This window comes from Myxocyprinus asiaticus, chromosome 31 (assembly GCF_019703515.2).
Source record: "Myxocyprinus asiaticus isolate MX2 ecotype Aquarium Trade chromosome 31, UBuf_Myxa_2, whole genome shotgun sequence".
NCBI lineage: Eukaryota > Metazoa > Chordata > Actinopteri > Cypriniformes > Catostomidae > Myxocyprinus > Myxocyprinus asiaticus.
Genome location: NC_059374.1, coordinates 3,228,686 through 3,372,864, shown reverse-complemented (window position 1 = coordinate 3,372,864; position 144,179 = coordinate 3,228,686). Strand labels below are relative to the sequence as shown.

Here is a 144,179-nt window from a genome sequence, read left to right as displayed (position 1 = left end):
TGGCTCTGGGATGGTCGAGGCTATAGGCATTGGCTCTGGGATGGTCAAGGCTTGCAACGCTGGATCTGGGTCAGACGAGGCTTGCAAAGCTGGCTCATTGGCCCTGGCAGGCATGGCCGTTGGCTCGAAGGGTGTGGCAGGTGTGGGCTCTGGCTCGTTTACCATGGCAGGCATGGGCGCTGGCTAATTTACTGTGGCAGGCATGGGCGCTGGCTCATTTACTGTGGTAGGCGTGGGTGCTGGTAGTGGCCAGGGGTTCCCGCCATAACCCACGATGTTAGGGGAGAATTTGACCTCCGTGGTCGTTGCCGCTGACCATGGTGGGGAATCGACCACCGGAGCTTGGAGAGGGTTAGCCCCCCCAAAAAATGTATTTAGGGGGAATGTTGGGAGAGGAGTTACCTTGGGGTTCATGGTGATGGGAGTGACCTCCTCTGTCCAGCGTGTCGATAATGGTGACGGTTAATGGATGGCCAGCATGGCTCGGACAGAAGAGCTGTATGTCAGTGGAAGTTCAGTCCCATTACATAAATGGATCTGAGGTAGGGGTCAGATATTGTGGTTGAGGTAGCGAGTTGTCAGAACTTTGTTATATATTCCAGAAGAGGAAGATCTTGTCTGAACAGCCCCAGAAATACACCAGTCAGCTCCATGATCCTAATGATTGGGCTCGTCAGTATTGGTGGAATATTGGAAGCCCACGCTGAGTCCTTATTGGTGGTCTGATCTTCTGTCATGGAGAAACTCACGGAGGCAGGGATATGGACTCAATCACAGGGTTTATTGAACAGGTGAAAGAAGCAGTGATGAAAACAACAGGTTAATCCAGATACAGCAGGGGTACAAACAGCAGGTAAGTAATATCCAGACAGGGAAGTAATGCGATGTACAGAAGAATGGTTAACTCACAACAGTCTTTGACATTTGCAGGAAACTTAAACGACACAGGGGAGTCCAAACTCTGGAGGATAAACGGAGGATGAACCAACACAAAATGCAGACGAGGAGAACAATAACAAGGTAGGTATATTAACAGGTAAGTTTGACAAAACTAGGAAGTCCGTAGTCTCTGGGAAATCATTGATGAGAACAAAGAGTGAGTGTGAAGGCTGGTATAAAAGGTATAAAAGCAGTCCTTGATTAGTCACTAATGATGTGCAGGTGCGTGTGATCAAAGCTTTGGTGAAAGTGAGTGCTGTAAGCAGTGAGGGAGAGAGAGCGGAGTGTGGAGTGAGAGAGGGAGTCCGGTGGATCCATGACAAATGCAAAAGAACACACTAAAATGCACATACATTTTTTGTCAGGTCACCAAAACAATGTGCTCCATGTGATAAAATCTAATTAAGTGGTTTTATTCAAGTCAAAAATATGATGTAATATGACTGAATCAACCTGACTACATTAGATTTTACCAACAAAATTGTGGCATTATGGTGATTACCACAAAAACATTTTTCAACTTGTCCCTCCTTTAATTTAACAAACAATCTGGGTTACAGTGAGACACAATGGAAGTGAATGGAGCCAATCCGTAAACGTTAAAATACTCACTGTTTCAAAAGTATAACCTCAAGACAAGCAATAAGCTTGTAAAAATGATTTTAGTGTGATATAATCGCTTACTAACCTTTTCAGTGTAAAGTTATATGCAATATTACAACTTTGTTGCCATGACGACGTAACAACACAAATTTAAAATGTAAAAAATAGACACCATAGTTAACACCATAGTTAAGTGCTTTCATAAAATTATAAGCTTCACATTTCTGCCTTTAAACCCTCAAAAAATCGGCCCCTTTTACTTCCACTGTAAGTGCTTCACTGTAACCTCGATTTTTGCTTTTGTTTTAAAGATGTTTTTTTTTTTGTGGTAATCAACATTATGCCGCAAATGCTGTCGATTGACCATAACTTGTTTTGAACCCTGAACATTCCTTTAAAGCTGAAGTGTGTAATGTTATACTTTCTTCAATCACAGTTTAATGTGCATTGACAACAACAAGTCGCACTTGGTATGCTGACTTCCTAAAAAGTGTAAGCACTCAGACTTTTTTTTTAATTTTATTTTTTTGCTCCTTTTGTTTGACCATCCCAACCATGGGTGCGTTTCCCAAACAACTACGTAACTCCCTGCCTAACCACCATAGTACGATGCACCGTTGGATAAATTAACTACCTAGTCACGACTATTTCCCAAAACTGTAGTAACTATGTCACACATCCATCATTCAAACCACATTGGTCATTAATTAAGTTATGCAGGGGGTTGTGTAATAACTTCCCTCGATATCAAATTATAATTTACACGTACTCCAGAAAGCTGGTTAATGTGCGAAAGCTGCTGAAGACATGAAATCTGCGTGCACAATGTAATTGCAGCAATAGTGGGGTTTCCCTTTACATCAGACATCGGGATTCCCCCGACGCACATGCGCACTCTTCAAAAACAAATAAGAACTTCACTTAGGTGTTAACATGGACACATAAGCCGTGTTCTTTGACAGAAGTCATGTGTGTTAAATCACTTTCTCCTAACAGCCTTTAATTCCTTAAATGGCTGCATTCACATCTATGTGATGTTTCAGAATGCTGATTTCTGCAAAATCTGGAATAAGCTGTTTTCTTAGTGCATGTAAACGGGTCAAAGTCTTGGCAGAATCACATATATACAGTGTATGGAATAAAAGATATAGAAGCCTCAGCGAAGTCAAATGATGTCCACACAGCAAACTAACAAGGAACTGTGCTTCTAACCACAGGTAAAGAGCTGTAGTTTCAACCACACAACTTTGTGATGCTGTTTGCAATTGTTTGTTGGAACTATGGTTTTGGCAAACACTAAATCTGTATGGAATCTAAAAATGGAACTTGAGACCATAGTTGGCTAACGCAGCTTTTGTGAAATGCACCAACATAGCAACATTGTCAATTGACTTTTCAGTCATGAGAAAGATTTCAAATAGTAAAAAAAAAAAATATATATATATATATATATATATATATATATATATACATTTAAAAGGCATCATTCTATAACATAGCCATTTATTAAATAATATGACATTTTTGACTCTATATTGATTTACTTCTGCACTTCTTAAAAACAAATCTGCCGAATGGCAAGTAACTCTGTTTGATTTCCCTTAGGCAAATTTTTCTCTCTTGATAAACAACATCTACAGTAGTACAGAGTGTACTATTTAGCTGAAAAATATTTCCTGCTAATATTATTAATTATAGTTTTAATTTATCTTTACAATACATTTTTTATTGTATTTATGTGTCTTTTGTTTTTACTCTGTGAATTTATCATAATTCTCTGCGCCCTCCCTAACATGCTCTGGCGGCCCCCAGTTTGATAACCGCTTAAAACCAATCACCACTCGAACATGAAATACTGCTCAGAGTGAACAGAAAGAACACACTGAATTCTGAATCACAAGCTGAATAATCAGAATAAAGAAACATGATTAAATATGTTCAACAGATTATATATGAGAGAGAGAGAGAGAGAGAGAGAGCGAGAGAGAGAGAGTTTACACCTCATTGCCCAGAGGCTTATCACAAAAGAACTACATAGACATCACAGGAGATTGTGCTTCTTTATTATCCACATGTAAGCAGTATTTATTATGGTTGTGGATGGTGCAGTGATGGGAATACATAGTAAAACCATGGTATTTACATGGTGCTCCAAGGCATTTAAAATAATGGCATGAATGGTCAAAAAACATACCATAGTGCCCTGTCCAAAAAACCTTGGTACTTTTTTGTAAGTGCAGGAGAAAGAATGAGTTCTAAAATGACCCATTCCTAATTTTACAAAAAAAGTAAGTATGGTAACTGTTATTAGGATCCAAAATAATCCAAATACTCCAGATAGTCTGTTTAAGATACTAGTTTTAAATGCGTTTGGTTTGGTTATTTACTTAAAAAATGTGTTAAAACCATTTTTCTTTATCCCAGTGATTCTCAAAGTGTAGGGCGAGCCCCCTAGGGGGTGCAGAGGTGTTGCAATGAAGACACATTTAAATTTGTACAAATTTGTGACAATACACGCAAGAACCAATGAAGTTTGTGCGCAATTTCTTCCGCCTTTTCCATGGTGTAAGGTGCGCTCAACGCGCTAGGCTTTTGTTAACAAAGACACATGTTCTTGCATAACCATGATAATTATGTAAAAAAAACCTGTTGTGTGCAATGGAAGAAAAATAAACTTCTGTTTTGTTGCAGCAATGCGGCCATATTTTCTGATGTCAAACAAAGAATATACAAACTATTCAGTCCACTCAACCCTTCTCCCATTCTTTCCATCACTCATTCTAACCACTTCTGGTGCTGAGAAAGTTGAAGGGCTCAGTTTTTAGAACCTTCTATGCTTCTATGGTGTACTCAGAATCCCATGCTTCATTGCATGTAAACAATATGGTGGCATGCATAGCCAGCAAGCGCATTCACAATCGCATCTTATTTATCATAATCAATCATTATAAACATCTAAAAGCCACATTATATGTTTGATAATATATAATCTGTCCTTCAGACTGACGTGGCTGAATCACATAGTCTGATGGACATACCGGTCTCAAAATACTATTTTACACGTGCGTTTTCTATTCGTTTTCTATATTCATGTGAACCTTTTGACCAAACCTCAGATCTTTGAAAATACAAGGTCAGAGTCTGCTGCTTCCCACATTGAGAGCTACTATCACAGGCTTCAACATTATCAATGGTACTCTTCATTTCCTCAACTTTAGCTATGAATAATTTGTACTCCTCGCAATGGTTGCTATGCAAATGCACTTTCAGGTTTGTGGATTTTTTTACTTTAAACACCACAAATCTATGATTGGACGTCACAATCCATTTGCTTTTTCCAGTTTCATTGTCAAACCCAAAACAGTCCCACACAGGGCTCTTGTCATTTCCTACCAGCCATAATTCATGTCTCTGTCTCATAGGCATCACACGCTATATCACCATTTGCAGGTCTTCATCTGCACCGCCACAGGTCAGTTTATTAGAACGGTTGTTAGTTCTATTTAGTTTTAGTTTTTCATTTACTTTGCAATATTTATTTTATTTCAATTTATGAAAATGTTTTTTAATCAATAGTTTTCGCCTTAGTTTTAGTTTTAGTTTACGAAACAACGAGTTTACGAGTCGTACAATATCGTATAATTTCGCCATCTCGTACGAATTAGTAAGAATTTTTATAAGAAAAAAGTTTTTCTAGTTTTAAAGGGTTGAGTGACCAAAAAAAAAAAAAAGAGAACCACTGCTTTATCGTATTGAGGATAGACTAAAATTACGAATATTTTTATAAAAACTAGGTATGATATTATATACTCACTTAGCACTTTATTAGGAACACTGTGGTCCTAATGAATTGCCTGGTCTTCTGCTGTTGTAGCCCATCTGCCTCAAGGTTTGACATGTTGTGCATTCAGAGATGATATTCTTCTCAGCACAATTGTACAAAGCAGTTATCTGAGTTACAGTAGCCTTTCTGTCAGCTCGAACCTGTCTGGCCATTCTCTATTGACCTCTCTCATCAACAAAGCATTTCTATCTGCAGAACTGCCCCTGACTGGATGTTTTTAGCACCATTCTGAGTAAATTCTAGAGACTGTTGTGTGTGAAAATCCCAGGAGATCAGCAGTTACAGAAATACTCAAACCAGCCCATCTGGCACCAACAATCACGCCACAGTCGAAATCACTGAGTAAAATTTTATCCCCATTCTGATGGTTGATGCAAACATTAACTGAAGCTCCCGACCCGTATCTGAATGATTTTATGCATTGCACTGCTGTCACAAGATTGGCTGATTTGATAATCTTGAATGAATAAGTAGGTATACAGGTGTTCATAATAAAGTGCTAAGTGAGTGTATTTTTATTATATATGTAATAAAAAGTTATGCTAATGATAATGAAATGTGATGTTACATGGACCCTTACAAAACCTGTGAAGGTAGCATGGAGCAGCGATGATATTACATGGTAATACTATGGTACTGTATGATTACCATATTCATATACAATGGTACTGATACTCCACGAATGGTATTAATGGTCCAAAAAAACATCGTATTACCATGTTACATATTTGAAACTGTAGGAGCAAAATTAAGTAAAATGAGGCACACCTCTGTGTCTGAAGGAGTTTTCTCTGGAGCGAACATGTGGGGAGTTCATGGCCTTGTCGCTGAGGTGGGGGGATGAGGGGTCATTATCACTGGACATATCTGGAAGCGGCTCTCTGTCTGTAATGCAGGGCGTGATGCTCTGCTGCCTCTTCAGCGCAAGCGGTGATGTCACACCCTGAATAAAGAGAGGAAGTGGAAATATGGGCGGTCATGAAAACGTCTTTCTAATCCAAAGATTATAGATGGCAAATTGTTTGGTTTGACTGTCATGGGAGATTAAAACACTTATCATTGATATAGAGTCTGGAAGAGGCACTGCCACATGACATATTACATAACATTCATCGAGAATAATCCAGCTCTTCTCGTGTGTAGAAAATCCTTTGAACTGCATTTATGGAGACATATTCCTCGTCATGTAAAAATTCAATTTTAAGACCAATTTTCAGAGAGCCATTTCAGGTGATTAAAGAAGCATAAAGGATGCAGTGTCATAATTTCAAATAAAATGGAAACAGAATGATGTATAGTCTTAATGTCACAGTTAAAAGTATGGAAAGTTACGGTTAGAATTAACAGATTATTATGAAATATAAAACTTGCATACTCAAACCAAAGTGCTAATACCAGGTTACCAGAGTAACAGCAGAGTCCTGTAGTGGGACATGCTATATTCTGAAATCTGATATATATATATTTTTTATTCTTTATAATTATTATACATGCAGTTTTTATGAGCTCATATTAATTATTAGTATTGATATAATATTAATTAATCATATTTATTAATAGTTACACTGCAGGACTTCAAAAATATGCAGTGTATATATATATATATATATATTAGTGCTAAGGAGTGAACAGAACCAGAATTACATGTTTACAAAGTTAGAACGACAAAAAATAATATCATAAGATTATAAACACATACAATATTATTTATGAATAATTTCAGTTTTTTTTTGGGGGGGGGGGGGGGTGGCGTTCCAATTCCATAATTGGAATGGCGTTCCAATTATTCCACAGTATGTGTGAATGGTGAGCTTTTAAATTTGAGTGTGAAAATTTGCGGGCAGCAACCCAAAAATGCTTCAGAGTTAATTTACAGATTTAAATGAAAAATAAATAAGTAAATCCCAAATTTTCAATATGGTCTGAGGCTTTTGGACACTAATGTAAATTTAGTATTATTGAGATGCTATGATAATGATAATAAAAAGTAATGATGTTTTAAAGATTAACGCACCTCCTTCACCTTCCTTAGTAACTTCAGCCATTGACTGTTGGGAACAAAAAGATAAGTGTCACTTCCTGGCAAGAAGTTTGCTTAAATATCCCTCTTTAAAAAAAAAATAAAAATAATAAAAATCAGCACAGGTACTGTGCTTGTTTTGTACAATTTCACAGCACAAAATTCTTTCCCAAACCACAAATATTTGTATGATCCACAAGATAATTCTTCAGTAAACTAAAGCACCCGACCTCACCTGTACTCATCAGGGCTGTCTGAGAGCAGAAGGAGGAATTTGTCTTGGGGCAGGATGAGGGCAAAGCAGCTGTCTCTGCGGCCTCCAGGGGGCAAACGCGGCAAGTCCAGGATTTCTTTACCTTCCACAATGGACTCACAGTTACTCTGAAGCGCAACCACTTGGTCAGGTGGTGAATCTGCATCTTTGCACACCATCAAATGTCCTTCCACCGTCAACAGCAGATACTTTTCCTTCCATTGCTTGAACATGAAGCCCCCTTCAGAACAAAAGAGAGTAGAAAATAAATCTTCAGAGGGCATGTTTGTGGCCCATTCTCAGGAAACTGCAATTTGTGCAGCCTAATCACATGAAATTTACGTGACAATGGCAAACATTTTGCAAACCAAAATTACATGCTTCATTACACGTTTTGCTGCAGTTTCCCAGTGAAATGTCCAAAGGGGGGTGCCACAAGCAAGTGAAATGAAGTTGTTATCAGACGAGATTTTTAAGGTGAACAGTAGATGGGTGTTTTAAAAGGTGAGTAAAACCTAAAACTTTAGCCTAAATTTAACAGATAGTGTCTTAAAAGATAAATAAGAGGTGAACAAAACAGACATTCTTACCATTAACCAACACCTAAACATAACAGATAATGTTTTAAAAGTTAATTTTGTGTTGTTTCTAGGAGTGAAGGACTCTGAGCGTCCTTCCCTGGGCTCCGATTCCAAAGTTCAACTCTCTATCAGGTGAGGTACTGCACAAGCTAATCATGTTGGAATAAGTGTGTAAATGTACAATTAAAATTTTATTTTAATTGTATTTTAATACAATCATTAAAATTTATCGTTTTTAAAATGATGCGTTAGAGTAAATGTGTTTTGATATAATAACATGTCAGTGGGTAAGTAATAGAGCAAAAAATATGTGTTAATGATGTCATAAACAGCCATAGTATCTGTGATTTGTGTGAAAGTGAATAAAACGCACAGTTGTTGTAGCGGCTGTAGTGTAAATTTCACCAGGAAACTGCAGCAAAGCATAGAAAGCAGGACGTAAAATTCAGCGTGCAAAAATGTAGTTATAGTAATGTTCATTCTATGAGACTACGTTGAATTTGTGTGAAATATTTGAGTTTTTATTTTATATTTTTATCATTTAAAAAAAGTTACTGATGAACTTCTAAGAAATCATATTTTCTCACCTTTAGTGCAAAGTACCAGGGCCAAATATAGCAATTTAGCAACCGCTATCAGTTTCAAGTCTCTTTACAAATGCACTACATTATGCCTTTCATGCAATGCCTGCCAAATAGTGAGCCATTTTTCAACTCTCGATTTTTGTAAGGGAAGACATTACAGTAATGAATATAAACACAAAGTGGACTGAAGCAAAATGGCATAATCACTGCTTTTAATCTTACAATAATTGTCTATTTTTGTGGCATTGTGACATAAATCATAAATTAGGGCATTTTATATTTTTATTAAAATAAGTATGAACAAATGTGTATTTATTAAGTATTTACAACATGTTAATTTTTAACAAGTTAAAATGCCCGCTATTTGGCAAGTATTGGATAAAGTTGCCCTTTTTATGTATGTTGGTATAACTGCATATAAATGATTATAATGCATTTGTAAATGACTTATTAGTCATTAATGAACCCCTTTATAAACCATTAACAAAGGGAACATTAATGTAAAGTGTTACAATACCAGTGTTTTTCTCTGAAGAACAATTTGGAAGCAAATTTGGGAGAAAGTGTCCATTCCATCTCAATTTAAACCTTCTACGAGAATAAATGTAGATATTAAAGAGATTTTTCCCCTTTTCTGCTACATTAAAATTGTTTCAGGGTTGAAAATGCAGTGAAACAATGGCTAATAACGACCTAACAAGCAAATATCTATGCACCATACCATTTACAGTCAATATTTGTGTATTTGTTTATATATATATATATATATATATATATATTAGAGAGGGAAAAAATTCTCCCTCAAATATCATGTCAGAAGGATTAAACCATTTTTTTAAAAGGGGAAAATGTCACAATATCCCCATTCACACATGCAACCAGGTAAATTACAGGAAAAATCATTGGGTTTCCTTTACTGGTAAATGTACCAAATGCGCTGCTCACACATACCATCAATAAGGAAATTTATAGGTAATGATACAGCTTCGCATTAAGGAAAATTGCCAGAACAATATTTAGCAGTATTTTCAAAAGGGTCATGTTCACACATGACCTCTAAACTGGAAATTGTAGATAATTTTCTGGAAAAGGCTGTATGTGTGAACATGACTAAAATAACATGGTTGAACATAAAGTGATTGAGAAAGACAAAATCATAATTTTCTCAGAAAATGCATAAGTAATTTTAGAAAATATACACAGTGAAAGCATGATATTTTAATGTCAGAAAAAATAGGTTTCAATATTTTTAATTTAATTGAAACCCTAATGTAATATTGATAAATGGAGATATAAAAATTGTCTTAAATTCAGATGAAAAACAAATATTAAAAACAAAATTACTGGGGGGCCTGGGTAGCTCAGCAAGTAAAGACTCCACCTGGAGTCGCAAGTTCGAATCCAGGGTGTGCTCAGTGACTCCAGTCAGGCTTCCTAAGCAACCAATTGGCCCGGTTGCTAGGGTGGGTAGAGTCACATTGGGGTAACCTCCTCGTGGTCGCTATAATGTGGTTCTCGCTCTCAGTGGGACACGTGGTGAGTTGTGCGTGGATGCCGCGGAGAATAGCATGAGTCTCCACACGCGCTAGGTCTCCACGGTAATGCGTTCAACAAGCCACGTGATAAGATGTGTGGATTGACGCTCTCAGACGCGGAGGCAACTGAGATTCGTCCTCCACCACCCGGACTGAGGTGATTCACTACATCACCACGAGGACCTAGAGTGCACTGGGAATTGGGCATTCCAAATTGGGGAGAAAAAGAGAGAAAATCCAAACCCCCCAAAAAATTACTTTTTTTTAATAAAACATGTATTACTGGTATGTATATTGTTAATATGTATTAATATATTAATTACATTTTTTTAATTCCATTAGTTTTATTTATTTTATTTTTTTCACTTATTTTGAATTACACACTAAACAGAGTGTCAGAAGTTAAGTATTGATTTTTCCTGTTAATTCTATCCGTATTAAGGATAGATGGTGCAAATGGTGCACAAATGGCAGTGTGTACTGAGAATGGGCCTTTTAGATGCCAGTGTTTGATTTGACCATTATGAGGGGGACATCACAGGTTTACTGTACTGTTATAACTAAATGTTGAAATTATTTTTGTCATTGTCATCACTGTCATCATCATTTGACCTAAATACAAGACACAGGTAGAGAGACAGAGACTGCAGCAGTTGGCTGGAGCTGACAACCTTTATGCAGTGAAAGCCTGAAAGCACTAGATGAAGAGCCCATACAAATAGCTCACCGTTAGATTAGAGATTATTTAAACCTCATGTGGATTAACTCTAAAGAATACTAAGGGGTTCATCAGGTGTGGGGGCACACCATAAATACTACAATCCAGTGAAATAATCTAGAACATGCCAACAGATTTGTGTCATAGTGTATTTGCAACTTTTTCATGTCATGACTTGGCTTCATCTGTGTGTTTTTAAGATGAAGTGTGGAACCTTTTCAGTGTTAAAATACTTGCAGAGACAAATATAACTGTATCACTATTTTATATATATTTGTAAACTGTATCACTGAGTCTGTTTGGTGGTATAAAAATTCCTCTATGTTCTATCTGGCTGGATGGGCTGCTCAGACAGACTCAACCAAGGGTTTGAGTTTGGGGCGGGACTACTTTTGTTCGTTCAATGGCAGATGGGAGGAATTTGGAAAGCTGTTTGAAAAAGTTTGTTTTTGTCATTTTGTTTACTGGCGATAGTGGTGCAGAAATGAAACACTTCATCTTTAATAGATTATTTGTGCTGTAATCGCAAATTAAATGGAATTAAATACATTTGCAGTACATGTATTTGTACAGTTGGGCTCACAAATCTGATACCACTAGTGAAAATGCTTTTGAATTTAAGAATGACTTACTAGTATGGATTAGTATGTTCCTTTTAATTGAAGTAAGGAAAAATTATGTTTTCAGGATGGAACAGTCTCACTGTCACAAATTTGCTTTCATTTGTTCAGTGACCTTGAATTAGTGCAGAATCTGAAATATTTATCATTCATTCAAAATCATAAAGCTTTTCTGTCTCCTGGTTTAAATTAAAATAAATCCCAGATGTGGACTTTTGGGCCCCACTGTATGTCTGGTTAGCACAGACACTATATAATATCTCAATGGTCATTCTATGCTGTCTGTAAGCTAAACATGTCACAGCTCTTGATTTGCTGTGAAATTCTGTAATATATTCTGTCCTGAATGTTATATGTGACATACTTAAACAGAATGTCATGCTCTTTTAATCTCCGATCAGTGTGCTGTGTTTTTCTACAAGACCACATCTCCATCTTTGTAATACATGCTATGCATAAAAGCAGATCATAATCCATTCATGTAACTCTATACTGACAGTTTCACTGCAGTAAAAGTGTATGTGGTTTATCATTTTTAAAAAGATTTAAATGAAAATAAAATAGATGTACAGTGTCAGAAAATGTCTGTGCGACATAAAATCAACAAATTACTACATACAGATTGCATTATCTTACACTACAACAAAGCAACAAAAGTTTTAGGCAAATATTATATACATACTGTACTATTTTGAAATGAATTAATTGATCAAGTTTGTTATACATAAACAAATGTTACTAATCTTTGAAGACTACATATCTGAAAAAATATATATAAATCAGCCATCACAGCTGGAGTACAGGAAGCTGAAAGAATAGAAAATGAGAAAGTGCTCACTTTACCATATTTCCTGAGGAATCCTCTGTGTACCACTTCTGTGCTCATTCCTGTGCTCAGCCAAGCAGCAGAGATACAAAACGATTGAGCCGTGGCTTTACTCTCAATTTAAGTGAGAGAGACATAATCCTGACTCATTTAGGACATTCCAGCAGACACTGCCCAATCTCAGTAGCTCAGCAGGGCATTATGGGATTGCAGCGACAGCACAAGTACTCCTCATAAACATCACATGCACATGTGAGCTGCCAATCATGATCCAAACCAAGACAAAATTCTACTGAGCTGGAGGCATACACATCAGATGTCAGTCACTGTCTATCTCTCAATATATGTATCTATTTATAGAGAAAATGAGAAGTGTTGCCATAGAAATATACATCCAAATATACCAGCAAGCAGCAATTATCGGGGTCCAAGCATATGTGAAAAAAGATGACTAAATAGTAAAATTTGACAGAATAGATCCTGTTGATGTTGTTGACACATTTGTTTGGTGTCAAACTTAAACTGCTTACAGTTGAACAATTATAATTTTCTTTAGTTATAGCACCCCCTAGCATCATAAATTGTCCTTTTGTCCATGTGCACCAGGTTTTGTTAAGTTTGGATATTGCGTTTACAAGATACAGGCCAATTAGACAGTATGGGCCACATCCCAAAACATACTGGCTTATATCTTCTGAATTTCAATTCAGTTTCAATTTCAATTATTATTATTATTATTTTTTTTTATTCAATTTGTTTTTTAATTATTATTATTATTATTATCCATGTCTTGTTGCTGTTTTGTATTGTTGTTCACTGGAAGCTTTTGTTACCAAGACAAATTCCTTGGCAATAAAGCTGATTCTGATTCTAATTCTAACAAATTAAATTCTTTGAACAAATTTTTGTGAGGAGGGTCCCTATATGTTATATGCCAATAAAAAGATATATGGGCAACAATTATTTTTTGCGGAAATGGAATTCCACATGACCATATGATTTTGGGTGCACTGAAGGATTCAGAGGAAATACAAATTTTTATTCTAGCCCATACCATTCAGTAGCTATAAGCAAAAACGGAAATTTGCTTATTATAGCACCACCTTGTGGCTGATTCTTACTAAATTTGTTATACATCCGAATTTTGGAAATCAGTAAGTGGATGCCAAAATTCATAATGATCAGCTGTTCACAGTTTGATTGGTTGCTTAAAATATTGACTGGACAAATCAAGAAAAATTACCTTAAGGATATGTAAGCACTTAAATCAAAGAAGAAACTTCCTTGATGAAACAATTGCAGAATTAAGACTTTTTTTAAGCGCCCCCTGTCGGCAGTACTGGACAAAATTTGCCGTGCATCCTCAAAATGTTTTCTTGATGGAGTTTACAAAGTTTCGTTAAGTTTAGACTTTGCATTTAGAAGATATAGGTAGATAAGCCAAAATGTGCCACGGCTTGGCTTGTAACTCCAAACTGCTTTGACAAATCAAAATTCTTTGTACAAAGTTTTGTCAGAATGGTCCCTAGAAGATATGTACCAAATTTCATGGGAATTGGACAAACAGCCTTGGAGGAATAAAGAAGAAGGTTTTTTTAGAAAATTCAAAATGGCAGAAAAAAAATTATAGATGGATATTAAACTCTGAGATAAAATTTGTCCAGCTTGACTCAAGGAATCAGAGGAAAATTTTAATTTAATAAAATGTTAATTCAAACCAATATGGTTTGCAAACATATTAGCAAAAATGTAAAAAAAAAAAAAAAAAAAAAGGTTTATTATAGCACCACCTAGTGTGGATGGTTGTGTGTGCAAAAACAGTGCTTAAAAACAGTGGTTTGCAATCAAATTTTGTGATGTATTTATTTATTTATTTATTTTAGTTAAAAATTCAAATCCACCAGCAGCAGCAGGGTAAGTGGGTCTCATTAGAGCAGAAGCGATAACAAAATATCATGTGATCTGTGAAATATCATAATATATGTCAAATCCTGAGTTTATCCTGTTTCCACCGATCCTGATGGAAATGTAAAGAAGCCCAAATCCGGGGGGCCTGGGTAGCTCAGCGAGTATTGACGCTGACTACCACCCCTGGAGTCGTGAGTTCAAATCCAGGGTGTGCTGAGTGACTCCAGCCAGGTCTCCTAAGCAACCAAATTGGCCTGGTTGCTAGGTAGGGTAGAGTCACATGGGGTAACCTCCTCGTGGTCGCTATAATGTGTGGTTCTCGCTCTTGGTGGGGTGCGTGGTGAGTTGTGCATGGATGCCTTGAAGAATAGTGTGAAGCCTCTACACACGCTAAGTCTCTGCAGTAACACACTCAACAAGCCACGTGATAAGATATGTGGATTGATGGTCTCAGACTTAACTGAGATTCGTCCTCTGCCACCCGATTGAGGTGAGTCACTATGCCACCAAGAGGACTTAGAGCGCATTGGGAATTGGGCATTCCAAATAAAAATTAAAAAAAAGAAGCCCAAATCTCCAATTATATTTTTTAGAAATGCAAAGCACCTATAGACAGCAGTTTTTTTTTATCCTCTCTCAAAAGAACGTCTCGGTTACGTATGTAACCTTGGTTCCCTGAGATGAAGGAAACAAGACATTGCATCACTAAGCTGACGCTATGGGGAGTGTCCTTCGACACGACCCAGTTGAAGTCTTTCTACAATAAGGATTGGCTATGACATTTAAGCCCTGCCCTTTTAGGCGCAAAACTGTACAGTATAAAAGCGGGCATGCAAACACTATTCCTCAGAATTTTCTGACTGAGGGACAAAGAGACATTGCTCGCACCTCAAAAAACCCTGAGTCCATAGTGTGGCCAGCTTACACAATGCCACGGGATGGCGACTGACATGAGTATGCCACAAGTGAATGACCTTCATGGTGAGCCAGGAGGGAAACACTCAGAATATATATATGAACTATGGTCATGTAGTATGAATTAACCCCTTCCCAAACTCAGTCAGGAAGGACATTTTATTTATAATGAAATTGCTTGTGACTTTGGGAGATATAACGGCCTGAATGCAGGCGGTTGTGTAAAATAACAAGGAGCCTGTACTTGAAAAGGGGGGCATAAATGTATGTTTGGCCAACGAAATAGCAAGCACTCTAGACAGAGAGGACTTGCGATGAGAGAGATGTCACATCTAGGTTGTAAAACCTAGCGAATGTGTTTTGAGAAGACCATCCTGCAAAACATATGTCTTGTACAGACACACTGTTCGTCCATGCCCATGAAGAGGCCATGCCTCTAGTTGAGTGTGCTTTAACACCAATTGGGCAATTTGCACCCTGCGACTCATAAGCCAGGGTGACTGCATCACCGATCCAGTAAGAAAGTCTTTGCTTGGGGAAGGATATTTCTTTCATGCGTCCTCCATAGCACACCAAGAGTTGGTCAGACAGTCTGAACTGGCGAGTATGCTAAACATATGTGTGTAGCGCTCGCACAGGGCATAACAAATGCAAGGACTGTTCCTCATCCAAATTAAATGGAGGAGGGAAAAAATCTTGAAGGTGAACCACCTGCACTCTGAAGGGAGTGGTTAGAACCTTAGGCACATTGCCTTTTCTGGGTTTGACAGTGGCTTTTGAAAGATCTGGACCAAACTCCAGACATGAATTGTCGACTGAAAGTGCTTGCAAATCACTGACCCGTTTTACTGAGGCCAGAGCCAGCAGGAATGCGGTCTTAATAGAAAGCACACTCAATTCGACAGAGTCCAGAGGCTCCACCTCACTCCCCTAAGGAACTTTATGATTAAATTATGTTTGCCAATAGAGGTGCTGGCTTTGGGTGCGTGATACACAGATAGAGTTGCCACATAAACTTTGAGCATTGACAGAGTGAGCCTTGCGTCCAATCGCTCTTGAAGAAATGTGAGAATTTCAGGTATGGGGCAGTTCACTGGGTCTTTGCCATGTGAAAAGCACCAATTAGTGAACACATTCCAGTGTGCATCAGTGCATAGAGGCGTCTTGTAGATGGCACTCTAGCCTGTAAAATTGTGTTCATAATCGACTAAGTCAGTTCTGTGGGCCACACATGTAGGTTCCACAGCTGGGGCTGGGGATGCCAGATTGTGCCCTGTGCTTGAGAGAGGAGATCCCTCCTCAGTGGTATTTCCCATGGAGGGCCGTCCAAAATCTCTATAATTTCTGGAAACCAGGACTGGTTGGGCCACATTGGCGCAACCAATAGCATCGTTTCCTTGTCCTACCGGACTTTGCATATGACAGAGTGAAGGAGGCACACCGGGGGAAATGCGTATTTGCATTTTGCGGGAAATTTGTAGGCCATTGCGTCCACTCTTAGCAGAGCTTGGGACTTGGAGTACCAGAGGGGACCATGGGCATTCTCTGAGGAGGCAAATAGATCAATCTCCACTTTGCCGAATATTTCCCAAATCCTCAGGACAGTCTGAGGATGAAGTCTCCATTCGCCCGGTATCGCCCCTTGGCATGACAATAGGTCCACACTGCAATTCAAAAGGCCTGGGACATATCCTGCTCGCAGGGAAAGGAGATGGCGCTCACTCCACAGGAGGAGGTGATGCATCAGCCTCATCATTGGTAGGGAACGAATTCCGCCTTGGCGGTTTATATACGCCACAACTGTCATGTTGTCTGAATTAATTAGAACATGATAATTTGCTATTTCAGACTGAAAAATCTTCAAGGCTAGGAAAACAGGCGACAGATCCAGGCGCTTGATGTGCCACGCCCTCTGAGCACCTGTCCAGGTGCCAAAATCTGGGCGTCTGTCACACACCGCCCCCCCAATCTGTGTTGGAAGTGTCCGTGGTCACCACTTTCCACCTGAAAATCTGCCCCAGCATGACACCTTGCTGGTAGAAGGCAGGAGCTGTCCAAGGTGCCAGAGCAGCAAGACAGCGGCGAGATATAGTGATGCGCTTGAGCCAGCACTGAAGAGGTCTCATGTGTAAAAGACCTAATGGAACGATGGCGGATGCTACCACCATAAGCCTCAATGCTTTTTGAAATAGCTTCAGTGGAAGTGTTTTCCCCAGTTTGAACTGAGACAGACACTGGAGAATGGCCTGAACGAGCTTGATCGTGAGTCGAGACGCACTTCTAAAAAGGAGATTTGTTGGCTGGGGGAGAGCGTGCTCTTCGCCCAGTTGACATTGAGGCCCAAGCTGTTCAGATGTTGGAGCAATAAGTCCCGGTGCTGGCATAATAGAGCCTCTGATGGGTCCAGTAATAGCCAATCGTCGAGGTAGTTCAAAATGCACACACCACTCAGTTTCAGAGGGGCGAGTACAGCATCTATGCACTTTGTGAATGTGCAAAGAGCCAGGGACAATCCGAAGGGCAGGACTTTGATTTGATATGCAGTTCCCTTGAATGTGAATCTCAAAAAAACCCTGTGATGTTGTACAATTTGAACATGAAAGTACACGTCTTTCAGAACTATCGAAGCTGTAAGGGGGAGGCCACCCAAAGGCCCAAGGACGGTATCCAATGGCGTGGCTGAAGGTCTCCTGCACATTCTGTCTTATCGTGCACATTAAGTTTAAGTTATTTTGTTCCGATTAAATAACTATATTATTCGTTTTATGGTCCCCATTTATTTTATCTGACTCGAATTATAGAGGTTTCCAAGGATATATTAATGTTCCAGTCTTAATTATTATTTTTAAATTTGGTTTAACATTTGATCATCGTATTTAACTCTTTATTTTATATTGTACTCGTTCATTCAGATTCCTATGTCGCTTAAAGTATCTTGCGCTGGCCGTGTACATGGATCTCATGATCACAAACACGCCAGTCTTGGTCATTAGACAGAGGTAATTGACTAAATACTATTTAGATGGCTGCTCATGCTTGCTCTTTTATCTAAAAGTATTTTGTTTAGTCCCCTTAGATAGTAGACACTTAATTAGAGTAACATTATTTCTACTCAGAGGTCATGAAATTTGTTGGATCATTGATCTTGGTCATCCCCGTGATAGCACACATACATCACCTATACATCAATTTGATGTGTGTGTTTACATCTGTAAGACATACTTGTTTTACCTTGTTTACTCATTTACATATGTATTATAGATGTACAAATGTCCCTCATAAGCACTCAGTAGCTTCTATTTATGCAAACGATATCAGTGATTGTTCTAGATAACTTTGTGTTTCTAACTCTAGCAACACCACAACGAAGCCTCATAGAGACATTTTACATTTACATTTATTCATTTGGCAGATGCTTTTATCCAAAGCGACTTATAAAAGAGGAAGACATAAGCGAATCATCTTAAGGAGACAGTGGTATGAAAAGTGCCATATTACAAAGTTTCACTAGCATCAGAATAGTATTTGAAACAGATTAATGTGCAACAAGAATTTTTTTTTTTTAATGACTGGTTAAGTGCTCATGGAAAAGATGTGTTTTTAGACGTTTTTTTTTTGAAGACAGAGAGTGAGTCAGCTTCACAGATGGAGTTGGGAAGGTCATTCCACCAATGTGGTACGATGAAGCTGAAAGTCCGGGAATGTGTTTTGGTGCCTCCTTGTGTTGGTATAACAAGGCGACCTTCCTTAGCCGACCGCAGGCTTCTAGTGGGCACGTAGCTCTGCATAAATGATTTTAGGTATGCTGGAGCAGACCCAGTGACTGTTCTGTATGCCAGAATCAGAGCCTTGAATTTGATACGTGCATCAACCGGCAGCCAGTGGAGAGATATGAGGAGTGGTGTAACACGCGCTATCTTTGGTTCATTAAAGACCAGACATGCTACTGCATTCTGGATCATTTGCAGGGGTCTAATTGCACATGCAGGGAGGCCTGCAATGAGAGCGTTACAGTAGTCCAGTCTAGTTATGACAAGTGACTTGACAAGCAGTTGTGTGGCATGTTCAGAGAGGAAGGGTCTTATCTTCCTGATATTGTAGAGTGTAAATCTACATGATCTTATGGTCTTTGAGATGTGGTCTGTGAAATTTAGTTTGTTGTCGATGGTTACCCCTAGATTTCTGACCATTTTGGAAGGCGTTACTGTAGTTGCACACAGCTGCACGGTGATGTTGTGTTCAACAGCAGGGTTGGTTGGAAAGACAAGGAGTACAGTCTTGGCTGGGTTGAGTTGCAGGTGGTGTTCCTTCATCCAGGCCGAGATGTCTTCCAGGCAGGCAGAAATTCGAGCAGTCACTGTGGTGTTGTTGGGTTGGAAAGACAAGTAGAGATGCATGTAATCAGCATAGCAGTGGTAAGAGAAACCATGTGCCTGAATGATGGGTCCCAGTGATGTTGTGTATATAGAGAAGAGAAGTGGCCCAAGCACTGATCCCTGAGGTACCCCAGTAAGCAGCTGGTGTGGCTTGGATACCTCACCTCTCCAGGCTACCTTGAAGGACCTACCTGAGAGATAGGAATTAAACCAGTCAAGCACAGTTCCTGTGATGCCCAGTGAGGAGAGAGTAGAGAGTAAGATCTGATGGTTGACTGTGTCAAAGGCTGCAGAAAGGTCCAGCAGAATCAGGACGGATGATCTGGATTTAGCTTTCGCCTGTCTCAGCGACTCAGTGACAGACAGCAGGGCAGTCTCGGTGGAGTGTCCACTTTTGAAGCCTGACTGATTGTCATCCAGCAGCTTGTTCTGTGAGAGATAGATAGAGATTTGATCGAAAACTGCCCTTTCAAGTGTTTTTGCCATGAATGGGATGAGAGAGACTGGTCTGTAGTGTTCTATTTGTGTGGGGTTAAGTGCGGGTTTCTTCAGCAGTGGTGTTACTCAAGCCTGTTTAAATGTAGTGGGAAAAGTGCCTGTAAGTAGAGATGTGTTAATTATGTGTGTGAGTGCAGGTAGGATGGACGGAGAGATGGCCTGGAGAAGTTGAGAAGGAATGGGGTCAAGGGAACAGGTGGTGGGGTGATTGGAGAGGAGGAGTTTAGAGACCTCAGTGTCAGTCAGAGGAGTGAACATAGAGATAGAAGAGTTGCATACAGGAGACAGGTGTTTGGCAGGGAGTGGTGCTGAGAATGTATTGCTGATGGTTGTAACCTTATTAGTAAAAAATGTGGCGAAGACATCTGCTGTCAGTGATGTGTCAGGTGGTGGAGGGGGAGGGCAAAGAAGTGTGTTCAATGTTCTAAACAAGCTGCGAGTGTCTGTGGTGCTGTGGATCTTGTTCTGGTAATAGGAGGTTTTTGCAGATTTAACGATATCTGAAAAAGTTGCAAGCAGAGACTGATATTTACCTAGATCTGCTGGATCTTTAGATTTCTGCCATCTCCTCTCAGCTGCCCTGAGGTCAGTCCAACGTTCATGAAGGACATCAGACAGCCAGGGGCTGGGTGGTGTAGTACGTGCTGGCCTAGAGGAGATAGGACAGATGTTGTCTAGACAGGTTGTTAAAGTAGAGCTTAATGTGTCTGTGGCAGTGTTTACATCAAGCATGGAAAATACATTTGGTGTGGGAAGAGAGGTAGAGACAGCAGTGGAAAGGCGTGAGAGTGAAAGAGAACGGAGGTTACAGCGAAAGGAAACCAAAGGTGGAGTCTGTTTTAATGTAGATGGGAGAGTCATGTTGAATGACTCTCCCATCTTCAAGTCTTTCTTCATGGTCTCGCTCAGTTTGATTGGGAAAATATTTTCTCATGTCAGATGCAGAGAGTGCCTGGAAATATTTTTATGATAGGTTGATTACTATTACCAATAAACATCCCCCTTTAAAAAAATACAGAATTAAAGGTCCTCAGCATTATCTAATCTTCTTCACTAGGATGATAATGCATGGATCTCCAATCTGATTGGCTGAATTTCAGACAGCTCCGAAACAAATGTACAGCTGCGATTAGTAATGCAAAAGCTGAATATTTTCTTATTGAAACTACAATAAATGTTAACAGTCATATGAAATTTTAGAAAATATTAATTCTTTATCTTGTAACAAAAAGACTTCGGAACTCCCTTCCTGCATCATAAAAATCTCTAATAAACTATCGGGAAAAAATTCAAATGCTTGATTGTTCTAATAAGAACTTTGTTGCTTCCGGTTACTTATTTCAGTCATCTATTATCATAGACCCAACACTGGATATTATTTCTGCTGTTAGGCATTCAAGGAATAATAATTTTAGTTTTAGAAGGATTGCCACTTCTGGGGATCTTTAGATTATTTAGAACCTCTATTTCTAAAAATAGCAGCTTAGGGATGTCAGGAGAATTGCCACAAGAAGCAGGTAAGCAGTGGCTTATATACTTCTACTCGCGAGCTGTGATTTGTCAGATTAAAATTAACATGCTCCTCCCGAACCTCTGTTAATTAACTCCATTTCAGTAGTTTGTATGTTAATGTAATCTTGTATAGAAGAGGTAAGCTTATTTGGCTTGCTGTCCGTATACTGGTGGGCTCGGAGCTTGAGACTCGACTCGAGTCCTGATTACCCCCAAAAAGGCATTAAGGTGGAAAATCAGTACCATGACAATGGCAGGAAATATTTAGGACAGCAAGCTGGCAACAATTCTATATGGTAAATTGACTTAGCGGATACTACTGAAAATGTGTTCTCCCCCTCCCAAAAAATCTATATAGGGGGAGCGCTTTACCCATTTGTTTGAAGGTGCATTCATTCACAATGGCTGGTCGAGAGAAGCTACACTACAATTCAAACGGGAGACCACCACTCATCGTAGAAGTGGATGGGCTCACTGCATGCGAATGGGGAAGGTGAAAACGAGAGTTGGCTCACGCTGCATTTGAAAAGGAGGGCTCACACTGCGATTCGAATGGGAGACTGTTCTAAAGAAAGAGAGAGGTTTAGCTCATGGTATTCGAACAGGTAAGCCCAGCATGCATTAGAACGGGGAAGGTGAGAATGAGAGTTGGCTCACGCTGCGTTCGAAAGGGAGGGATCACACTGTGATTCGAACAGGAGACTGCTCTAAAGAGAGAGAGAGCTCATGGCATTCGAACGGGTAAGCCCAGCAAGTAAATGGAACAGAGGAGGTGAGAACGAGAATTGGCTTACGCTGCATTCGAAAGGGAGGGCTCACACTGCGATTCAAATGGGAGACTGCTCTAAAGAGAGAGAGAGAGCTCACGGTATTTGAAAGGGTAAGTGCAGCATGCAATCGAACGGGAAAGGTGAGAACGAGAGTTGGCTCACGCTGCGTTCAGAAGGGAGGGTTCACACTGTGATTTGAACGGGAGACTGCTCTAAAGAAAGAGTGGTTTAGCTCGCGGCATTTGAACGGGTAAGCCCAGCAAGCATCCGAACATGGGTACACTCTGCATCCGCATGGAAAAGCCCACACAGTGCTACGAAAGGGGGAGCCTACAATTCGTGTGAATTTGGGTGGGCTCAATGCACACATTCGAGCAGGAGGGCTCTTACTGCAATTCAAATTTATATATATATATATATATATATATATATATATATATATATATATATATATATATATATATAAATATATATATATATACACACACACACATACACACGCATCTGCACATGCAACTGCGCAAAGAGATACATACACTTACGTATGTGTACACATACGCGCGTGTGCATGTAGGATGTAGCGAGATGGTGGCAGATGGTGACATGAGTGATAGAGGCAGGTGGTACTGATAAGGGGATTAGCTGATTAGTGATTAATGAGCTTTCCTGACGTGGAAACGATTAGATCTGATGTAGCTGTGAAATGCGTCTGAGGAACAACGACCGAGAGACTGGATTTGTTGTTCTGATAAACTTTTTTGAGCAGCTGTTGTTGCTGCGCCGATACGAAAATAAAGACTGGAATAAAATTTGCCCGAGATGCCAGATAGGAGGAGGACTGATTTAAGGTGCTTTTGGAACCAGAATCTTGAAGTTGCATGATTATTATCATCGGTGAATAGTGGATCAAGATGGGACTTAATGTGGGAATATCTGTAAGCGAGAAATGATGCGAGAGATTGGTAAGGTTGGATGGGGGTGGGCAGGTTGAAAATGTAAATCGAATGCCCCTTTTTAACTTGATCTGTTTTGCTTTGTTTAATGAAGAATCTGATTGTTTCGTTGTCTAGAATTTGCAGGTCTGAGAAGGTGGGATGGATGTTGGGATTGTATTGTGTATTGACAGATATTTCTGAGCAATGCAGAAAGCCACAAAAGTCTAGGATAAACATGTCAAAAGTGCGGGCTGTGTTTATAGAATGGTAACCAAGGTAGAGGGTGGTTAGGCATTTTGTTAAGATGTCGATAATTAGATGCATTCTGGTGTCTGGGCGAGTGAGTTGGGATTTTTTGTTTCCTTTGAGCGGAGAAATTTGGGGGTTATTGATTGCAGGGGCAGACTTGCCGAATATTTATTTATGGAAAAATTGGATGCCACTCGGATAGCTTTTAATGGTACCTGGTTGAATCCTTTGCATTGGTTTAGGAATGAAATAAATGATGAAATGGATAATAGAGAGAAATTCGGGAACTACGGATTATAGGTTTGGTGGAATTGTTTGAAGCATTTCCAGGCTGTCCAGTAGGTTTGGAGAGTTCTTGGTGAAACTGCTTGAATTATGGAGTTGACTGATGCAGTGAGAAGTTGATGAGGGGATGGTCTATAGGAATTTCAGCTCCGAACAGGGAGGTACCGGGATTGGAATCGAGTCCGCCTCTGGAATTAATGCTCTGAATTTCTGAAAAGCGAGAAAGTGAGTCAGCGATTTGGTTCTTTGATCCTAGTATGTGTCTAGCAGAATGATGAACTGGTTACAGGCTGAAATCCAAATTAGACATCTTAGAAATGGCATGATTTCAGGTGCATGTGAATGGCCCTTGTTGATGCAATGGACTATAGCTTGATTATCGCAATGGACTATGATGATTTTGAGGTCCATTCGTTTCCCCACAGAAAGGCTGTGACCACGATAGGGTATAATTCGTGAAGGGCTGAGGAAGCTGCTGATGGTGGGAGGCTGGTGAGCTCTGGGGGCCAGGTGAAAGCGAACCAGCAACCTTGATAGAATCCTCCGATGCCAACGGACAGGGTGGCGTCGGTGAAAAGTTGGATGTCTTCAGGGAATGAGAGGCAGTCCTCATAGAAAAAGGTAAGCCCGTTCCATTGTTTTAGGAATGTTAACCAGAACTGGAGGTCGGCGCGCAGTATGGGTTTAGGGTTATTGTGTTGTTTAGCACAATGACAGATGAAGTGAGGGAGAGGAGGTGCGAGATAATAGGGCAGCCTTGGGGAATGATGTGCATGACGAAATTGAGATGCCCGAGGAGGGAGTGGAGCTCGCGTTTAGAGCAGCTTTGTTTAGATAGGAGGTTGGACATAATTATGATTATCCTGTCAATTTTTTTCTTATGGCAGGGAGGCTTGGAAGACATCTGTATCGAGAATAATTCCTAGGAACTCCATATATGATGAGGGGCCAGCTGTTTTCTCCTGGGAAATTGGAATTCCTAAATCTGTGGATATTTTCTGGACAGTATGTAGGTGGGCAGCGGGGGGAGCGTCAGGGGGCGAGATGAAGAGGAAATTATCCAGTAGATGAATGAGGTGGGGAATGGATTGGTTATTTAACAAGATCCAGCAGATGGCTTCAGACAGTAAGTCAAATGTCTTAGGGCTGCTTTTGCAGCCGAAAGTTAGGCGAACAGCAAAATAATATTTCTCACACCAGCGAACTCCAAAGAGACGCCAGAAATCAGGGTGGATAGGCATTATTTTAAACACTGATGTGATTTCGACTTTGGCTAGCCAGGCTCCTTTGCCGACATTTTTTTCATTTGGATAGTTTGGTCGACGTTGTGGTAGTAGAGAGAGAATTCTTCAAGAGGAATTAGGCTGTTAATACTTGGGTATTGGGATTCATGCGGGGCAGAAAGATTGATGATGATGCGTTTTTTGCCTGAGAATTTTGTAGTTGCTATCCCGATAGTGCTGATGTGGAAGGTTTTGAAAGGGGGGGCTTCGAACGGTCCGATCATGAAACCTGACTTTAGCTCTTTATTGATTAGATTGTCTACCACTTCGGGTTCAGCCAGCGCAGATTGCAAATTATTGCAAATAATGCTAGTAGAGGGCAAGCTTTTTAACCCGGGGTTGAAGCCACATTTGAGGCCATTTAGGAGGTAATTTGTAAATTGAATGTCAGGATGATTCGCCAGTTCCTTAGCAAGAGAAAATTTTTTGACAGGAGTGCTGAGATATTTTCTTAGATTTTTATTTTTGAAAGGTTTCGATACAGGGCAGATAGGGCGGGCGTGCGCACCGCCGCAATAAGTACAAACGTGTAAGTAATGACAGCGTTGCCTAGGGCAACCAAACCCACTGAAGTTATTGCAAACTTGTCTGCTGGCTGACATTCTGACTACCCATCCCCTGGAATAGATGTCTGATTGATCGAGAGGACAATCATTGAAGGGGTGTGGAACGTAGCTGGTAGAGTTATCAGGTATTTGGACTGACCGGGTAGGGAATTTGGAATTTATGAGAGGACATAATCTGGTTTGGTGATCTGGTGATCTACACACTGCGCAAGACATGATACAGCTGTCCAGAAAAACTCTGTTATGGAGATGTAGTTCGAGGGCTCCCCAGTATGGACACTGATTCCACTACGCTACTCAAACTGCACATTTTGCATAGAATAGCTTGTGATATGTGTAGAAATGGCTGCCGCCGAAAGACCGAGAAATCTCTGCGATGATCGTGTCGTCTGTGGGGGAACACAGAGCAAATGACTTCAGAATAAACAAAATGCAGAATTCTGCAAAGGAGAGCGTACGAGTGGAGGCAATTTTAGTGTTTTTCAGAGTTACTGAAAAGTTGCCACATTCTAAAAGGCGATGCGGCTCGGTGGTGGAGTAGAGAGAGAGAAGTGCAGAAAAGTCTATGTCTGCACCTGATCAAATCTGGGTCCGGAGATTATTGGACACTTGCAGAGGCTCTGTAGCTACGGCATTTGGGGGCATGGCTAGGGGCGTAGCTGTATGGAGGTGAAAGTAGGAGGGCGGGCTAGTTGAGGCCAATTGGGAAGGAGTGGGGGCAGAGCCAGTGTTGAAGGTGGAGGCATCCTCACGCTGGGGGCAGCTCCGAAAGCAGGATAGAGTGAGGGGGGAGGGGCTGGAATAGGTAAACATTGGGCTGGAGCGTATGTCATTAGTGGAGGCGGCCTCACACTCAATTTCAGTTTGGCAGCCCAGGAATAAGTCAGAGGGAAAGAGCTATGGAAGGCTGGTTGAGGAGAGGTATTTGGGGCCTCTGAGATCGGGGATACGCTGAGCGGTGGCGGTGGGAAGGCTCCTGCGTCAGGGTGCCCGGTGGTTGGGTGCGCAGTAAGCGGGGGCTGAAATGAGAGAGAAAGGAGAGATGGTGGCTTGCTAGACTTTTGGCCTGGTGGGGACACTGTGCTGGCTGCCTTTTATGGGATGGTAGTTTGGTGAGGGAGATGTGGCTTGTTCCTGGAAGACCGGAGGCTTGAGAGCGGTCAGGGTGTTTGTGAGCTGAAGCAGTGCGTTTAAAGGAACGGGTATAAGGTATAGCTTGGGCTTTAGCGATTCCAGGGGTTTTTGAGGTAGAGGTAATGCCCTGTTGGGAAGTCATGGAGTTGTATTTTACTTAGCCTGCGTGAAAAGTGGATTTTGGAAGCGGCTAAAGCATGGCGAAGTCCATTCATAGTCCATTTTGAAATGTCCGGTATAGTTGAGTGGGTAGCAGTAGGTGAAGATCTGGGTGATCTGGACAGCAGAGTAGAGGGTTGATTCCTGCGTCTTGGTGTGCGGGTTGCTAAGCGAGAAGCTCTACGTCTTCGGCTTGGAGCATCCGGATCGGTAACGCCATTGGACAGAGGAGTGTCTATGCCGGGATCGGATGGCTGTGATGGAGTATGGAGGGGGGAGTTGAAGAATTTCTCGTCGGAAGGAAAGAGCTCCAGTTTGGACATCTTGTGACTTGAGGGTGGGGCCAAATGTCAGGAGAATTGTCACAAGAAGCAGGTAAGCAGTGGCTTATATCTGTCCTGGGGCCACTCCTATTTACTATTTATTTTAATGGGGTATGTTGTCAGAATGGGAAAAAGCCATTTCATTTCTTTTCAGTAGTTTGTATGTTAATGTAATCTTGTATAGAAGAGGTAAGCTTATTTGGCTTGCTGTCCTTATACTGGAGAGCTCGGAGCTCGAGACTCGACTCCGAGATCTGATTACCCCCCTGGACTTTACTTATATAGATAAATAATGAATATAGAGAACAGGAGGAGATGGGGTGGAGGAGGGATGTCAGGAGAATTGTCACAAGAAGCAGGAAAGCAGTGGCTTATATACTCCTACTCATGGGCCGTGATTTGTCAGATTAAAATTAACATACTCCTCCCAAACCTCTGTTAATTAACATTTATAAGCACTTCAACTAAATATATACAGTAAAGTAGGCCTACTTATAAAAGACAATTCATAAACATCAAAAAGATAAAGGGTAAAAAATATGGCCAACACTATAATTAATTAATTGTATAAAATGACAACATATAAAATTTAGGTGACTTAAACCATTCTCATTCCAAGTCATAATAATAGTACAAATGGCGAAACTATAAGAAATCGAACGAGTTGCCTCGTTCATAAAATTACAACTTTTACTCCCATTGAGAAAAATTAACAAACCAACGTACAAAGTTATTACTATTAGTCCTAAGTTTAGCCCTTAACCCCATATAAACCGATGTGACTGGTCGAGAGGATCAGTAGCGGTGACTGTTGGGTAATAGTCTGCTGTGGAGCCCAAACTGATGCGGGCTCAGCTGAAGAGCGCATTGAGGGTGCACAGGGGGCCCTCGCGAGCACCCCTTGGAGCACTAAAATGTCAAATGGGACACCCTACATTTATTGCCCAGGTTAAAAGGTTTCTTTTTTTTTTTTTTTTGGATTTTTTCCCTTTTTCACCAAATTTGGAATGCCCAAGTCCCAGTGCGCTTTTAAGTCCTCGTGGTCGTCTAGTGTTTCGCCTCAGTCCGGGTGGTGTAGGATGAATCCCAGTTGCCTCCACGTCTGAGACCATCAACCCACGCATCTTATCATGTGGCTTGTTAGGCACGTTGCCACGGAGACATAGCGCGTGTGGAGGCTTCATGCCATCCACTGCGGCATCTGCGCTCAACTCACCACGTGCCCCTCCGAGAACGAACCACATTATAGTGACCACGAGGAGGTTACCCCATGTGACTCTACCCTCCCTAGCAACCGGGCCAATTTGGTTGCTTAGGAGACCTGGCTGGAGTCACTCAGCATGCCCTGGGATTTGAACTAGCGAACTCCAGGGGTGGTAGCCAGTGTCTTTTACCACTGAGCTACCCAGGCCCCAGTTAAAAGGTTTCTTTTGATTATACGGTTTGATACAAGAATAAACTTTCAAAACCTACCCTCAGAAATATTCGCTGGAGTAAAAATTGTGACTTTAGCTAGCCCCTTCTCCCCTTAATGTTGTAAAAAATGCATACATTAATATCTAAGATGAATATATAATGTATTTACTGTATAAGTTATAAAAACCACTCAAGATGGCGCCGAGTATGGCTGCTGCATTGCGAGCTCCGACACAACACTGTAGTGTTTTGTTTGTTTTGTTTACAGTTCTTATGTTTTTTGTACTGGATGTTGTCTGCCTTATTGTCTACGACAGACAAACACTTTTGGACATTGGTTCAGCAATTACACACCACAAACCGGACTTCAAATTCCTCAATGCCGACCCAGTGTTTACAAACACACCAGTGGAGCCCTTTGTCTGGGCTGCCCGGCCGCAGAAACGCAGGAGGAAAAGGGGAAACAGAGCCGGCGTTCTCATCAGAGTAAGATGTCACACAAATCAACCCCCACTAACCAGTATTCTACTGGCAAATGTTCAGTCTCTGGATAACAAGCTCTGCGAGCTGAAAGCGCGGATTTCTTTCCAATGAGAGACGAGGGACTGCTGCATTATCTGCCTAACAGAAACTTGGATGTCTGCTGAGATTCCAGATTCAGCCATTGAACCCACGGGGTTCTCCGTGCACCGAGCGGACAGACCGAAAGACCTCTCAGGTAAAAGCAGAGGTGGTGGTGTATGTTTTATGATCAACAAATCCTGGTGTGATCAGAGAAATGTACATTCTATCATGTCTTTCTGCTCTCCTGATCTGGAATTTCTCATGCTTCTGTGTCGACCATTCTGGCTACCGAGGGAATTCAAAGCGGTCATTATCACTGCTGTGTACATCCCACCACAAGCGGACACAGACCGGGCACTCAAGGAACTGTATGGGATTATAAGCAAGCAGGAAACCACGCACCCTGAGGCCACGTTCATTATGACCGGGGACTTTAATAAAGCACCAAAATACCACCAACACATTAGTTTTAACACACAAGGGGACCGGGTTTTGGACCATTGCTACTCTCCATTCAGGGATGGCTACAAATCCCTCCCCCGCCCACCATTTGGCAAATCGGACAACTCTTCCATTCTGCTTCTGCCCGCTTACAGGCAGAAACTGAAACAGGAAGCACCCACTCTCAGAATGATCCAGTGCTGGTCGGACCAATCAGACTCTATGCTACAAGACTGTTTTGATCACGCGGACTGGGAGATGTTCCGGTCCGCCTCTGATGACGACATCGAGCTTTATGCTGATAGCGTAACGTGTTTCATCAGAAAGTGCGTAGAGGACGTCGTTCCAACCAGAACAATACGGATCTATCCGAACCAGAAACCTTGGATTAATAGCGATGTTCGCGTGGCACTTGATGCGCGGACCACCGCTTTTAATTCCGGGAACGCGGAGGAGCATAAACAAGCCAGTTATGCCCTCCAAAAAACCAAAATCAGATCAGCAAAACGTCAGTACAGGAACAAGACTGAAGGACAGTTTAACACCACCAACTCTAGAAGCCTGTGGCAGGGAATTAACATCATCACGGACTTTAAAGGGAATAAAAACTCCGCCGTGAACACTGCTGCCTCTCTCCCGGATGAGCTAAATAGTTTTTATGCTCGTTTTGAGGGAAATAACACCGCCCTCGTGGAAAGAGCTCTCGCGGCCGAAGCTACAGAGGTTAGTTCACTCTCCGTCTCTGTAGCGGATGTAACCCGATCCTTCTGACGGGTGAATATCCGCAAAGCCAAGGGTCCAGACGGCATTCTGGGCCGCGTCAGAGCGTGTGAAAAAAGCTCGGAGGATCATCAGAGACTCCAGCCACCCGAGCCATGGGCTTTTCTCACTGCTACCATCAGGCAGGCGGTATCGCAGCATCAGAACCCGCACCAGCCGACTTCATGACAGCTTCTTCCCCTAAGCAATCAGACTTTTGAACTCTTGATCTCCCACAATTAAATACATCAGCACTGCACTTTATTACTCTTATATCTCACACTGTCATAAATTATATTATTATTATATTATATTCTCTCTTAACAACTTATTATCAACCGACAGCCTGAATGTCAATACAGTACAATACAACCTACTGTACATTCTATAAATACTATATATATACTTTTTTATTTTTTATTGTATAATGTGTATTCTATATTGTGTGTATTGTATACTGTACATTGTATGTTATTATTTGTATATTGTGTTGTGTGTAATTATGTGTGTATTAGATTTTAAACTGTGTTGTAAATCTGATGTTTATTGTAAATTGTCTCATCACTGTCACGACTACTATGTTGCTCGGAACTGCACCCAAGAATTTCACACACTATTGCACTTGTGTATATGGTTGTGTGACAAAAGAAGTGATTTGATTTTGATTTGATTTGAAAAAACCAGTAGCGATGATATTAGTTAGCGTACAGTGCATCCGGAAAGTATTCACAGCGCTTCACTTTTTCCACATTTTGTTATGTTACAGCCTTATTCCAAAATTGATTAAATTAATTATTTTCCTCAAAATTCTACAAACAATACCCCATAATGACAACGTGAAAGTAGTTTGTTTGAAATCTTTGCAAGTTTATTAAAAATAAAAAACGAAAAAAATCAGATGTACATAAGTATTCACAGCCTTTGCTCAATACTTTGTTGAAGCACCTTTGGCATCAATAACAGCCTCAAGTCTTTTTGAGTATGATGCTACAAGCTTGGCACACCTATTTTTGGGCAGTTTCTCTCATTCTTCTTTGCAGGACCTCTCAAGCTCCATCAGGTTGGATGGGGAGTGTTGGTGCTCAGCCATTTTCAGATCTCTCCAGAGATGTTCGATCGGGTTCAAGTCTGGGCTCTGGCTGGGCCACTCAAGGACATTCACAGAGTCACTGCTTTGTTATCTTGGCTGTGTGCTTAGGGTCGTTGTCCTGTTGGAAGAACCTTCGCCCCAGTCTGAGGTCCAGAGCGCTCTGGAGCAGGTTTTCATCAAGGATGTCTCTGTACATTGATGCATTCATCTTTCCCTCGATCCTGACTAGTCTCCCAGTTCCTGCCGCTGAAAAACATCCCCACAGCATGATGCTGCCACCACCATGCTTCACTGTAGGGATGGTATTGGCCAGGTGATGAGTGGTGCCTGGTTTCCTCCAGACATGACGCTTGCCATTCAGGCCAAAGAGTTCAATCTTTGTTTCTCATGGTCTGAGAGTCCTTCAGGTGCCTTTTGGCAAACACCAGGCGGGCTGTCATGTGCCTTTTACTGAGGAGTGGCTTCCGTCTGGCCACTCTACCATACAGGCCTGATTGGTGGAGTGCTGCAGAGATGGTTGTTCTTCTGGAAGGTTCTCCTCTCTCCACAGAGAAATGCTGGAGCTCTGTCAGAGTGACCATCGGGTTCTTGGTCACCTCCCTGACTAAGGCCCTTCTCCCCTGATCGCTCAGTTTGGCCGGGCGGCCAGCTCTAGGAAGAGTCCTGGTGGTTCCAAACTTCTTCCATTTACGGATGATGGAGGCCACTGTGCTCATTGGGACCTTCAATGCTGCAGAAATTTTTCTGTACCCTTCCCCAGATCTGTGCCTCGATACAATCCTGTCTCGGAGGTCTACAGACAATTCCTTTGACTTCATGGCTTGGTTTGTGCTCTGACATGCACTGTTAACTGTGGGACCTTATATAGACAGGTGTGTGCCTTTCCAAATCATGTCTAATCAACTGAATTTACCACAGGTGGACTCCAATCAAGTTGTAGAAACATCTCAATGATGATCAGTGGAAACAGGATGCACCTGAGTTCAATTTTGAGTGTCATGGCAAAGGCTGTGAATACTTATGTTCATGTGATTTTTTTCGTTTTTTATTTTTAATAAATTTGCAAAGATTTCAAACAAACTTCTTTCACATTGTCATTATGGGGTATTGTTTGTAGAATTTAGAGGAAAATAATGAATTTAATAAATTTTGGAATAAGGCTGTAACATAACAAAATGTGGAAAAAGTGAAGCGCTGTGAATACTTTCCGGATGCACTGAACATTCCCTTTTAAGCTTTACTACTTTCCTCTATAACTGACTATTACTCACTCACTATTCCTTTAATTCTGCTTGTTGATTAGCCTACCAATCAGCTACTTTTGTATATCCAAATGTAGTTTCTTATGCATTCTGTTAAATTGTTTAAAAGATAAATTGATTAGATTTTTCAGCTAAATGGCTAAACATAAAATGTATTTTCATTGCACTTCAACAGTGGCCCTGAGGTCATCATCTCTGTAGATTAATTTAATTATCTGTGATGTTTGCTGTAAGCCGTGTGTCTGTGGCCTGAATCAGAGTTCGTCCTCCAGCAGAGCTGACTGGATTACAGGTGCGGGATTGTTATTTTCCTGCATCTGTCATGAGCGCTAGCGGTTGCTGCTAATCTCAGTCTGCGCGGGCATACGCTCTTCAGCCACTGCCCTCCATAATATTGATTGTTTTGAGTTTAGCGTGAGGGAGAGAAAAAGGAAAATGTGGAATAACGTCTCTTTGACATCCTGCCACGATATTGTTACGTAATAAACCTACAACAGTAAAAAAGGGTTCATCTTCATTCTTAAGCCCACCACCTTTTGGACAGTGCCAGAATACGGATGATTAGTATAAGTAGAAATCGCTAATATTTGACAGACTTTAAACCTGAACAAGACTTGATTTAAGACTATTGCATTTGGACAACCCTTGGAGTATATCTCATATCATATTTCACAGTAATTCATACCACCTTGGTAGAATGTTTTTCTGTATATTGTGTAAATTGTGTGTATTATGTTCTGTATGTTATATTTTGTTGCTGCATTGTTGGTAAGCATGTACCCAAGATTTTAAATTATTACTAGACTTGTTGACTTGGTTTCTTGCAACAGAGTCTAATAACAATTCGTACTAATTCGTATGACTTTTAGACCAACCAATTATACACAATTCCCATGTCTCCTTTTAAACACTGATATTTCCTTTCTTCCTTTGTTTGAAAAAACAAACAAACATATTTTCCAATTAAAACCATGGCCAGGCCATCCACTTTATGGTTAGGTTTAGGTATAAGGTTTGGGTTGGGGGTTAATATTAAGAAAACTCTCACTGGAAGTTTCTCAAAATATCATGAATAGACATTCAAAACCCGAAAATTTTGGTAAAAAACAGGGATGCATTTCCCAAAAGCATCGCAAACATAAGTTGATCGTAGAGACCATTGGTGCCACTATCTGACGGCGGGACTATCTGACTGTTTGAACAACAGCAGACGGAAGGTGTATTCAGAAAGCTGTTTTGAAAACATTGTTACAATTCCGCTCGGTGGCACTTGTGTCACAGAAATTACATCACCTTTAAGATAAATTTAAATAATCAGAATTCGTAACAACAATGTTCAATACATAACAAAAATCCAAATGTTAAGTTTGCAAGGCTTAAAACCACATTGACAAGATCAACGAATATATGTAATATTTATTGACCGAACGGGCCAGTGGCAGTTCCTTCAATTGGCCGAAACTCTTTAACTAGCCTAATATATACACTGTATATGTAATATGGATATATTGATGCCGAAAAGCAGTTACCAAAGCAGTGAGTAGTTAGCAGACTTGATTTTACAGATCGGAGCTGCTAGTAAAAAGGCTGGAAGTCTGATCTCAAGCTTTCAAAAGAGTTTAAAGTGAGCAAATAACAAGATTTAATTCTCAGTCCAGCTCTACCACGCTGGTACTCTTTGGACAAGGGCTTTAACCTCACGATTCTCCATGGGGTTTTCTTTATCCCCTAAGTTCTTTAAAAGAACCAAAAGCATTCTTTAAAATGTAACTAGATTAAAAAAAAAAAAAAAAAACATTGTGACTCGGAAATACATTCCCTGGAATCATTCTAAATTCCTAGTGTTACCTTATTGTCACAGTGGCTTCCATGACACCAGAAGTTGGCAAGTCAATCTCTTTGAGAGGAGTTTTACAGCCAAAATCTTGACGTGATCTAAACACATTGATATTGAGAGATGAAAGACTAAAGGGCTATAGATAGATAGAAACTAGTACAAGTTACACAGTCTGTTGTTGCGAGACATGTTAACACATCAGTTGTGTATAACAGGGTGCAACAATAAGGATTGTTTCCCCCTGCTGGCCCAGTTGAACTATTGTTTCAATTTTACTTCTGCCATTATTTTCACTAATCCCACCACAAATAATGATACATTTTGTCTTTACCAGCATATTTTGATGAAAAAATAAAAATAAAAATAATAATAATAATAATAATAATAATAATAATAATAATAATAATAATGTATTTGTATGAAAAATTGAAAAACAATTTATTAAGTTTTTTTTTTTTTTAATATGCAATAACTGGAAATGTAAAAAAAAAAATATTTGGCTGTTGGCAGAAAGGATGTACCAAGCTTCTTGGTGAATTCGCCACAGTTGTTCTATCTATTTAGAAGTCTCAATTGCTTCTGTCTCTTCATGTAATCCCAGACTGACTCGATGTTCAGTGGGGGGTACTGTGGGGGCAATGTCGTCTCTTGCAGAGTGCCCTGTTCTTCTATTCTAATCTTTTCTATTTGCAAAAGTAATGTTTGAGAGTCTAAAATGTATTTTTCCTATTGACCCACTAAAGCAGAAGCTATAAATAACCATCTTAAGACAAATGTTTTTGTGAAACATCTTAAGTGCCTAAAACTTTTGCACAGTACTGTATATCTGACTTGTTTATAATTTTCAACCTATTTCAACCAATACAGTGACACTTTACATGAATGTTTCCTTTGTTAAGGGTTTATAAATGGGTTTATTAATGACTAATAAGTCATTTAAAATGCATTATAAATCATTTATATTCATTACTAACTGTAATAAATGCTTAATTAATACACTTATTCATATGAATCAAAAACATAAAATACCCTAAATTTATGATTTATGTCACAATGCAGCAAAAATAGATGATTAAAGTGAGATTAAAGGGGGGATTATGTCAGTTTACTACAGTCTCTAATGTCTTCACTTTTATGTATGGATTTCTAATGTTGACAACTTATTATACAGGTGCATCTCAATAAATTAGAATGTCATGGAAAAGTTCATTTATTTCAGTAATTCAACTCAAATTGTGAAACTCGTGTATTAAATAAATTCAATGCACACAGACTGAAGTAGTTTAAGTCTTCGGTTCTTTTAATTGTGATGATTTTGGCTCACATTTAACAAAAACCCACCAATTCACTATCTCAAAAAATTAGAATATGGTGACATGCCAATCAGCTAATCAACTCAAAACACCTGCAAAGGTTTCCTGAGCCTTCAAAATGGTCTCTCAGTTTGGTTCACTAGGCTACACAATCATGGGGAGGACTGCTGATCTGACAGTTGTCCAGAAGACAATCATTGACACCCTTCACAAGGAGGGTAAGCCACAAACATTGATTGCCAAAGAAGCTGGCTGTTCACAGAGTGCTGTATCCAAGCATGTTAACAGAAAGTTTAGTGGAAGGAAAAAGTGTTGAAGAAAAAGATGCACAACCAACCGAGAGAACCGCAGCCTTATGATTGTCCAGCAAAATCGATTCAAGAATTTGGGTGAACTTCACAAGGAATGGACTGAGGCTGGGGTCAAGGCATCAAGAGCCACCACACACAGACATGTCAAGGAATTTGGCTACAGTTGTCGTATTCCTCTTGTTAAGCCACTCCTGAACCACAGACAACGTCAGAGGCGTCTTACCTGGGCTAAGGAGAAGAAGAACTGGACTGTTGCCCAGTGGTCCAAAGTCCTCTTTTCAGATGAGAGCAAGTTTTGTATTTCATTTGGAAACCAAGGTCCTAGAGTCTGGAGGAAGGGTGGAGAAGCTCATAGCCCAAGTTGCTTGAAGTCTAGTGTTAAGTTTCCACAGTCTGTGATGATTTGGGGTGCAATGTCATCTGCTGGTGTTGGTCCATTGTGTTTTTTTGTAAAGCAAAGTCACTGCACCCGTTTACCAAGAAATTTTGGAGCACTTCATGCTTCCTTCTACTGACCAGCTTTTTAAAGATGCTGATTTCATTTTCCAGCAGGATTTGGCACCTGCCCACACTGCCAAAAGCACCAAAAGTTGGTTAAATGACCATGGTGTTGGTGTGCTTGACTGGCCAGCAAACTCACCAGACCTGAACCCCATAGAGAATCTATGGGGTATTGTCAAGAGGAAAATGAGAAACAAGAGACAAAAAAATGCAGATGAGCTGAAGGCCACTGTCAAAGAAACCTGGGCTTCCATACCACCACAGCAGTGCCACAAACTGATCACCTCCATGCCACGCCGAATTGAGGCAGTAATTAAAGCAAAAGGAGCCCCTACCAAGTATTGAGTACATATACAGTAAATGAACATACTTTCCAGAAGGCCAACAATTCACTAAAAATGTTTTTTTTATTGGTCTTATGATGTATTCTAATTTTTTGAGATAGTGAATTGGTGGGTTTTTGTTAAATGTGAGCCAAAATCATCACAATTAAAAGAACCAAAGACTTAAACTTCTTCAGTCTGTGTGCATTGAATTTATTTAATACACGAGTTTCACAATTTTAGTTGAATTACTGAAATAAATGAACTTTTCCACGACATTCTAATTTATTGAGATGCACCTGTATGCTTCAAAAGTGTCTACTTTAAGATACATTTTTGAAGGTTACAAATGTTGAATGAGTGTTTTAAAGCATTTATAACATGAGGATAAAATGGCTCACTAATAGGCAGGTATGCATGCAAGTAACCCTTTTTATGCATATTGGTATAACTGCATATGAATGATTTATAGTGCATTTATAAATGAGTTATTAGTCATTAATTAACCCCTTTATAATCCCTTTACAAAGGGGACATTAATGTAAATCTGTTACCATAAATGCTTCCAAGAGAATCACAAGGCACTCCTACGTGATTTTTAAATAATAAATAATTTCTACGTGATTCCTTTTATTTTTACTCCCATAGAGAAAAATAAATTTACATTTACATTTATACATTTGGCAGACTCTTTTATCCAAAGCAACTTACAAAAGAGGAATAACACATCATAAGTGCTTCATCTTAAGGAGACAGTGGTACGAAATGTGTTGCATTACAAAGCATTCACTAGCATCAGAATAGTATCCAAGACAGATTAGAGTGCAACAAGAATATATATAATTATTTTCTTTTTTATGAGTGAATGGTTAAGTGCTCATGGAAAAGATGTGTTTTTAGCCCTTTTCTGAAGACAGAGCGAGTCTGCTTCACGGATGGAGTTGGGAAGGTCATTCCACCAACGTGGTATAGTGAAACCGAAAGTCCGGGAAAGTGTTTTGGTGCCTCTTTGTGTTGGTACAACAAGGCACCGCTCATTAGCCAACCGCAGGCTTCTGGTGGGAATTTAGCTCTGCAAAAATGATTTTAGGTGTGCAGGAGCAGACCCAGTGACTGTTCTGTATGCCAGCATCAGAGCCTTGAAATTAAACAACAGTGTTATTAAATCTTTTCCTAAACCTTACCATTAAATCATGATTTTAATAGGATTTAAATAGGCCATGATTTTAATAGATAATCTCCATTGTCTACCATGGAAGAAATACAACATTTTGGTTTGTAATGCATAAATATGGAATGAGTAACCAATTTTGTTCACTGAAGTTCCCTATCAATTCAGTCAGAATGCTGCGCCATAGCTGATGCTATGGGGTTATCCCCGAAGGCGTAGCCAACCTCTGAAACTTTTTAAAATCTCGCCAGTTTTAATTGGCAGATAGCACTTTGTGCTCCGCCTCCCTTGCACATGTAGCAGGTGAATATAACATCTCTTCACCTCCTTCAGGGTGCCGATAATCTCTCTCACATATTCTGTATGGAAAATTGGATTTTCTTCTACAAAGAATCAGCATCAAGATTTGCATCTCTCATAGCGGGTGGATCAGAGTTTCTTCTACCCCCTACTGTGCTCCGGCGATAGCGGATACTAAACCTTCACCGTTGAACAGCAGTGTTGGTATTTGTCCTTCTGTGGACAGCAGGTGGTCGCGGCATTTTCAACTCTTTACTGCATCACAGAGCTGGTGTGCCTGAGCGTTCTCAACTAGACAATCGGTTCTATCTGAGCCGGCGCGACTCCATGTCCTGCTGCCCGGTGCCGTTCTTCCCTGAGATGCATGAAGAGCTCACAAAGATGTGGTGTTTGCCATACTCTGTGTGAACACTCATCTCGGGAGCTGCAGCCTTCACGATGCTGGACCACGCTGAGGGATATACATTGATTCCCCCAGTTGAAGAGGCAGTAGCGGCCCACCTGTGCCCCTCCTCGACCTCAGTGTGGAAATCCAGTCCCGCTCACCCATCCAGGCCCTGTAGGATGACATCCACTCTACTTAACAAAGCCTACAGGCCGGCGGGTCAGGCTGGCTCAGCTTTGCACACCATGGTGGTGCTGCAAGCCTACCAGGTTGACCTGCTGAGAGAAATGGACACAAGTGTACCAGATCCCGAGTCCTTCACAGAGCTGCGCCGTGCCACTGACATGGCTCTCCAGGCTACCAAGATCACCGCCCAAGCCATCGGCAGATCCATGGGTAGCCTGGTGTCTGCTGAGTGCCATCTCTAGCTTAATTTGACAGAGATGTGTGACAGGGACAAAGCCGTGCTGTTAGATGCCACAGTGTCTCAACAGGGCCTGTTCGGTGATGCAATTAGTACTTTCACCAAAAGGTTTCAGGCAGCGCAGAAGCAGTCTCAGGCCTATAAGCACCTCCTGCCGAGGCTGCTCTGTAGCACCTCCGGCTCGTTGGCGCTCCTCCTCGGGTCTACGTCTCCCTTCTCATTGCGATGAGAAGAGGAGACTCTGTTGATGCTTTTCGCTACCCACTGGCTAGTAGGCATCGTTACGTGTGTGAACCGGTAACATGGCGTGATAGTATTCATTCACCATAGAGTCAGCTATGATGCAGCATTCAGACTGAATTGATAGGGAACGATAAGGTTACGACTGTAACCATGGTTCCCTGAAATGAGGAAATGAATGCTGCATAAACTGGCCATGCTACTGAATCTTTGCAAGGGTTGAGTATCACTTGCACCCTTCAGTTGAATATTTTGAAGAGATAGCACTGTGAACCGCTGTGTATACGCCCGCAACATGCACAAGGGAGGCAGAGCACAAAGCGCTATCTGAAAATAAAAATTGGCAAGATTTAAAGAGTTTCAGACATTGGCTACGCCTGCGGGGATAACCCCATAGCATCAGCCATGACGCAGCATTAATTCCCTGATTTCAGGGAACCATGGTTACAGTCATAACCTTATCGTTTCCTTTCTTAAAACAACATCTTGATTAGGAAGCTAAAATTTTATGCCTGTATTTTATTAATTTGAAATTCTGTTTGTTTGTTGATTGGTTGGTCTCTATGGGAATAAAAAGTCATAACTTTTCATACCGACCAAGTCGTACAATATCTTATGATTTCACTATCTCTTACACATTATTATAAGTTGTTGTGAGACAATATTCCAGTTTTTGTGAGACAACATCCCAATTTGGCATGCCAGTAAATACAAGAAAGAAGACCAATCCCAGTTCAGTATAAAAAATAAAAGCATGAAAGAAGACCTATTGCAATTCAGTATGCAACTGTTAATACAATTAGTCAGCTAGATAACTTTACCTGGGTGGTATATTAAAATCTGCATAATTAACAACAACACTGCTCGAATTCATTCGAACAAAATCATATGAAATCATATGAAATAGCCAACTCGGAAGATTTTAATGAATTTTTATGAGATGGGTTGGTTTCTTAATATTAAAACTTGCACTACAGCCAATGACGTCGCAGGACAACATTTTCCATCTTATCCAACTTTCATTACAGCCAATGACGTCGCTGGACACCGTTTTCCATCTAATACGTGTATGAATTCGTTCGACTTTCACTACAGCCAATGACGTCGCTGGACATCATTTTCAATCTAATATGCAACAATTACTTGCTTCTGTCACATACAAAAACACCAGATCCAAGCACTAGAAAAATGCACAAATATACAGGTTTCTTTGCTCAGAATTCCATCCACAAGTACATAAGTGTATGTGTAATTTAATGCACAAATAAATGCTGAGCTGTTTGTATTGGTATTCTTCTTCGAGAATGTCTGTTCTGCAGACTTGACACACACACACGTGCAATGCTGGGGGCGTGGTTTAGCATGGCTGACATTCATTAAAATGAAGGGAAATATCCAGTAGATTAGGTTATTATTTTTTTAAGAACAAAAAGAAAAGAAAAACATTTGTTCAGAATGTTCGACCAAGAATTTTAATTTCTCAAGTGTAATGTGGTTATAGATTACAGATACATAATCTCTATAATCTGAAATAAGTGTTTTATTTTTTTATTTATAATAAAATTCTATTTTTAACCAAGGTGGCAAATCCCCATTTTCAGCTGCCATTACTCCAGTCTTCTAAGAAAATAATGTGTCATATAATCCTTAAGAAATCATTTAATATTTTAACAGTACTAAAATAACATGTCTTTTTGTTAGAACGGTTCAAATGTTTTTTCTACATAATGAATTGTGGAAATCTCAGTAGGTTTAGATAAGGGGTTTGGGTAAGGGCATAATATTAATAAGCATATCCATGACGCCTCGCACACGGAACTCGTGCTTACTTCCGCATTACACATCCAGGCACTTGTGCATGATGAAAATGTACGAAATCATACGAAATAGCCAACACGTAAAATATTCACAGAGAGGTCTAGAATTAACTTGATTTAAGTACTTCAAATAATGAATTACAAGAAGTACACAGCATTTGAGTTGTTCCTCAGGCTTCTGTGGTAAATCTATGTAACTGATTGCTAATTAAATGATTGACATAGTATCTGACTTGAGGTAGACCGGGTCTTACCTGTTTGGCAAGTTTAGTGTGGCAGTTCAATCGGCTCCTAGTTCTCTCTTTCTAGTTAACCTTAACCTAACCCTCCCCTATTACACTCTCTGTCTCCCCAAACAAAGTCCCCTTATTCTCTTAATTTTTTGCATTTTTTCTTTTGAGACTCAGTTTGATACTTTCTGCTTCCTTTTTCTCCCCCATCTCTCTCTCTCTCTGTGTATCTATGTGCTGTGTGATCTCGATTCCTTGGTTTCTTTTGAAAAGCGAGGACACAATGGGGTCTTTCTCAGACGGGTTCAGTCTCCATTAAAGACCCTGGGAACACTGTACGGTCCCCTAAACCTCCTCTTAAAGGGCCAGTGAGCTCTACGTCCCCAGCAACCTGAAAGCACAACAACAGTCCCTGTGCTTTCGTGGGAAAAGAGGGAATCAATTATTCATGAAGGGTGCGTGAATCCCGCCTCCCACCCATCTTGCATTCTCTCTCCCGTCACCCAAACCAACTTCACTCAAGTTTATCAGTCCTCAGTCCTGTATGAACATGCTGGGCTATCTCACCCGCAGACATGGCCATGAGAACGACATAACCAAGAAAATACGAGTAATGAGAATATGCTTTTGTGTTTGTCTGTGTTTCATTTCCTTTGTGTGTTTATGTGTTTAAATTTGTTTACCTTTTTTAAGTTTCTATCAAGAATTAGTTTGTATTTGTTCTTGTGACAAACAAATCAAGTAAAACAAACAGGGTTAGAGCTTTCATGAGTATTTGTATGCTTTTGTGTTTAAATTTGTTTATCTGAGCAAAGATTTTCACATGGAGAGATTGTAAAACCTATTTGAGATTGAAGTGACTGTTAGGTCAATTACCTTTAATTGCTACGAAGTAGATTTTAAACCATTATAAATAAATTTGTCGAGAATATGCTCATTCGTATCATTTTGCAAAATTGTGCCAATTTTTTAAGGTTTTAAAGCTAATGTGTGTAACATTTTCAGTGATACAATACTTTCTCCTATCCCATCTCAATATGCATAGACAACTATAAGTAAGACATTCGTAAGTTAATATTCTCGAAAACTATAAACACTGTGTCTCTGTGGCAATATAAAAATTCCTCTTTGTTTTAAGCGACCCGTTGTTAGCCAAGTATGGTCGCAAGTTCCACCATTACCAACGTAGTTCAACGATTTGGTGTTTCCTGAAACTAGTTCCAACGAACATTCGCAAACAGCATTGCAAAGTTGTGTGACTGGAACAGCTCTTTACCTGTGGTTAGTCGAGTCATTTTTATTTGTATAGCGCTTTTCACAATGCACATCGTTTCGAAGCAGCTTTACAGAAAATCATGCTTTAACAGAAATGAAGCTGTAATATCTGTAATGTCATGTTAGGAGCAATGTAATGTAAATGTTAGAAGCATAGTTTCTTGTTAGTTTGCCGTGTGGACATAACTTCGCTGAGGCTTCTACATCTTTTTTTCCAAATATATCTGTCATTCTGTCAAGACTTTGACCACATTTACATGCATTTAAGAAATGATTTATTCCGGGGTTTTGCAGAAAGTGACATTCTGAAACGTCAAGTAAACACAAATGCAGCCATTTAAAGTTTAAGGGTTTAAAGGCTGTTAAGAGAAAGCGCTTTATAACACACGGTTTCTGTCAGAGAACATGACTTTTATGTGTTTATGTTACAGCGTAACTGGTGTTAATACGTTTTTGAAGAGTGTTTGTGTTTGGGTGTATTAGGAAAAAAAACATAATTTTTTGTAATTCCTTCCGGTGACACTAGTGGTGCAGAAATTGCCAATATAGTCTTGTGACAGTTCGCAATAATTCATACAAGATGGCAAAATCATAAGATATAAAATGTATGACTTTTAGACCAATCACATACGCTTTACTCATCAAGGTTTTAAACCCCAATATTTTTTGACTTTGGTGTTACACAAAAGTAATTAAAATTATTATTCTATTAAATGTGAGTATTAAAATCATGGTAAGGGGTTCGACTTTATGGTTAGTTTTAGGTTTGAGGTTTGGGTTAGGGGTTAAACTTAGGAAAAACAGTAATAATATCGTTCGTGGCTTCATTTCTCTTTCTCTATGGCAGTAAAAGTTGTACGCTTTTATATAAGGCAACTTGTATGATTTCGCCATCTCGTACTATTCTCACGATTGTTTTTTTTTTTTTTTTTTCGGTTTGGAAATGACACATTTTAGCTTTAAACAGACATATTAGATTGTATTGGTTCTTTTGATAAAAATGTTCACACACATTTCTTTTTTTAATTGCAACTTCAAAGTACTTTATTGCCACAATTGTTTTATTTAATAGCATTCTATTGTACAGATTTTACACATACACAGTCAAAAAGGTTAATGCTTAACCTTTAAAAAGTCTTATGCTTAAGTGCTTGAAACCTTTATTTTTATTTTTTTATTAAAAAAATAAATATAAAATTTGTACACAAATATACATTTTGCCTACATAGAAAGTTTATTTATATATCTATTAAATTAATGAATATATAAAATAATTTATGTATGAAATAAATACATAAATACATGTATCTTTTAACTACAGGGTGAAAGAAATTCGCAGCATAGTGACCTAGACAAATATAAAATAGTTTTCATTTATATATTTTTGAGTCACTACATAGTTCCCATACCTCCATTTGTGTTATTTATAAGTTTTGATGACTCTACTATTAATTTAGACCATGGAAAATAGTAGGCTAATAATAAATAATGAGTATGTGTGTCCAAACCTTTGACTAATAGGAATATATTTGATACTTTTGACAGGCAAGCTGTCCTAACAAACTTTATTTCATAAACACGACAGTTTATCCTTAGACTATTTCAGTAAGACTGAAACTAAGCATTTGTTCAGGTATCTATGTTACTTTTTTAGTGTGTCTGAAGTTTTCAGAAATCCTTCTCGTCTTCATGTCTAGGTGAAGGCGGTCGTTGTGTATTGGAGTGATGAGGGGAGGGCGACAGGAGAGACTGAAGAAGGGGGAGGAGAGAATGAGACAGAATGGACAAAAGTTGAGTGGAGGAATGTGAGTTCTCTGAAGGGGGAGTAAAGGCGTCCTGATGGGAGAAGTGTTTTGGAGGCAAAGGGAAATTCAGACATAAAAATAACACCACTCGGGTTGGAAAACTCTGGTGCGCGTTTTGGGTTTTGCTTCAAGCGTTTCGAGACTTTACTTGAAGGATGACTTAAAAGTTTCTCGAGGTTAAAAAGCAAGAAAACAGGGAAACAACGAAAAAGAAAAAAGAAAACAAGAATAAATTGCTAACTCTTTCACACTGCATCTGGCAACAGCTCTCAACGGATCTTGGGGACACCTAGACAGCTGTAACTTTTAAACTTTTACTCTTTGGATTTTCTGGTTTTTCTGGATTTTCTTTCTTTTTTTTCTTTTTTTTTTCTTTCTTCTTCTTGCCGGATTTCTATTTTTTTTCTTCTTTTCTTTTTTCTTCTTCTTTTCTTTTTTTCTTCTTCTTTTTCTTTTCTTGAAGATTACTAAGAAAGCCGACTTCGTCCAAGAAAAAACGCTCATCTGTGGAAAGTTCAAGCGCAGTCAGAGCTGTTCACTGGAGCTATAAGATGATGCGATCTGATTCACATCCAGCGAAGTTGCGGAACTGGAGCGGACCGAAACCCGACAAAACAATGATCGGACCAAACTTATTCACTCTGCTGCTCATTACACTGATGCGCTTCGGCACTGCGGAACATGTATCAGGTACGAGATTCACGAATTATTCAACTCGACAGGTCATTTGCATATATTCCAAATTAAGGCATTGAATGTTTGAAATGGATTTTGCAGACTGGATCTTCCAGACTCCAGTGGTCACGACAGATCGTTCACCCTGGTTGAGTTTGGAGATAAACTAATCGATGTGGTGTATCAGGACATACAGTGCCCCCCAAACGTATTTGGACACTTATTTCACACTTTGGCTATCTTCCCAAAAGATAATTAAATGTTCAAGAAAGGTAGCAAAAACACTCTTTGCAAGCAAAGCATTTCACAAAAAGAAGATTTGGGGGTTTTAAACGATTAAACAACGGATAATGTTGGTGGAACATGCCCATAGTTAATGTGATGATACACCTGCGGTCACTCGGCTAGCCTTGGACATTTGTGTGAACTTGAAGTGAGCTGATTTCAAACATCCACTAAAAATCACCTTGACACCTGTTGATTAAAAGTCACTGCATTAGGAAAGCCCTTGAATCATTTGTCTGTTCAATATATTTTGTAGTTCCTACAATATGATGCAATGAAATGTATACATTTTAAGTGTCCAAATAATTTTCGGGGCCTCTGTACAGTGAGTTCAGCTCCCTTTAAGTCCAAATAATTTTGTTTAGTCCTTAATAAACAGACAGGACAGACATTAGTTTAGTGTGTGTGAACCACACATGTTGTCAGTATTCTGTGGACAACTGAACATTCTTTGATTTTATTTATTTATTTATTTATTTATTTATTTATTTATTTATTTATTTTTAAGGTGGGTGATACCCTCAAGGGGGCCTTATTTGAACCTCTAGTTAAAAACATAACTTGTTTTGCGTACATAATTGTACCCTAAGGACCTATTAAGTACATTTATAGATTTTGCTCCTCTGGCAACAAAACAAAAGTACCTTTTGTCTTAAGGGTACAAATATTTACCCAAAACAAGGGTACCTGCCCAGTACCTTTTTTTCTGAGAGTGAAGAAAGAAGTAGATTGAACACTTTACATTTAAGCTCACTTTGTTAAGGGTTTATAAATGGGTTAATTAAAGACTAATAACTAATTTACAAATGCTTTATAAATCACTGATATGCGGTTATAACAACATGCATAAAAAGGTTACCTTCCATGCAATACCTGCCAAGTAGTGAGCCATTTTACCCTATATGTTATAAATGCTTAATAACAGTTATTCAACATTATTAACCTATGAAAATGTACCTTAATGTAAAGTGGACACATGTGAAGCATTTATTAAAGGGATAGTTCACCCAAAAATGAAAATTCAGTCATTGTTTACTCACCCCTGTGTTGTTATAACCCTATATGACTTTCTTTTTCTTAACACAAAGGGAGAAGTTGTGAAAAAATGTTGTGCTCAGTGATGTCATACAATGGCAGTTTATGGTGACCACCTCTTCAAGCTTCAAAAGAACACAAAAGTATAATTCAGAAGTCTAATAAATTATTCATGAGACTCATGATTGTTATGAAAGCATACGATAAGGTTTGGTGTGAAACAAACCAAAATCTAATGTATTATTTAGTGAAAATGTTCACTGACCATTGATCTCCTGTGCGCGTTCACGATAGCACATGAGAGCAACAGTTCACACAGCGCCTCGTGACATTGGGGCATTCAAGTGAAAACTAATTTTATTTATCTAAAAACAGGTCCTCCACAGCAATATAACAGAACACAACACAGCTGCACACAAAACAGAGAACAGAACTGACTAAACATGTCTGAAGAGTTTGTAGTTGAAGAACTGATGCATTTCTATGCCCAGCCTTATTTTTTTGAATGGAGTACTCAGAAATCAAACAAAAACATAGAGGAGCCACAGTCACACTGTGTCCTAACCTGATGGCAAACAACACACGATAAAAGGTATATTTTTATGTTTTTGTCCAAACCAGCAGTGTATTTATTAAGATACAGTGCTCACTATTTCACAAGCATTGCATGAAATCCACAATTTTTAATGTTGTTATAACTGCTTATCAGTGATTTGAAATGCATTGGTAAATACCTTATTAGTCATTAATGAACCTCTTTATAAACCCTTAACAAAAGGAACATTAATGTAAAGTGTCACCATAATGTGAGTGGTGCTTTCTTATGCCCAAGTCACTGCCACAATTTTATAGTGTTGTAGGTGGATGCCAGGGCATTACTATGTGGTTGTTAAGGTGTTCTGGGTGTTTTAAATTCCATTCTGCAAAATTTCCTGGAATTTGAAAATTTTCCTTATGCGTTAATCAGTATGAGCACTTGTTTATATGCACACTTCAAACAGGCTCTCCTAAACCGCACTCTCATATGAATCATTAGAAAGTCTGATTAATTTTAGTGAATCGGTTCGTTGGGATGATTCAGGTGTATGAAGCTCTCATAAACGGTCCTCTCCTATGAAGCATTAAGATGTCTGATTCATTTTAGTGAACCACTTTATTTTTGATTAATTTATTTACATAAAAGTGTATACTGTATGTTCAAATGCTGTTTAATGCTAATAGTTAGATATTCATTATTATTTTATTTTTTATCCCCGTTTCTCCCAATTTGGAATGCCCAATTCCCACTACTTAGTAGGTCCTCGTGGTGGCGCAGTTACTCACCTCAATCCGGGTGGCGGAGGACAAGTCTCAGTTTCCTCCGATTCTGAGACAGTCAGTCCGCACATCTTATCACGTGGCTCGCTGTGCATGACACCGCAGAGACTCCCAGCATGTGGAGGCTCATGCAACCCTCCGCAATCCACTCACAACTTGCCACGTGCCCCATTGAGAGCAAGAACCACTAATCGCGACCACGAGGAGGTTACCCCATATGACTCTACCCTCCCTGGCAACCGGACCAATTTGGTTGCTTAGAGACCTGGCTGGAGTCACTCAGCACACCCTGGATTCGAACTTGTGACATGCTGAGCCACCCAGGCCCCCAATAGTTAGATATTTAAAAGAAAAATAAGGCTTCAGTGTAGTCAGGCCCTAAAGTTAAAAGCTTGAAGTGTAGATAGCTACTTTTTTTTAATTTAATTTAAATAAAGGGTAGCTTAAACAAAATTGCTCAGGGACAAAAAAAAGTAACTATATGACTGATGTTATTGTTTAAATGAATTATATGTTGTTTTGTGGTTATTTCCATATGAAACAAGGAGTAAACAGTCAAAAAAATAAATGTATTGCTTGGATGATTGCCAGCAGTAGGCCAAAGTGGCAACCCTATTGTAAAGTGAAACTACATCTTTGCTAAATAGCAAATAATATTTAATAATAAGACACATATGTTCAATTATGTGAAGAGCAATCTGTGATGAACTAACAATGAACAGTTGTATTTTTATTAACCTTATTTTAAAGCGTACACCTGTGTCAGACGAATGCTTTTGGATCGTCTTGCTTGTGTTACATCATAATCACAGCGTTTTTAAGAGGCTGTGTAAAGTTTAACTTAGTTTGAAACTTAGAAAAACACATCTTGAGATCCCTGCATTATAAATCCCTACATCAAGCTGTTTAAATGCAAGAACGCGTCCGTCCTTATGTTGTACTCTCTGCTATTAGTGTGTGTGTGTGTGTGTGTGTGTGTGTGTGTGTGTGTGTGTGTGTGTGTGTGTGTGTGTGTGTGTGGTTTGTTCTCTTTATAAGCTGCACGCTGCCTATACAGCTGGAGTTTTGACTACTGCCCCCTGGAGAAAACAAGTGGTACTTCAAGCTTGAATTACCAGGGACATGATTAATTGCATTATTTTTTTAACCTGTTATTTTTATATAAATAATCGCACTGAATTAACACGTTAAATCAACAGCCCTAACATATATATATATATATATATATATATATATATATATATATATATATATATATATATATATATATATATATATATATATATATATATATATATATATATATATAATTTAAACATATATAAACATATTTTTTTTGTTATTCCGTTATTTACATCTACACTTATTCATTTGGCAGACATGTTATGCATATGATGTCAGGTTAAACCAGACAACAGTTTGCAAGTGACTCTTACTTGTGCTGTCAAGTAAGCAAAGCATCATATTGCTGATGTTTGTCTGATATGAGATGCGATGTGAGTCAGTCTGATGTTTGGACCCTTTGGTGTATCTGCTTATCTGACTCTCACATCTCTCATCACAGATGCTAAAGATACTGTGCAGCCTAAACATGCAGTGTGTCTGTGTGTGTGAGTATGTGTTGTGAGGGGATGAGTGTGGGGGCTGATGGAGGGATAGAAAGAGAATGCATGAGATTTTGAGTCAGGGGTCCTGCTGAATCAGACAGAGGAAATGATGGATTGAGTTTGGGGCAAAGGGATGTATTTGAAAGAATGGAGAGCTAGAGGAGACTGAGATGGGCGGAGAAGAGAAAACATAAAGAAAGAAAGAATCAGTTTTGTGTTAGACTGCAGTGATAACCCCAGTAATAGAGAAGGATGTTTGGGCGGCCTTTTCTAAGTTTGAGCAATTGTCTTTGACAGGCAACGTGAGGTTTTTATCACTGAGAGAATGACTAAGAAGGGAGAGGAAGTGCAAATAGAAAAAGCAGAAGAAGGATGAGCATTATTGAAGTTTATTTCTCTGTGCCTTTAAAGTCAAAATGAAATCAAAATTGAACCCATTAACTTCTAAGATGTCATAAAATGGCTTGACAAGCACAGTGTTCTTTCCTGCGATTATGTATTTTCTAATGAAACAGGACGTTGGAGAAGGACATACTCCATTGAAGGGCTCATCATTTAAATAGTCTTTAAAAAAAATAATATTATTTCATCAACATGTATCTAATGGTCCCTCTGTCTCTGAAACGACTTTCCTTTTTAGCTGACATCATCAAACCACTTATCATAGAGACCACCTTTCACCAGCCAATCAAATCCTTTTTTTTCCCCTTTTTGAATAGCATGTTTCACTTGGAAATGTCACATTATGGAAGTAAAATGGTTGCAAACAGTGTTTTATGTTTCATGTAATCACTCATATTCAAAAAGAAGCTACACACAAAGACATTTCATGTTCGACCGATCCTTCAGAGTTGACTGCCTATTTGGAAGCATCATAAAAGGAGAGATGGTTAAAGGAATCAGTGAAGCTAAAAGCTGTAATAGCCATAGAAAGAAGAAACTACCCATGACAGGAGGATTTAGTGGGCCTCGTTTTAAACATCAACCTGGGACTCTTGCATCTGCTGAATGTGTGTGTGTTCTCCTAAACTGTCTCCAAAAGATTGACTGTGTCCACATGTTCACCTCATTCCCATTTGGATGCAGTCCAGGGGTACGTTTAACAAAAGTAGCCAACCAGGGTCGCAAGTTCCATTGTTACCAACATAGTTCAACAATTTGGTGTTTCCCCAAACCGTAGTTCCAACGAACATTTGCATTAATGACAGCTCAACCAATGTGGTTTGAATGATGGATGTGCGACACAGTCACTACTGTTTTGGGAAACAGCCGTGAATAGCTAGTTACTTACTACAACGATGCAGTGTACTGTGGTGGTTATGCAGTGAGTTACGTCTTTGAACAGGAAATGTACCCCAGATCGATTTGTACTGAACCCCATAACGGAATATTGCAGGTTCAATACAAACTCTGTTTAACTCTATCAACAGTTGTAGATTTACACTGTAAAAAAAAAAATAAAAAAATCCTGTTAACTTTACAGTAGAGCTGTCAGAATTAACGCATTAGCGCATGCGATTAATTAAAGTTTAAAGCGTTCATTTTTCTTAATCGTGATTAATGCATTTACCGTTAATACAGCATAAACCAGCATAAATGCTTGTTGGGAGGGCAAAACCTTTGTAATGTTTATGCCCGGAGTCATTACACTGACACACACACCACAACAGTGCTTCCCGGTCAGTGATAAAATGATGGAGAAAGGACCTCTTAACGCTATTTGTTGTACAAAACAAGCTCAGATGGGACTTGTGATAGAAATCAAGTATATCCGGCGCATTTTAATGACCGCAAGCCAAGTCTTAACTATCACTCCGCAAATGCATAATGTTATGAGATAAATATTTTAAATGTAAAATTATGAACATAGAAATTTGAAATGAATGAAAATATGAATGAATACTCAACCTATGGGGAGTAATTCTTTCAAAAAGTTAACCTCCCAATTAGACTTTGGCAAATGTTTAATGTTACTTGAATTGGTGATATTTTAGTACATTTCTATCTTTATACTGTGAAAGGCTTTGTTTGGAAAATGTTAATAAAGCATTATGTTTAAAATGTTTGTTTTGTTTCCTTTCCCAAGATGGAAATAAATGCATTTGGACAAGTATATATGGTGTCAACTTTTCAGCATTTTTGAAATCTGCGATTAATGGTGATTAACAAAAAACAAACAAAAAAACAAAAAACAAAAACAAAATGGTGGTAGCCAGAAATTCACCATAAAATGGGTGATACAGTGATGTTTCAGGCATTCTGGGATGTTATTTTGGTGCATGTATACTGTACAGTTCAATACTACAAGTGTAGTGCTTCCAGGAGCAATGGGCAATAAATGAATAGTGCACAGTGTCACCCAAACAAACACAAAACAACATCAGGGTAACATACATGACACTAAAATAAAGCAATAAAAAATCAACTAAACAACATAAAATGTAACATGAAACACTCCAAAATCAAAAATATCAAAAATAAGAAGAAACATAACTATTCCAATAAAACATAATCAAATGTGACATCTGGGAATGACCAATTTTTTTTATTCACTGTTATTTTAACAATACATTACCGTAAATGTACATGTATTAATGTCAACTATAAGGTAAACCATACTTTTTACTTTACCTTTTACCAAAAAATATGTTTTACTTTTTACAGTATTGTAAAATTATATGAATTATCTTGTTAAATAAAATATAACTTTTCACCAAACATTTAACCAAGCGATTACTCGCAGATTTTGAATGTGCTGAAATTTTACTCTAAAATATACTTATTTTCTGTCAAAATGCATTTTTTCCATCTAAGAAAAGAAAACAATATGTAACAATATAATGCTTTATTAACATTTTCCAAACAAATCCTTCCACAGTATAAGGATAGGAAAGCACTAAAATATCACAAACTCAAGTAACATTAAAAGTTTCCCAAAGTGTAAGTGGGAGTTTGACTAATTGAAAGAACTAGTCCCCACATAGGTTGCATATTCATTGCAATGGGCATTAAATCTCTTAAACTCTCATCCTCCACAATATTAATCTGCCGGTAGACTGTAGCTATCCACTTTCCTACAGCAATCGTGAAGCTGCGTTCATGATTCGTGTCAGGGCATCAATGCCAGCATCGAGTGCCACTTTGAACTCCACATGAAAAGCACTTGCAGACAAAAACTTCTCATTCTGCGTTTTGGTGATAGTTAAGACTTGGCATGGTTCTGTGGAAATTAAAATGCGCCTTACTTAGGCTGAAAAATATTCCCATCTGGGCTTGTGATGAACAACAAATAGTGTGAAGAGTTCCTTTCTCCATCATTTGTTCACTGACACGGCTGTTGTGTGTGTTTGTGGCGTGTGTGTCAGTGTAATGACTCCGGGCGGACACATCGCCAAGGTTACACCCTTCACACCAATGTTTATGCTGTATTAACGGCAAATGCGTTAATTGTGATTAAGAAAAATGAACGCATTAAAACGTTTAAATTAATTGCATGCATTAATGCGTTAATTTTGACAGCTCTATTAACAACCAATTAACAGTTTTTTTACCGTAGCATTTTTCCATTTTTTCCATTAAACTTGCAAATATTTTTACAGTGTATCACTAAAAATACTTTCATTTAATAATTTATGTAAGTGCTTTAACAAAAATAAACTGCACATTTCTGTTTTTCTGGAACATTGGCCCCATAGACTTCCATTGTAAGTTAATTATTGTAACTTTTTTGCGACTTTAACTTAAAAAACGTATCAAAAATAACTTAGTTATGAGTTTAAATTATTTCTGTGGTAATTGATGTTACGGCACAAATTCTGTCGAAAGAGCTGTAAGTCAACATGATATCAAAATTGTACTGTTTTGATATGTGTTTCTGGACTTATCGTGCACAATTCATTGATGAAGAAATTTTTTTTTTTTTTTGTCTTTTACTGCAAAAATCTTAAATAATAATAAAAAAAAATAAAATAAGAAAAAATAATTCTTGCTGGGTATTTTTGTCTTATTTTCTGGTAAAAACCAGAAAAAAAATTACTTTATTAATTTGTATTAATTAAGTCTTGTTTTCAGAGAAATATAACAACACTTAGTAACGTTTATGCTTATAACAAGAAAAAAAATGCCAGTGGGGCATTGGAAAGCAGTTTTTTTTTTCTTGATTTAAGCATTAACATTTCTAAAGTTTGTTACATTTCTCTGAAAACAACTCAAAATATGACATTTTCTACTTAAGTAATTTATCTTGTATTATAATGTTTAGATATTTTCTGGAAAACAAGACAAATTATATAGATTATTTTGCATCGTTGTAATCAACTTGCTCCGCCTCTGAAATGATTATTAAGTCCTCTTATTTTTCAGCCCCTCGCCTCCAACCACAATCTATTTTACTTAGAAACTTGCCACATTACGGAAGTAAAATGGGTTGCGAATGCTGTTTAATGTTAACTTGGAATAATGGTGTGTTTGAGACTTTTCCCAAAGTCTGCCTTGTTACACATAAATGAGGGATGATTGAGTATTTGTAAGTGTTTTAGATACAATTGTTCACACTTGGTGAAGATATCTTCATAGGGTCAGAGGTTAGGGGTCAGGGCCGTGTCTGACTGCTTTGAGAAAATCCAAAACTTGAGGTATTAAGCAGGAAGGAATCCGGAATGAATGGCATCATCCAAAGCTAAACTACACAAATCTTCTCTAATACTGGATTACATGCCTCTGGTATCTCAATGGCCATAGCAGCAGAGCTTGTTATCAGGTCCATGCCAACACAGGAATGTCAAACATTTCAATTTTTCAGACAGATGGAAACATGTTGAGCCAATTGAAAGTGATTCACCAAGCTAATGTTTGACAGAGAGCAGATTTGCAGGCCTACAGTCTTATTCACATCCTAAAAATTCATGCTAGGAAGGGCTGGTGGTTTTTATGAAAGCCTCCCTAAAAATATCATTTTATAATGTTTCTCCACCCTACTGGCTTTGTGAAGGACGGTTGTCTGATAATTTAGAATGATGTTTAGGGATGGGAATCATAAGGAATTTAACAATTCGGGTTCCTTGATGGTTCCATTAATGATTCTTTTAGTACTTTTGAGGAAGAAATATTTGAAAATAAGAAATGCAATTGAATTTAAAAAAATGAATGGCTCTTATGAACCAGTTCTTTTGAATCTTTTAAGGTAAATATCACTTGTGAGCTGAATATTTTCATTGGCCGTCATTCCAATCGTGCTGTAATTTTGTGTAAAAAAATGTATGCCAATATTTATTTATTTTTTTATTCCTCCATGTTCCTCTGATAATTACGTTTAAATTGAAGAGAGGGTATGCAAAGAAAAATGTGACTATATGGAAACATCCCTCGTCAGCACATATATTGTGTCTCAAAATTCATATATTGTGAATAATAATAATAATATATAGGCTATAAAAGGCTTAATTGGTAAATATTAAATATAGAGAGCATTGTAATGGAGCCAAGTTGCTGTCATTTCAAAATAAGAGTCCCCGGTGTGATTCAGGCTTGTTTAGTTTTAAAAGTCCCACGTTATACACCCAATCTTTCTTTGGCCTCTATCTCTGTGAAAATGTTGTCATTCTATGAATCGATTTTAAAAACTGTCATCTGATTAGACAGTTATCTGCCTTTTTCACCATCTTAGTTATCAGCAAAATCCACCATCGGTCGACATCTAAATACAGAATTTGAGATGAACTGGAAAAATGACACTATTGACATGTACTGTTGAACAATGTTAGTAGACAAATTAAATACAATTATTGAGAGTGTGAAAAATATTTTAACAAGATTTTACTTTCTAGAAATCTACAGCGCTAAAAGAGCCCAAAGTTGAAGAAACACTAATGTATGGAAACTGATGTGATGGACTTCACTGTAGAGTTAATGGCTTTTCCATTATGTTTCTGTGCCATGCAGGGCTGCACTTTGTGGAGAGCCCTGAGAACGTGACTTCCTCTCTGGGGAAGCCGGTTGTGCTGCAGTGCATTCTGCAGGGGCACGGGGTGGACCAGGAGCCCCTGGATGTACTGTGGCAGAGGGAGGGACAGCCGCTGGACTTAGCTGACACTAACCAGATGCAGGTGCCCGTGGATGAGGACAGCTGGCTGGTGATCAGCAAACTCAAGTAGGATTATTATCTTTCTTTGTCTTGCGTGTCTGCACTTGTCTGTTTCATTAGCCACTTTCATCAGCCATGTTGAATTGATGTTGTCACAAAAGGCACAATGAGAACAGTCATACATGACAATATGTCAAAATAAACCAGCCATTGTCGTTTGGATGTAATCAAAATCTCTCTAAGGCAAGCCACTTGGCGATTATTTTCGTAATACCTTCGAGCAGCTATTTCCAGTCATACAAGTACAGCTCCTATATACTTGAATGGAAAAAGACCAAAATCTCAAAAACTGCTGGTCAATATTGCATTTAAAGGTGCTATATGTAAGATTGACAACAAGCATTTGAAATGGGTACTGCAGTCCAAATTCAAACTATTGGAGAGTTGTCTGCCCCGCCTCAGTCTCGAAGCTCATGCGGGTTGCCAGAATGTTGACACGCAAATTAGCCAACTCAGCATCCGTTTTAAAGGAATTCTGGGCTTTAAGTTGTCTCCATCTTCCAAAGGCTTCTACAGTATTTATCCTTGTTTTACTACGCCTCTGGTCATGGTGGTTTTTAGATGGATGGTGAGGCTTTTTAAGTCGGGTGGAATCTGTTTTCCCTGATCCAGTTCGTTTGCTGGCTTCCATGGCTGCAGCACACAGTGTTGTTTGCCTGCAAACTTGTTCAAATCTGGCAACCCTTAAAGGCATGTGCATTAAAGGTATTGCACTAACGGAAAAGCCTATTTTGTCACTTATTGTTAATAATAGTTTAATTTTGGACTCTTTAAAATGGATAATGCATTTTGACATTATTGTTTTATGTGAATAAATAAAGGTACATTTCTAGTTTCAACTGTATTTTTATTTAGACCTTTGTTTTGTTGGACAAGAAAAACTAGCTTCATAACCATATGACCCACAATTTATGAATTTAGCCATGTTTCATGTCTCTAGGATTTAACCGCACTGTAAACTCTAATGTTGTCATTACTGGAAAAATCCAGTTGTGTTAATTAAGCATTACTTGAAATTATTACTCAAGTTTTGGGCTCGTAACTCAAATAACTAATTTCCTTGAATATATTTTTCTTAAAAATCCATAGATTTAAGATTTTAAGTGTTAATAACTAAAACTGTTTAGTACAAAATTGAGGCAATGGGGAATACCCACAATGCCTTCCGCTTGAATTATTTAATTATGTTTCCTTGGTCAAAGGGAACTTAGAGGGGCATATAAATATTTGTTATTAACAGTTCATATAGGTTTTAGCTCCTTTTGTAGTATTATCTATGTTGTTTCGTTGCAAATAGCTGTTTTGTGATGTCACCATTAAGGTGAGCTGTGTCTCTTTGGTTAAGTTAGACCCTGTTAACACTTTCTCAGATCTCATTGTGCATGTGCAACTGAAGTACATGTGTCTATGCATTTCTGTGGAGAAATACGTTTATTTAATGATTGACCTAGAGTAAGTTATAATCTTCATTATTTAAGCTTTGTCATTATATTACCTAAATGTGACCATACAAATTATTAAGTTGAAACAACAACATTTAAATAGCAGATCTGAGTTAAGTCTTCTTGAATCTAGTTACCTTAAATAGTAAAGTTCATTCTATATGAACACCAAGTAAGGTGAACTTAATTACACAAGTTTTGGAGACGTCATTACAATAAATTGAGTAGTCAACTTATTAGGGTTTTCAGTGAATATAGGGCCTTAAAAATGAAGATATTTTTTTTTTTTTTTTTTTTTTTTTCTGGACCAGAATCTAAAAGATACTGTATCTTTAATTCTTCTGGAGTTATAAGCACTCCAACTTTTTTTTTCTTCAGTTTTTGGACTCACACCATTGCCATATAGTGATTTTAGTAATATACCTACATATCTCTGTATATCATATAAATGAAATCGAAAAGTAATTTTGTTAATTATTTTAAGTTTATTTAAGTTAGACATTATTCTACTTTACTCGTTGTTACTTCCAAAAATATTACATAACACATGTTAACATATAACCTATTACACATTACCGCCAACACTGATTATACACTGATGAGCCAAAACATCATGACCACTCACAGGTGAAGTGAATAACGTTGATCATCTTCTAACAAGGCCACATGTCAAGGTCTGGGTAGATTAGATGGTAAGCGAACAATCAGTTCTCGTAGTCAATGTGTTGAATGCAGGAGAAATGGGCAGGAGTAAAGACCTGAGTGACTTTGACAAGAGCCAAATTGTTATGGCCAGACGACTGGGTCAGAGCATCTTTTAAATGCCCCATAGGGCCCATGAGGGCAACAAAGGCTATCCTGTCTATTCCGAACTGACAGAAGGTCTACTGTGGCACAGAAAATTTTCATGATGGCTATGGGAGGAATGTGTCACACCCTGCTGTGTACGGGGCTGAGTAGCTGCAGACTGGTCAGAATACACATGATGACCCCTGTCCACCGTCGAAAGCGCCTACAATGGGCACGTGAGCGTGTAAGAAGATCGCTGAGTATGATGAGTCCCGTTTTCTTTGACTTCACATGGACGGCCGTGTACGTGTGGTCCGTTTACCTGGGGGAGTGTTGACACCAGGATGCACTGTGGGAAGACATCAAGCCAGAGGAGGGAGTGTGATGCTCTGGGCAATGTTCTGCTGGGAAACCCTGGATCCGACCATTCATGTGGACGTCAATTTGACATGTGCCACCTACCTAAACATCATTGCAGACCAGGTACACCCCTTCATGGCAGTGGTACTCACTGATGCAGTGGCCTCTTTCAGCAGGATAATGTACCCTGCCACACTGTGCACATTGTTCGGGAATGGTTTGAGGAACATGATGAAGAGTTCAAGGTGTTGCCCTGGCCTCCAAATACCCCAGATATTAATCCGATTGAGCATCTATGGGATGTGCTGGACCAACAAGTCTAATCCACGGTGAATCCACCTCACAAATTTACAAGACTTGAAGGATCTGCTGCTAATGTCTTGGTGCCAGATACCACAGGACACCTTCACGGGTCTTGTAGAGTCCATGCTTCGGCAGTTCGGCACTGTTTTGGCGGCACGCAGAGGACCAACAGCGAATTAGGCAGGTGGTCATAATGTTTTGGCTCATCAGTGTATAAAAAACAACAACATTCTAACATAAAAAATTGTAACAAATGATGAGAAATGATCTTTAGTTTTTGCTAAAGTAACATAGCACCTCACCTAACTAGCTCAACCAATAGAGCATAGTGCTAACAACACCAAGGTTATGGGTTCAGGTACGTGCCAAATATGTAAATGTAACTATAATTCCACATGAATAATCTCACTGACTCTTTTTACAGGATTGAGGAGGTACAGCTCTCAGATATGGGCGCCTATCAATGTGTGGTTTACTCTGATTTAGAGGAGACTTTATCCATTGAAGGACACATACAGCTGGAAGGTATGATTCACGTTTAGTGTGTCTTAATAGAGTAACCATCATTCCATTCAACTTTACATAGGATTAATGATGGGAATAAATGCATAAAAGTGTTAAAATGAGAATCAAACAGATTAATCTCTCACCTCATCAGACTGGTCATCACACTGGGTAGAGTTAAAAACAGTAGACCGCACTGTTACGGAAACTCCACTGCAGTACAGAAATGATACACTCATAGACTCCCTCTGTCTGTTCCCGCTCCTCCAGGTCTCCCTCATTTCTCAGTGGAGCCGCATCATATGTCAGTGGTGGCTAATGTTGGGCTCAGTTTGAGTTGTGTGGCTCACGGTCCTCCTGATCCGGTTCGGGTCATCTGGCTGCAGGACGGGGCTCAACTCAATAATCTGGATGACCCAATATCCCTCTCACCCTCAACTCTCAACATCTCAGGTACTGACCTTAACTATACACAGCTCTGCACTGTTACAACACACAACACTTGCCAATATTAGTGGTGTTTGCTGAGGAAAGCAAAGTTCTTCTTTGTTCTACGCTCAGAGCTAGAAAGGTTGAAACAGTCGAGCAACGGTGTCATATTTGCAAACATTCAGACACTGGCGATGTCGCTGGGGGAGGCGTTTAGAGGAGCATTTAAATATGAGACACACATTAAAATGTGTTATTGACTGTATGCCTTATTCTATAGATAGAGTTCACATGAGAGCAGTAAGAGATGCTGTTTTAACCACTCGGTGATTATTTAAAATACTATAGCCTACATCAGGGCTATTCAACTTCACAGCCAAGTGGGCCAGATGGAAAAAAATCTCTGGGGGCATGCGGGCCAAACCAGAATATTTTGTTAATGAAAAGCTTCTATCAGATATTTTGTTATAGTAGGCCTATAATATTTGTTCACTACATAAATAAAACATAAAGAGAAAAATGTTCCAGCAGGAAATTCTGAAAAAAATAAACTAAAAAGTGCTTTGAAATTGGTCCATATCTGAGGAAGTAAATCAGATTTAAACTAAAAATCGTATTGAACAATAAAGTGAAGTTTGTTATAGATTCAAACTCAAATGTTTTCTTCACCAAATTAATAAATATAAAACCTTTCTGTTTCTCCGGATTCACACTTATCAGTTGTCTGTGATTTTAGCATTTACCCTTCCTATTTTGTCAAAATTACGGATAAGTATTATTTGTAGCACAACCTCTGAAAGCATCTAAAAACGCAGCGCTCTTGCATGGGACACTGTAAAAATATTGAGACCTGCGACTTCTGTCTAGCGTAAGTTTACATAGGTGAACAATTGAAAAACAGCACGATCAGAACTAAAACACATTTGGTGTGAACAGCCCCTAAGACAACTGACAACCTCATGCGGGCCACTGAAAATTTCAAATGGGCCGGATTTGGCCCACGGGCCGCCAGTTGAATAGGTCTGGCCTACATGCAGTAGATAATGTGTAATTTGTCAGGTTTGCATTCTGCGTTCGTGGCGCTAATGCGATAACATGCTATATGCTGCCAAAATATGCTTTGGTTACCCTCAGTTATTGTATTTTGTAATGAAACTGATACTATTGCAAAGTTTCCTGAAAATTCGCACTGGCAAGCTGTTTCGAACCACCTCAACAAACTCAAAAAGATTTTGTTTGAAATTACGTCACACCTGTTTGTTCTTCGATTTCGCTAGAAGTATATTAGCGCATTTAGGGTTAGTTATTTGAAAAAAACTGTAACCTTTAACTTCAGTGTGTTAATTTGTCCCACACTGTTTGTGTTACAGACATGAATTATACATCAAATCATTCAGCTTGTTGAAGAGGAGTGTGATATTGTTTCTCTAAGCAATCATGCTTATAATTTCCACCTGGTGGATGGTAAAAATGTTGAAATATTTGAGCAAACCACCTAGCAACACCCCAACAACCTCACTAACCATAACACCCAAGAAAGATATTTATATTAGGGCTGTTGATTTAATGCGTCAAGTCAGTGTGATTAATTATATACGTGTTAAAAAAATGTACGCAATTAATCATGTCCCCGGACCGTAATAAGAAATATTCCTTCCATATGTGCAATTCAAGCTTGGAGTACCACCTGTTTTCTCCAGGGGGCAGTAAGCGAAACTCACTGTATAGGCAACACACAGCTCAAACAGACAAAGAACAAACCACACTCACCAATAGCAGACAACACAAGATGAGAACATGTTCTTGTGTACAACACAGCTTGACAGATCGCAAATCTGAAGGCAGGGATCTCAAGACGTGTTTTTCTAAGTTTCAAATTTTGTTTAACTTGACACAGCGACCTAATAACGGTACACTCGATTATGGTAAAAATCATAATCATGATTATTTTGGTCAATATTGAGATCACGTTTATTATCACAATTAATAATTGACTTTGGAAACATCATGCATTCCTTGAACTTGATATGTAAACCGCACTGGGTAGGGGAGGAGGCTATTGTCATATGATAATTATATTATGTTACGTATGGAAGTCAAATAAAGGAAAGCCTCCATCGCCATCATTTACAGCAGGGATGTTCATAATTCTGTGGAATGAGATCTACTTTTTCATCATGTTATTGCAGCAAGATCTACCATGTACAATAAAGACTATAGATTATCACAATACCAAAATTTCAGTAGTCTGTAGTGAAATTTGACGATTCTCAATACCAGCTTTAAAACCACAACAAATAATAACAATAACTAATATGTTAATTATGGAAGAATGGTTTCAAGTTCTTAATTATTCAAGACTAGTAAACAGTCAGTAATAAAATAACAAAATTCATAGCATTTTTAACAGCAGTTTCAAGTATTCAAGTAAACATTCGGAATGAAATGCAATATAAAACTACTACTGGTCTTCACTGTATGATTATAATACATTAATACTTTTTAAAGCTACTAACATTATTCAGTCAAGAGCAGTGTGTTTTCTCATTTTCTTGTTCTGGTTGTTTGATTATTATAATGACACACTAGACAGCAGCAGGTCTATTAGTTTACATTTATACTTACAAGCCCGACATATTAATAAAAATCAGCATTTTTCTCCACTGTTTACGTTCACTTTAGACATCACTCTCTGTATTTACATGAATACCTCACCAAGATGGGCATTTTGGCAGAATTTTAAAATACATTTGACCATTCAGGTGCGCATTAGCGTGAGCATTCAGAACACATGCACATGTTTGATCCATCTTTAACTCACAAAAAACAAACTTTCTCTAGAGCGGCATATCACAGATTTTTTTTATGATAATATACACACAGTGAATGTGACACATATATTATGATTCACTATGACACGAGCCATTACGTTATAATCTAGCTGAGAAAAATGCACGTGAGTGATGAGCGTCCCCGCGACAGAGTGGGCATCAGCCGGGAGAAGATTCAATCTCTTCCCCGGTCAATTCACACAACTCATGACCGCACAGAGAAATGCCAGTTACAGAGTTTATTTTCATAACCCGTTTCCTTATTATTTGAACTTTAATAAAGGATGCTTTACAGATATAACGCTGGGGTGTTTCATTGTGAAACGAAATTCGGCACAATAATCGCTTTATCTCGATCATCTTGTTTTCATAATCGTTGGAAGCCAAAATCGTAATTGGAAATAAAATTTTATTAATCGCCCAGCCCTACGCGATGCATGTACACACTACTGGACATTGTTAAAAAACATACATATTGATTGTAAAAAAAAATATTTTTAATGCGACTACTTTCTAGAAGTTAAAGAAACACCCATATACTATGTACAGTAGAGTAACTTTTATTTTGACAAACTTAAAATAGCGTCAATTAAGAATATCTGAATGTCATTGCATCAGATAACAAAATATAAGTGCGAGTTTTGAGTATAGCTGCAAAATGAGGTACATGTTACTTAAAAGTGTTTAGTTTGTTTATTGGACTGTCCTTTTTAACTCCACTGACAGAACCTTACTGTGAATTACTGTAATTTCATTGCGGGAAAGTGTTTTATCATGCAGTGACCTTCATTCAATGTTTAATTAGATGTCAGAAGTGCTTTGAGTTTAGCATGACTTTACACTGATAGAGGAACACAGTGTGCTTGATTTATGTGGTGAATCTGTGCTGATGATTTTAGGGAAGAAAACAGAGATGAAACTTAAATGTGGCTTGTTTTGAACTCTCTGTCTCTCACTGTCTCTCTCTCTCTCTCTGTCTCTCTCTCTCACACATGCACATGCACACACACACACACACACATGCACACACACACACACACACACACAGAGTCTCTGTCCATCAGAATATGATCTGGTGACCTCTGATTTTGAACTGTTGTGGTCTTTCAACAATGGAGGCATGTGTTCCACTATAACACACCTTTCACTGAAAGTGTGAAGAATGCGGGAGTGTGTGTGTATTGTTGTGTGAGTGAGAGAGAGAAAGCTTTCATTTGGCATGGCTGTGTGAATTAGGGTGACCAGACGTCCCCGTTTTCCAGGGACAGTCCCGGTTTCTGACGGTCTGTCCTCAACTGGAGCTGTCCCCGGAAATGTCCCCGTTTTTCCTGCACGTTTGAAACAGTCCGCAAAGTGAAAATACATGCCAAGAAAATACATGGCAACAAGGTTAATCGTGTGCTGTTTATTTTGACCAACAGAGGGAGCTGCTCGCTATAGCAGCTTTAAGTCATTCGTCTTCCTTTACTGATTAAAGGACCATTGTCCATGCCAGTTTTGCCAGAGAGCAAGCACAATTGAAAATAAACATCATCATCATTATCAGCTTCGAGGTGAGGCACATACTAGCTATGTTATAAACAAGTTATATTATGTATAATATAATATTAATGCATTTAAAATAAGACTACGACATTAATGTTATGTGTATTTTGTTGGTTCATTGTTTTTCATGTCTTTTATTTTGAAATTTCTAGTTCCTGTTTCATGTCATGTGGTTCCCTTGTCATGTGATTTCATGTTTCCCTCCATGTTCATTTGTCTTGTTTTCATAGGTTGATTGTCTTGTTATCTTGTTTAGAGTTCTTTGTGTTTATTGGTTATCTTTGTCATGTGTTCTCCCATGTCATGTATTTAACCCTCATCTTTTCCATGTCCATTGTCAGGTATTGTTTGTGAATGTAACTTTGTTGGATTATTCAAGTTTATGTCTAGTCTAGTTATGCCAAGCCAAGTTTATGTTATGTCAAGTTCATGTTTATGTTTATTTATGATTTGTAGTTAGGGTTTTTGGATACATGTTGGAATAAATTTGCACTTGGGTTCTTTACAACATCGTCATCGTCTTTGTCATTGCCAGTGCCAGCAACATCGTTACAGATGTTACAGAACGTTACAGAATACATGACCGAAGCAATATGAACCCAGCAATCCAGCTTCTTCGACTTCACCAGGGGAATCGTCCCCTGGAGGATTATGTGGAGGAATTCTGCGCTCTGACCTGCAAGGTGGATTTTAATGAGGTGGCCCTCAAGGACTGTTTCCGATTTGGACTGAATGAGCCCAGCTCTTCTCTGATGCCAGGCGGTCAGATTACCCACAGCCTGGCTCAATATTATTGAGACTGTTCCACGCCATGTCATAGCCACATCTGAACTAGTGGACCTGGAGATGGTTCCCGCCCTTGTACCCACCCTATGGATGTTTCCTCAGAATCAGACAAGGAGAACTTCCGACCCTCCGAATTTGCCTAGACCCTCCGAGCCCTGGACTCCGCCTTGGCTCTCCGAGCCCCCAGTCTCACCTTGGCTCTATGTCCTTTCGGCTCCACCGTGGTCCTTTCGGCTAATCGGCTTCACCGGGGTCCCTCATCCCTCCAGCTCTGCCTTAGTCAGTCAGTCACCTCCAATCCCACAGCTACGCTTCATCAATCCAAGCCTGCGGCTCCACCGGGGACCTCCTTCCCTACGACTCTGCATTGGTCCTCAGTCCCACCAGCTCCGCCTCTGTCCTCCGATCCCCCAACTCCACCTCGGTCCTCCGAGCCTTGGGCACTACCTCGGTTCTCCAAACCTCCAGCTCCACCATGGTCCTTCGAGTCGTCGGCTACTCTCCAGGCACCAAGTTCCATGGTGTCGCCACTTTGTTGAATTATTCAAGTTTTTGTCTAGTCTAGTTATGCCAAGCCATGTTTATGTTATGTCAAGTTCATGTTTATGTTTATTTATGATTTGTAGTTAGGGTTTTTGGATACATGTTGGAATAAATTTGCACTTGGGTTCTTTACACCATCGTCATCGTCTTTGTCATTGCCAGTGCCAGCAACATCGTTACAGATGTTACAGAACGTTACAGTTAATAACATGGGAAAATAAATGAAATGTATTATAAAGTATCTGCAAAGAACAACAATAAATGTAAATCAGCACATTACAGCATAGATTACATTGTGCCTTGCTGAGAAACGAGTGACTGAAAAGAAGCATCATAATGCATTGATCAAAGGTACAATTAAGAAAAACGGGTCCATAGGATATACCATATGAGATAACTGATAGAAACAGTTGGGTGAAATAGTGTAATAATAATAATAATTATTATTATTATTATACAATATTGAATATCTTTGTGTCATGACTACAAAGTGGAAAAAATACCCAACAATATGAAGCATCTAAGGGGGGCAATCCCCCCTTTAGAAACGAATTTCAGGCCCTGATATTGTCCATAGTGTAAGTGTTTCATAGGCTTTCAGTTGTAATGCTGAGGGAAATGGTAGTCAAGTGAGCTCATTTCTTTTGAAATTCCTCTGCCAGTTTGCCAGCAAGCAAGTTAGCAGCCTAATGTCTTACCTATAGGAAAGTTCCAGGTAAAGGTGAAGAAAAAGAGGAGAAGAGAAGGAATTTAAGATGAGAGTAAGAAAAGTGTGACCAAGGGCAAGTGTCCCTGTGCTGTGGAGTCAGCTGCAATAGTTCCTTTATTCAACCATTGTTTATATATGTTTGTTTAGTTCACTTTTATGCCACAATGTCATCTACTGTATACAGTGTTGGAAAGAATAAACTCATATGTAACAGAAGACAATTAAAAACAATAAACTTTACCTCCATATCAGAATTCCATTGGGACATATGCAACAGAGTATGATGTGCCATAGTTCATGACATTACTATATTCACCATGGTCAAAATGCATAACATCCGAATTGTCCCCCTTTTTTAAATCATAGATAAGTAACGTGAAATTTCAAAGACATATTTACCACTGAACTAGAAATGTCCCCATTTTTCATTTCAGAGATCTGGTCACCTTAGTGTGAATGTCAGCATGTGCCTATGTGTGTGTGTGTGTGTGTGTGTGTGTGTGTGTGTGTGTGTGTGTGTGTGTGTGTGTGTGTGCTGTTAAATGTTTTCCCGAAAGCAGAAGTAGTTCTTTTCAAATCAGCTCTTTTTAAAACTCCGCACTTGATTCTCTAAATTCACGTGCATTCTTATTAGGCTGTTAAAAACCACCAACATATTCTGTTATGGAAGGGTTCAATACGAGTTAAGTTTCATTTGTCCAAAACACACTGTTTTGAAAGTAACAACAAGACTTAAACATTACATTTGTCAACATAAAATTAAACTGAAGAGGTCCAACACATAATTGTGTTAGTACTTAAAGTGTAAGTTTCACCTTTCTGCTTTAAAACCCTCTAGGTGAGGTCACGGTGAAATTCCATGGGCGAAATACAGTCATTTCAATTAGAATCTGCGCGATCGCATAATTTGCGCGTAAAGAATTTCCCCTCGCAGATTCTCATGGAGTCCAAGTTTGGAGAACTTTTGACAGGCAAATTTGCCACTTTGACGAATAGGAAGTTGCATGGTCTGCCAGTGACCTCTGTGTGGGCGGTGCTTCATACACAGCTACACTGAATATTAACAGTGGACGAGTAGGGGCCTGGGTAGCTCAGCGAGTATTGATGCTGACTACCACCCTTGGACTCGCAAGTTCGAATCCAGGGCGTGCTGAGCGACTCCAGCCAGGTCTCCTAAGTAACCAAATTGGCCCGGCTGCTAGGGAGGATAGAGTCACAAGGGTAAAGGGGTTCTCGCTCTCAATGGGGTGCGTGGTAAGTTGTGCATGGATCGTGGAGAGTAGCATGAGCCTCCACATGCTTTGAGTCTCCGTGGTGTCATGCACAGCGAGCTACGAGATAAGATGTGTGGATTGATGGTCTCAGAAGTGGAGGCAACTGAGACTTGTCCTCTGCCACCTGGATTGAGGTGAGTAACCGCACCACCACGAGGACCTACTAAGTAGTGGGAATTGGGCATTCCAAATTGGGAGAAAAAAACAGTAAACAGATTTTAGCTGCGAGTTTCTTTTTACCTTCACTCTCCCAGAGTATAAAGTACAACATTAAAAAGAGGCTTGACAATTAGTTTTTTTGCTGGCTTCACACGTGCTCAATGTCTGCCCACGTTTTCTTTGTACGTTTATTTTCGCTGTGCAAAGGTAAATGTGACCGTGCCTTCAAAGTGCATGACCCTGTTTGCCTTAAGGCCCCGATATACTTCCGGAGAAGTTGCTCTTCGTTCAGGGGTAAAAAGAAGTTCTAAACAGCTGAGCAATGGAATACTGTTCCCGAACATTCAGACACCTGCAACACCGCTGTGGGAGGCGTTTAGAGGAGCATTTAAATATGAGGACGCTACATGTAAAACCTAAACTAATGTGACATTAAAATGTGTTATCAATGACTTTATGGCTAATTCTATGAGGTCAGTAAAAGAAGCTGTTTTAACCAATTGATGATGATTTAAAGTAATATAAATACACTAGAAAAAATGTATTTGTCTTGTTTACATTCTGAATTCATGATGCTAATGCGCTAAAATGTTACATGCGGCTATAATATGCACCGATTACACTCTGTTATTTAAATTTATGATGACACTGATACTACTGCAAAGATGGGTGTGTAAAAGAGTGTTAATATTCAGAAAACAGACAAAAGAATGATGATAAGAGGCATATCTTACTTTAGGCTTTCGCTGCAGATGGCACATGAGTGAATGGGCACTTGAGAGTATTTGAGTAGATTTGATTCCTATTGTAGACTAATAAAAAAATAAAATAAAATAAAAACATGACACGGTCTTGGACGCTGGTTTGTTTAAGTTGAATACTGACTGAAAAACGTAAACAAAGTAGTAGGTGGAGCTTCAGGTCACACCTACCGATGGTGTGGACCAATGGCATCAAGAAGATGTTTAGCAGCCGGTTAGAAGTTTTCCAAAAAGTTCGCCCAGGTGAGCTGTTCCGAACCACCAAAACGAATGCATAAACAGCTTCTTTTTGGCCAGATTTTGTTCTAAATTATGTAATACCCGTTTGTTCTTAGATTACGTTTGAAGTATAACTGGGCCTTTACTGTAACCATTTTTTTGCTATGGTGATCAACACAAATACTGTTGGTGGACATAAGTTATATTTAATCCCAAAACATCCTTTAAACACAACCCAAACCTCAAACACAGACGCTTGCTGATTTCGGTTAATTCTCTGATGTTTTTCTGATGTTTTTTCTCTCCTCGGCAGGTTTGAATAAAACCAGCTCTTTCTCCTGTGAGGCTCACAATCGTAAAGGTGTGGCATCTTCTGGCACAGGTGTTGTGACAGGTAAGTGTCATATCCTGAGGAGAGACTTGTGTGTACTTTCGTGTCTTGTCTTCATTTCTTTAGGTGGTGTGTGGACACAAACATATTTTAGCTTAATTATTTTAGCTACTTAAAGGAAACTTTGACCCCAGAATGAAAATTCTGTCATTTTTTACGTACTCATTTCAAACCCGTATGACATTCTTTCATCTGTAAAACACAAATGGAGATATTTTGAAGAATTTTTGAGCTTCTGTCTTCCATACAGTGAAGGCGCACAGTGACCAGAGGCTTTGTGTGCTAACCTAAAGTCATACAATAGCTGTGTTTGACCAACAAACCAAAATAAATGTCGTTATTCACTGAAAATCGTCCTCTCCACCAAAGTTTTCAAATCTCATTTTTGCATATGGATTTTGCTATTTAAACTAGAAAAGTAGTGATTGCCAACAAATGACATTTGTTGTCACTGCTGCCAAATCTGACACATCTTGATGTGCCAAGTGTGAAAATGCAATGCATGAATGAGATTTGAGTGCTGCGGCGGAAGGCGAGATTTTCAGTTAAGAATAACTTGTAGCACACAAGTCATATGGACTAATTTTATGATGATTTCATTGTGCTTTTTGGAGCTTGGAACGATATGGTTACCAGTATTTGGTAGTTATCTTAAAGTAGCGATGTTACCAACTAAATATTTTTAGTAGCGTGACAGTAATTCAGCTATTTCCTCATTAGTGCAGCTTTTCCAGTAATGAGCTACATTTTCAAACAAGTAGCGCTGTAGCATTTCAAAACTCTACATTTGTCACATTATACTGCGAATGCAGCAATTAGTGGTGGTGATTTTGATTCATTTCAGTGACTCGATTCTTTTGATTCCGTTCACCAAAAAGATTTGTTCATATTCGTTCAATGATTCGTTCACTGACTATATCTTCGAGTTATGCCTTTGCGCCTGCAGATGAAAAAATCCATAAAATCTTTAATCAAATTAAAATTAAAAATAAAAATATAAAATTGAAGTTTTGTTCATTTAATTTTGTTAAACTTTACACAACTAATTTGACGGAATTTTGTTATGAAATTGAAATGCGTAAATCATAAAAAATGGTTAAAATATTTTTTATGAGTGGAACTCAGATTCGTTTTATTGAGTCAATTCATTCGGACGGTAACCTTGTTGACATAAATTATTCTCTGATTCACTTGAGACCCACGCAGCCCAAAAGGCAATAGTTCATTGAATTGCTGGTGTTCATCACTATTTTTAGTATAAGTTATATAAAATAGCGTATTTTCTAGTTTATTATTGTATATTAAACATACATTTATTTATTTAATGTTGTCACCCTATTGTTTAACCATTATGAAAATGAATTATGGTTTAACCGTAGTAATATTGTAGGTTTCTAAGATACAAATACCATGGTTAAACTGTGGTTACTATAGTAAAACAATGGTTAATTTTCGTAAGGGAATGTCACACTACTTATTGAATCCAGTCAGAACTGATTGCAGAATTAAATACTATCATACTGTTGTTATATATATATATATATATATATATATATATATATATATATATATATATATATATATATATATATATACATATACATACAAATATATATATATTTTTTAAATAGCTTTAATGTACTGTAGCTAACTGCTTCTTTAAGAGAGAAGCTTGAATATTTATTTTACGATTAACTGTTTACTTTATGATTATTTTGTATCTTGGGAATCTACAGTTTCAAAGCAGCTTTCCCAAAATTGATAGTTAATAGTACATGATTTAGTTGTATGGTAAAGATACAAAGAATGTCTTTGGAGTAACATTGGTAGAGAGTGAGAAAATGACATTTTTTTGTGGTGAACTATACAATAAATATGTTTAATTTATGGAAAATACACTGCAACCGAATAGTAGAATGAACTATTTTTGTCTGTCCAGTCCTCCCCGCTGAGCCCCATGACATTAAAGCTGAAGACATCACGAATTCAAGCATCCATCTGTCTTGGCAGACAGGCTTTGGAGGAACCTATTCCATCAGCCATTGCACTGTTGAGGTACCTGCCAAAATAATCTTTCAATACATCCATAAGAGTATCTGTTCATTTCAAATGGTTTAATCGTTTGGAGATCCATCACTTAACTTTGCAACACCAGTGACACATTTACTTTGTCCCACAAATTTGAGTCAGAACACTTTTACCCGCATACAAGTGGTGTTTAATCATTCTGTCGAGTATCGCATTTCACACTTCGAGAGAGGCCCCGTAGGCCTCACTTTTGAGGCCCTGTTTCCCCCATGATCTGGGACCCTGGTAAAACGTGAGCCTGTGTGTGTGTGTAGATGTGTGTATATGTGTCACACACTTGCCTGTGCACCACCCCAAAGAGCCTGTTTCTAATAAAAACAGCTCTCGTGCCCGAGCTCTCACCCCTCCTCTGGTTCCCCAAACTCTAGAGACGGGGAAAATACAGATCCAAATGACCCAGAAACACACATGCCTGGAGGAACAAAGAACAGAACTGAAAGATGGGAGATGTAGAAGGCACAAGAACCAAAGAAACAACAAAAAGATTATGCAAAATTTAAGTAGAAGTTAAAATTTTTGACCATTTTACACCCATTAAAGGGGTGTAAAAGGGGTCATGAATTGGAAAATCAAACTTACCATGATATCTTGACATATAAGAGTTCATAGCACTATAAAAACATACTGTAAATTTCAGAACCGAAAACTTCTTCGTTAGTCCAAAAAAAGGCTTTATTGAAATCAAGGTGCCAAAACGATTCGTTCTCTACTTCCTCCTCACTAATACGTCATAGTGAGGTTTTACATCAGCACAGGCCAGCCTCTGCATAAACAGATCAACACCTACTTTATCATTGACACTGCTTAGGCCCGCCCACCGGTCTTGTGGTTAGAGTAGAGCGGTGAGATTATTTTTGGAGCAACAGGAGGTGTCACGATGGCCACGAAGATATCAAGACGTTGTGCAGTGCCAGGTTGTGGGAAACAAGATTTCTTGCATTTGCTTCCCAAGGATCCCAACATTAAGAAAGAGTGGTTGACGTTTATTTTTAATGAAGTCCAGGATCACGTCGGTAAGAACATGTTTGTTTGCTCGCTTCATTTTACTGGTTATTCTTTTACAAATAAGACACAGTTGCACGGTAAGTGTATCCTTTGACAGTTATAAATATGATAGCACCATGTATTTACACTTTATTTGGTACTGTCATGCGTTACTCAGCATTTGTAAAATGCCCCAACTATGTAACAAGATACACGCCGTTGTGTCGCATCTTGGTTTAAACAACAATAAAAGTAATACCTATTACACAAATAGACAAGTAAATTACAGTGATTACTTACCATGCTGTCACACACTGCAGTATCCGTGGTGTTTGTGGAGGGGGTTAATTCGGGATCAGACTCTGGCTCAAACATGTATGGATGAATTCCTCCGGTTGTCATTTTTTTAACCATCCGAAGTTTTCAAAACAACCCCACATGCGCGTAATGGCAGGGGCGTTTACACTTATCCTTACCCAATCACAGCAGTGGGCATTTACACTGAAGTCTTCAAGAACACATGCCCCAAAAAACTGAGCATTTGAATCAGAGGCACAAAACTGGATAGAAAATGACAAATTATTCCTAAATTATGACTACTTTTAATGAAAAAATCACACCAACATTATAAGTGAACCTCAAGGAACATTATAAAATAAAATAAAAAATCCATTCATGACACTTTTAAAGGAATAGTTGATGAAAACCCTGTCATTATTTACTTACCTTAATGTTGCTTCCAACCTACTTTTACGACTTTCTTCCGTGAAATAAACAAAGATGAGCAGAAATTAATTTAAGTCATTATTGACTCTCAAATCAAATCATTAATGAAATTTGTTAAATCAAATATGGTGGCTACGTTGATAACTATGTCATTGGTTCTCATTAGCTGCTATCGGGCCAGTGCGAGCCAGGGCTATTCAGGGCCAATAGCCTCTGAGCTCGAGCCCCGAGACAAAAATCGATTTGCTTTCCCACCATCGAGCCAATGGCCCCCGCAGCGTTGCCCTAAAACCCGCCCTTAATGCTGCCCTGGTGCCAACGTCCCACACCCCACCTATTTCACAAGCAAAATGGAAGCTCAAGTATTATGTTATTTAGTTATCTAGAATATCGAGTTTATATTGAATGGAAACATTAGCTAGCTAGCAAGATAAGTTAGCATTGATAATTCACTCACTGTAACTGCCATGGTGTCCCGAGTGGTCTCTCCACTAACAGCTGAACGATGTCCCAGCACACCATGATCCATCATCTTGAACCATGGAAAGTTCTTTCTTTGGGCACCCTTTTTCCATTGTGCGTTTTAACAGATTTGTACTGTACCCGCAATTTTTCCTGAACCTGCACAACGGTGCACTGGATAAACAACTTGGCAAGTTCAGCGGAACTCCGCATTTGACCCTGCCTCAATCCCCAGTTGGCCTTGTTTGGCCCCAGTGCAATTAGTGGGCCAGAGGCCACTGACCGTTGGCCCCAAGAAAGCCCCAAGTAGGCACGAACGGCGCTTGGCCTGTGGTCTGTGCAAGTTTCTCTTGTAAACAACGATGCACTTCCTACCTCCTCCTCCACGTGACGCGTGACCTTTCCAACGAGCTTACGTCATCCCTCTCATGAGCACGTCACAGAGATGTACGGAAGCGAACATTTGTAGTTAAAAAGTATATAAGTATTGTTTCGTTTCTAAAACTTATCAATCAAACTTTAGTTGTCGACTGGAGTCGTGTGGATTATTTTGATGCACCCTAAATATGCATTTTGGACCGTCAAAAAATGAAGTACATTCACTTTCATTGTTTAAAGGAGGAGGCCTGAAATGAAATCCTAAAAATCTTAAATTCTTTTTTGATGAATTTTAAGAGATAGCCATCACTTCTGAGTTTATGTTACTTAAAATAACAAAATAAGTCCTCAAAACATTTGCGTTGAAAATTAGCGCCCCCTAGAGGTAATGGGGTAGAAATATTTATCTGAAAATCAAAGTCTTTCACGTAGCACCTAAATGGACAAATCATATATCAAATGAAAGCTCTCATTCTCATGAATGTGATTGTATAGTTAATTTTGTTGCCCTAATACCACAGTTCGAAAGATTTTCAAAAGAATCACAAAGTGAAATATGATTTCTTCATCAAATACAAACGTCTCTTTTATGTCTGATCACTGCTGCTGTAAGATCCAAATAGCTAAAAACTTTACATCTGCTTTTTCTAAAAAAAGTAGTAATTTTTTACTTGTCGGTGAGCTTGTTTGGCTGAATAATTGAATGTTATATCTTAGATGTCCAGAACAGAATATGCCATCCAGCAGAAAATCATGCAAAACAAATCATCAGAAAAGTATGTTTTTAGCTATTGATGATAAAATGTTTTATATCATTACAATGGGGAGGATCTCAACTTTCTAAGACACCTAGATTGAGCTTCTAGTCCACTCAGAGGCCGAGATATTCGATGAAATAATGAGGGTGGTGCTTGAACTGAAAATTAGACTGATTGTCTATGGACGAGCACATCATTAAGGGGTTAAAATGCGTTAGAGCGCCACCTACATTTCAGATCTGTATATTGTGTTGGAATGTGATAGAGAAAAAAAAATGTCTAGTGCTTTCTGCCAAATTGTGGGATGATATACAAGCTTTCTGTTTATCACAAGATAATAAACACATACAATATTATTAATTATTTGGAGTCTTATTTGGAGAATTATTTATTTTGGGAGATTTCTGAAAAAATTAGGCACATTTTTTGCAATTAATCCACAGTATGTGTAAATGGTGAGTTTTTAAATTTAAATGTGTAAAATTGTGGGTGGCAGCCCAAAAATCCACCAGAGTTTAAGGGGTTAAAGTTCTCCTAGAAAGATGTTTTTTTTAGGGTTAATACTGTGTGGGGTTTTAAATGAACAAAACATACCTCCCCACTCTAAACCTTAAACGTAAACCTAACTGATAGTGTCATAAAACCAAATAAAAAAACACAATAGCTGAAGCAACTACATCATTTTGTGGCACTTCTATGACACTTTCGGCTCACATGCTTTGCTGAACTTGTACGCCAGTCTTCAATGTTCATAGTCCAATGCTCTATCAGTTGAGCTACTGCACAAGTTAGTCACATTGGAATAAGATTGTAAATGTAGTTGGTCATGTAATGCAAGTGTTAAAACGAATCACATTTCAAATCATGTGTTATATTAAATGTGTTTGCTATGGATGTTATAAGATAGCATTGTGTGAGCAACAGAGCGAATATTAAGTGTTTGTGAACTGTTAATCTGCCATTTTATTCGTGAATTGTGTGAAAGTGAATAAAACTTGTTGCACCTCTAATGTTTATATCACGTGAAAGCTGCTGCGATATGTAGAATGAGGCATGAAAAACTCATTTAGCAAAAATGTAGTTATAGTAATGTGTTTCTATTAGACCAGGTTGAGTTTTGAATGGTCTCGTTCTTCAATAATGGCCTTTTGCAAAGCTGCATTACATTGTGACTGTTTCATAAAACGATCCATACTGAAATCATGCCTGAATGTTACTTGTCCACTTTCAAATGTCCCTACACCCTTGAATTGAAGTATGTAAATAGAGACATCTGTTACATCAAATCAAAAATACTTGGCATTTAAAGTAATGGTCTGAGGTCTTTAAGGGAAGACCTGAGTAAAACAGGTTGATAAACTGACCCACCATAGTGGAATTCAGTGGTTGTGAGTCAATAAGCAGCAGCAGACTTCAGTTAACTCTGTTTATTGACTTGACTCTGAATCACTGCGTGGTGACTCACAAATGACTCCTCACTTCAGAGCGAAGCCCTTTAATACAGCTTCTTCATTGAGCTGTGAGTGTTATGACACATACCGCAGTGCTGACCCATTGAGAACTTCATTCTTTCATTCAGTTATCGCTCCATCACACTGTTTTTCGATAAACAGTCACATTATAAAGCATTAACTGAGCATTAATATTGCAATGCTCGTGTTCTTGGACTTGTTGTATTGATCTTTGGCAGTCACACGTTTGAAGTTTTTGTTGATGTTACAAGCCAATTAATTTGATTTTAATTTGATTTAATATGTCATTATATGAGGCAGCATTAAATTATAAAATTAATTATCAGAGTTTGGTGTTGAAAAAGGCCATGTCCATACTAATAATACATTTTTGACCAATAAAGTATTTATTTTGCTATGTTTATGCCTTTAATCACATTGGAACAGTGTTTTCCTTCACTGAATACAGAGTCTTCTGAAAACGCTTTCTTTTTGTGATTCCCTTAACTTACATGTTCTAAATTCTTATTACATTTATTCATACTTATATTAATCAAAAACAGAAAATGCCCTAATTCGTGATTTATGTCACAATGCAGCAACAACAGATGATTATAGTGAAATTAAAAGTAGGGGTTATGTCATTTTGCTATTGTCCACTTTCTGTTTATATTCATTACTGTAATGTCTTTACTCACTTTTGGTGTCACTTTCCTTGTCACACTGATAAAGCCTGATGACCATTAAACCATACAAAACTTTATGTACATATTATAATGTCGACAACTTAATAAATTCTTCATGTCCACTTTACAATAAAGTACATTTTCATAGGTTACTAATGCTGAATAAATGGGTTCTTGTCCCACGTTAAAACCAGGAAGTAATTGCGTTCGCCTAATCAATGACGATCGCGATCCAGAAGATCTATTTTCTGACGGTTAGGTTTAGGGTTGGGGTTTGGGTTAGAGTTAATACATATGCATTCCTCTCCACTGTATTACACAATTTACATCTGAAAACAACTCCCTTTCCACCCCAAATATGATATTCATTGGCAGTTTTTATGAGCCTCAGCCTCATTGTACTTTCTTAGTTTAACTTTAGTTTTATTTCTGGCATGCACCTGTATGCGAGCAATTTTGCAGTTGACATTATTGTAATCATTTACAGTCATGCCAATAAATCTTTGTTCAGACAGAGAGAGATCAGCACCTCTTTCAAACTCCAGCCTCTTGTAGCTTTATACTCTAATTTCTAAACAGCCGAGAACCATTTAAAGCAGTACAACTTTGTGAAGTTTTCTGCTGATGTTTGATGTTTTTGGCTATTTATTGTGTGTCTTGCATCGACAGCATGTTCCTCCTGCTGAGTTATGTGTGCGTGAGCTGCTTTCATGCGTCTTGCTGTGCTGACAGCGTGTCTCTAGGTGGACATGAATGCTAATGACTTTGTAAAACACAAATACAGTGTGTGAGGTTAAGAGTGTGCCAACACATGCTGCATTACTGTGTATTAAAGCACACACTTGTATTTTAAACAGATCTAATCACTTATTTTATTTATCATCTACAACACTTGTACAGAAATCTGTGGAAAGCAGAAGTGGAAGAGATTGCTTCTTCTTTGTCCTAAACAGAAAGTAAACGACTTACATTTCTCTCAAGTTATTTGTGACCAGTGTGTGTGTGTGTGTGGGTTTGGGTGGTTTACGAGGACATTTTGTTAGGTTACAAACTGGTAATTACAAGGGTATTATGCAATAAATGTGGTTTTAGTAGGACATTTCTAGAGTCCCCATAATTCAAATCGCTTAAAAAAACATAATGTTTTTTTTTTTAAATGTAAGGGTTAGGTTTAGGGGTAGGGTTAGGGTTAGGGGATAAAATCTATAGTTCATACAGTATAAAAATCATTATGTCTATGAGTCCTCATAATGATAGTTGCACCTATCGTGTGTGTGTGTGTGTGTGTGTGTTCAAACACTACTTCAGTACTTCATATTTGCAAGCAATAATTGGATGTGAAAGTGTTCTTCCAACTTTTATGTTTGTGCACATTATTCACCTATTTGTAAACTTGTGATTTGCAAGTAAACAATGGATTTCAAGTAAATCTGGGTAAAAATGTAAATTTTCCAATTAATCACAATCTTTATTTAATTGACCTGATATTGATTCTAAAAATCTCAAGATCTTTTAAACTTACTTTAAAGTTTACTATTGAATTAAACCAAGAGCTTGTGAAGTGGATACAAATCGGGAAATCTAAAAATACTAAAAATACAGTAAACAAGTTGCATTAATTAACTCAGTATACACCGATGAGCCAAAACATTATGACCACCTGCCTAATATGCTGTCGGTCCTCTGCTTGCTGCCAAAACAGCTCCATACCACCGAGGCACGGACTCTATAAGACCCCGAAGGTGTCCTGTGGTATCTGGCTCCAAGACTTTAGCAGCAGGTCCTTCAACTGTAAGCGAGGTGAACCCGCCGTGGATCGGAGTTGTTGGTCCAACACATCTCACAGATGATCAGTTGAATTGAGATCTGGGGAATTTGGAGGCCAGGGCAACACCTTGAACTCTTCATCATGTACCTCAAACCATTCCTGAACAATATGTGCAGTGTGGTAGGGCGCATTATCCTGCTGAAAGAGGCCACTGCCATCAGGGAATACTATTGCCTTGAAGGGGTGTACCTGGTCTGCAACGATGTTTGGGTAGGTGGCATGTGTCAAATTGACATCCACATGAATGGCCAGGGTTTCCCAGCAGAAGATTGCCCAGAGCATCACACTCCCTCTACAGGCTTGTCATCTTCCCACAGTACATCCTAGTGCCATCACTTCCCCAGGTAAACGGCGCACACATACACGGCCGTCCACGTGATGTAAAAGAAAACGGGACTCATTGGACTAGGCGACCTTCTGTCACTTCTCCAAGGTCCAGTTCCAACGCTCGCGTGCCCATTGCAGGTGCTTTCAATGGTGGCTGTGGCTACGCAGCCCCATATGCAGTAGGGTGTGATGCACTGTGTGTTGTGACACATTCCTCCGTAACCATCATTAACATTTTCTGTGACTTGTGCCACAGTAGACCTTCTGTTGGTTCTGACCAGATGGGATAGCCTTTGTTGCCCTCGCACATTGATGAGCCTTGGGTGCCTAACACCCTGTCACCGGTTTGTGGTTTGTCCCTCCTCGGTTCACTGTCGGTAGGGTACTCGCCACTGCTGTCCGGGAGCACCCCACAAGCCTTGCCATTTCAGAGATGCTCAGAATCAGTCGCCTGGCCATAAAAATTTGGCCCTTGTCAAAGTCGCTCAGGTCTTTACTCCTGCCCGTTTCTCCTGCATTCAACACGTTGACTACAAGAACTGATTGTTCGCTTACTATCTAATCCAGTGGTTCCCAACCCTGTTCCTGGAGGCCCCCCAACACTGCACATTTTGTATATCTCCCTTTTCTGACACACCCAATTCAGGTCTTGGAGTCTCCATTAATGAGCAGATGAGTTGAATCAGGTGTGTTTGATTAGGGAGATATCCAAAATGTGTGTCTACGTATAAAACAGTTTTGCAATTTTTTACACCCTGTCTTTACTTGCAGAACACTTCTCACAAGTTTGCTAATATGTTTGGCAGTGGTTAGGCAGTAAAACAATTGTACAAATAGTTTATATATATGCAAAAATGTCAGCTCAAATTTATTTGTGGGAAATATGGAGTAACACATTCAAAACACATAAATTAAACTTATGTAAATCATTAAAATATTTCTAAATCTTACAACTTGATTTACAACTTAATTTACCATTATATTGTACTCACTTCCAAATCAAAAACACCCAGCATAAAGAAAATGAAGCCTACATTTTTGCATTGTAACATTATATTCAGGTCACTTAAGCACATTTTACTCCTGATTCTAATTTTGGGCCAATATATGTGAATACAAAAGACAGTGGAATTCTTCCGACTACACTACATATGATCTAAGTGTTATGTTAATATGATCATCTTTTAGGTTAAACCTTCTGGCGAAGACTCCGTCGTGAACGCTGATCACATGATCTACAACAAGAATGTTAATGGACCAATCACCAGCCGCCTGATCTCAGACCTGGAACCTTTCAGCCAATACGATTTTAGAGTGGCCTGCCAGAGCAGCCAGGGTGTCTCTGGTTGGACGGCATGGGTAACCATTAGCACCAGTGAAGGCGGTAAGAACTTGTCCACTGAACAGAAGCCCAAAACTGTATAAAAGTGATAACCATTGATAGGTTTATCTTGAATTCACAACTATTGTCTGTGCTGTGGTTAGAATAGAATAAAATAAAACAGAATAGAATCTTTAGTAGCACAAGGTTGTTGGTACAGCTACATAGGACAATGTAAATTTTCAAAAATAAAAATTATGTCTGAATAATATCCTGGCCACTTTTTTTGTGGATGAGTGGCAAGGGTATTCTTCAGTAAATTCACCCTTTTTGTTGTATGGAAGAAAGTCATACAGCTTTGAAACAAAATGAGGGTGAGTAAATGTCGACAGAGTTTTCAATTTTGGGCTAACTATTCCTAAAAAAGAAATTTAACTGAGAAACCTTTAACCTCTTCAACTCTGCATTCCTCTGTGCATGGGGCAAGAAGTTTATATTTATAATTTAAAAGCCCCTGGATATATAAATAGTCTTAGAATCTGAATTTTTCACAGAACTCCATCCATTTTCCATTTCCATTTCATAAAATGACAATATCTGGAAAACTCTGCATTGCAAATGAGCGCCACCCTGTCGTAATGATATAAAAAATATAAATATGAATATGAAAACATTTAAAATAGCATTTAAATAGACAAGTCATATACCAAATAAACGGTCTCATTCTCAGGACTATGACTATGCAGTTTATTCTAACACTATAACACCACAGTTCGAAAGATTATCCAAAAAATCACAAAGTGAAATATGATCTCTGTAAGACAACAAAGACAAACGTCGCATGTCTGCTCTGATCACTGATTCTGTAAGTCCCAAGTAGCCACCAACTCTATATCAGCTCTTACCTCAGGTTGTTTTCTTCAAAATGAGCAATTTTCTACTTGTCTGTGAGCTTGCTTGGGTAAATAATCAAATGTTATGTCTCAGATGTCTAGAAAGAAACATGCAGTCCAGTAGAAAAAGCATGATAAAAATATCATCGGCATAATATGTTTGCGACTACTGATGATGGAATATTATACATCAAATTACAAAGAGAATGATCTCAGCTTTCCAATGACACCTAGATTTAGCTTCTAGTCCACTCAGAGGCCGAGATATTCAACAAAACAGTGCGGAAAGTGCGTGGGATCACAAAACATACTGAGAACCCCATTTTAAGAGCTTTATGCCTTAAACGCAGCACTGTGTGATACATCACACGTGCAAAGTCAGTGGGTATGGCATAGGAGTTTATTTTTTCGTGCAAGTATGTAATAAGTCTAGGTGCAAGTGGGTTGGCGGAATCGTGCGTGCAAAGTGCTGATGGGTTTAATGTTTTATGTGTAAGTTTTGTACAGCGTCCTTGAGCTTTGGAAAGTCGCTATACAAAATGAAATTATTAATGTTATTATTATTATTATTGATCTACTGACACACAAATCATGGCTAGTATTAAAAGTGGTTGATAGCTCTTTGATATCATGTGCTGGTGGAATCCCCAAACTTCAAATGCAGGAACTGATTTTAGACTTTGTGCCGATATTAGATGTGCTTTCCAAATGTCTTAGTGCAATTACCTATTTCTCAGGAAAATAGCAAAAAAAAAAAATAAAAATAACAACATTAACATACAATACACCCACAGTTTGCGCACATACACCCACAGATAACGCAAACACTCCCACCCACGGCCACTTGCACTGGCATGAAAATCGCACTTAGAATTCACATGCACTCTCATGAAAATTGGATAAGAAATAGCGCACGGTCATTGTGCTAAGCTGCGTTCGAGAGCCACCTGCATTTCAGATCTGTATATTGCGATGAAAGTTGATAGAGGAAGGCTTCTTTTTCCTAACACTTGCTTCAGTTTAGTGGAATAAACTAACACTTTTGCAGGGATATAGAGCAAACAGAGCCTGAATCACAGGCTTTTAAAGAGAGGGCAAAAAGTATGTGCATCATAAAATTGTAAACATATACAATGTTATTTATGAATTATTTGAATCTTTTTCTATTATTATTTGGGAGGTTTTCTGTGAAATGAGACCAATACTTAGCAATTAGTCCACTGTATGTGTGTAAGGTGAGCTTTTAAATTTGGGAGTGAATAATGCAGGCAGTAGCTATGAAAGAGCAAACTCAAAGCAAAAGTTTTATATTCTTCTTGCAATCTCATCTATTTCTCCATTCCTTTCCCTCCTACTGTCTCTATCCGGAGTTCTGCTCCAAGATGTTTGTTTATAAGAGACATTTCGTAATGCCAGTTTATGGAAAGTACCAAACACCCACATGCCCACCTCTCACTCTCTCTTTCTCCAAACACCTCTTCATCGATGAGCTGGCATGGAAAAACGTACTACAGCTTAAGTACAGTTCTGCTTTAAAGACGCTTTGTGCTGATGTGTAGTGGAGAGGGAACTCAGCCAGACCAAGACCTTCTACAGATCTTACTCACATACCAAAACCTAAAGAAGAACTTAAATGCTTCTACTTGCACACAAAAACACACAGAGAACAATATAGTTTATCAACAGGACTTCAGGATAAAATGTACACTCACATTCACACTTCTTCAGTCATGCCTTTCACTTTCTGGTCTTTCTGTCCTGGTACTTTCCATCTTAAACAGTGTTCAGTGTTTATCACTGCAGCTCTTTTGATCCCAGACTACACTGTAACTGTTCTTGTCTAGTTTCCTTTAGGTGAGTACAGCATATTCTTTCTCAAATGTATATATTCCTCTATTTCTGGGAATGATCACTCTTTCCATCAAGGACAAATAACAAATACAAGTACTGAACTGAAACACTGAAATAAAGGTTTTTACTCTGATCTGATCTACTTCTTTAAAAAAAAAAGTACAAAGTTTTTACATTTATTTTTATATCAATAAACAATGTCAGCTTAACTGTACACAGAATATGAAAAAACATGTATTAATATTTAAAGTTCATATTTAAGAAAGAAGAGATACCATTCTACTAGAGGAACGATGTTTTTCCTCCAGATATGAAATAAAAGTAATAGAGTAATATCATCTGTGTATGGATCATCACCTGTTTGTTTGACTTGTGCTAAAAAAAATCTATACATATATGATATATATCTATATCATTGTTTTTATTGCACCAAGCATTTAGGTCTGCATGCATTACATTTTTAATACATTTTACAGAATGTCACTTCATGTCACATATCACCATTGCATTATGGCATATCACAGATTGAGAAAAGAGAGAAATGAGAAACTGTCTCTTTCTCTCTAGTTCTCTTGTTTTCTCTGTCATATTTTCCAGGAGTGTGTTTTAGTCTTGCTGGACAGTGACAGAGTTTTTGGCTGTACTGGTATGTTTGTAGGTGTGGTGTTTGGTTGGATTGTCACTAGTGTATTAAGTGTGTTAAATGTATTAGGCCAGGAGAGAATCCTGACTCTAAACTCTTTTAGCACTCCCTCGTTCTTCAATACATTTTTATTCTGCAGTCCCTCACTCTATTCTGGCTTTCTTACATACTTTCTTATGTATGATGTTTATGCAGTGCAAAGGTAGAAAATGTGTCAACTGCTATATTGTTTATACAGCAGTAGATGTATTTGCATGGCTATCAGTGGCTTGTACTGCCTTACAGTATCCTCATTCAAGGAAAAAAACAAAAATGCAGATTGGGATGTGTTCCAAACAAGTCAAAGTAGAACTTATAAAGGGGTGTTGTTAGGCATGTGAAACAGAGTTTATGTGTGTCACCACTTGCCGCATTAATATAGAATTTAACTGATGTTCAATCACAGTTGTGGTTCGACTTCGAGTGTGGCTCATCCTCTTGGAATTTAGAGTCAGAACTAGTCAGAAACTTGTGTTTTAAACTCGTAATGAGAAGCTCTTTCTGGACTGATTCCAGACTTAATGTTAATTTATTTTGAATAATCTCATGGTTTGTTTTGCGTCCATCAAGTTCCGAATTAACAAAGAAAACAACAGAGTGTAATGGTTGGAACACTTTTCATTCTTTGTTGAATAATTCTGGTGGAAGACGCGGTCATATGTGCCTTTACTCGGCAAAATTCCCTGGGCATCTTTTTCGCCCACAGAATTTCGACAAACAAAGATAAATGTGACCGTGCCTTAACTATTTCTTTGGTAAAAAATAAACACATTCAATGTCACCAAGTATTTGTTGACTATTTTTAATCAATTATTAAAGTTATGTTATGCATTTGTGCCAAACAGCCCCATGTCCACTTGTGGGGTAGGTTGGTGAAAGGGGGCACCAAAGCGAGTTGTGAAGCAAGTTGCTTTCAGGCTGTAATACGGGGAAGAGGAATGCATATTTTATAAACTGTAGCCCCTCAACCACACCCCAAACCTAACTATCAGTGGAGTAAAAATTTTAAGTTAGAGGAGAAAAAAGCTATCTCCAAATCACACTCATTACTGATTATGCAAATGCAATTACTTCCCGGTTACAACCCAGGTTCCGAATTCAGGTCTCTCACACTGCTGATGCAACACGCTTCTGATCGTGCCACAGGGGAACATGCATTCTGATAGGAGAAGGTGCTTGTCAGTGAGTCGGGATAATGCGGCCAATCCTAAAGTACTGGAACTCTCGGAAACAAAATAACAACTTCCTGTGTGATCATGTTGCAGATACCCAATGTGAAAACAATTCTGCATTACTTCATGGTCATTCATATATACAGTAATCTGTTTACTTTCATAGACTTTCCAGCAAAAATAACTATATTATGTTATTGTTATCGTAATATAAAATAAAGATTTTGCTCATATCTGGCTACACTCAGTTGTTTGTCCAAGACAGCAATGATGTTAACTGAAGAGCAAAATAAGACATTTGCTTAAAGGAATATTCCGGGTTCAATACAAGTTAAGCTCAGTAGACAGCATTTGCGGCATAATATTGATTACCATAATTACAATAATTTCCACTCGGCCATCCTGTTCTATAAAAAAAACACAAATCGAAGTCACAGTGAGGCACTTCTAATGGAAGTGAATGGCGGCCATGTGTTGAAACATTTTCAAAAGAATAGCCAAAAGACGTAAACAATATGTGTGTTAACATGATTTTAGTGTGATAAAATCGCTTACTAACTGCATCTGTGTAAAGTTATAGCCAATTTTACATGACTATGTAATGTCAACAAACCCTAAAATCCTAAAATGACTGTAAAAATTACAATTTCAACAACTTGACAGCTCAGATAATTGAGTTTTAACAGAAGAATTAATGTAAGTGCTTTTATAAAAGTATAAGCTTAACATTTCTGCCCTTAAACCTCCAAAAATTGTTCCCACTCACTTCCATTGTAAGTGTCTCACTGTAACCTTGATTTTTGCTTTTGTTTTTAAAGAGAAGGATGAAAGAGTTGAAATTATTTTTGTGGTCATCAACATTATGCCACAAATGCTGTTGATTGAAATTAATTTGTATTGAACCCGGAATATTCCTTTAAGTCTCGCATATGAAGTTGCACTGTAAAAAGTGGTAACCTTCGATTGTTATCTAATGGAGCTATTTCAACCTGATCTAGCCCTTAAAAATTCATTTGAATGTTGTCGGTGTAACCTATGTATTCTGGTTGTTTCAGTAATGTTAAATAATATTTTTGACTTGAATAAAACCAGTTTATTTAGATGTAACCACATGAAGAACATTTTTAGGCTAACTTTTTTTTTAGCGTGTGCTCAGATTCGCCAAGATATCAAACTCTGTAATTAAAAGTCAGAGATCTCAATAGGAGCTCAAACATTTCTTATAGCAAATTCTCCCAAGACTAAATGATCTGAGCCATGCTATCCACATGAATTCTATTGCTCCCTGCTATTTTAATTTTTCCTAAGGAACATCTAAGAAAAAGTCAATACTTTAACAACACATTACCGAGCACTCCTTTACATCTCCTGAGTTATGACAGCAACCTCTGAGCAATGCAATTCCTCTTGGTATCTCTCCACGTAATAATCCTACAAATTCTGTTCAAGAATGCATTTCCGGCGTTCCCAAACATGCTACGCTTGTTGCTTCTCTCCCTGCCCCCTTTCATGCAGCGCCCCCGTCTTCCCTGCCCTGACCCCAGATGACCTTTGATTTGTCCTTGCTAGAAAAAGATGAAATACAGGCATGCTCACTCTGTGGGAAAAGTGAATGAGGCAGATAATTTCAAAGATGTGTGATGGATAGAACAGGAAAAAAGAGGAGGGGGGCTTGAGAAAAAAGGGGTCAAAAACATGATCTTTGCTAGTTTCCCAGAGTCCCACATTGCCCAAGGGATGAGAGAAAATACCAAAGCTGCCGCTGGTATCCCAATGAAATTGGTTTGGCATTTTATTTTTGAATGGATTAAAACTGTTTGAACAATTTACATAATCATAATCACACATCTACTTTGACTCTACGTGTATTCCAACACACTGTCTACCACACCACTATCCTGTAAACACAGCCCACATCCAGCAGTACACACTGCAAAAACATGATTTTCTTGCTGAGTATTTGGTCTTATTTTCTAGAAAAAATATCTAAACATCCTTAAAACAAGAAAACATTACTTGAAAAGCAGAATGGCATCAGATTAAGTCTTGTTTTCAGAGAAAACCCTATTAGCAAATAGTTTATAATTTTGTTTATAAGCATAATTATTATTATTATTAGAACTTTATTAATCCCTGCGGGACAATTAATATAGGGGTAAATATTACTAAATGTTGTTGGTTTTATCTGAAAACAAGACAAAATATCATACTTTTTTCTTTTTCTTTTTTGCAGTGCAAAACTAAAAAGAAGCAAAACACATAAACATAGCATACATTTATGCTAAAAGACTTTTGAAACTAGCAAACTATGTAATAACTAAAAAAATAATGGCTCTTCAAACTAGACAGAAATACTTAAAGGGAGACAATTTGGACTCAAGATGGCACTGAGTATGGCTGCTGCGTTGCGAGCTCCGACACAACACTGCAGTTTTTTGTTTGTTTTGTTCACAATTCTGTGTTTTTTTGTCTTGGATGTTGTCTGCCTTATTGTTTATGACAGACAAACACTTTTGGACACTGGTTCTGCAATAGCACACTGTAAACCGGACTTTAAATTCCTCAATGCCGACCCACTGTTTACAAACACGCCAACGGAGCCCTTTGTCTGCGCAGCCCGGTCGTGGAAACACAGAAGGAAAAGGGGAAATAGAGCCGGCGTTCTCATCAGAATAAGACGTCACGCAAATCGACCCCCGCTACCCAGTATTCTACTGGCAAATGTTCAGTCTCTGGACAGCAAGCTCTGCGAGCTGAGAGCGTGGATCTCTTTCCAACGAGAGACGAGGGACTGCTGCATTATCTGCCTTACGGAAACTTGGATATCTGCTGAGATTCCAGACTCAGCCATCGAACCCGCGGGGTTCTCCGTGCACCGAGCGGACAGAGCGAAAGACCTCTCAGGTAAAAGCAAAGGTGGTGGTGTATGTTTTATGGTCAACAAATGCTGGTGTGATCAGAGGTATGTACATTCTATCAAGTCTTTCTGCTCTCCTGATCTGGAATTTCTCATGCTTCTGTGTCGACAATTCTGGCTACCGAGGGAATTCACAGCGGTCATTATCACTGCTGTGTACATCTCGCCACAAGCCAACACAGACCAGGCACTCAAGGAACTGTATGGGATTATAAGCAAGCAGGAAACCACGCACCCTGAGGCCCGTGTTCATTGTGACCGGGGGCTTTAACAAAGCCAATTTTAAATAAATTGCACCAAAATACCACCAACACATCAGTTTCAATACACAAGGGGACTGGGTTTTGGACCATTGCTACTCTCCATTCCGGGATGGCTACAAATCCCTCCCCCACCCACCATTTGGCAAATCAGACCACTCTTCCATTCTGCTTCTGCCGGCTTACAGGCAGAAACTGAAACAGGAAGCACCCACCCTCAGAACGATCCAGTGCTGGTCGGACCAATCAGATTCCACGCTACAAGACTGTTTTGATCACGTGGACTGGGAGATGTTCTGGTTTGCCTCTGATGATGACATCGAGCTTTATGCTGATAGCGTAACGTGTTTCATCAGAAAGCGCGTAGAGGATGTTGTTCCGAACAAAACAATATGGATCTACCCCAACTAGAAGTCATGGATAAATAGCGATGTTTGCGGGGCACTTGATGCACGGACCTACGCTTTTAATTCCGGGAATGCGGAGGAGCATAAACAAGCCAGTTATGCACTCCGCAAAACTATCAGAGCAGCCAAACGCTAGTACAGGGACAAGATTGAAGGACAGTTTAACACCACCAACTCTGTGTTTTTTTCCACTCCCTAAAAAAGAAGGGGGATTATCCGACTGGGCCACCAGGTCTAGTCGGGGGGTGTCCCTCCCACGGGGAAGACACCACGGAGACCACACCTCGCCCAAAGAGAGGGGGGATATTTAAGTGGAAAAATATGTCACATGGTCTTTCCAACCATGTGGAGAGTCTTCAAGGTAGATCCCACCCAACGGGGGAGGAGTTACTACAAACATGGAGACTGGGGCAGAGGGGCTCTGCCCAAGGAAGATGCACTTTGCCAACAGGGAAACAAATTAGCGGAAGATATATATCGCATGGGGTTAGGCTTACAGGGAACCGCCACATGCGGAGTACCTACCCCAAAACAGGACTCTTAGCACGTGTACTGGGCCGGCAGCGAGTCTCTCCAAAAACTCGACTGCCACAGGGCTCGGAGGAAGTCAACCAGGGAACAAAGTTTGTGAACACTACTGGGAATTAATGGCACACGTCTTCAGCTCAAAAGGAGGTGGAAGGCACTATGTGCAAGCGATACACCCAGCTGGCTATCCCGGGCTTAACCGCTTGTATTGCGTGCCACTACCTGGGACGAAACTGGTTCCACCTGGAGGTTGTAGAACCTTGCAAAGGTGTTGGGTGTTGCCCAGCCTGCTGCTCTGCAAATGTCTATTAGAGAGGCACCCCTGGCCAGGGCCCAGGAGGCCGCTACACCCCTGGTAAAATGGGCTCGTAGCCCTACCGGGGGTGGCATGTCCTGGGCGTGATATGCCATAGTTATGGCGTCAATGAGCCAGTGGGCAATCCTCTGCTTGGAGACAGCGCTTCCTTTCCGCTGTGCACTAAAGCAGACAAAGAGCTGCTCAGAGATCCTAAAGCTCTGCGTGCGATCCAAATAGATGCGTAAAGCGCACACCGGACACAGCAACGACAGGGCTGGGTCTGCCTCCTCCTGGGGCAGCGCTTGCTTCACCACTTGGTCCCTAAAAGGGGTCGAGGGAACCATGGGCACATTGCCCTGTTGGGGTCTCAGGATCACGTTAGAGTAGCCCGGTCCAAACTCCAGGCAGGTTTCGCTGACAGAGAACACTTGCAGGTCTCCTACCTTCTTGATGGAAGTGAGCGCAGTCAGGAGGGCCTTTAAGTGGCATCTGTTTGCTAAGTGGTGTTCTTCCCGACGGGAAGACTCCCAGAGATGTGCAGTCAGATCAGTGCTTTCCTTCCTGCAGGAGAGGTTGGAAGGGAGGCTGTCCCCTTCCACCTTGAAGGTGTACGTTGCCATCATAGTAGCACACCATGACACAGTCAATGGTAAGTCCTTAGAGAAGCATGACCTGATCATCAGGTTCCTAAGAGGCGCCAGGAGGCTGAATCACCCCAGACCGCGCCTTTTTCCCTCATCGGACCTCTCTGTAGTTCTTCAGGGTCTACAGAGAGCCCCCTTTGAGCCTTTGCAGATGCTGCGCTCGAGAGCTCATCACTTTCGCGGGCTCCGAATAAGAGGTCGAACCCGCCGTGAGACAAGCCGGTGGACTCATCCGGAAACCCGATCGGGACAGACGAGTGTGCTGGGGAATGGGAGGTCCGCAGGGGGATACCCGGCGGAGGCGGTCCCATTGGGGTCCCCAAATCGCCCCCAGTGCTAGCCGCGCTGGCCTCATACCCATGGGTAAAAGGACCGAGGCGGGGAGCCTCTGGGGTGGCTTGCTTTCTTACGAAGTCGAGCCGCAACCGCATCGTTGCCATGGACATGTGCCATGTGAGCAGTGCCCAGACATGAAAGACAGTGATCGTGACCGTGAGAAGGCGAGAGATACGAGTGCAACCAGGAATAACACACAATCGGAAAGGCATCTTTAAAAAGACGCGTCTTTAAAAAGACGTTCCGTGTGTGCCGCTCTTTTAGAGAAATATACTCTTTCAGAGAAATATACTCTTATTTCTGCCAAAGTGCCCAGGGGCATTCTCTGCATTGCACCAGTGCAGAGGAGGGAGAAGCCGCTGAAATGCGCCGTCAGATCCAGCAGAGGTGAATGAACAGTCGTGGGAATTCAGCTCAGTGAGCATGACCGTTCAGCTCCGAAGAGAAAATCTGAATGAGTGGTTGCATACCAGCTCCTTTTATACCCGTATGTCCGGGGAAGTGGCATGCAAATACCACTCGCCAATTTTCATTGGCCTTTTATCAAAGACCAGAGGTGTCTAGGGCTCCCAAGAGTGAACCCTAGTGTCACTACATCGACACAACATCAAGTGAGTGACAGACAGGGAACTAGTTTTTCAAATGTAGCTCAAAACCATATTTTCTGATATATCTAAAACTATATTCAAAATACATTCTACGGAAACAAAAATCTTGATACATGGATTGTATGCAATAATGATAACACCTTATATTAATTTTCCCTTTGTTAAGGGTTTAAAAAGAGGCTAATTAATGACTAATAAGTATTTACAAATGCATTATAAAGCATTAATAAGCAGTTATAACATGCAAAAAGGGTGACTTTCATGCAATACCTGCCAAACAGTGAGCCATTTTACCTCAAATGTTAGAAATGCTTAAAAACACTTATTAAACATTAATAACCTATGAAAATGTACCATAATGTAAAGTACACAGATCTGAAACATTCAGCGATGGTGACAAGAGGTTGGGCAAATAAATATATATTCTATTAATATATGGGTAACACATTACAGTAATGTTCCCTTTGTTAAGGGTTTATAAAGGAGGTTGTTAATGACTAACAAGTCATTTACAAATGCATTACAAATCACTGATATGCTGTTATAAGAAACATGCATAAAAAGGTGACTGTCATGCAATACCTGTGAAACAATGAGCCATTGTGACATGTAATAAATGCTTAATAACACTTATTATTATTAGTAACCTATAAAAATGTACTTTATTGTAAAGTGGACACATATGACGAATTTATTAAGCAGTTGCCAACTAGTTATAAATGCTTAATAACACTTATTCAACATTAGTAACCTATGAAAATGTACTTTAATGTAAAGTGGACACATATTGAATCATTTATTAAGAGGTTGCCATAATTAGAAACATGTACATAAAGTTCAGAATGGTTTAATAGTCATAAGGCTTTATTATATGATATATGATGTGAATGAGCAAGGAAACCATAAAAGTGTTTTTGCAGTGGACTTTAGGAAACTAGGACTAGGTAAAACCATTCTTTTGACATCAATGTGACAAGGAAAGGGACAACACAAGTGAGACAAGCCATTACAGCAATTAATACTTCAGCAAAAGGGCATAATCCCGCCTTTTAATGTCATCATAATAGTCTATTTTTGCTGCATTGTGACATAAATAATGAACTAAAGCATTTTATGTTTTTGATTTAAAAAAAGTATATGTGTATTTATTAAGCATTTATAACGTATAAGAATGCTCAATATTTAGCAAGTATTGAATGAAAGTTGCCCTTTTTATGCATGTTGCTGTAAATGCATATAAATGATTAAAAAAACATTTGTAAATGACTTATTAGACATTAATGAACCCCTTTATAAACCCGTAACAAAGGGAACATTAAAGTGTTACCATAATAAGATATGGAAATTTTGCTTCTCATGTAGATTTATCTTGAGAATATTAAGCATGTTTATAGATTTTTACTGAAAAACAAGACAAAGATAATGATTAAGAACTGGATTGTTTGCAGTGACACCAGTCAAAGCAAACCTTTGTAACAGTGCATTTTAAACTGCCTGCGACCGCATACAGTAAACAACATAATTAGCGACTAATTGCTTTAAGACTGAGGTTCAGGCCTTGTAAGGCAGCTCATTAAAAGAATCGCTCAGCTCATTTTACAGTTAAACAGTTTAAAATGCTGACTGAGGTTTGTAGTTGTTTTACTGTCGAGTAGCATGACTCCTCCTTGCCTCGTCAACATGCAACAGAACGGCAGTGTTTAGGTTGTTACGAATGCATCACTGTGTGTTTTTGACTAATATGTGCCAGCTATACATGTGTGTTGGTCTTTGGAGGAACTCTGAGGCTGTTTTTCCGTGCTGCCTAATGCATTTCTGTGCTGTCTATATTTCAGACAAACACAATAAACACACACGGACATAATGGAGTTCTGCACATCTAAATCAATCCTAGTGGATTTTCTATCATAATGTGAAACCAATCATAAAAGGATTGTATTGGGATTTTTTTATATTTATTTTTACAGAATTGCAAAATAACAAAACAGAACTAAAAATCTTTTAGAACACAGTTCTCAATAGGACTTTTATGATTCTCAATAGGATAAATTCCATCAGAAGGAATATAACTCCTCTAGCTACCCATGTGTGTTCCTTTCACTGTCCAATGGCAAGGCATTATGCCAATACAAGTACAATTCTGAAAAATATTACACAATATCCAAGAGAGTTCAAAAGCAGGGTTCCAGAAGTAAATAACCCATTACTTTTCATCATTGAGAAATAGATTATATAGTTTAGACAGATAGATGCTAGCGTATAAAACTTTCAAAACAGACCTAGCAAATGGTCTGAGGTTGTTATGTGATCATAAATGCTTCTGTAGAAACCACAATTTGGTGTGATTTGAACTTCATTTTTAAAACGTTGTGTTTAATAACCAATCTTAGCTGAAGAACTACACTACCCATAATCCTGAAGTTAGATCCACCAATCAGAGAAGTCAAACCCCTTAAACTTTATGGACTCGCCAGCGCTATATCGGCGCTATATCACAAAATAAGTATATGCTTAAAACGTTAAAGTTTCCGTATACATAAGACAGGCATATGAGATATCATTTGAAAGATTAAAATCTGAACTTTTCAAAGATAGCCATCACTTCTGTATTTATGTTACTTAAAATAACAAAATAAGGCCTCAAAACATTTGCATTGAATTCCAGAGGTTATGGGGTAGAAATATATATATGGAAATAAAAGTGAGTGGTGGCATAGTGGACTAAAGCACTGAACTGGTAAGCAAAAGGTTGTTGGTTTAATCCCCACAGCCACCACCATTGTGTCCTTGAGCAAGGCACTTAACTCCAGGTTGCTCCAGGGGGATTGTCCCTGTAATAAGGGCACTGTAAGTCGCTTTGTATAAAAGTGTCTGCCAAATGCATAAATGTAAATGTAAATGTAAAAGTCCTTCACATAGCACATAAATGGACAAGTCATATATCAAATGAAAGCTCTCATTCTCAGAAATGCGACTGTACAGTTAATTTGTTGCCCTAATACCACAGTTCAATTTTTTTTCAAAAGAATCAAAAAGTGAAATGATTTCTGTAAGTCTTCAAATACAAATGTCTCTTTTATGCTCAGATAACTGCTGCTGTGAGCCCCAAATAGCTAAAAACTTTATATCTGATTTTACCTTAGGAAGTTCTCTAAATTTGCCATAGTTTACTTGATGGTGAGCTTGCTTGTCTGAATAATCCAATATAATATCTTAGATGTCTTGAACAAATTATGCCATCCAGAAGGAAAAGCATGCAAAACAAATCTTCAGAAAATATGTTTTCGACTATTGATTATACAGTGTTTTATATAATTGCAAAAGGAAGGATCTCAGCTTTCTAATGACACCAAGATTGTGCTTCTAGTCCACTCAGAGGCCGAGATTTTCAATGAAATAAGAAGGTGGTGCTTGAACAGAAAATTAGACTGAATGTCTATGGACGAGCACATCTGTGAGGGCTAAAATACGTTAGAGAGCCACCTACATTTCAGATCTTTATATTGTGATGGAATGAGATGGAGAAAATTTTTTTTTTTTTTCTAGTGTTTTCTTCCATCTAGTGGAATAAAATGAGACTTTTCAAAGTGAGGTAGAGTGAACAGAGCCAGAATTACGTGTTTACAAAGGTAGGACAAAAAAAAATAAATAATAATTTTTTGTTTGTTTAAAAAAAAAAAAAATAATAAAAATGGTTTATCATAAGATTATAAATGCATACAATATTATTTATGAATAATTGGAGTCTTTTTCTTTTATTTGGGCAGTTCTTTGAAAAATGAGACCAATTTTTTGCAATTAGTCCACAGTATGTGTGAATGATGAGCTTTTAAATTTCAGTGTGAAAAATGTCAGGCAGCTGTCCAAAAATGCACCAGAGCATGGAAACATTTCAAATTAAATAATAAAATTTCGCCTCACACTCTCAAACTACTTAGATAATTGTATATATCTGAATATTTTGAAGTAAATTCAAAGATATTGATTTTGCACTTATAATAATAACAGTCAATAGTTTTTTTTTTTATTTATTTTTTTTATTATAGCAAGTTTCTTCATGGGATGAGTAGTTCATTCACATTTTTTCTATTTTTATGTATTTGTGCTTTGCATCAATTGTTGCAATGTGATTAATCTCAGAGACATTTGGGAAAATGTATAGGAAAAAACTTCAAGAATCAAATGAATCGGTCACTGTAATATGTACTCTAAGAATCGAAATCAGGCAATTTCAGTTAATCTAGTGGGATTTTACTTGACTCTTAGTGACTCTAATTTGATTCCGTTAGGTTTCCAAATTATTATATAAATTAAAATAGGAATCTTGTACACATTACATTAGAATTTTAAGCCTTGGGATTCCTAAATATTTCGCTAACATCCAAATGAAAAACACAAACAGGCTTTGATTTCTTTTGTGCCATCATTCTCCTGTTTTTAGTCTTGACGACTTTTATTTTTCTGGTTTTCTTATTCTTTGTTCACATGTGAAGTGCATATCTGTGTCCTCTTGTTATTCTGATCTCTTATTGGAACATTATTGAATGAGGGAAAGAATACAAAGAAACAAAGTGAGGTGGCAGAGGAAGGCTGGGAGCTTTTGGTGAAATGGTATTTTCACAGCCAAGAGCCAGAGACACATATGGAAACAATCAGACGTGAAACGCCTCCTGATAACATCACCAGCCATGCCATGTTCCTTAACGTCTCAAACTCAAGGACGAGGAGATGTGTGTATTTGCAGGATGAAATTAGACACAATAACACTTGTATCGCACTTGCGATGGAAAATGGAAGAAAGTTTGTTTCATTCTCTAGTTTGAGAGAATTCTTTTCTGGGACGTTGGCAAACACACACACTCTTTCACTAAGCTATTTCCAGACCGTTACTTCAACCGTTTCCAATGTGTGTTGTTATTTCTGCTGCTCTGGATTGGAAACAGAGACGGCAGGAGAGAAACGAGTTTAGGACAAAGAGAGAAAGAAACTGAAAAAAAGACACTCTACAGCATGTCTGACATAGAGCAAAAGTGAAGTTCAGAATAGCATATCACCATACTCATTCTATTTCTGCAGTATGTGGACTTTGCATAGTATATACCCAGATGGCATACTACATTTGCACATTTGTGCAGTGGACAAAAGAGAACATCCCATAATGAAATGTGCTCAACTTGACCTCCCATTTCCAGTGTGACCAAGCAATATCAGCTGCAAATTTTAAACAGCTTTTTCATTACTTAATGGGACTGTGATAAAACACGTTTTACACTAAATGGATATGACATGCATGTGAACTGTAGGCCAATGATAGGTGCATACTCAATAATATCCAAATAAACAATATATTGGATTCCAAAGCCACTTTTTGTTTTGTCATTTTTAATGCTTTACTTGTGTGCTAAAATAATGTAATACATTTTAATTATCTGTTTTATTATTTTATAATATATATATATATATATATATATATATATATATATATATATATATATATATCAAGACATGTGTTTCAGGGGAGGAGGAGGGTTTCAGAGAAAAAATTATTGTAGCATGTTGCAGTAAAACCAGCTTATCTGCAACCAACTGAGGAAATTCACATTTTAGACAAAGAGAGAGCACGCAGGTTGATTGGCTAACAGGTTACATGTTCATAAAACCTATCAACTTTTAATTTTGTACGCTTATGTGAACCCACTTATTTCACACTTGAAGCCACTTCTTCACACCCACATAATTTACACTGTAAATGAATGAATAATGTTAAAACAGGGGTCTCAAACTTATATTACCCAGGGGTCACTAGTCAGGTGGTGTTCTCCATTGGGGGCCAGTTAAACAGCTGTAACAAATATAAGTGTTTTTTACAAACATGAGTTGTAATTATATGTATCTAGTTACTTGTGCAGTTATGCAGTTTGAATACAACATGGCACATACTTATACCTAAAAACATTTTTTTTTGTGTTTTTTTGTCATCAACTAGGCTGCAATTACGCATTTACATTTGTGTTCTAGGCCTGTAATAAGCCATGTGAAAAAAGATCACTTCAGGAACCAAATGAGAGAGCCAAAGTTGGCCAATGGGCTGTTAGTTTAAGGCCCCTGGTCTAGAACATTGTAATTAAAGGAATGTTCCAGGTTTAGTGCAAATTAAGCTGAATTGACAGCATTTGTGGCTTGATGTTAATTACCACATTATTTTCCCCGCCTCATCCCTTGTTTATTAAAAAAAAACAAAAAACAAAACTGTAAAGCATTTACAGTGGAAGTGAATGGGGCCTGTCCATAAACATAAAAAAAAACACTGTTTCAAAAGTATAGCTACAACATATAAACATTAAAAAAAAAATGTGTTAACGTGACTAAAGTGGGATATTCGATTGTAAGTGTCTTACTGTAAAACGATTTTTTTTAATAGACAATGGATGTGTCACAATTATGTTTTGTGCTAAGCAACATTATGCCACAAATGCTGTCGACTGAGCATTACTTGTATTGAACCTGGAACATTTATTTAAGAATGAAGCCTTTTGTTGATGTTTTACGATGAGAATGTGGATGTTGGTTGGTTGGTAAAAAAGTAGCTTTCACCATGTCACACACAGTTCGAACGTTAATGCGTGTTGTTTTATTTGTGTTTTAGTTCCGGATTCAGCACCAGAGAATGTGACTGCTGTGGTGAACGGGACAGAAGTTCTGCTGAGATGGTCAGAACCTTCTGGAAAGATAAATGGCCATCTGCAGGGATACATGATGGAGTACAGTGCTCCTCATATGCAACAGGTTAACATACATCACACACTCATACTTACCCCAGTCTCTGTGATTTACATGTGATTTCAGTTCCAGACATTAGTCTAGTTCAGTCGAGTCAGCATTGCTCATGTTGTTTGTGGAGCTTTGAGTTGAGCTGTGACTGCTGTGATTAGCACCTTAACAGGCTTTGTCATGGTTGCAATGTAGGAGTCATTCACCTCATCCTGTGAATCACTGAACGTGGTCATACCAAGGTATTCTTTGAAGTACTTTGGAATACCGCATAAATACCATCGTAAATGAATATGGTAATCCAGTAAATAGTTTACAGTGGAGTCCAAAATCTGAGAACACTAGTGAAAATACTTCTATTTTGCATTTTTCATTATAAATTATATTATCAGCATAACAATTTGAGTAAAATTTTTTTATTTAAAAATATATGTGGATGTCATAATGTCTTAGTATTTGGTATGTCCTTCCTTTATGTTATTCCAGATTTGAGAATGTAAAAAGGAGCATCTTGTGTGTTTCAGGAGAGCATAACAGTGTGGTGCCGGAAGTAAAAATCACATAAATTCTTTCCATAGGCAAATTCATTTTTAACAATAGCTTATAAACTTTAAAGACAGACCTACCATGAGCTCTGGGGTTGTTAATTAATGGTATATGCTTCTTTTGAAGCCATCAGTCCGTGTTGTTTCAACTTTAGACTTTAGACTTAAAGACCGTGTTTAATAGTGGAATTCTGAAGAGAAAGATGCACCAATCAGAGAATAGCAGCCAGCAAAGCGCGCCAAAAGAGCTCTACAGTGACAGCCCACTCCCAAGACACACTATGAATGACGCAGTCGAGACGGTCTCACTACACTCTCAAACTACTTGCATATTTGAAAATATCAGAACATTTTGCAATATAATTTAAATATATAGTTTTTATTAGGGCTGTTGATTTAACACGTTAATTCAGTGTAATTCATTATATAAAAAATACTGTGTTAAAAAAATTAACTCAATTAATCATGTTCCCAGACTGTAATAAGGAAGATTCCAGAGTAATTCAAGCTTGTAGTACCACCTGTTTTCTCCATGGGGCAGTAAGTGAAACTCCAGCTGTATAGGCAACACACAGCTTATACAGAGAACAAACCAACGCGTTCTTGCATTCAAAACACTAGATGGAGCGCAAATCCGAACTTGGAGATCTCAAGACATATTTTTCTAAGTATTAAACTATTTTTAACTTGACACAGTGATCTTAAAATGGTAAGTTTATGACGGGACACAACAAAAGTGAGACGCTCCAAAATCGTCCGTCTGATGCAGATCAAACAAGCCCTCATAATAAATCTCTGACTGACTGACAAATTCAATTGCAAAATGGATTGCTGTGAACCAGTGATGTAAGCCAATGATTGGCTAATGTTTAATAATATGGAAATAATTTTTGTATCGTCTTATCAATGCTTAACTCTTCTGCCACAATAATGTGATGCATTTTAATTAGCTGAATATAATTGTATTATATATATATATATATATATATACATACACATACAGTGTATGTAATTATTTAAATATAACTATTTATAATTATTTCCTCATAATATATTGAATTATTGTTATTTGAGGGGCTTTCTCAGCAAATATTTATATATGCAATTAATTGCGATTAATTCTGTTAATTAATCGGCACACCATGTAATTAATTACATTTTTAAAAATTATTGATTGACAGCCCTAGTTTTTATATTTCTAATAAACAACTTTATATCAACAGTTGTATATATTTCCATTATTTTTTATTTTATAAGGTCATTCGCAATGCTTCATAGGATTGTAGTTCTTTCCCTCATTAATAAATGTTAAGCACAGAGTCTTGTACCTTTGTGTTTTTGTACGATTTAACAAATACTTTTCAGTGTTACAGTTTATAATCTTGTTATTCACCTTGGAGCTGGTTGGTTTTGTTCATGGCTTAGAACTCTTTTATGAAGGAATTTATGAAATCCCTATGGAAGAAATGAATGGGAAAAATACTTTCGGAATCATTACTACACCATGGTACCATAATAGTATTGTTTTATAAAGGAAGTCAAGCAAGTATGTTCCTTAGAATTCATTTAGGATTCATCTGTGCATGTTATTCCAAAGAAACTTTGTAGCCTTTCATTAAAATGTAATAACTTGTGATATAGGGAGCAGTCCAAATGGGTTGTGAATGCCGTTTCATATATACTTAACATTTTATAAATTACATCATTACATTTTGTTGTTTTTTACTGACCAGTTCACTTTCGTCTGTTTCTGTAGGTTGTGGTGGACATGGGTTTGGACACAGAACTGTTTCTCAATCTGTCTGCCCCCCAATCCAATGTGTCCTTCAGAGTGTGTGCGTACACTGGTGCGGGACAGGGGCCCTGGACACCCCTCCAAACCATCACACTTATATCTTCAGGTGAGACAACAGGCAGACAGTAAACAAGTAGTTGATGCATAATGTGTCTCTGGAGGTTACAATTTTTGGTTAAAATTTATATGAATGTATAAGTGAATACCTGGTACTGTTATTGGGCATCATTTAATTTAAGTTTCACCACTTCGAATCAGAAGTGCAAATATCACATGCCGTTGCGGCACGCATAATAATAATAATAGATTTGGCAAAATGCTGCTTGAAAGAGTTTTAGATGGAACTTATCACACTGCAGGACATGTTTCAATATTTTTAACAAAAATATTTAATGTCAACTATGCAAACACAAACGTATAAAACACTTCCAAATCAAACATTTACTCTGAATGTTAATGGTCTTTTCTCTCAATATTTTGCAGAAATGCTGCTTCACTCTAGAGGTGAGTCTCTCTCTCTCTCACGCACACATACACACATACACACACACACACACACACACACACACACATACACACAAAGAAAAGTTATTATATTATATTATATTATATTATATTATATTATATTATATTACATTATGGTTCCTGTAGCGCAACACCAATATTATGGGTTCGATTCCCAGGGAACACACAAACTGATTTAAAAAAAAAAAAAGTGTCTGCCAAATGCATAAATGTAAATTTATTATATTATATTTAGGTCTGTCAATCGATTAAAATTTTTTATTCAATTAATTACATGGTGTGCCGATTAATTAATCAATTAGTTGCAACTAATCGCATATATAAATACAGATTCTCCTGACAAACAATTATCAAATGAAATTTGATTCATTGAATCAATTATAAGTTATGAGCCAATACGTTTTTGGGGTTTGGCCCAAAATGACTAATTGGCCTGTATCTATCGCAACATCCAAACATAACAAAACATGGTACACATGGACAACAGGACATTCTGATGGCGCATGACAACTTTCATCAGTTTCCGATGCTATGGCATGCTTTAACTTAAGAAAATCCTAATTGTGAAAGTGTGATCAAAGAAATTCAAACTGTATTCACAGCATCCACAGGATCCATTTTTCCCTATTTGGTATTTGGATGCACATTGAATGAGACTCCAGGTTGTACCATCCTTGTAGGGACATTTGGTTGCAAAGATAGTAAAACCTGAGCCACACTAGATGTGGAAGTGGTCTTTTCCTTGTACTTCCCATAGTTATTCCCCTTTTGAAATGTTGGTTTCTTCTGTCTGCTATTGCACATCTCAGAAAAGCGGAAGAACAGGACAAAATAAGGAAAGGGAGCAAAGGAAATTGGTTACAGGCAGAACCTATGAGGAGGTTTGTTGTGTGGGAGTCATCTGGAAACTGAAATAGAGAGAGTCAAATAGTTTAGGGCATTAACTAGAAGCAACACGCCCTGTTGTAAATCTTGCACTGAGGTCATTTTCAAGGGCTAATCCAACCATTGACCAGCTGTACAAAACACACATCCACCCCCAGACACACACACAAACACACAACCTCTGTATCCTTTTATCTTTTTGAATCTCATGGCTAATGCGTCTAGAGTTCATAGTTTATTCTACAATCTTGTCTACAGAATTAAGCCCCAAGCGAGAGCATTCCTTCCTCCACTCACTCTATCCTTGTGTCAATCACAAGACATATTAGCTCTGTTTCAAAACCTAGTGATCTACTTTGCTGTCTGCTGCCTACATAGGCAGCTGAGGCTATTTAAACGAATGTTCCTGGTTCAATACAAGTTAAGCTCAGTCAACAGCATTTGTGGCACAATGCTGATTACCACAAGGCACTTACAATGGAAGTGAATAGGGCAAGTCCAAAAACACTAAATTACAAATTGTTCAAAAGTGTAGCCACAAGATGTAAACATTCTACACGTTCACATGATTTTAGTGTGATAAATCACTTTTTGTGGTAATCAACATTATGCTACAATTGCTGTCGATTTAGCATAACTTGTACTGAACCCGGAATAGTCCTTTAATTTGATGCAAAAGAAAACAAGGCTGTGAGGAGTGAATGGCCCTCAATAAGCATAAAATACATAGCACACACAAAAAGTATTTTTGAACTAAGTATATTTATTGTCCACATTACAATTTTTATGGCATGATTTTTTTCACTGAGCTCATTGCAGTCCATTCTAACATATGAGTAGATTCGGAGTAATTGCCGTGTAAAATGGGTCTTCCTGAAAACTTTCCGCCAGATTCACATATGCTTCATACTGTCCTGATTTGTTAGTTAAACGTGTATATGTTAGTGAATTCCAAACATTCATAAAGAGGAGGCGTGTGCATGTTCAGTCACAATTATCATCATCCACGCCCATGAAAACGCCATATAAGGAAGACACACGACTCGCTAGTAAAATGCGTTTAACATCTATGCAGAACAGTAATTAAAATCAATTTTATGAATGAAGTGCATTTACATCGTAAAATTTTGATTTAGCAAACACAATAGCGTCTCAAAGAAAGTGAGGACTTACTGTCATCACATGATTTTGCTGTCATATGACGCTCTTTTGTGAATCAAACAGTTCAAGAAGTCAATAAAAATGGTTTGAAATAAGTGTAAAAAAAAATTCAGTTCTCATGTAAATCATGATGGTAACAGTGATAAACTTGCAACTGGAAGAATCTTCAGAGAAATTAATAGAATGCCTGAAGAAGATCTTTGACAGAAATGCTATATGATATTAACAATTTGCAAGCTATACGACATTGTCCAGGCTTTTTCAAATACCGCGTGAAGCCTTCACACGTGCTGTGTTTCTGCGGTAACGTGCTCAACAAGCCACGTGATAAGATGCGCGCACTGACTGTCTCAGACACAGAGGCAACTGAGATTCATCCTCCGCCACCCGGATTGAGGCGAGTCACTACGCCATCACGAGGACTTAGAGCACATTGGGATTTGGGCATGTCATTTTGCCTGAAAGTACACAACACGTTCGGATGTCTTATGCACGATTTACACATGGTCGGAAGCAGGTGTACATTTTGTTCGTACCACCTAACGTTTTGAAAATAAAATATTTTTAATGAATTCGAGAATTTACATCAGAACGGCTTTACGAACGATTTACATAAAAATTAGTGTTGCTCGTGTTTCTTGAATAAGGCCCAATGAGCACATCAGGAGCTCATTTATGATGCCTAAAAATGCCGTCTAGGTAGTTTGAGGCAGCTCACTATGCTTAAGAACATATCAATACTTTCACACCTTTGCTCCTTATAATCCAGTTTAAATTATTTTGTCATTTTAAATCTAACTCTCTGTCTATGTGTAAAGGTCTGTCGAGTCATCCAGCATTCTCCTGGCACTGGTGGTATGTGGTGATGGCCATCGCTGTTGCCATCGCTCTCGCGGTGCTCTTGGCCGTGTACATGACTAGGCTAAGGCAGAAGGAGACACGCTTCGGGTAGGTAGTGATGATCGGGTGGGTTCTGTCCTTTTCCATTCTATGGCCACAAACATTTCTGCCATTATTGAATGATTCTGACACTGTGGATGTCAGCTTAAACTGCAGACATCAACAGATTAGTTGACAAACAAATGACAGGAAACAGATTAACTTTAAGTGCAGTCATGGAACTCTACATCCCAGATAGCACATGTACATCTCAGAGATGTCTGTTTTAGATCTTTTCATCTGGAAAGCATCACAATCAAATTAACATCTGTTAAACATCTTAAAAAGATCAGATTTACAAACATTCCAAATCATAAACGTCTCAAAGACATCTGTTGTGTATTTTTTTTACATCCGTGAGGAAACTTCTTATAGACGTATTCCAGATGAGCAAACAACCTACTAAATATATCTTTCAGATGTAAACACACACATCAAATAGACATCTCTGTGGCGTATGTGTGCTATCAGGGATGGCGCAAGCTGATAGGTCCTTTAAACATGTCATTTGTTAACCAATCGTCTCATTTACTTCATGGCCCATCTGTAATAATCTGTAAAGCCAATCAACTACTCTCTTTTTGTCTAGCATTTAAACTGCAGTTTCACTGCAGCACGCAACAAGAGTTTTCTCACTAAAACCCTCCTCCTCCCCAGCACAACTTGTCTAGATATGCATCAGTTTGAGAATTTGGACTCAGCTTTAGTTTATCACAGCCCTGCAAACAATGACTTGCTACTTGCTAATGCTAGTTAGAGGGAGGTGGTAGTAGGGGAGGGGCATTCTCATTCCAGAGAGCATTTTATTGGACAAAAAATGTGTTTACAGCCCTGAGCAGGAGATGATATCATTGTAACATCAATGGTCTGTTTTTTGTGGAAGAGAAAGACTATACATTTTAAATGTGCATATGTGTTTAAAGTTTACACCGTTTTGTCGATTTTTAAGAGTACACTAGCAAATAGGGGTGTTTATTCATCTTCGGCCACTTTTTATAGTACTATGGACTTCAAGAAATGAAGGTTACAACATTTTTCACACTCTCACACTCGCCAATAAAAATACTCACAAGTGATATTTATGTAGATTTTTCTTAGTTTTTTCATACATTACTTCTCATACCTCAACTCACTTTTGATGATTTGGCTAACAAGCACACTAACTTTTGGAAAAACTCTACTGTTTTACTCTACTGGTGGGAAATTTGTTTTTTCTTCTTTTTTCTTTTTTGTTGCCAAAATTGATTATTTCATTGAAAATTTTCACACAATAAATAATGAAACAGTTTATTTCACTGTTTGTTAAGATTATCATAGTTATAAACATGTAATTATTTATAATTTTGTAATAAATTTTCATAGTTTAATATTGAAAGTCTGGTTCTAGGACGAGGCTAAAACAGGAAAATCTATACATAAATGCATTTATAAAGTAGCAAAAATAAATTATGTAGGCTTGGGGAAAACGTTTCCAATTCAATTTTAATGTGACCTTCATATTACAACAACAAAAATGTTAAAATCTGTTTGTTTTAATAAAAATCAACCCCTGGGACATGAAAGTGCACAAAACTTCAATGTTGATTTTTGGGGGATTTATAATTTTGTAGTAAAATTTGTCATTTTCTTTGGAGTATGGAGAAATATGTGTTAAATTTATATATTAAGTCATTTAGTAGTTTATTTTAGCTCGACAAGAAATTAGAGGTCCTGATAGTGGATTCTGATACCGATAACTAAGGTGGTGGGAAATGTCAATAACCGATAGTTTTTTAAATCGCTTTATAAAATGTCATAAAAATCCTTATACTTTCCATACTATGACATGCACAGACAGAGTGCAAAATTACTGGAAAATACACTGTAATACTTCAATCTGACAAATATGTATGTATCATGTATATTTGTGTTTTTACAGCGAGGCGTTTGAGCCCATGATGGAAAGCGGTGAACTTGTTGTTCGATATCGAGCTCGCCGAACATACAGTCGACGCACAACTGAAGCCACACGTGAGTTCAGCAACATACTAAACTGACACCTTTCATACACGCATGTGCATGTCGCTGCACCCAGATCAGTCACACCTGACCAAGAACCAATCAATGCAACTTTGATCTGATAAGGGCTCTTACTGCCACATAACTCAACATGATGATGTAAAGTCATTTTATATGCAGTTGAAAGCATTTAAGAGTGTATTTTATAACAAATGATCTGCCAACACCTATTCTGAGTACTCTTGAGTGGTTTTCACTGTTGTGTAGCAGAGTTTGAGGGAAATGAACATGCAATTATACCCTGGCATCACATTTCACCCCTAAAGTAGCTGCTTTAGGTCTGACAGGACAGTTCACACTGACGTGTCTTAACATGTAGGAAAAAACAAAACCACAGAGAGGGAGAGAGAGAGAAAGAGAAATACCAAGGAACAGTGTAGAACAGATGAAGAATTGAATAGAAACTTTGGTGTTGATTTGAAACCTGACAGACAGATAACTGCCACACAAACATGTCCTGTGAAACCTGCTGGAGGAGATCATAATGAACTCCATGTAAATTAGCTATATTTTGACATCCATTTATTTAAACTCTGCACAAATTTTTTACTCCACCCCCTGCGTAACGTCATTAACTACAGCTCGATATTGTTGAACTAACATGGTGCGACATACACTCACTGATCACTTTATTAGGAACACCTGTACACCTACTTATTCATGCGATTATCTAATCAGCCAATTGTGTAATTGCAGTGTAATGCATAAAATCAAGCATATACGGGTCAGGAGCTTCAGTTAATGTTCACATCAACCATCTGAATGGGGAAAAATTTGATTTCAGTGATTTGGAGCATGGCACGATTGTTGGTGCCAGATGGGCTGGTTTGAGTATTTCTGTAACTGCTGATCTCCTGGGATTTTCACACACAACAGTCTCTAGAATTTACTCAGAATGGTGCCAAAAACAAAAAACATCCAGTGAGTGGCAGTTCTGCAGACGGAAATGCCTTATTGATGAGAGAGGTCAACAGAGAATGGCCAGACTGGTTCGAGCTGACAGAAAGGCTACGGTAACTCAGATAACTCCTCTGTACAATTGTAGTGAGCAGAACAGCATCTCAGCACAGCATGTCGAACCTTGAGGCGAATGGGCTACAACAGCAGAAGATCACATTGGGTTCCTCTTCTGTCAGCCAAGAACAGAAAACTTAGCTATGGTCGAAGTCACTGAGATCACATTTTTTTCTCCATTCTGATGGTTGATGTGAACATTAACTGAAGCTCCTGACCCGTATCTGAATAATTTTATGCACTGCACTGCACTGCTGTCACATGATTGGTTGATTAGATAATCGCATGAATAAGTAGGTGTACCAAAGTGATCGGTGATTGTAGTTACTAGGGTTTTAGGAAACAGCGGTGACTAGTTAATTTCTCAATGCATCGTACAATGGTAGTTAAACCGTGAGTTACGTCGTTGTACGGCAAACGCATTCCTGGTTGGGACAAATGCACATCAGCATCAAGAACACAATATGTTGATGACCTGCTGGTCTTTTCAACAGTGGCAGCTTAAACAGAGGCTACAATCACACTTAAACAGTTTCCTTTTGAAAGCGCTGTGTCCGGTGTGGTTTTAAGGGGTAAACTCATTTCAATCAAGGCATTTTCAAACAAAAAAGTAATGGAAATGATTTCATGGAAAATTAAAGATATTATTGTTGCCATTGATTGAAAGTCAGTGAGACATATTCGATGCTAAACTTGTATTTCCAAATATTGACTATAACTCATATGCTTATCTGACTGTTGTCATGAGCTGAATTGCTGAAACAAAATCTCAGTGTTATTCTAGAGATGAAATACTGTATTAAAGGTTTACATTTGATCCAGAAGAGCATGACATCATGTGTTGTGAGATTGTGATAAAGGACGGAAATGATAATATTCATATGAATGTGAGCTTGTTTTGAGCACTTGTAAAGGGTAGAGGGTTTAGGTCATGATCTGGACAAATTCCATAACATTCTCTTTTTTCATTTTTCTTCACTCTCTCTCGGTACATTTGGAGTGCAGAAAGCATTTGCGACATTTTTGGCTTCTCAATAACATATAAAGTTCAGCTTGCATTCAGTGTTGACAGATCTCACCCCTAACTCTGATTCAGACAGGCTGTTTTGGTTTGTAGTGTGTAACTTGATGATTCAATTAGGATACACTGAGGAACTAGGTGAATCTCACAAAACCTCTCAAGATCATTGAAGAAAAAAAAAAACATTGCACTGCAAAAAATCTACCCATAAGAGTATCTTTGTCTTATTTTCCAATAAAAATATCTAATCATCCTTATAAAAAAAGAAAAAAATACTTGAAGCAGAATGGCACAAGATTTTACCCTATAACGCCACCTGTATCCAATTTTGATACGCTATTTTCTAAAGCCTATGCGTCATTAACATAATACAAATTTAGCTGAGAATCCTGTTGTCTGCAGTGTACTAAATGTCTGCTACCACCTGGTGGACATTTCCAGGTATTTCTTGATGGAAACATATTTTTTACACATTTTCCAAAAATGTCAGCTTTTGTATTGCATGCACTCGTTTTTTTTATGTGAAATCTGCTCATTTTAATAAAGTAAAAGTGACAGTAATGATTATACTGTTACTGATATTTTAAAACAAGTATTTGCTGAATATTAGCAACTTGTGCTTGGTTAAAATTTTGTATGTTATTTTATTGAAAATCCCCTTTGAAATCCATGTATCAAATATGATACAACAGGCTTTTGAGGAATATCTCTCAATCATCACTACATTCCACTTATGCCCACCACAAAACAATCACAGAGCTTTGAAAATTCTGACATATAAATTTTATAAGATATATTTACGGTGTAAACTAATATTTCTGTGTATTTTCATATATGCAGCCTGCTCTGTCATTATAAAGATCTCATTATTTTACATTACAAGCTATTATGATGTCATCTTACCATAAGTTCATGAGACCCAGCGGAACAAGTTTTACAATTTCCCTTTTTTAAATGTCAATATAGAGTTTGGTGCATAAAATACATATGATAAAAATTGTTTATTGAAAAATAATATTTTATTCATCTTGTATTTGATGTGCTGAATTGAACTGTGAGGAAGTTGTCATGACCAAACTCTCAAACATTTGATATCTCTGAAAAGCCCAGAGAGTCCTCTGATAATACCCCAAGATTTACCACTGTAGAAAAACCTCAGTAACAAATGTCCTATAGAAAAATGAATAGCTGGGCCTCAGGAGGATAATGAGCTTTAAAGCCTAATGTATCAAATATGATACATAAAAAAAGATTTCTTTTTATAGTTTGTCTAATGGTACTAAAAACAGTTTAATGTCAAAAAAGTAGAATTTTCTGACAGTTCTTTGATATGTCAGGTTTACAGGGTTAAGTCTTGTTTTCAGAGAAATCTGACTAAATTTAATGGAGTCTAGGTTAAAAAAACTGCCAATGTGGTTAAAAAACAGTCTAATTTAATTTTTTTCTTACCCCCTTGACAAATAGTTTTTCTTGTTATAAAATCTTATAACATCTTGTAGATTCTCTGAAAATAACATGCAATTTTGCTTCTCAAGTAAATGTATCTTTTTTCCTTCTTTTTTTTTTTATCCCCTTTTCTCACCAATATGGAATGCCCAATTCCCACTGCTTAGTAAATCCTGTGGTGGCCCGATTACTCACCTTAATCTGGGTGGCGGACGACAAGTCTCAGTTGCCTCCGCTTCTGAGACCGTCTATCTGCGCATCTTATCACGTGGCTCTCTGTGCATGACACCGCGGAGACTCACAGCATGTGGAGGCTCATGCTACTCTCTGCGATCCACGCACAACTTACCATGCTCCCCACCGAGAGCAAGAACCACTAATCACGACCACGAGGAGGTTACCCCATGTGACTCTACCCTCCCTAGCAACCGGACCAATTTGGTTGCTTAGGAGACCTGGCTGGAGTCACTCGGCACACCCTGGATTCGAACTTGTGACTCCAGGGGTGGTAGTCAGCGTCAGTACTCGCTGAGTTACCCAGGCCTCCTCAAGTAAATGTATCTTTATATTTTTACTGGAAAACAAGACTCAGTAAGAAAATACTTTTTTTTCTCTTTTTCTTTTTTCTTTTTTGGCTGCGTGTAAATCTTTGCATTAAGAAAATGAAGCCTGTTAAGACCATTATTATTATTATTATTATTTTCCATTGCCCCTTCAAATTCTCATTACAGTAATGTTAACAAAATATTTGTATAACTTAAATTGTAAATTTTACACATTTTAAGATTTGCACATCATAGTAGTATTTGTTGTACTGCCTTTAATTTGAAAAATATTATATTATCGGAATGTAAATCTAACGAGAATCACCACTGAGAAAATAATGGAAAATAAATGTAAAAATCCAAACACATTACAATAATGAGAATGAGGTGTGTATGTATATATATATATATCTATATAGAGAGAGAGAGAGAGAGAGAGAGAGATAGATAGAGAGAGAGAGAGAGAGAGAGAGAGAGAGAGAGAGAGAGAGAGAGAATGTAGGCTTTCTTTCTCTTTATACTTTAAAAAAAAAAAAAAATATTTGATTTTGGGGTGAAATGTGACCTGGACATGTTTTCGTGAGATTCACCCATCCAATGTACGTCAATACAAAAGCCAATATTGTTTTATGATGATGATATTGAAACTTTCAGCTTTGAAAACTGATGCTAATGTCTCGGATGGCTTGTTCTTTTCTCAGTAAACTCTCTGGGGATCAGCGATGAGCTCAAACAAAAGTTACAGGATGTGATGGTGGACAGACACAAACTAACACTGGGAAAAACACTGGGAGAAGGTGAGACTTACATAACAGCTGTAGAGATCTGTGTATTGTTTCAATTCGACTCGCAATCAGATTGTAAATGTGTGTGTGTGTGTGTGTAGGTGAGTTTGGCTCTGTTATGGAGGGTTTGCTAACTCAAGAGGACTCTGTGCTCAAAGTGGCAGTGAAGACCATGAAAAGTAAGTCAAAAGCAAGAGCATAATCTCCAAAAATTTGTGCAATCACTTTCATTGTGCTAACTTCATTCCTTTATTGTTTTTTTGATCAGTTGCTATCTGCACTCGTACTGAAATGGAAGATTTTCTGCGAGAGGCGGCCTGCATGAAAGAGTTTGACCATCAGAACGTCATGAGGCTTCTGGGTAAGAATGAAACATGGAAGAGTCGGCCAATGCCTCTATTACTCTTTCAGTAAAACAGTAAATCAGACCCTGAATACTCCATTTGAGGAGCCTTTCCTTAGCATTTTTATCTGGTCTGCATTTGTTAGTAAATTAGACTAGTGTAAGTGATATTTTAGGAAACGCACTGCTTACCAAACGGGGTTCATGTACAGTTATACAGTCATTTATCAAAAAATAAAACATTAACACTGATCACGAACAGCGGACTGTACATTACCCCGCTTAGTAGTTCATTATCACTCTTATTATATGGCTATTTAATTAATATTGTGTATAAATGGACATAAAACATTGATTTGAGTGAAAATTATTTCATTAGGCGAGAAGAGAGAGCATGGAGTGATACAAGAGACGTGAAACTAGCACAGCTATGGATGAAATCTGTTGCTGGGGACAACGGTCACTTACATAGTACTCCAGAGAGCTTTGTTTTAACTCTTAGTATAATTCTCAGATTAAAGTACATAATTTAAAGAAGTAATGAATGTTAATCTAAAAAATGAACAGGATTTGATTGGAAATTGAAAACTGGGCAATATAGAGTGCAACAGTGCCCGTTCTGTAAAATAAAATATTTGACAATCGCATAAAAAGACAAAGGTACAAGACTGTGTACTTAACGGGCTCTATTTTTGTGATCGCGCTAGGCGCTGCATCTTATCCAATTTTTATGAGAGCGCTAATTCTAAGCGCAGTGGATGGGAGTGCTTGCGCTATCTCTGGGTGTATGAGCGCAAACTGTGGGTATATCGTATGTTAATAAAGTGGTGCAAAGCGCAATTTGTTGTTTTCCTGAGAAGTATGGTCAATGTGCTAAGATGCCTGATAACCACGTCTGTTTGTTCATGATTTACAAAAAGTCGTAGAAGTATGCCAAAAATCACACAAACACCTTTATGCAGTTTTAAGATATGAGCAATCAAACATAGTGGCCCCGTTTTTTTGGGGGGGCCACCCTGTACTTTTGGAAACCTAACTTTTGCGCTCTATTTGTATTGATATTATTAATTTTCCCTGCCCACACAGCCTTGGTTACATCAGCAATAAATAAAAGTCATTTCAAAGGCAGTTATTATATTATAGTAATTAACTAAATGACTAATTACTGTTTGTGTGTTAGGTGTGTGTCTGCAGACAGTGGAAAGTGAAGGTTATCCGTCTCCTGTTGTTATTTTGCCCTACATGAAGCATGGAGACCTGCACAGCTACCTGCTGTACTCCAGACTGGGTGACTCACCTGTGGTCAGTTCAACACGCTCAATATACACAAACACACGCACACACACACACACACACACACACACTGCTCTATCACTTCCTGCTTATAAAACACTATTTCATTTAGAGTGAACTATTCCTTTAACTGAAAAAAAACAAAAAAACAACAAAAAAACTAAAACAAATAAATATTCTGTATTTTATACCCATTAAGTCACACTAAACAGTGCCTCATACACATACATATGTGGTGGTTTATGCTTTCTGGCGCTAACACTACTCTCTAAAAGCACTTTTATCTCTCTCTTCTCTCTCTCTTTCTCTCTCTCTCTCTCTCACAATCACACACACACACACACACACTTTCTCAATACACACATACAAAACACACTCTGACATCCATACCAACACACCCACACAATTTTATCTGCATCATTTATTCAATTGTCCTACAGTGCTCTATAATACAGCAAACAGAAAATAGGAAAAAAGCATGTATTTGCTCCATAGGCTAAACATGAGAGAAATGGCAAAATCTGGTGGAAAATATTACAAATTAAAATTTTTAAGTCAGGGATCCAGAATGAAAGCATAATATCATAGAATTCATGATTTTATGCTTTAATGGCACTGGGATCAAATATTGCCAGTTTTAATGGGTTTCAATGGGGACATTTTTGTACCGAAGGTCCAGAGTGTAACTATTTTGTGTACACATTGTATTATAGATGTATTATAGGAACTGAGGTTGCAATATCAAAATCCCCCCCAAAATACACAACTTTCGCACAATTTATGCCATTAGCATTAACACAGCCAAAATGATCGAAAAAACTAAAATGTAATAGACAAAAATGTCCCGAAGGTCGCACAAGGTTTAATTACTCATGAATGCCAAACATAGTGAAGGAAACCAAGGCCACTCTTTCTAATGCAATCACAGTGAGGGATTTTCTGGTCAACAACTCTCAAGAAGTTTGTTTTGAGGCTAGATGCTCATGGTTAAAGTTGTGAAACTCCATTGTAATAATAAATTAAGTTTCTCACAAGAGCAGACATTGGGCAAATGTTCAAAAAACACATAACACTCCCACAGGAACATGTAGTACCACAAAAATGTTCATACAGCCCACTGGTCTGAAGTGTTTGTTATTGTCAATGGACACGTGCGTATGATCAGATCAGAATCTAGGGGAAGAACTTGTTGTTATGTGAAGAGATGATGGACAACCATTTAAATGGAACTTAACTCAGTTTACTTTGCATTGTGACACATGGTGGCACGTGTATTACACAGCTTTCTGCAGACAGAGAACAGAAAAAAATATTGTAGAAGAAGAACAACTCTTAGGACATGAGCGCCCTCTAGTGGCTGATATAAAGGTTACAGTCATACAAACTTGTGCTTGAAACAACCTTACATCACTTGTTACTTATATTCTGGTAAGAGTGTTTTTATTCCAACACTCCTCCTCACTCACAAACAGAATAATCCACTTCTGATTTCAGTCCAGCCATTTGTCTCAATTTCTCAAATTTACTTTGAAACAGTCCTTTAGTTAACATGTCAGTAATCATCATGTCAGTACCACAGTACTTTAGTTCTATTTCTCCATTTGCAATTTTTTCTCTGACAAAATGATACTTAATATCAATGTGTTTTGCTCTTCCATGAAACTGGGGATTCTTTGCCATACAGATAGTAGACTGATTAGCTTTGTAAATCAGTGTCGGCTCAACTTGTTTCAGATCAGTCAGTAATCGTCTCATCCAAACTGCTTCCTGAGATGTGCTTGCTAGTTACATGTACTCAGTTTCAGCTGTAGACAAAGCCACACATGACTGTTTCTTGCATCTCCAAATTACAGCTCCTCCTCCAATTTGAAACAAATATCCTGACACAGATCTACAATCATCTTGATCACCAGCCCAGTCTGCATCTGAATATCCAACACATTTCTGTTCCTCACTCTTACTGAATGCAAGTCCAAAATTCAATGTCCCATTCAGGTATCTCATTATGCGTTTCACCGCTGTCCAATGTGCTTTTGTGGGTTTTGCACAAAAACTTGCCACATTGTTCACTGCAAAAGCTATGTCTGGTCTTGTTCTTGTTGAAAGATACAGCAGACTTCCAACTGCAGATTGATACATGTTTTGATCAACAGTCTCACTATCATCTGTTGCCTTCACAAGCTTTGCATTGACATCAACTGGTGTACTTATTGGTTTTGAGTTCTGCATGCCAAACTTTTTCAACACATTCTTTGTGTAAGTTGTCTGACCCAACCAGATTTCTTTGAACAACTTTCACTCCCAGAAAGTGTTTCAGCTCACCAATGTCTTTGACTTCAAACTGACTTGCCAAAATCCTTTTCATTTCACTTATTCGCTCATTACTGTGACCAGCAAGAATTATGTCATCAGCATACACTGCAATGTAGAATATCTCGCCCTCTGCTGCAGTATAAAAACACGGATCGCCTGTAGTTTGTGTAAATCCCATTTTCTTTAAATGGTCATCCAAAAATTCATGGTTACTTGTGTAACCTCCGTTCCCTGATGGAGGGAACGAGACGTTGTGTCGATGTAGTGACACTAGGGGTCACTCTTTGGAGCCCGAGACACCTCTGGTCTTAGATAAATGGAGGCTACACAAGTAACCATGACGTTCCCTATCTGTCACTCACTCGACATCGTGTCGATGTAGTGACACTAGGGGTCCCTATACGAAACGCCACAATTGGCTGAACTGTGTTACGTGAACTGGCGGTGTGTGGTGGGCAGACTACTGTGTGCCTCATAGCCAGCACACCAGGTCGACACGTAACCTCCCCCAACATAGTTATGAGTGTCGAACGACCCTTTGGGGACAAGTCGACTACCCAAGAGATAGAGACAGGCTTAACCCAGTCGTGGCCTCTTTTCCCCTTCTCTTCTTTCCACTCCCTAAAAAAGAAGGGGGATTATCTGACTGGGCCACCAGGTCTAGTCGGGGGGTGTCCCTCCCAAGGGGAAGACACCGCGGAAACCACACCTCACCCAAAGAGAGGGGGGGATATTTAAGTGGAAGAATACGTCACATGGTCTTTTCAACCATGTGGAGAGTCTTCAAGGTAGATCCTACGCAATGGGGGAGGAGTTACTACAAACATGGAGACTGGGGCAGAGGGGCTCTGCCCAAGGAAGACGCAGTTTGCCAACAGGGAAACGAATTAGCGGAAGATATATATCGCATGGGGTTAGCCTTACAGGGAACTGCCACATGCGGAGCACCTAGCCCTGAACAGGACTCTTAGTTAGCACGTGTACTGAGCTGGCAGCGAGTCTCTCTGAAAACTCGACTGCCACAGGGTTCGGAGGAAGTCAACCAGTGAACAAAACTTGTGAACACTACTGGGATTTAATGGTGTACGTCTTCAGCTCAAAAGGAGGTGGAAGGCGCTATGTGCAAGCAATACACTGGCTGGCTATCCCGGGCTTATTTGCTTGTATTACGTGCCACTACCTGGGATGACACCGGTTCCACCCGGAGGTTGTAGAACCTTGCAAAGGTGTTGGGTGTTGCCCAGCCTGCTGCTCTGCAAATGTCTGTTAGAGAGGCACCCCTGGCCAGGGCCCAGCAAGCCGCTACACCCCTGGTAGAATGGGCTAGTAGCCCTACCGGGGGCGACATGTCCTTGGCGTGATATGCCATATTTATGCCGTCAATGAGCCAGTGGGCGATCCTCTGCTTGGAGACAACACTTCCTTTCCACTGTGCACCAAAGCAGACAAAGAGCTGCTCAGAGATTCTAAAGCTCTGCGTGCGATCCAAATAGATGCGTAAAGCGTGCACCGGACACAGCAACGACAGGGCTGGGTCTGCCTCCTCCTGGGGCAGCGCTTGCAGGTTCACCACCTGGTCCCTAAAAGGGGTGGTGGGAACCTTGGGCACATAGCCCGGTCGGGGTCTCAGGATCACGTGAAAGTAACCAGGACCGAATTCCAGGCACGTTTCGCTGACAGAGAACGCTTGCAGGTCTCCTACCCTCTTGATGGAAGTAAGCGCAATCAGGAGGGCAGTCTTCAAGGAGAGTGCCTTAAGCTCGGCTGACTGCAAAGGCTCAAAGGGGGCTCTCTGTAGACCCTGAAGAACTACAGAGAGGTCCCATGAGGGAACGAGGCGTGGTCTGGAGGGATTCAGCCTCCTGGCGCCTCTTAGGAACTTGATGATCAGGTTGTGCTTCTCTAAGGACTTACCATCGACTGCGTCGTGGTGTGCTACTATGGTGGCAACGTACACCTTCAAGGTGGAAGGGGACAGCCTCCCTTCCAACCTCTCCTGCAGGAAGGAAAGCACTGATCCGACTGCACATCTCTGGGGGTCTTCCCGTCGGGAAGAACACCACTTAGTGAACAGACACCACTTAAAGGCATACAGGCGTCTCGTAGAGGGGGCCCTAGCCTGAGTGATCGTGTCTACCACTGCAAGTGGTAGACCGCTTAGGTCTTCCGTGTCCCGTCCAGGGGCCAGACATGGAGATTACAGAGGTCTGGTCGCGGGTGCCAGAGGGTGCCCCGTCCCTGAGAAAGAAGGTCCTTCCTCAGGGGAATTCACCGGGGGGGGGGGGCTGTCGCGAGGAGCGTGAGGTCCGAGTGGGCCAGTAGGGTGCTACCAGGATGACCTGCTCCACGTCCTCCCTGACCTTGCACAGGGTCTGTGCAAGTAGGCTCACTGGGGGAAACGCATATTTGCATAGGCCAGGGGGCCAGCTGTGTGCCAGCATGTCTATGCCAAGGGGAGCCTCGGTGAGGGCGTACCAGACCGGGCAGTGGGAGGATTCTTGGGAGGTGAACAGGTCCACCTGTGCCCATCCGAATCGACTCCAAATCAGCTGGACCACCTGAGGGTGGAGTCTCCACTCTCCCCTGAGGGTAACCTGCCGTGACAGCGCGTCCGCTGTAGTGTTGAGGTTGCCCGGGATGTGAGTGTCTCGCAGCGACTTGAAGTGCTGCTGACTCCAGAGGAGGAGACGGCGGGCGAGTTGTGACATACAATGAAAGCGCAGACCGCCTTGGCGGTTGACATATGCTACTGTTGCCGTGTTGTCTGTCTGAACTAACACGTGCTTGCCATGGATCAACGGCCGAAACCTCCGCAGGGTGAGCAGAATTGCCAACAACTCGAAGCAGTTGATGTGCCAATGCAGTCACGGGCCCGTCCACAGGCCGGCGGCTGCATGCCCGTTGCAAACAGAGCCCCAGCTGTCGTGACCACAATGCGCCTGGAGACCAGTTCTAGAGGAACACCTGCCCTTAGAAACGAGAGGTCGGTCCAAGGGCTGAAAAGACGGTGACAGACCGGCGTGTTGACCACACGATGTGTCCTGTGGGCGCCATGCCCATCTCGGGACTCGAGTCTGGAGCCAGTGCTGAAGAAGCCTCCTATGCATCAACCCGAGCGGGGTGGCCACCGCCGAGGATGCCATATGCCCCAGGAGCCTCGGAAAAAGTTTCAGTGGAACCGCTGTTTTCTGTTTGAACGCCTTCAAACAGGCCTGCACCGACTGGGCACGCTCGTTCGTAAGGCGTGCCGTCAAGGAGACTGAGTCTAACTCAAAACCAAGAAAAGAGATGCTCTGAACCGGGAGGAGCTTGCTCTTTTCCCAGTTGACCTGAAGCCCTAGTCGGCTGAGGTGTGAGAGCACCAGGTCCCTGTGTGCACACAACATGTCTTGAGAGTGAGCTAAGATTAGCCAGTCGTCGAGATAGTTGAGAATGTGAATGCCCACCTCCCTTAACAGGGCAAGGACAGCCTCTGCGACCTTCGTGAAGACACGAGGAGACAGGGACAGGCTGAAAGGGAGGACTTTGTACTGATAAGCCTGACCCTCGAATGCAAACTGCAGGAAGGGTCTGTGTCAAGGAAGGATCGAGACGTGGAAGTAGGCGTACTTCAGGTCAACCGCCGCGAACCAATCTTGATGCCGGATGCTCGCCAGAATGTGTTTTTGCATCAGCATCTTGAACGGGAGTCTGTGTATAGCCCGGTTCAGTACTCACAGGTCCAAGATTGGCCACAACCCACCACCCTTCTTTGGTACGATGAAGTAGGGGTTGTAAAACCCCTTCTTCAACTCGGCTGGAGGGACAGGTTCTATCGCGCCCTTCCGTAGGAGGGTAGCGATCTCCATGCGCAAGGTAGCAGCATTTTCTTTCTTGACCAAGGTGAAGTGAATACCGCTGAACCTGGGCGGGCGTCTGGCAAACTGAATCACGTGGCAGAGTCAGACAGTCCGGATCAGCCATCGCGACGGATTGGAAAGCGCAAGCCATGCGTCCAAGTTCCGCGCAAGGGGGACCAAGGGGACAACATCGTCGGACGTACCGGCAGGTGGGGCCTCGCAGCGGGGTGGAGCTCGAGGTGCACACACCATGTCGTGGCCGTGCTGAGTCTAGGGACATCGAAGCACTTACCTGGCTCCTTGTGACCACCCCCGGAACAGCCTGGGATGGAGGAGGAAGAGGCCTGTCCTCGTAACCCGTGGAGACTGCCACATTAGGGGCAGCTGTGTGCCACAGCTGGGCGCTCAGGGGCGGAAAGACCACCGCTGGAGCGCCAATCCTGCAAGAAAAAACCCGTGGACGGTAGTCGTAATGATGACCATGCACACCGAGTATGTGACCCAGGGAGAAAGGAAACTGCTCTTTTGCTGAACTGTTGGGTACCGCAGCCACTTGGGCATGCGGCGAAATCAAACAAAAAGGCAACAAAAGATTTTATGCCCGGCCCTCCACCGGGGGATGGAGTGGTCTTCTTACCAGCTCCAGGTGAGTGGGTTCCTTCGTTCCTGGGTCACCCGTCTCAGGGGCGCTTTGACGACCTCCGTGGGTTCTTAGGCGCCGACTGTAAGACGGGTGGGATCTTGAGCCGCGCCGGGGCAGGATGTGCCGGATCGCCTCCGTCTGCTGCTTCACCGGCGAGAACTGCTAGGCAAAGTCCTCGGCGGTGTCACCGAATAGGCCAGCCTGGGAAATGGGGGCAACAAGAAACCGTGTCTTGTCGGCCTCACCCATCTCGACCAGGTTGAGCCAAAGGTGGTGCTCCTGGACCACTAGTGTGGCCATTGTCCGCCCGAGAGACCACGCCGTGACCTTTGTCGCTCGGAGAGGGAGGTCGATCGTCGAGCGCAGTTCCTGCATCAAATCTGGGGCGGAACTACCCTCGTGCAGTTCTTTCAACGCCTTGGCTTGGTGGACCTGCAGGAGAGCCATGGTGTGCAGGGCAGAGGCGGCTTGTCCAGCAGTGCTGTAGGCTTTAGCCATCAGGGACGACGTGAACCTACAGGGCTTGGGCGGGAGCTTAGGGCGTCTGCGCCAGGTGGCGCGACCGCAATGTTGCCATGGTCATGTTCTCGCAATGAGAACATGAACCATCCACAAATACTGCCTCTGTGTGGGTCGCGCCCAGACACGAAAGACAGCGATTATGACCATCCGAAGTTGAGAGACAACGACCGCAACCAGGAATAACACACAATCGGAGAGGCATCTTTAAAAAGACGTGTCTTTAAAAAGACGTTCTGTGTGTGCTGATCTTTTAGAGAAATATATACTCTTTTAGAGGAAAAAAGCTCTTTCAGAAAATATACTCTCTTGTTTTCTGCTGAAGCGCCCAGGGGCGTTCTCTGCAGTGCACCAGTGCAGAGGAGGGAGAAGCCGCTGAAATGCGCCGTCAGATCCAGCAGAGGTGAATGAACAGTAGAATTCAGCTCAATGAGCATGACCGTTCGGCTCCGAAGAGAAAATCTGAATGAGTGGTTGAGTGACAGATAGGGAACAATGTTCCAGCACTTTGGTGATTGCTTCAAACCATAAATGCTGCGTTTCAGTTTACACACAAGGTGTGTAACACCTTCTCGTTGTTTCATGTACTCTTCTTCCTTTAGTTCTCCATTCAGAAAAGCTGTTTTAACATCCATCTAATGCAGCTTTGAATCATGCTGTGCAGCTAAAGCAACAATTGTTCTCACTGACTCAAATCTGACAACAGGACTAAATGTTTCATTATTTCAAAAACCTTGTGCAACTAAACATGCTTTGTGTCTTTCAAGATTTCTATCAGCATCCGCTTTAGTTTTGAACACCCATTTACTTCCTACAGCTTTGTGTCCTTCTGGCAGATTTACTAGATCCCAAACATTGTTTTCATGCAAAGACATCATTTCTTTTGCCATAGCTTCTTTCCATTTAGCTTTATCTGGGCTAAGTAGAGCTTCCTTTACAGTCTGTGACTCATTTGTTTTCTGATTTGCAACTGTAGTCCACTAACCATAGTAATCTGGTGGTTTTCTCACTCTTTCTGACCTCTTTACGTCAGTCTCATTCAAATCCCCAAGAACAGTCTGTGAAGAATCAGGCTCAGTATCTTGACATTCAAACTCTCCACAGAATTTCACAGTATTGTCAACATTTGTTTGTGAGTCTTTTTCGAGGATGACAGGATTCTCATCAAAGATCACATCTCTGCTGTAAAACACTCTTGACTGATTTTGACCATAGAGTCTGCATCCTTTTGTTTCTGTTCCATAGCCTAGAAAAACGCACTTCTTTGCTTTAGAATCCAGTTTCTTCCTCTCATCTTTTGGTATGTGTGCATGCGCAGTACATCCAAATATGCGAAGATGATGAACTTTTGGTTTCTCACCAGTCCAGGCTTCAACTGCTGTCATACCTTTAACAGCTTTTGTTGGACTTCTGTATACAGCCATTGAGAGTGCTTCTGCCCAGAACTTCTGTGGTAAGTCAGAATCAGCTAACATTGACCTCACTGTTTCCATTAGTGTCCTATTCATCCGTTCAGCTACTCTGTTTTGTTCAGGAGTCTTTGGTACCGTGAGCTCATGATGAATTCCTTCCTTTTTTAGCAGACATGTACTTTCCTCTGTTGTCAGTACGCAGTACTTTCAACTTTTTTCAATGCTATTTTCTGCCATTGCTTTCCACTCAATAAATTTCTGGAAGACTTCATCTTTGTGTTTCAAGACATAAATCCACACACAATGTCTTTTCATCAATGAATGTCAGAAAATATTGAGCTCCACTCAGTGACTTTTCATTCATCTTTCCACACACATCACTGTGCACTAAATCAAGCGGTTCAAGTGATCGTTTGTGATCAGTAATAGTAAACTTGCTATGATGATGCTTTCCTTTAGCACATGAATCATGAAAGTCTATGTCTTTTGTCACATCAAAACCAAAGCCATCCACTAAACACTTGTTTGAAAACCTTTTTAGATTTTGCATCCCTAGGTGTCCATAACGCCTGTGCCAGACATTCTCTTTGTTTTCTTTATGCACATTTGCACTTTCCTTTTTGATATTTCTGCTCAGTCTTTCTACAGTTCACATAGTACAGACTTCCTTCTTTTGTTCCAGTAGCATGCAACTTTCCATTTTCATCTGTGATATAGCACTCATCCTTTTGAAAACTGACAGTTTTTCCAACTTTTGTAGCTTCTGAAACACTTAGCAAATTGTATGAAAGTTTTGGTACATTCAATGCTTCATTCAGCCTATACCTTTTTTCCTTACCTCCTGTCAGAATCATTTGTAGAGAAACTATTCCACATCCTCTTGCTTCAACAGAGAAACAATCTCCTAGAGCGACCTCTTGTGGTTGCTCTAGCTCACAGAACTCAGAAAACATCCACTTGTCATTACACATATGCCATGTTGCTCCTGAGTCCACAATCCAGCTCTCTGTTCTTTCAGCTGTACTTGCTGAAAGTAATTGACTCACCGTTAATCCAGTACTTTCACTGTCTGAGCTTTCATCTTGTGTTTTTGTTTGAGCCTTGTTTGCTGTATGTTTGTAGTTCTTTTTCCTTTTTTGTGGAACTCTTTGATCAGATTTGTTGAAATCTCTGCAGTTTCATTTAATATGTCCCAACTTTTCACAATAGTGACATTTTGGGCTATTTTTCATCCACTGTTTTCCAGTCAGGGCTTTTACATTTTCAGTTGTATTTACTGCATCTCGTTCTTTCAGTTTGCATTCTTCATGCAACAGTCTTTCTGTGACAACTTCCATTTTAGGTACATCTACACTCGTTTCAAACGCTGTAACCAGCATGATAAATGAGTTGGGTAGACTTGCAAGCAAATGCACTACTAGATCCTCTTCATCTACATTGTTACCCACAACTGAAAGTGCATCAAACGTTTCCATCATGACTTTAATATGCTCTTGAACTGAATCACCCTCTTTTAGTTTCAACGAGTACAGCTTTCTTCTCAAAGCCAACTTATTTGCCCACGTTTTCTTTTGAAACTGATCCAGCAACTTCCTCCACACATCAGTAGGATTATCAGGCTCTCCAATCAGATATAACAATGACGGTTCTATTGCTAACACAATGGTAGCAAGCGCACGATCATGTTTAGCTGTGTAGCTAGCCATCTTACATGGATCATCAAGCGGCGCCGTCTCTATATCATTCACCAAGTTCCATAGTACATCTCTCATCAGAGCCATCCAAAATTGTACCTTCCGTGTAGGATAATTTGATCCATTCAAAGGAACAATCATAACTGTTTTTGAATCCATGCTGAGTTTTTTCCTCTTCATCACAAAAAAACTGCAGCTTCAAAAACTTCCCAGAATCTTCACAGTGCCATCTGCACACATTTCGTTTTACGTTCTGGGTCCATAAACTGTTGTTATGTGAAGAGATGACGGACAACCATTTAAATGGAACTGAACTCAGTTTACTTTGCATTGTGACACATGGTGGCACACGTATCACACAGCTTTCTGCAGACAGAGAACAGAAAAAAATATCACAGAAGAACAACAACTCTTAGGACATGAGCGCCCTCTAGTGGCTGATATAAAAGTTACAGTCATACAAACTTGTGCATGAAACAACCTTACATCACTTGTTACTTATATTCTGTTTAAACACATAAATCAGACTATTCTGGTAAGAGTGTTTTTATTCCAACAGAACTCTAGCACCACCTACCTGTCACAAGAAGAATACAAATAAAGAACATTAACATCAAATGTTTCATTAGATTAGGTGATACATCAACCTGATACTGCTATTTGAAGAAAAAAATATGTGATTTGTTTTTAAATATCCATAATGTCTTTGTCTCTTTTGTGTAGTACCTGCCCTCTCAGATGCTGGTGAAGTTCATGACAGATATCGCTAGAGGTATGGAGTATCTGAGCAACAAAAACTTCATTCATAGGGACCTGGCGGCTCGAAACTGCATGTGAGTATAAACATACATAAAAACTCATGCCTACTCACACGTTTGAAGTTGAGAACTCAGTTCGTAATCTATTTTACTTCCATTATGAAATCAGAAATTCATTCAAAAAAAGACAGGACTTTATTTTATCCATTGGGAATTGACTGAATGGTAAAAACGTGGCCTCTATATGACAGGTGGTTTATATGTTGTTTACAAGCTTATAAACCCCTAGTTTAATTTTTGAAGACCACTTTGCATATATTTGAGGTTACTGTAGTGTTTGGGTTCCTGTAGCTCAGCTGGTAGAGATCGCCAAGATCATGGGTTCGGGGGCCTGGGTAGCTCAGCGAGTACTGACGCTGACTACCACCCCTGGAGTCGTGAGTTCAAATCCAGGGTGTGCTGAGTGACTCCAGCCAGGTCTCCTAAGCAACCAAATTGGCCCGGTTGCTAGGAAGGGTAGAGTCACATGGGGTAACCTCCTTGTGGTCACGATTAGTGGTTCTCGCTCTCAATGGGGCACGTGGTAAATTGTGCGTGGATTGTGGAGAGTAGCATGAGCCTTCACATGCTGTGAGTCTCCGCAGTATCATGCACAATGAGCCACGTGATAAGATGCGCAGATTGACTGTCTCAGAAGTGGAGGCAACTGAGACATGTCCTCCGCCACCCGGATTGAGGTGCATAACCGCTCCACCACAGGACCTAGTAAGTAGTGGGAATTGGGCATTCCAAAATTGGGGGGAAAAGGGGATAAAAAAAAAAAGATCTAACCCTAAGAAATCAGGTAGAGCTTTCCTCATTAATATGAATGAGTCTTCCTCTGCCATCTTACGTTTCAGAAATCTGCAGACACGTTTTGTAAATCACATGAAAAGTGACTAGCCGAATTCAGGCGACTAATCTATGCAACCCCTATAAGAAAATAAAAATGGCAAATTTTGATGTCATGTCAACAAAGTAAAATAAATAAGAAATATAGCGAAAGAAGCAATTGTCGGGGTCCAAGCAGTTTGGAAGAGTGGCCAGAATGACCAAAATTGACAAATTTGAAAGAACTGATCTGTCGGGGCAAAATAATTTTATTAGTAAGAACTCTAGTTATTTTGCAGGTTTTCCATTTGCCATTTGGAGTTTTGCAAAACATTTACTTTTTCTAACTCCTCCTAGACCGTCGGTCTGATTCACACAAAATTAAGCATGTATCATCTAGAGACCCTCATGGCAAAAAGTAACCAAAAGAATTTTGTATATGTATGTATCTTTTTGTAGATTCACAGTCTCATTAGTGTTATTCATTCAGAAATTGGGCTACACTAGCCATGCTGTGTTTTTCACGATGTCGATTCTAAAGAACCAACACATTAGAGTCGTTCGTTTGGGAATCGGACTCCACTGCTCATGCTGTATGTTTTTGATTAACTAATAAGAACAGGCTCAAAAGTCATTTGTTCTTGAATTGGACTACTCTGGTGGCAAGTATGTTTTGCACTGTAGATTCAAAACAAACGGCTCTTTCGAGTATTCATTCAGGAATGAATACTTGAATCACTGGTCATGCTTTCTGGTCACCGTTGGTCCGATTCACACAAAATTAAGCATGTATCATCTAGAGACCCTCATGGCAAAAAGTTCTAAAAATCAAACGTTTAGAAGATATAAGCGAATGAATAATTTGGCCATTGCCCAAATCACTTATCATGCTATATCTTCTGAATGATTTGATGAGTCAAAATTCTTTTGATAACTTTTTGTCATGAGGGTCTCTAGATGATACGTGAATTTTTTGTAAATTTGAACGAACAGTTTTGTGTGCATCGGAACAATGGTCTAGGAGGAGTCTGAAAAGTGGTGGAAAACTTTTAAACTATTTTAGAAAAACAGAAATGAAATTGGAGATTTACGTTTTGTTTCACTTAACTCAGGGAATCAGAGAAAAATAATTCTGATTCTAACCCATACGTTTGTGAAAATATTGGCAGGGGGGTTTGGGACTATCCTGCCAAATTTAGTGTCTCAACTATCGTTCAACTATCTATAATAGTGTAGTACTCTGTAGCTACATTTAATGCATTTAACATGTTGACATTCCATAGAATTCCTCGTATTTCCATCAAAATCAGTATAGAAATGTGGAAAAGTATGCAGATTGCATCTGGTCCTTAGATGTCTGATGAATATTGTTTTTGCAGTTCTCAATAGATTTTGGTTGTGCTCTTAAAAAGGCACATTGTGATTTTTTTTTTCTTCTTACAAGGTTAAATGAGAACATGAACGTGTGTGTGGCTGACTTTGGCCTGTCAAAGAAGATCTATAATGGAGATTATTACAGACAGGGCCGCATCTCTAAGATGCCTGTAAAGTGGATCGCCATTGAGAGCCTGGCAGACAGAGTGTACACCACCAAGAGCGATGTGGTAAGATGTCTCAGCCTATTTCCACAAGGGCTCCTGTTGACAAACAGAATGAAGACTAAGATTCAATTCCAGAAATTGAACAATATAAAGTGGTCCAAAGAACTACTGATTTGTGTGTCTTACAGTGGTCATTTGGAGTGACAATGTGGGAGATAGCAACTCGTGGTCAGACGCCGTACCCTGGCGTGGAGAACAGTGAAATCTATGATTATTTGAGACAGGGCAACCGACTCAAACAACCTCCAGACTGTCTGGACAGCATGTAAGTGTGCTTTTCAAGAACTTTTGAGTATCTAATGATGTGATCCATGGGTGTTAGTAAAAGAAAAAGCTGCCTGTTATTGATATGTGATGGGTTTTTAATTGTTACATTGTCGAACCACTTGTGGCAGGAAAATGAATCAGAATCAGAATCAGCTTTATTACCAAGTATGCTTACACATACAAGGAATTTGTCTTGGTGACAGGAGCTTCCAGTGTACAACAATACAGAAACGATACAAAAACAGCAGCAAGACATAGATAATAATAAAAAATTAAACTAATTATACACATACGTACAGACACACACATACATACATACACACATACACATGGGTAGTGCAAATCTAATACAATCTGTTATGTACAGTGCAAATACAAATCTGTTATGTACAGTGCAAATGTTTTTTTGTTTTGTTTTTTCAGAGGAATGAAATGGCAGAAGAGGTTGGATGTGTTGGATAAATATAAGAAAGACTAAAATGTGTATTGCACATAGTTATTGCTCAATGGGGCAATTTAACTGTTCATGAGATGGATAGCCTGAGGGAAAAAACTGTTCCTGTGCCTGACGGTTCTGGTGCTCAGAGCTCTGAAGCATTGGCCAGAAGGCAACAGTTCAAAAAGGTAGTGGGCAGGGTGAGTGGGTTCCAGAGTGATTTTTCCTCACTCTGGAAGTGTATAGTGCTTGAAGGGGGGCAGGGGCAACCAATAATCCTCTCAGCAGTCCTAACTGTCCTTTGTAGTCATCTGATGTCTGATTTCGTAGCTGAACCAAACCAGACAGTTATTGAAGTGCAAAGGACAGACTCAATGACCGCTGAGTAAAACTGTATCAGCAGCGCCTGTGGCAGGTTTAATTTCCTCAGCTGGTAAAGGAAGTACAACCTCTGTTGGGCCTTTTTCACAATGGAGTCAATGTAGGTCTCCCACTTCAGGTCCTGTGAGATGGTAGTGCCCAGGAACCTGAATGACTCAGTGTTGGGGTGTTTCTCCTAAAGTCCACAGTGATCTCCACCTTTTTGAGCGTGTTCAGCTCAAGGTTGTTTTGGCTGCACCAGACAGCCAGCTGTTCAACCTCTCTTCTGTATGCAGACTCATCGTCATCTCAGATGAGGTCGATGACACTGGTGTTGTCTGCAAACTTCAGGAGCTTGACAGAGGAGTCCTTGGCGATGCAGTCATTGGTGTAGAGGGAGAAGAGAAATGGGGAGAGCACACATCCCTGGGGGGCACCAGTGCTGATTGTACAGGTGCTAGAAGTGAGTTTCCCCTGTTTCACAAGCTGCTGCCTGTCCGTCAGAAAGCTGGTAATCCACTGACAGATAGACATGGGAACAGAGAGTTGGTGTAATTTATTCTGGAGTATAGCTGGGATGATGGTGTTGAAAGCTGAACTGAAGTCCACAAAAAAGGATCCTTGCATATGTCCCTGGTCTGTCCAGATGTTGCAGGATATGATGCAATCCTATGTTGACTGCATCATCCACAGACCTGTTTGCTCGATATGCAAATTGAAGGGAATCTAGAAAGGGTCCAGTTATGTTCTCCAGGTGGGCCAACACTAGTCTCTCAAATTAATTCATGACCACAGACGTCAGGGTGACAGGTCTGTAGTCATTAAGTCCTGTGATTTTTGGTTTCTTTGGGACATGAATAATGATTGAGCGTTTGAAGCAGCATGGGACTTCACACTGTTCCAGTGATCTATTGAAGATCTGTGTGAAGATGGGGGCCACTGGTTAGCACAGGATCGAAGATACGCTGGTGAGACGCCATCTGGACCTGAAGCCTTCCTCGTTTTTTGTTTCCAACAGATGCGGCTCACATCATCTTCACAGATCTTAAGTGCAGGTTGAGTAGCAGGAGGGGGGGAGGAGGGGGGTAGCAGGAGGTTTTGGTGTTTGTGTGAAGTGAAGGTCAGTGTGGGTGTGGGGTGTGAGATTGGGCCTTTCAAATCTGCAGTAGAACATATTCAGGTCATCAGCCAGTTGTTGGTTCTAATTGGACTAGCATCCTCTTTGGCCTGACGAAGCTGCCTGATCTCTGCTGTAAACCACGGTTTGTCGTTGTTGAACTTAAGTCCTAGTAGGAATGCACATATCCTCACAGAAACTGATATATGATGTAGCAGTATCTGTGAGTTCGTCCAGGTCTGTGGCTGCAGCCTCAAAAACACTCCAATCCATGCAATCAAAGCAGGCTTGTAGTTCCCGCTCTGCTTCATTGGTCCATCTCTTTACAGTCCTTACTACTGGCTTGGTTGATTTTAATATCTGCTTGTAGGTTGGAAGAAGATGAACCAGACAGTGATCAGAGAGTCCAAAAGCTGCTCTAGGGACAGAGCGATATGCATCCTTTATTGTTGTGTAACAATGATCCAGTATGTTCCTGTCTCTGGTGGGGCATGTGATGCACTGTTTGTATTTGGGCAGTTCACGTGTGAGATTTGCTTTGTTAAAATCCCCTAGAATAATAATGACTGAGTCCGGGTATTGTTGTTCCGTGTCTGTGATTTGATCAGCCAGCTGTTGCAGCACTGTGTTCAAACATGCATTTGGTGCGATATACACACTCACCAGAATATTGAAGACTTAATACAAAGGTTTAAAGATCGCATTATAGAGTCATTCATTCGGGAATCGGACTACACTGGTCACGCTGTATATTTTGTGATGTAGATTCAAAAGAATCGGCTCATTAGAGTCATTTGTTCGGGAATCTGGCTACACTGGTCGCACTGTATATTTTGTGATGTAGATTCAAATGAACCGGCTCATTAGAGTCAATCATTCTACACTAGTCGTGCTTTGTGTTTCACGCTGTTGATTCAAAAGAATCGGCTCATTAGAGTCATTCATTCGGGAATTGGACTACTACACTAGTCGTGCTGTGTGTTTCATGCTGTTGATTCAAAAGAACCGGCTCATTAGAGTTGTTCGCTCAGGAATTGGACTACACTGGTGATGCTGTATATTTTGTGATGTAGATTCAAAAGAATCAGCTCAATAGAATCATTCATTCGGGAATCTGTCTACACTGGTCATGCAATAGAATTTTGATTCTCTAAAAAGAACCAGCTTATTAGAGTCAATAATTTGGGAATTGGACTACACTGGTCACACTGTATATTTCTTGTTGTAGATTCAAAAGAATCGGCTCATTAGAGTAATTTGTTTGGGAATCCATCTACACTGGTCATTCACTAAAAAGAACCGGCTCATTAGAGTCATTCATTAGAGAATTGGACTACACTGGTCGCACTGTATATTTATTGTTGTAGATTCAAAAGAATCGGCTCATTAGAGTAATTTGTTTGGGAATCCATTTACACTGGTCATTCACTAAAAAGAACCGGCTCATTAGAGTCATTCATTAGAGAATTGGACTACACTGGTCGCACTGTATATTTATTGTTGTAGATTCAAAAGAATCGGCTCATTAGAATAATTTGTTCGGGAATCCATCTACACTGGTCATTCACTAGAAAGAACCGGCTCATTATTCGGGAATCAGACTACACTGGTCATGCTGTAGGATTTTGATTCTCTAAAACGAACCAGCTAATTAGAGTCAGTAATTCAGGAATTGGACTACACTGGTCGCACTGTATATTTATTGTTGTTGATTCAAAAGAATCGGCTCATTAGAGTAATTTGTTCAGGAATCCATCTACACTGGTCATTCACTAGAAATAACCGGCTCATTAGAGTCATTCATTCAGGAATCAGGCTACACTGGTCATGCTGTATGTTTCACACTGTCGAATCAACGAACCGGCTCATTAGAGTCATTCATTCAGGAATTGGACTACTACACTAGTCGTGCTCTGTGTTTCATGCTGTTGAGTCAAAAGAACTGGCTCATTAGAGTTGTTCGCTCAGGAATTGGACAACACTGGTGACGCTGTATATTTTGTGATGTAGATTCAAAAGAATCAGCTCATTAGAGTCATTCATTCAGGAATCTGTCAACACTGGTCATGCTGTAGGATTTTGATTCTCTAAAAAGAACCAGCTAATTAGAGTCAATAATTCGGGAATTGGACTACACTGATCGCGCTGTATATTTCTTTTTGTAGATTCAAAAGAATCGGCTCATAGAGTAATTTGTTCGGGAATCCATCTACACTGGTCATTCACTAAAAAGAACCGGCTCATTAGAGTCATTCATTCAGGAATCGGGCTATACTGGTCATGCTGTATGTTTCACACTGTCGATTCAAAAGAACCGGCTCATTAGAGTTATTCGCTCAAGAATTGGACTACACTGGTCACACTGTTTTTTTTTTGTGATGTAGATTCAAAAGAACTGGCTAATTAGAGTCATTCAGGGTTGTATATAGGCATAGGTGAACTAGGCAGTCAGGGGCACCAATGATGCAGTCGTCACACTAATACACCGTTGCATCCACCACCCCATGTGTTCCATCCACATCGGTGGAAAATTGCATGGTTGGGAACTGTTAGTGGAACCAACACTCATGACAATCATATGGTTCCGGTGTTAGTTTTTTTTTTTTTTTAAATGGAACTGATTATGAACAAGAACCAATTTTCGGTTCCCAACTGTACTAATGTTTGATGTCACTGACATCTATGTGTCGCTCTTTGTTCTTTACAGTTACTCCCTGATGTTCTCCTGCTGGTTATTGAGCCCAAAGGACCGGCCAAGCTTTGAGATCTTGCGCTGTGAGCTCGAAAAGGTCTTGGAAGATCTGCCAAGCCAAGACCCAGATGAGATACTTTATGTCAATATGGAGGAGTCTTCCGGCGAGCTGGGGGCCGTGGGGGGCCGTGACCCCATAATGGGGCTCCCTTGTGCACTCGGGGCCCTGAAGGGCACAGGCACAGTGGCCACTGTGGAAGTCCACCACCCCAGCCGTTACGTGATTTGCCCTCAGCACGAGAACCAGCGGCTATTCAACACCGACTCCATGGAGAGTCTCAACCTTATAGGGTCTACACCCACTCCGGTGCTCCAACCTTCATCCTGTTCCACTCCAGTGCTGCCCTCTGAAACTCAAGCCTCTGAGGAGAGAGATGGCCCAGGTAGCAAGAAAATGCCCTGGCAGTGATGCCACAGTAACTGAAATGGACTTATACTGCCTCTTGTGGAGAGCTGAGTTACTGCTCCTATCCCAATTTTGCACAAACATTCCACACACTCCGCCAGACATTCAATGTTTAAAATGAAAAAAAAAAAAAAAAAACATTTTCTTTCCAAAGTTTTTCCTTTGCTTTTCAAATGATCTTTTCTGTTTAGTGTAGATTATGAGAGGTGTATGGATCATAATTGATGTTTTCCATCTTAAACTAGTACCAACCAGGTATGATGCGAAAGGTTTCCATTATGCAAAGTCAAAAAACTTTGCATACTATCACAAAAGCATGTGTGTATATAGTATATGCAGGATAATTATAGATATCTATAATTAAAATGATCATTTTTATATCATTAATTAGGTTTTTACTATTAAAAACAGTTAACAGTATCAATTATTATGAATATGAAATGAATTCTTGATATCAGTAATTACATTGTTGATATCGGAATGCGCATTTGCACTAGTATCAATTACAACTAGTAAAAATGCTAATTTGTGACATCTCTAATTTGGTATTCACTAGTGACATTGTTAATGTCAGATATCTTTAATGTTATTATAACTAGTAAGAAAGCCTTTTAAGATACTGTATCTTTAATTAGTCTTACATTTATTGATATCTTAAATCCATTTCCAGATATCTGAAACACCAAATCTTGCATGTTGAAATAAATGTAGAAATAACAATAATTAGCATTTGTACTAGTTGTAATTGAACAGTTGGTATCGGAATGGGCATTTGCACTAGTAGCAGTGTAGTTATTGATATCAAAAATGTATTTCATATTCATCATTTGTTTATAATGATTCTGTCACATCTAGTTAGACTCAAAAGCTCAGATATACACAGCACACTTACCATAGCCTTATGAGATTCATATCAGTATATAATAAACTAATGTAATGAGGTCAGTGTTGTTACATCAGGTCTAAGCTCATCATATAGATAGTATGCTGCTGATATTGACCATTCACCATGAGCAGTAAACTCAGGAGGTGCTTGCATCTGCAATGACCAATAATACAAAGGTTAGATTGACCAAATGCCACAAACTAGCATGAAACTGCCACTGTCTAGAATGAAATGGAACTGGTTGAATATTTAAAGGAATAGTTCACCCAAAAATGAAAGTTCTAAAGACTCGTTTCACAGCTCTTTCCATACAACAGCAGTTCATATTGACCATGTCTGTCAAGCTCCACAAAGGACAAAATATCAAAAACGGACCATAAAATATAATAAAAATAGCAGACTGATCTCACAGTGAAATCAAACCAGTAGGTTGACTTTTCTTTAGCTAAAATCAGTCTGGGCTTACCAAATTGCAAAACACTGCCCCCAGTGGCCAAAGCGGGATGGGCGTATAGGTATTGGGTGAAATGTCCACAGAGGGGCACCAAAAGAGAGTTGTGAAGCGAGTTGCTTTCAGCTGTGAAGGCTGTAATACAGTGAAGTGGAATGCATATTTTATAAGCTGATACCCCCAACCACACCCCAAACCTAAACCTAACCATCAGTGGAGTGAAAATGTAATGTTATTGGAAAAAATGCATCCTTCGAATGTACTCGTCACTAATTATGCAAACGCAATTACTTCCTGGTGTCAACCTCATCTGAACCCAGGTCTCCAAAGCAACACACTTCCGGTCGCACCACAGAGGAAGGTAAACATTTTGGAGCTGATCAAAAAAGTCTGAAAGGAGATGCTGCTTGTCAGTGAGCCAACATAATGTGGCCGATCACAGGATTCCGGAACTATCGGAAACAACATGCCGACTTCCTGTGTGATCATGTTGAAAAATAGTCCATATGACTTGTGTGTTATATTAGAAGTTTTCTGAAGTCATATGATAGCTTTGTGTAACGTTTTCTGTTTACTCACAACAGACCTTATTCACAGTTGTCTGGAGTTTTTTGTCTAATGAAATTTCTTAGAAAGAATTTTTTTTACAGTTTCATCAGTGGAATGGTCCAAAACACTTTTAAATAGGTTGTACAGTTTTTTTAGAGACTGTACGTCTGTCCCTCACAGACTCATTGTCATTCCCATCAAAATAACGTCTATAGTTTTGCATTGTCTCTTAACCCTATAACAGCGTGTGTATCAAATATGATACTTAATGTTTGACGGCTCCTTTTTCACTCTCTCTTTAAGCTGACGAGCCAAACAACCTATGGTATGTAAGTTTCACATGTTTATGGCACCATCTAGTGGTTATTTGTGAAAAGAGTGGTTTCAATGTTTATATCGATCTATTTAAAATGGCGACAGACTTGTGCAAAAAGTGACTTAGGATTATATTGTTACTGATATTTAAAAATGAGTATTTCCTGAATATAAGCAACTTGTGCTCAGTTAAAATTAAATATTATTTTATTGAAAATCCCCTTTGAAATCCATGTATTAAATATGATACAACAGGCTTTTGAGGAATATCTCTCAATCACCATTACATTCCATTCGTGCCCACAACAAAACAATCACAGAGCTTTGAAAATTCTGACATATACATTTTATAAGATATATTTAAAGTGTGAACTAATATTTCGGTGTATTTCATATATGCAGCCTGATCTGTCATTACAAAGATCTCATTATTTTACATTACAAGCTATTATGATGTCATCTTACCATAAGTTTGAAATGTGAATATAGAGTTTGGTGCATAAAATACATATGATGAAAATTGTTTTTTGAAAAATAATATTTTATTCATATTGTATTTGATGTGCTGAAGTGAATTGTGATACATTTAAATTCATATTTATAAAAGGAGTGGAAGTTGTCATGACCAAACTTTCAAACATTTGGTATCTCTGAAAAGCCCAGTGATCCTCTGATAATACCCCAAGATTTACCACTGTAGAAAAACCTCAGTAACAAATGTCTTACACAAAAATGAATAGCTGGGCCTCAGGAGGATAATGACCTTTAAAGCCTAATGTATCAAATATGATACAAAAAAAAAAAAGATTTCTTTTTATAGTTTGTCTAATAGTACTAAAAACAGTTTAATGTCAAGAAATGTGAATTTTCAGACAATTCTTTCATATGTCAAGCTTTACAGTTTTGTGGCCCTCACAGTAGTTTGCTTTCCTTTCACAATAGGTTGCAAAAAAACAAGAAAATGAATTATGCTTATGTCTGTAGATTTTACTGTTGTAAAACCATAGTTAATTTTTGAAAGGGATGGATGAAAGTTATTGCAATGGAACCCAAAATAATTGTGAGGGAACGCAAAACTTAAATTCCCCTCCCTGTCCTCTTCAGTGCTCTGTTATCTTTTAATCTGGATGTGCAAATGCAGTTGAAGATGATCAGTGAATAATGACTTAAATCAGTTCATCACACAAGCTATTGTATAACTTCAGAAGAATTGGAATATAGCACACAAGACATATGGACTACTTTTATGGCATGTTTTGGAGACTGACAGATGTGGTCAGGGATGCTAGTGGAGTGAAAGATGTTAATGATTCTAGAGGCCCAAAGGTACAGGGGGGCTCAAAACAAATTCGAAACTGTATTTCTTTAATAGGGTAGGGGCCCAGAGCAATATACAGTCAGGGGGCCCAGAATTCCTTGCTATGGCCCTGGATGTGGTAACCATGAATTGTCGTTGTTGCATGTACGTACAGGTTTGGAACAACATGAGGGTGAATAAATGATTACAGACATTTTAATTTGGGGCGAACTATTCATTTAATTTGTTCCTGTCTTCTATGACATTTTACATGAAGTCTCTCAAGCCTCCTTCTGACGAGTATCCTTTTCCAAAGAAACACATGGAGGGTGACAATTCTAATCCACAGCAGTCAAAGCAAACCAAATCGTCAGTGATGTCATATCAGTTCAACAGTGTAAATAGTCTAGCTAACTTCTAGTTTTATACATACATCTGTTTCTGAGGTTTATGGAATCAACAAAGTTGATAGAATTTGTTTGATTTTTACACTGATGTGTATTTTGTGGTTATTGTCATGTTATTGTAAGCTGATTTTGAAGAGTAGAAATGGGCAGTAGACTAAACCGTTAGACCAGGTCTTTCTTATCGGAGGCCCTGCCCCATACTCAAGCACAGTATTTTTTGTTTGTTTCTTGATGTTTTTGGTAAATTTGATATTTTGCACTAATCATTTTTATAAGTGTTTTATTTGTGTCTTTGTTTATTATGTATTATTTTGTATCTGTCATCAAATTTAGACAATGATATTATAATCTTATCAAAATATTATAATATTACAAAAAGACTCTGTCAAAAAAGTTCAATGCAGATAAACAATTTGAGCCGATCACAACATTTTCACAATTGTTTTTAACAATTTTTAGATGCATTGTAATTTGTTTATTATACATGAATTAAAAAAAAACAAAAAAACAATCAAATCTGAAATATAAGTAAAAGTGAAGTAGACATTCTGAAACAAATCCTTTTACAGGTACATCATAGAACCTGTGTGAGAATGGTATGGTGCGTTTTTCTCTAATGTAATGTGGTACTTTATCATATCCACCCCTCTTATATCAGTGAGCCACAATGCTTTAAATGTTGTATTAGATGACAAACCACAGAGGTCCTGTCTATGTAAATAATGATACTGTTCATGTGTGACAGTGCTCAAACAGAGTCATGTATGATAAACATTTTTGTTGTCTAAAAGCCTTTTAGAGTGTATGACAGAAGCTCAGCATTAACCTGACCAAAACCCTAGAGTCTGTTGTTTTAGACATCTAGTGTGTATATTTCAAATGCTCATAATTTTGATCACTTTTGTCACTGGCACCAGTCTTTCATATGGATTTGAAGGCCTTTTGGAGTTTCAGCTGACTGCAAATGGACACATTGTTAAAAAAAAAAAAAACTGCAGTCCCTTTTGTACCCAAAAGTGTGGTGACAGAAGTAAAAAATCAATATTCATTGAAGCACATGCTTCAAAGTGCCTTTGATAGCCAGTACTTTGCCTTAAAATGGCTCAGTAAACGATACACAAAAGTTTAGCTTTACTGTAGGTGTATACTATGTCTAATGTTGTCTAGTTAACATCAGTTTCACTATTGTGATTTTGATACACATTTGTATTAAATAAATACTGCCTGCATAGTTGATGAATGTGTTTGTGATGTGTGTATACACTTAATAATAATATAAAAAAAATGTTTTAATGATAATATAAGCAATTTAACTTCTAAATTCAGTTTAAATTAAATTGGAATAAAGCTAATTGAACTAAGAAAGTCGAGTTTAATTAAAAATACATTAGGCTTATTTAACAAGTTGATTTAAGTCAACTTTATATTCTGTTTAAACAACTTTCCCCCTTAAGGCAGCACAAACCCACTTTTTTAAGTTGAAACAACAAGATTTGTTTTTACAGTGATCACTCAAAATCGAATGTTAAATTATAAAGAGACTAAATATAATCAATTATATTTGCATGTGCATGCAAATTGCTCTTAAGTGTAACAGCACAGACTTGTGAACGTGCAATCTTTGTGCATTAAGTTTATTAAAAGGGTTCACAGTGGCCAAGTCAACAATATTATGTATTAAAACTAGTACTGTCAGTCGATTAAAATGTTTAATCGCAATTAATCACAATTAACTACAAAAATGTATGTGATTAATCGCATATTTTGAAAGTGCTGAAATTTGACACTGTATATACAGTACTTATTTTCTTGTCAAAATTCATTTATTTCCATCTTAGGACAGAAAACAAAACAATATGTAGCAATATAATGCTTTATATAGTGGAAGGCTTTGTTTTGAAAATTTTAATAAAGACAGTGTCCTAAAATATCACCAATTCAAGTAACATTAAACATTTCCCAAAGCGTAAGTGGGAGTTTGACTAATTGAAAGAACTAGTCCATACATGTGCTTAAGTCTTAAGGCCAACGTGCTTAAGTCACGGGAGCACTCGGGTAAATTCGGCCATTTGTCAACGCCTGATTGTAAGCGATCTTTTATAATTAAATATTGTTATTTTTCACACAAAGTGATCGATTCTCTTTAGAAGACATTAATGTCACCACTGGAGATGGATGGATTACTTTTATGCAGACTACCTGTGCTTTTTGGACCTACAAATATTTAATCACCATCCACTCCCATTCTAAGGACCTGCTGAGCCTGGATCTTTTCTACAAATCTTCAAAAGTGTTTTGCAGAAGAAAGAAAGTCATACACATCTCAGATGGCATGAGGGTGAGTAAATGATGAGAGAATTTTCATTTTTGGATGAACTATCCCTTTAACTGACAAATATAGGCTACCTTGGTGTTTGTTTTCAAAAATGAAAATATCTTTAAAAAGTCCAGTAAAAGTGAAAAAAATAAATAATAATAATAATACTCCTGATTCTTGTCAGGGTCCTGTCTCTCATAATAGTGGCAAAATTGTTGATCTTGTTGGAAATGATGCCATAACTGTGGGACAAATCATTATCACACAACAAATAATGAAAAGGCTATGTGTATTTATTTATGTAGAGTGATAATGGGTAAAGTGGGACACTTTTTTATTAACTTCCAAATTCTAAATCACCTGACATTATACTTTTATAGAAAGTTTAGGATGTCTCTGACCCAAGCAAAAATTAAGAAATGCTAAATACTGCAAAGAAGAACTGCTGAATACCATCTTTTGACCAAATCCCTGATTGTTTTACAGGCAGTGGGGGACACTTTAAATATTACATTTAAGTACTGTTCACCATCTAGTTTGTTTAAAATGGAATAAATAAAGTAGTATTTTTTTCAACATAGGTTTATTTAAAGATGAAAACATTCACTTGTTAAATCCATTGGTAACACTTTACAGTAAGGTTCCATTTGTTACCATTAGTTAATGCATTAAGTATCATGAACTAACAATGAACAATATATGTTTACAGCATGTATTAATCTTTGTTAATGTTAGTTAATAAAAATACAATTGTTTATTGTAAGCTTGTGTTAGTTCATAGTGCATTAATTAATGTTAACTAATATAACTTTTGATTAACATTAAAAAAAATGTATGAGGCTACTATATGTTAAAATTTACAACATTTATTAATCTTGGTTAATGTATTGTTCATGTTAACTGTTGTAAACTAATGTTAACAAAAGGAACCTCATTGTAAAGTGTTACCAATCCACTTAAAATATAAATTACGATGAACCATTAGTAATGCTTTTAAATATTAGTGCAAAACACTCAGTAAACACTGAAATAAATAAATAAATAAACACAGTTCAGTATATGAATATATTATAATTTTGCTCGCAACAGTACATAGGGAATCTCTTTCACACATAAACATAAGTAAATGATATATTTCAATTAAATAATTAAATGGCTTATGTTTCATATGCCAATCTTTTAGATTATCATATATTTAAATAATAATAATAATAATAATAATAATAATAATAATAATGGTGACCTGTGTGAACGCCCCCGTCTTTAGAACGCAGCGAAAACGAGGTGAACCTATTATTATGACCTCATAATGCTCGCGCTCTATAACGCAATTATGACGCAGCACAGCAGGTCCTATATAACGCGCACACTCGCCAGATTGCTCTCATTTACTGAATCAGAGCGGACCGAGCAGTAATGCAAAGTCTACAGAGCGCAAAAGCATCTACAGACGAGTTTACACACAGTGTACCTAGATTGGACAACTCCACATCGGACATCATGTCCACAGACACGTTGTCCATATCTTTGTCCACACCCCAGGACAGAGTCGATCTGTTCAGCCTAAGCAGTGACGTTCACTCTCACTCTAACATCTGGCCTGTGGATCCCCCAGGGTCTTCAGCAGGTTATTTAGACACCGTTAGCATGGATACTCAGAGTGGCAGGATGGCGCCTTCTCCAGTCAGCACGGAGAGCAGCCTAACATCAGGTGCGATGGAAATGAAAGTGGACACTGAGGGGTTTATAATGATATACAGTAGAAGTAGTAATTGTCTTTTTGGGGTCTGCTGGCAATTATCTCTTACTGAAATAAGTCTTTCAGTGGCCAATGCACTGATATGTATAGAACAATGCTGATATATCCTTCACAATACATATGCATATGAGATGAGATTGCTGAGATAAAATGAACACATATTGTAGTTAGGTTGTATTTGTTTACATTAGCTAACTACAATAGTTAACAAACTGAATTATGACAACTCATTTTCATTGTTAATTGATTCAATTCAGATCAGTTTTATCCATGAAACCTGTTGGTAAACAATTTTTAACATCTTGACATTACTTTTATCATAAAGGACAACTTGAATTTAATATATTACTTAACCCTTGTGCGACCTTCGGGACATTTTTGTCTTTCTCATTTTAGTTTTTTCGATAATTATGGCTGTGTTAATGCCAACGGCATAAATTGTGCCAAAGGTTTGTATTTTGGGGGGAATTTTGATGTTTCAACATCAGTTTCTGTAATACATCTATAATACACTGTGCACACAAATAGTTACACTCAGGACCTTCAGGACAAAAATGTCCCCACTGAAACCCATTAAAACTGCAATATTTGATCCCAGTGCCATTAAAGCATAAAATCATGAATTCTATGATATTATGCTTTCATTCCGGAGCCCCGGCTTAATAATTTAAATTTGTAATATTTTCCACCAGATGGCACCATTTTTCTCATGTTTAGCCTATGGAGCAAATACATGCTTTTTTCCTATTTTCTGTTTGCTGTATTATAGACCACTGCAGGCCAACTGAATAAATGATGCAGCTAAAATTGTGTGGGTGTGTTGATATGGATGTCAGAGTGTGTTTGTATGTTTGTATTGAGAAATTTGTGTGTGTAAAAACAACAGTGGCATTATATAAACAAACTGGCATTTAAAGGCTTAAAATCCTAAAAATGAATATTTGGTAGTTATGATCAGGACTGATGTTGGTTAAAAAATCTAAGTCAGTGAAAGTGGAAAATAATATTAATATATAATATTTTAATGGCAGTTTTTTGACAACTAGAGGACATTTTTGTCCTCTAAAGTCCTGTGTGTGGGTTTTTTTTTTTTTTTTTAATCTGGCACTGCACAAAAAAATAATAATGCATTAAAATCAATGTTGTTGCTGATCATTGACACATCCCAGACTGTGATAATCCCCCCCAAAAAAATCCCCCTTAGGATTTAGTATATGCAAAATAATTACATTTTTGTTTGTTTTTTCATAAAAAAAAAAAAAAAAAAAAAAAAACAACAACAGTGGCATTATATAAACAAACTGGCATTGAAAGGGTTAAAATCCTGACAATGAATTAAAATTTGGTAGTTATGATCAGGACTGATGTTGGTTAAAACAACTAAAAGTGGAAAATAATATTAATATATAATATTATTATGGCAGTATGACATTTTTGTCCTCTAAGGACCTCTGAGTAACTTTTTTAAATTAACGCACAAGGGTTAATTTTGTCTCATGAATGAAGCAAGGGTTGTAACACCAGTGATGAGTGATACAGTCTCTTAAAATACTAGATAGAGTCAATAGCATCACAAAACTTATACCACTGATCAGACTAAATTCAATTAATCATACCATTAAATATTTTTTTTTAAATAAAAATCTTTCACATGAACATTTAACAATGTAACACAAATTACATTTAAATGAACCATGTGAAAAAATTACAGTAAAATTTGAGCAGCTGCTTCTTCCTCTGAACTTTGACCTTGGAAGTTCTATTTTCAAAACACAAGTTTGTAACACTGATAACATCAATGACATGAAATCAAGGGACAAATGTTCTTTATTAAATTATTTAAATTATTAATTACTTATTTTGTTTAGCTTTTGTGCACACATGTTAGGTCTTTCCCTAATGCTTAACCTGAGAAAACAAAATGAGTAAAAAATAAATAAATAAACATAAATAACTGTAAATGTCATAGAAGTTCAAATGTCCTTAGGAGGACATGGCAGGATTTTTTTTTTTTTTTCTGAAATAGTTTTGTGTGCCCTCGTAATAAATGTACCATAATTTTACTACAGTAACCATATTTGAACCATGATACTCTTAGTGAAACCATAGCGATGATACAGGAAAATAAAAATCATAATATACAATACAAATACAATAGTTTAACTACGGTTTTACTATAGTCACATTGTAGACTGTAGTAACTGTATTTGTGGTAATCATGACTTTAATAAGGAACCCATGAGAACCCATTTTTCCTGAAATAGTTTTGTGTTCTCTCGCAATAATTTTTGCATGCCCTTGCAATAAATTGGCTATGGTTTTACTAAAATAACTCAATTTTAACCTTGATATTCATAGTAAAATAGTACTAATACAGGAAAACAAAAACTATGGTAATAAAAATCATAATTTTAAAATATCATGGTATTTGTAGCAAAACTATAGTAGCCACAAGATTGACCACAAGAGTAACCATGGTTAATCTGTAGTAATACAGTATTAAAACCACGATTTCTGCCAAAAAAACATGGTTACCTTACTTTTCATAGTTACTACAATGTTACTATAGTAAAACCAAAACTATGGTTTTACTACAGTTTACAATATTGGTAGCACTTTATTATAAGGTTATATTTGTTAACATTAGTAAATGCATTAAGGTATCATAAACAAAAAATGAACAAAATATTTATATTTATTTTTGCTAATAAAAAATAAAAATATCATTGTTCATGTTAGTTCATAGTATAATAACTAATGTTAACATATGATTTTTTAAAATCAAAAGTTTAACAAGATTAATGTGCTGTAAAAGTATTATTCATTGTTAGTTCATTATGTTGTTTACTAATGTTAACAAATGGAACCTGATTTGAAAGAGTTACCACAAAATTACTATGGTAAAACCATAGTTAAACTATGGTATTTGCATATTAAAACCTTGATACCCACAAAATTTAGATTTTTACTACCATAGTTTTCATTTTCCTGTATTATCACTATGGTTAAAATATGGTTACTGTAGTTAAACCATGGTAAATTTATTGTGAGGGAATGCAAACTATAGCGAGGGCACACAAAACTATTTCAGAAAAAACATTCCCGCCACGTCAAATTCAAATATATTTTCTAAAAACATTGTAAAACAGTATAGAGTCAAACCATTTCATACTATCTGATAAAAGGATTTGTTATAAAATGACGCCTTTTAAATGAGTTTCTTGACTATTTGAAATCCTTTTCGTGACTGAAATGTCAAGGGACGTCAACAAATTTTGATAATGAAAATGTAAATGAATAGCACCTTTACATCACTTATTAATGTTGCTTAATGTTGATTTCAAAATATATTCATACATTTTTACTAAGGGTGGGTAAAAATATTGATTTCCCGATGTATCGTGCTCTTCATTTGAACTATCTCAATATCAATCTTAAATCTCAAGATCGATCTTTTATACTCTATGCACAACCCTCCACTACGATGAGAGGAAATCACCCACATATGCAACCAGATTTAACGTTATGCTAAAAATATTGGGCAACTGGCTTGAAAATGTTATTCGAGTCTCTCTCCTTAACATGCTCTAATTTATAGACAATGTTCACAGAAATGCGGATTTTCTTAAAGAGACAGTACCTGTATTAACATGTTTAACAAATCAATGTAAATACTTGTAAATAGTACAAATTATGCAATTTAACAATACACATGTAACAAAATATAATAATGCAATATAATATCATATTTTGATTAAATACATTGATCTGTTCATTTTTAAAAAGCTAAACTGTGACCAAAATGATGAAAAACGAATAAAAAATCATTAGTAAAATTATTATTTTGATATTGTACCTTGTTAGAAGGTCCCCTGTATAATTCACAGCATTAGCTGGGAGAGAATTTATTTCATATGTAAGCAAAAGTAGGTAAAAATTATAACTGAAATACACATATATGAATCGATTTTGAAACTAAATAAAATCAAATCGAATCATTCTCTTGTGAATCGGAATCGAAGCGGGAAATCTGTATCAATACCCAGCCCTACATTTTACCATTAGTAAAATGGTTATTGCAAACCATTTTACTAATGGTAAAATGGTAAAATAAAAATGACAGTTATTAAAATTTGTTAATGCATTGTGAACTAACAATGACATTTCTTTTTTATATAAATAAACATTAACCAGAATTTATAGATGATAAATAAATGCCATTAAAAATATTGTTTACTGTTAGTTAATAATACCTAATGCATTCACTAATGTTATCAAATAGAACCTTATTGTAAAGTGTTACCCATATTTTAAACAGTATTTTCTCAAAATTCACTAAGAAAATGTAAAACAGAATTATCCTGTTGATAGACTTAGTTTTTATTACCACTGTGCTAGCTTCTATGGCTATTTTCATGGTGAAATCCTGATTAAAATTGAATAATTAATGTAAAATCCAATACAGAAATGTGGCATGAGAATACATGTAAAACACATAAATGAAATATATGTTCATAAAAGATTTTCACTGATAAAAACAAAAAAAGTTACACATACTTGTGCACATGGAACAAATACATATTTTAACACTAGTGCAATTTGAATATGTACATATATATATATATATATATATATATATATATATATACAGGACTAAAAAAAAACATAGTCTAATAAAATATATTTGACTTATATTAGTGATCTACAGTAGGCTGTTTGTATAGTTTATAATTCACAAAGGGGAACAACTTCTGTTTACTGATTAATTAAAGTCCAATATATTCTTTCAATAACTGATATACGATAAGTGCACATTTAATCAATTTAATAAAGAAATGTAGCATCTTTCATGAATACTGACTTAAATGCATCAACTGGACAACTTTTTTTATATAATAAATGAAGCTAAGTATCATTTTAGATAACATTTGACACTTTATTTATAGAGTTTTTAAATGGAATCTGGTTAATGAAATGGAAATATTAGCATTATTTTGAATTTATAACATTAAAATTAAGAATGTTGCCTTCCACCATTTTTCTAATGAATGTAGTATTTATGTATATACTGTTTGTGTGTGTGTGTGTGTGTGTGTGTGTGTGTGTATATATATATATATATATATTCACTTCTGTAAAGTGACTGCCACAGTGCTCAGAGACAAATAATTGACTACAACCCTTGTCAACTAGTTGTATTGATTAACTGTTGCAACTCTAATAATCATTCATGTTTAATCTGTGTCATTCTGTGGTCAAAGATTTTTATTTGAGTTTAATATTTATTTTTCTTCATTTTAGATGAACCAACAAATGTAAAGAAGAGGAACAGAATCTGCGCTTTCTTCCAGAGAGCATGGAAGGCCATAAAGAAACCCTTCCTCTGCTGCCGCCGGAACAGAGTGGATCCAGCTACCTCTGATTTCCTGCAGAATTACGGTGAGTCTTCTGTTTTGGTTTATTTTAGTTCAGCC

At 38.6% G+C, this 144,179-nt stretch overlaps 2 protein-coding genes across 2 annotated transcripts in view; one reads left to right on the top strand and one right to left on the bottom strand.

The window, feature by feature from the left end:
• Window positions 1–12,560, bottom strand: part of LOC127422290 (uncharacterized) — a 14,775-nt gene extending 2,215 nt beyond the window's left edge. Inside the window, exons 1-4 of the mRNA XM_051665713.1 lie at window positions 12,541–12,560; window positions 7,642–7,900; window positions 7,401–7,434; window positions 6,155–6,329 (exon numbers count right to left, since the gene is read on the bottom strand). Coding sequence (XP_051521673.1) covers window positions 6,155–6,329; window positions 7,401–7,434; window positions 7,642–7,892 — 460 coding nt within the window. The 5' untranslated portion in view covers window positions 7,893–7,900; window positions 12,541–12,560. The remainder of the gene's footprint in view (window positions 1–6,154; window positions 6,330–7,400; window positions 7,435–7,641; window positions 7,901–12,540) is intronic.
• A 32,331-nt stretch (window positions 12,561–44,891) lies between these two features.
• On the top strand, window positions 44,892–135,865 carry LOC127422256 (tyrosine-protein kinase receptor UFO-like). The gene is made up of 20 exons (XM_051665646.1): window positions 44,892–45,590; window positions 55,760–55,967; window positions 59,280–59,380; window positions 59,630–59,812; window positions 68,929–69,009; window positions 70,946–71,061; window positions 79,883–80,078; window positions 97,258–97,397; window positions 99,684–99,828; window positions 100,206–100,226; window positions 103,112–103,241; window positions 105,151–105,242; window positions 110,018–110,113; window positions 110,203–110,280; window positions 110,370–110,462; window positions 111,625–111,746; window positions 122,881–122,990; window positions 125,230–125,389; window positions 125,515–125,651; window positions 130,274–135,865. The coding sequence occupies exons 1-20, from the start codon at window positions 45,452–45,454 to the stop codon at window positions 130,725–130,727; spliced, it is 2,802 nt and encodes a 933-aa protein (XP_051521606.1). The 5' UTR covers window positions 44,892–45,451; the 3' UTR covers window positions 130,728–135,865.
• Window positions 135,866–144,179: the final 8,314 nt, after the last annotated feature.

Coding starts and splice junctions, on each gene's coding strand:
- LOC127422256 (XM_051665646.1), top strand. CDS start 45,452: ATGATGCGATCTGATTCACATCCAGCGAAGTTGCGGAACTGGAGCGGA. Junction 125,390..125,514: donor ACACCACCAAGAGCGATGTG/GTAAGATGTCTC, acceptor TGTGTCTTACAG/TGGTCATTTGGAGTGACAAT. Junction 125,652..130,273: donor CCAGACTGTCTGGACAGCAT/GTAAGTGTGCTT, acceptor TGTTCTTTACAG/TTACTCCCTGATGTTCTCCT.